This window comes from Megalobrama amblycephala, linkage group LG24, assembly GCF_018812025.1.
Source record: "Megalobrama amblycephala isolate DHTTF-2021 linkage group LG24, ASM1881202v1, whole genome shotgun sequence".
Lineage (NCBI taxonomy): Eukaryota > Metazoa > Chordata > Actinopteri > Cypriniformes > Xenocyprididae > Megalobrama > Megalobrama amblycephala.
In genome coordinates this window covers 627,816-738,437 of record NC_063067.1, presented here as the reverse complement: position 1 = coordinate 738,437, position 110,622 = coordinate 627,816, and the positions used below count along the sequence as shown (strand labels likewise).

Here is a 110,622-nt window from a genome sequence, read left to right as displayed (position 1 = left end):
AAATTTTTTTAAATAGTTTAAAACTGTGGCATTCATAAACTTCACCAATACATGTATATTAGTTTGTTTAATTCTTTTGAGATGAGATTGACAATATGCAACACAATTAAGTGCATAATTTTCAGCATCATTACTCCAGTCTTCAGTGTCACATGATCCTTCAGAAATCATTCTGATATGATGATTTGCTGCTCAAGAAACATTTATGATTATTATCATTGTTATCAATGTATTTTACAGCATTATTTGATGAATATAAGGTTAAAAAACAACATTTATCTGAAATAGAAAGCTTTTGTAACATTATACCGTTCAAATTTTTGGGGTCAGTAAGATTCTGAATACTTTGAATGCATGTTTTTATTCAGAAAGAATGCATTAATTCATGCATTAACAATTGCTCCAAACAGACAGTAAAGACACTTATAGAGTTGCAAAAGCTTTATATTTCAGATAAATGCTGTTATTTTTAACTTTCTATTCATCAAATAATCCTGAAAAAAATGTACATAACTGTTTTCAACACTGATAATAACATCAAAAAAGAATATATATATATATTATCTTTCATTTAACACATTTACACTCATTCTCTTAATTTAATGTCAGAAATTAAAATGAAACGGAGTATTTTACAGCATAAACAACATCACATTATTTATGTAAACACTCACCAGCTGTTAAAACTAAGTTGTTCTTTCTTTCTGTGTTTTTGTTCCGGCGGGATGATAGCGCCATCTGCTGTGCTGGACCGAGAAAACAACAACGGCGCTCGCCTGACGTCTGACAGGACAAGTCCTTCAAAATCTAAGGTGAGAAACTTCTTACTTCACAACCAAAAAATTAATTTTAAGTAACATGACAGTAACGACAGAGTGACATATTCGCTGAGAATATCATTTAACAGCAGATATTCTGACAAGAAAGCGCGGTTATTTGTGGCGCCTTTTTTCAGTCACGCCTGACAGGAGTTTATTAAATCGTATTAATGACTTAAAAAGCTAATAACACGACACTGATATATTCTGAGCCCATTTTGGTGCTTTCGAATAATTTAAAAAATGTTAGAGAAACGTTTTAATCCTTTGATTGCAGACCTTGAGGCGATCTTCTGTAGAAAACACAAGTCACGTGTTTAACTGCCAAATTCCCGATGAAGAATTTCACCGATCCGCCAATCAGAAAATTAACTTACAAATCATGGCCAAAAACAATTGATTCAATCTCCTAAAGCTACTTTTGCATATATTTAACGTATTACAATCCATGACTATAAGTACATTTTTATATTATACCGTTGTTTTCTTATTAGATACATCGTGTAATAATGTTTCATGGGATGCATAATTTAGCTATTGCAAATGGTACATATTGCAACTTTTTATACAATTCTTATTAAAATATGTAATAACAGAAGAAAACAATTTTGTAAAATGATTTAATCTGTAAAATGTAAAGCATTTCATTGTAAATAATTTCAACCTAATTATATTGTATTGTTTGCACAAAAAAAAAAAAAAAAAAAAAAAAATATATATATATATATATATATATATATATATATATATTTTTTTTTTTTTTTTTATTTTTTTTTACTCAAATTACAGATATGGTATCCAAAATGCAAAATAATATTTTGTATTATAATGTTGCCATACTTGATATTGAGAAACAGCCTGATTGGGGTTTATCAATCCATGTAATCATGTGACTCCTTATATTAAGATGGCTCCTGCACTGAGCATTGTGAACGGTCATGTGATTGAAACGTTTGCCACTTTTTCCATTTTCAGATTTATCTTGCAATTGGTGGTTCCCCTTCATTCAAGAGTTTTTTTTTTTTTAAAGTGTTTCTCTAATTGGAGTTTTTACGCACCTCATTCGGACACTTGTTAAGGTGCGGCGAGTCCCTGGCTTTTCTTCAAATTTTCTTCAAAAGAATATAGGAACATAATTCAGCACACAAATTTGGTAAAAATGACTATTTTACCTTTAAAATCTGAAATGTGAGAGCAACTCTGGCGTATCCTTCATACTTCCGTTTGTGTGCAGTGGTGTAATGGCAATTTAAATTAATATCTTTCATTACAGATTTCGTTTTTCCAAACAAACCAATCAAATGGATGCCCTTAAACTCTGTAAAAAGATAATCCGTTTCCAATCTTCACTGATTTTCATTGTAATTTTTCATTTCATTTGGCTCATTTTGCTGATTTCAGTTTAAATGTTTTAAAATTGATCATCACGGTGTAATATTAAAAGATATTTCATGATATCCCTGATATAAATGGTCATGGAAACATATCTGGTAACAATCATTCTTCAGTCTGTCATCTTTAAGGTAGTTAAACTCTTTCTCTTCTGTCTGAATGTTTTATTGATAGACAGTCTCACAGGTTTATGCATCAGTATATACAGCTGTTTATTTATGATTTTTTTTCAAAACATCTCATTTACTACATACAATGCACAAAATAAATGTGTAATGGACATTCAAGGGAAAAGACAGATCAACACATATGAGATGGTACAGACCAAATCAGGTGTACCCTGACTGACAGTTTCAGAACGAAACAACACAAATCATACACAAGTGTCTTGAGATTTTTGTGTGTTTCTAGTATTAAAAATGAAGTGAGGTGTGTTTTTGTGATTTGGAAAGTCATGATGGATTCTCGGAGATCCAAACCGTGATCCACCGAGGTGCCCTTTGTGTTCAAGATTTCTCTTCAAAACTGATCTAAAAAAAAAGAAAGTTTGGAGCTTTTGTTCAACAACTTTAATGCATTTCTTTCAGGGTTCCTAACTATTTTAGGAATAGTTCACCAAAATTATTAAATCAGTTATAATTTACTCACCCTCCGCCATGCATTATTTTCGTTTTCCCATGAAACACAACAGGAGATGTGAGGAGTTTCTGTTTTCCACACAAAGAAAGTGGACAGTGATTTATATGCCAAATCCCAAAAAGGACAAACATATTCATGCACTATATTCTAGATTGGCAGGATAAATCACCGTCAACTTTCGTTGTATGGAAAGCTTCAAAATAACAAAAATAAACATCTCATTTTGTGTTTCGCAGTTTTTAATGACATGAGGGTGAGTAAATGATGGCAATTCTGAAGAGAAAACCAAGAAAACGCGTCTCAAACAGACAAGTACCGTGTCCAGAACAGCATGATAAAAGTGCTGCTTTCCAACCAGCTCATCCAAAATGACATGAATTATCATTCATTCCTTGAAAACACCTGCAACCAAGCAATGAACAATTAAATCAGTGAGAATTCTTGATCTTCGGACGATTAAGCAAATTACTATTATATCACAATACTGGCTATTTCTTTGCTAGAAAATGCCATAATTGACCTAAAACTGCATTATGCTTTTGAGTGAAAGTCTGTAAATATGGAAAATAAGGCACCTGATTCCAGGAGCGTTCTCTCGGACCGTCTGTCTGAGACAAATGTGTTTGGATCTCTAAGAAACCATCCAGATTTTCCTGTCGTTTTGGTTTGTTCGATTCCGAGAGTCGAGAATCACAGTCAGACTGAACAGATTCACTTGAACACAATCTGAAGGCTTCCAAAAAGGTCCACGAATGCAAGCGCTTTCCAGATGTTTTATGTTAGCGTGAATGGTCTTCGGCCAATTTTCTCTTTCAGATCAGATCTACGTCATATTGGAACAACTGTTTGAAGAGTCAAGTTAATGAATTCCAAATCGACAATATTTGCAGTGTTCGTTACAAATAAATGATCCGTCTTTATCGTTTTTCAATGAATGTGCCTTGTAATCTTTAATCAAAATAACTCCCCCTCCCGTTGCAAACGACAACAATCCAATCAATTCCCAATGGACGAAATCAAGTCCAACCCTGCATTTTGTTTCTCGCTCAAGAAGCCGCATGCTTGCAAAGTGTTGAACCCTCAAATCTGCATTTGCATACTTCGGTAATGTACGTTTCTGGCCTGAGAGTCGTACCCTTCATTACCAAATTCAACATGTGTCCAGTCTGACTATGAGCTTCAATCTCATAAATGAACTCTGGGCAGAACTACACTGAAACTAACGCCCAACCCTGACACGATCCCAAAATAAGGCTTTGGGGTGTAGGCACACAGAGGTCTTTCACTGAGCTAGCATGGAGAATCCGGTTTTAATAATGTCAAAACATTGAGAAGTAACCTGTCAGTCATACAACACGAAATTATACGACTTCTACGCTAAATAGAGTACTAAGTATTTCTGTCTGTAAAATAAATGCTGGTGGCGAATCTGTACGTGTGTGTGTTTGTGTAGTTTAGGGGGAAATGGATGGAGAAATGAACTGAGTGACAGTGAAGGTTTATAGTTGATAGAAGGTGTTTAGATGAGGGAGAAAACAGAATGAGAAAGGGGCATGTCCAGATGGATGGATGTATTCGAAAACATCTAGACAAAATGGAATTAATAAGAATAGAATTAATTATTATTTAAAGGTGCCCTAGAACGTTCTTTCACAAGATGTAATATAAGTCTAAGGTGTCCCCTGAATGTGTCTGTGAAATTTCAGCTCAAAATACCCCATAGATTTTTTTTAATTAATTTTTTTAACTGCCTATTTTGGGGCATCATTAACTATGCACCGATTCAGGCTGCGTCCCCTTTAAATCTCGTGCTCCCTGCCCCTCCGAGCTCTCGACTATAATACAGTGCATAAACAAAGTTCACACAGCTAATATAACCCTCAACTGGATCTTTACAAAATGTTCGTCATGCATGCTTCGGATTATGTGAGTATAGTATTTATTTGGATGTTTACATTTGATTCTGAATGAGTTTGATAGTGCTCCGTGGCTAAAGCTAACATTACACACTGTTGGAGAGATTTATAAAGAATGAAGTTGTGTTTATGAATTATACAGACTGCAAGTGTTTAAAAATGAAAATAGTGACGGCTCTTGTCTCCGTGAATACAGTAAGAAACGATGGTAACTTTAACCACATTTAACAGTACATTAGCAACATGCTAACGAAACATTTAGAAAGACAATTTACAAATATCACTAAAAATATCATGGATCATGTCAGTTATTATTGCTCCATCTGCCATTTTTCACTATTGTTCTTGCTTGCTTACCTAGTCTGATGATTCAGCTGTGCACAGATCCAGACGTTAATACTGGCTGCCCTTGTGTAATGCCTTGAACATGAGCTGGCATATGCAAATATTGGGGGCGTACATATTAATGATCCAGACTGTTACGTAACATTCAGTATTATGTTGAGATTCACCTGTTCTTCGGAGGTCTTTTAAACAAATGAGATTTACATAAGAAGGAGGAAGCAATGGAGTTTGAAACTCAATGTATGTCTTTTCCATGTACTGAACTCTTGTTATTCAACTATGCCAAGATAAATTCAATTTTTGATTATAGGGCACCTTTAATAATAATTATACTATTATAATTAATATTAACAACGATAAAAGCATTTATTATAATAGTTATTATTATAAATAATATGACCCTTGATTGAGTTCCCACACGGTTAAAAATCTGGACAGACCATCGGGACAAAGAGATGCAGAGAAATAGGAAAAACCAAACAGAGCAGCAAGAGGGCGCTAGAGTTGAGCTGGTATGCCATTAGCTCGAATGCAGATGAAAACTTCATGCAAAGCAGACATCTGCAATGCCCGGTCATGAAGACATGCACAGTTTTTCCAATGCTAAACAGACAATACTTAAAACTAGCTTATTTAGGATACTTTGGGATTAGCTAGCTTGGTTGTCAATGCGTTGACATTCTGCGTGAGAAAGAGTGAATACTGACAGTTGCTAGCGGTCAGGCTAACGTGTGCATCTCCCCGCGATGAAGTCGCCAAGACGTGAGCGTTTAATCTGGAAGATCTCATTGAGTATTTGCTATAAAAACGTCCAAACGAAACGCTCATTAACATACGTCTTGGGGTGGTGCGTTCAGGTCGTACTGGGAAGTTCGTATTTACGAGTCGGGATGTCGTAGGTACGAATGACGGACGCAATTACAGGCAGTAAAGCAACGTTTAAGCTACAGGCTTATGGAGACGTCTTGAGGTAAACAGTCCAGCATTTGAGACAGAGAGGAATAAATAAGTAAAGGATTTAGTGTTTCTTAAAAAAGAAAAACAAACAAACATTGAAATGGTGTGAATGAATGAGAGAGGTAGTTCATTTTGGTTAACAACGGCACCTGGTGGTTTGTGTTTTCCTTAAACAATCAGCAATCAACGATTCGTTCACCCGCTTCGACGTACGTACACGTTTTCCTTCAGCTAGACTCAAGAAACCCACTGTAAGAGCTCCAGGATTTCTCAGGGATGACGGGATTCATGGGTTTCTTCAGTCTAGCTGCGTGGCACGAGACCAACCAAGAGCTTTACCAACAACTAGAGCTGTAGGTTGGTCAGTTGCCTTCAATTCAGCCAAGAACATCCAACAGAGAAGGTACAACCTCCGCAGGATCTCCGAGACTGACTTTAACTGATCCAAAGTGCATAGACAGTCCAGAAGATGGTCTCCTACTCATCCACAACAACTTCCCCCTCATGAAAATACTGATGAAGGGACACCGGGGTGACAGAAACCCCAATTTTACCCCATTCAGACGTCCATACGTTGACACCCAATGAAGCAAACCCAAAACTGGCAGGACTCTTGTGGCTGGAGGTCCTCTCTATTTTAGCATGGTTGAGGTGATGAAGGCAAAGCCTCCTGCTAAATCCAGAGCGGGACAGAGACGACTTATTTCCCTTGTTGATTGGATGCAAGTGATCCAGTTGCGTTTGAGTTTCGCAAAAAGGCTATGGAGGCAGAGACGGTCTGGATCCGGGGGTGAAAAGGAGCATTCGCGGTTGCAAAAACCCTCTATCATTGGCTAATAAAACTAGTATAATCCAACCAAAGCTTATCATAACTGGTATATACACGTGTATCTGCAATTCGGTCTGTCGTCCAAAAGGCGGTTTCGCCATCGTTCCTCCAGATGCTCCTACTCTCGAGGAACCGTCCAGCTCTTCAGAAGTCTTTCGTTTACAGCTGAGATAAAGCAGACGTAGTCTCTTTCGTTAGCAGCCAACGCCTGGACGAGCTCCTCTTCCCGTTTCACCCGCAGTAATGTTAAAGCTTCGACGAGTCCTTTGAACGGACTGTTACGTGTGTGTATGTCAGGTTGGCTGGTTTGAGGCAGCGGTTGTAGCAAAAACAAAAATAAAGCACCAGTTTTGAGTCGTCTGAGATCAGAACACAGTCTGCTTGAGATGTCTCGTTGATTTGCAGAAATAAAAATATAACAGAGTCCAGTTTGATGTCTTAAAATCCGTACAAAACTAAGCCATGATAATCAATATAACAATAAAATTCAATGTGGAATTCGCACCTAAAAGCATCAGGAATAGATACGGTTGTAAAAGCTTATTATGTCATCTGAGAGAGAAAAACACCAAAACATAAGAAAATATCAGATTTGCATATTTCTCCCAAGCTTCTTTTCTGCTGATTAACTGTATTAGCCTATCCTTTTTCATTAGACATATGTACAGAAACACTATGAGTGGTATTTACAGCTCATGACCACAAGAGAGCAGCGCAGAACCGCATGGAATGGGACGCATTTATAAAACAAGCAGAACTGGCATAAATCTTTCATGCAACATTATTATGAACGTTCTAGAGGAATTCGATGCATCGAGTTAAAACAATTAGGGGAAATTCTATGTAAATTGGTGCATTTGTGAAACAACTTATATAGACCAAGCCTATTTCCCTCAAATGATCATAAAGCATGATTTTACAAACCATTTGAGTAAGTAAAACTTGGTTATTCTACAAAAAACATCGATAGGACAGTTTACCTAAAAATGGTTTGACAGACAATTCTGCTTGGGTTTCATGAATGAGACCCAAAAATTGATGACGACATAAAAAAACCAACATTAATCAAAACAACATGATATTGGCATATTAACAGCTCGGCAAAATCCAGCACTTTAGTAAACGCATATAATACATCGAGTTTTATGTCAAGATCTGATAGCAGGGTAAAGTAAGGCCTTAGACTAAATCACTGTAGAGATTTAGAGAATATGAGGTTGAAGCAGCCGGATGGCCTTGTTATGAATGATAAATAACGTAGAGCAGCATTCGGGCCGATCTCTGGGGCCGGTTCCTGCGTTTCGGCTCTCTTGTGGTCATCTAAGTTCCTATCTATACAGACATCAGACCAACAGGTCAGGCCCCCTCTCGCATTTTAAAGTGTGTGAGAGTGTGTGTTTGTGAAGTAGTATGTTTGCAATTTATCATGAATACTACTGACAGATCTGTCAGCCAGGCCAATTGGCTGATACTTTTGCAATATTTCGGCCAATAAATCTGCTCACAATTGCGAGTCAAAGTGGCCACTGTCCCAAAACCTAGTGAACTCTGAAAAGTGACTCACTACCTAGGCAGTATCTCATTTGAATAGCGTTTGACCTGACTTGCAATGTATTTAAACAGGATTGGACACTGGTATGTTGCTAATCAAAGTATATTTATTATAATCAAAAATTCTCTTGCATGTTATTTCTAGAAATAGCTTATATGGCCTTATAACTACTTTGAGGCTTTAGAGTCAGAAAACGTTGAAAAACTAACAGTCATGATAATAACAGTTTTATTTAAAGTTATTTTTAATTAGTAAATACACTTTCATTTGCTTTTTCTCAGTTTGTTTTAGTATATGTTTTAGTTTATGAAAATCTTCTTTCATGATGTTGAGTTAGAAATACAACAATGCTGGTGATTGAAACATTCAAATCGCGGTCTAGGTTGGTTTTTCCCACCATTTAGCATGTTGCACTGCATTATGGGATTGCATTTGGCGAGAAGCATACGTGTGATGCTCAGTGTTGGGGAAAGTTAGTTTTAAAAGTAATGCATTACAGTATTGGGTTACTCCCAACTGTTTTTTTTTCTTCTTCAATTTTTAGTTATTTTAAAAATAATAAAATAAAATATATATAAAAAAACAACATGAAAATGTGTTTTATTAGGGCTATCGATTAAAGGTGTTAATTTTGTGCGATTCATTATGGGGGAAAAAAAAAAATAACGCGTTAAAATCAGTGTTGGGGAAAGTTACTTTTAAAAGTAATGCATTACAATATTGAGTTACTCCCTAAAAAGCGAACTAATTGCATCACTTAGTTATTTTTTATGAAAAGTAATGCATTACATTACTTTTTGCATTACTTTTTCTCACTTGGGCTGGGATTGCTTGTTTGTTTTTTAAATAACAACAAAAAAAGTTTTATTTTTGGCCTTTCACACCAAAATTCAACTGATTAAGCCTCAGGCTGAAGGAAATGCAAATTCATGCCTGAACAGTAGAGGGCGCAGCTCAAACCTTTCAGCTGTGCTTCAAAACAAATGTTTATCTAAAGTCGGTTTTGCATAGTATAGTAGAATTGGATTATCGAAAGGTCAGCAGCAAAGACATTGGTTAATAAAGTGAGATTAAATACATAAAGTATATTTGTTTAATTTAATATGTTTAATTATTGCAGGTTTGTGCAATATTCTAAGTTTGCATTTCACGGTTTTTATTTATTTTGAGGAATACTGAATCTGTTTTTGTGCAAGTGAGATGCTCACATTAGGTCTAAAACTACAATAACCGTCATGTTCACACACTCCTGCACTCACGATTCTCTCAACATGGAGTCAGGAGAGCCGTCAGTCAATAAAAAGTAACTTGCACTACTTATTTGAAAAAGTAACTTAGATATTTTGTAGTAAATTTATAAAAGTAATGTGTTACTTTACTAGTTACTTGAAAAAAAGTAATCCGATTACGTTACTTGTAACGCATTACCCCCAACACTGGTGACGCCGCTTTAGATTTGGGACCGCACCTACGTCTTGAAATGCCATCTACGTAGGGCGCTCACTAGGTTTTGGAACAGAGCCATTGTGAATTTGAATCTAATTTTGTGTACGTCACACAAACACACAAACACACTCATCTATGCACATGAACTAGGAGAGCCTGCTAATCCTATTACAACAGAGGATCACCTGGCCATACGTTTTCATTTAATACAATCCATCTCTCTCTTAAATATAAATATTAGTGTATATGCATCGTTCTATTCATACATTATTAATACATTCCGTTCGGAATTACCTCTAGCTTAAAAGCGGGAATTCCGCAACATTATCCAGACCTGTGCACCACCCTCACACTCACACACACACACACACACACATATATCTCTCTCTACAGCCCCCCGTATCGTGAACTGTGACGCTCTCAGTGTAGAAGCGATGAGCTCCCGCTCGCGGCCGTCTCAGGAGGAGCAGGACGTTTCCGGGGCTCCGGAGCGTTCCGGGGGGCTCTCGGATGCTAGGACACCTCGCTGCCGAACACCTCCAGCACCAGCGGCGTGAGCTGCATGCTGTGCTCGGGCTGGAAGGACAGCGAGCGGTACTGCTTGGAGTGCTCCTCGTTCAGGCTGCGCAGGTCGGCCAGTTTCTGGATCATCTTGGCGTACAGGAGACGCCCGCCGGGGTGATGGATCCGGATGTACGCCTGCAGGACGTCGCACAGACGGTCCTGCAGGGCTTCGATCCGCCCGTGGTCCTGAACGCCTGGACGATCTACAGGAGAAGAAGAGACAAATTAGTTTCAAATTAGTTAACCATTCAGAAACGTCTAAAAGTTGTAACTTCTTCCTGAGTCTCTCCATCAGTGTCGACTCCGGTTTGAACAATGTAAGGCTGAACACTTTCGTCATTTTGGCTGCGTGAGATTCTCCAGCTTTGTTGTTGTTGAGCTGTTAAAGCTCCGCCCTCTTCTGGAGCAGCAGCTCATTTGCATTTAAAGGGACACACACAAAAACGGCGTGTTTTTGCTCACGCCCAAATAGGGCGAATTTGACAAGCTATAATAAATGATCTGTGGGGGATTTTGAGCTGAAACTTCTCACACACATTCTGGAGACACCAGAGACTTATATTACATCTTGAGAAAGGGGCATTATAGGTGGTGAAAATCAAGTTTTTAATGTTGTTTATATGTCTATGTGGTGTTTTTAATATGCTTTAAGACAAACCATGTGCACATTTTTAGACTCTTGTTGACTTTTATTCAAATTCCGAATGGATTAGCCTAGAAAGTGCGCAAAAACCGGTTCCTTTACAATCACTGTAAAGTTCATCGTGATCTCACAAACGAATCTCTTATTCAAATCGTGTCTACACTTTTGTTAAGTTGAGTGTGCAGAACCATTTGAGCAGTGAGTGGATTCTGACTAGGGTTGCAAAGGGCAGGAAAGTTTCCGGTAAATTTCCTTGGAAAACCTTAGCCTGGGTAATTTTAGAGAGATTTCAATTTGGAAACTTATTTATGGGAATTAACTGGAAATTTTATATAAATTTCTATAAAATATATCATATACAAACATAAATATAAACATTGAGTCTGGTCATAACAACATGAAAGAACAGTTATTTACTAAATTAGAATTAATTGGATGCAAAAAAAGAAATATGTAAAATAAATTTAAAAAAAAAAAATTTTTTTTGAACGGTAGTGTATATTGTTACAAAAGATTTTTATTTTTTAAAAATGCTGTTCTTTAACTTTTTATTTATCGAAGAATCCTGAAAAAGTATCACAGGTTATAAAATAATATTAAGCAGCTCAACTGTTTCCAACATTGATAATAAATCATCATATTAGAATGATTTCTGAAGGATCATGTGAGTAATGATGCTGAAAATTCAGCTTTTGATATGACATTTTAATATCATATTAAAATATATAATTATATAAAAAAAATTGTAATAATATTTCACAATATTACTGTTTTTTTGTATTTTATGAAGGAATGCACAGTGCATGCAGGGGGCGTGGCCTCAATAGCCCTGTCATGTGCTGTGTGAATGTGATTGAGGAATGTGCAGGGTAAAATTTTAAAAACCGAAACTGCATAAAATCTGGTCGTTTTAACCAAGATTATGCTGCACGATTTTTTCCAACTACATCCAAGTTCCCTGTTATAGGCAAACCTGCAATTCCCTGTTTATTCCCGTTAATTCCCATTGAATGTTTCCAGCCTTGAAAATTCCTGGAATTTTGCAACCCTAATTCTGACTAAAATAAACACCCCTGATTGGCCATGGTGTTCAAGAAATCAACAAACATGACTGTGATTGGCTGCACTGCTCAACGCTGCAAAAGCACATAGTAAAGAGAAACCTTTGACGTTCTCCAGAGCGCAAACACAAACACACTCATCGGTTTCATGATATTATTATAGTATGAACTGAGGGGTTTCAGATTAAGGGAAGCAAAGGTACAAAATATATGGGTTTATTCCAAATCAAATATGAGATGAAACAAACGCAAACACACACCTGGTGACAGCAGGCAGATGGCCATCAGCAGCACATGTTCCTCTTCATGCATGTTCAGTTTCTTCAGACCCACTTGAAACTTGACCAGCGGCTCCAGCAGCGCCAGAGTGTGACCCGCTGCATGTACACACAGGTGAGAGCGTTTGCATGTGCGTCCACATCTGTGTTTGAACACGTCAAGTGTGTGTGTGTGTGTGTGTGTGTCTCTTACCCTTGGTGACATCATTGACGCAGTATTTGAAATCTGGTCCTCCACAGCTCCAGCTCATGTCCTCCAGACTGAACGACTGATTCGACCTCAACATGATGATCTCAATGGCGCTGGACTTGAGCAGAGCGATCTGATCTTCTGCCGTCAGGTCCCTGAGACACACAACAGACTTGAGACTTCATCAGGGTATTATTGGTTATGCAAAATGCATAAAAAGCACATAAATCCCCTAAATGTGCATCTTGAATGCCGCTTTGGATAAACGCATCTGCCAAATCAGTGAAAGATGTTTTGATTGAGCTCCACCAGCTCAACTGAAGACTGCTTTGTTTTCTGAATTATAGTTGCGAAATTATCAGCTCTCATTACTTTTGGGCAAACTCAGCTTGGATCAAGTTCACACACATATTCCAGATTCTTCTTCAGTGTTGCTTGTGCCGAAACTGCTGCGCAAAGATCTGAACGAGAGACCGGCATCCAACATTAACACTCGTCAAGTGCCAAATGGGAGTAAAACCTGGCTTTGGTAAGTAAATAAAACCATTGATCACCATTTAACTCCCATTAAGATGATAAACGTTAGGTACGGTGTTGTTTCAGTATTATTTATATACTATTATAGGATTTATTCATATTTTGAACTTTTTTGCATGCTTTGGTTTTTAGTCGTTTTTGTTTTAGGAAACATTGATAGGATGTGCAACATGCATAAACTGAACTGTGAGAATGCGAATCAGACGCCCGCTTCCTGTCGAAGTGGAAAGTTTTTGGCTGGAATAAGCTGCAATGCGGGTGAAGCGTCGCGACACGCGTCGAAGGTCGAGACTAAACGAGGAGAGCAGGAACTCACCTGAATCCAGGGATCATTTTGGCGAATCCGATGACTTTCTGGATGCTGTAGCTGACGAGATCGGCGAGGTGCGGCAACATGGACAGACGCGAGTTGTCCTCCTCGCTGGAGTCTGGACTGCCGCTGCTGTCCTGATACATCATCAGCAGATTACTGAAGTTCAGCTTCGTGTCCACAGACTCTACAGAGACAGAGGAGAGACATTACGTTAATCACCATTATTATACATTTATCAGAGATCATATATACAGATATCTTGTCGTTTGCTTCACAACAGGGTTAATATCGTTAACTAAAACTATTTAAAAAAAATTATGTTCATTTAAATATAGCTAAAGTGCATTAAAAGTTAATCATTTCAATATGTAATTTTTTCCATAATTAATCGCTCAAAATTAACGTTTAACCGATAGCCGTAAAAAAAAAAAAAAAAACATTTGTGTTTTTTTAATGTTTTATTTCAGCTACCTGCCAAGATAGCACTACTAAAATAACCAAAAAAGAATAATAAATATAAAAAAACACTATAGACATTAAAAAAAAAAAAAAAAATAATAATAATAATAATAATAATAATAATATTGACAAAAAATTTTAAATGATCAAAAAAAAAAAAAAAAAGATACAAAATGATTACATTTTTAATTACAATTAAAATTAACATGTGAAGTATAAAAATAAAAACTAATTCAAAATACTGATAAAAACTATAATAGTTTATTAAAATGCAGAATAAAGGGGCGGGACATTTTTCAAGCATATTCAAAGCGCTTGACCAATCAAAACACATTGCTCCAGCTGATTAAAAATAAAATAAAAATGTAAATATTAGTTGAAACACTTAAACTAAGCGAAAATTAGAAATGTTGCAATGGCAATACACTGAAATAAGTTTAATTTGAAGCACTAAATTTATTAACTGGAAATAAATAAAAACTAAAACTGAAATAAAAATAAATTAAACCCAAATAGCAAGATTCAAATAAAACTAATAAAATGACAAAAGCACATAACGAAATTATTAAAAATTAACATGAAAACTAAAAATATTAAAAAGCTAATTTAAAATATTAATAAAGCTAAAAAGTATATATATATATATATATATATATATATATATATATATATATATATATATATATATATATATATATATATATACACATTTTTTATTTTATTTTTTGCAGTGTAAATGTGTTTCAGGGACAAATTTGTGATCAAAACTGAGCTAAATCTGACAAAATACTATATTTGGGAACATCCAGGAATGTCATCATTTACAAAAACCATACATAAAACAATTTTTTAAATCTATCAATGCAGAACATTTTTTGTAATGGTTATATTTTAGTATTTATAATTAACTGTATATAAAAAGCCATAGAAGTCTATGGAATGTCCCATACACTGTCTGTGTGTGTGTGTGTGTGTGTGTGTGTGTGTGTGTGTGTGTGTGTGTGTGTGTGTGTGTGTGTGTGTGTGTGTGTGTCACCTGGTGAATGGTTGAATGAATCTGATGAGGCATCAGACAGAGAGTGAAGAGACGCGGCTCGACTGGCGCTGCGGGTGACGGGACCCTCGCGGACCGGAGGCTAAACATACACAAGAGTCAGTCAAATATATCTGATATCACAAACAATTAAAAACTCAAAGCATTGGAGAGGAACAGCATCTCCATTAGAGAAAAAACAAAAAAAACAAAAAAACAACAGCAGCAGAAATTTTTACACATGCATCAATCAAAGACAACAACTGTTTCTGTATAGTCCTGCTGAACCCCTCCACCTCCCCAGCTCCACCTGCCTACATCTGATACAGGATTTATGTGTCTATTTTTAGTAATGATGCTGAAAATTCAGCTTTGATCACAGGAACAAATTACACTTTACTATATATTCACATAGAAAACAGCTGATTTACACTGGAATAATATTTCAGTTTTTACTGTATTTTTGACTGACCCTGAATCGGACGAAATCAGAGTAGGAGTCGTCGTAGGTCTTGTGATGCGCCTCCACCAGTGTGTTGATGATCTGCATCTGCTCGTCACTCAGACGAGGTTTCCGCGCCTCCCGCGCCGCCTCCTCCTCCTTCCTCTTCAGGATCAGATCCTTCTTCCTCTGCACCTCCTCATCCGTCAGAATGACTGAGAGAGACAGAACCAGTGACATATAAATGAACCGAATAAGTGTTGGGGAGCAAAACTACTAACTTCATGTTCTTTAAAGTAGTGGAGCTTTTCCAATAACCAAAAACTAAAACCATTAAAACTAGGGCTGTCAAGCGATTCAAATTTTAATCTAATTAATTATATGTGCAAATAATTAATCACACACCTTATTGCGTTAGATGAGAAAAGCAGTGATTAGACATTACAAAAAAGAAATATTTTTGATTCAACATAGAATTCATTACACAGGAACTTTTAAGGCTGGTTTAATGGCTTGAATAGACAGGAGTCATTGAATCATTCATTCAACCAATTCATTCAAATGGCTGATTCATTCAGGAACGAAGCAAGTGACTGTCTTTATGAATGAATCTCTGAATCAACGACTCACTCGATTTGTTAAATTGTGAATTCATTCAGTAACGAATCACCAGTGGGTGCGGCTTTGATTGGAACGATTTTCAATGGCGAAATTGAGCAAAAACAGACAATACTGTGTCTAAAATTTAACACAATATTAAATTCTTGTTTATTGAACTGTTGTACAAAAATCCATATCACATTTGCAATCATGCATATATTCGGGGAAAACGGCACTCTTGCTCATGTGATATTGAACATAAAAAAAAAATAAAATAAAAATAATTGACAAAAAATAAAAAATAAATAAAAAATGACCAAAAAAAAAAAAAGATTGAATTTTTAATTACAATTAAAATTAACATGTGAAGTATAAAAATAAAAACTAATTCAAAATACTGATAAAAACTATAATAGTTTATTAAAATGCAGAATAAAGGGGCGGGACATTTTTCAAGCATATTCAAAGCACTTGACCAATCAAAACACATTGCTCCAGCTGATTAAAAATAAAATAAAAATGTAAATATTAGTTGAAACACTTAAACTAAGCGAAAATTAGAAATGTTGCCATGGCAATACACTGAAATAAGTTTAATTTGCATTTTAACTGCATTTTAATATGCTTCATCACGCAGTTAGTCGTCATCCTGCGTCATATTCGTAACTAAAGTAAAGATGACGTACAGGTCTGGGTGCGTTAAAAGTATTAATAATTTTAATGCGTTATTTTTTCCATAATTAAATTGCACAAAATTAACACGTTTAATCAATATCCCCAATAAAACACATTTATTTATATATATATATATATATATATATATATATATATATATATATATATATATATATATATATATATATATATATATATATATTTTATTTCAGCTAGTTGCCAAGGTACTACTATTGAAGTAACTAAAGATTAAATAAAAAAAAAACACTATCGTCATTTTTTTTAAATAAATGACAAAAGCTACAAAATTATTACAATTTTAACTACAATTAAAATGAAAACGGAAAGTAAAAAAATAAAAACTAATTCAAAATACAAATAAAAACTATAATAGTTTATGAAAATGCAGAATAAATCACAACACACTGCTCCGGCCGGCCAATCAGAGCACAGTGTGCTCTTCAGAAGGAGGGGCTTCATAGAGACAGGAAGTAATCAGAGCGTTACTGACAGACTGGGAAGAGAGGAGCTGAACAATAATCAACATTCAATCTAGTAGAGCACAAAAACTACATCAAGGCATAACAGGACGTCTTTATAAACGGTTCATCCGAGTGTAAAACATTTTATCCATTTACACACATTCTCACGCTGGTATTCTCGAGCTCCTGGCTCAAACTACAAACACCCGAGAAGGTGAGGACGGCGGCCAGACTCTTAATCTCAGAGGCTCTCGTGGCAGTTTTTCAGACGCCCAGCGTGTGGCAGAGTAAATACACACTGGTGACTGACAGCCGAAGCCACTACACACACGCCGTCCACGTCCAGATCAGCACGCCTGTCGAGAGCTGTTGTGCATGACGAATGTTTCCCTCGAGCGGGCAGAGCGGAACGGGTCGGTGGCGGTGCCAGTCTTGTGCCAGTCTGGACCGCGAGCCATCTGTGCGTCTGTCTCTATCTTACGCCTCAGTCGGGGATCTGAGCGAGCTTGAACCGTTCCCAGAAACACATTTACACAAAACTGGAAAAGTGAGAGGGATTCATGCTGTCACTGTACATACTGATGAGAGATTACTGAGACAAGTGTTCTTTCTCAGTTCATTAAGAACACAAACGTTTATAGAAACCTTTTTATTACTTATGTAAAATGTCAAAAAGTGAAATATAATATGAGTTCAAACACACACACATACACACACAGACAAAAAAAAAAAAAAAAAAAAAAAAAAAAAAAAATATATATATATATATATATATATATATATATATATATATATAAAAAAAATACAGCATATATACAGTACAGTCCAAAAGTTTGGAACCACTAAGATTTGTAATGTTTTTAAAAGAAGTTTCGTCTGCTCACCAAGGCTACATTTATTTAATTAAAAATACAGTAAAAAACAGTAATATTGTGAAAAATTATTACAATTTAAAATAACTGTGTACTATTTAATATATTTGACAAAGTAATTTATTCCTGTGATGCAAAGCTGAATTTTCAGCATCATTACTCCAGTCTTCAGTGTCACATGATCCTTCAGAAATCATTCTAATATGCTGATCTGCTGCTCAATAAACATTTATGATTATTTTCAATGTTGAAAACAGTTGTGTACTTTTTTTTTTTCAGGATTCCTTGATGAATAGAAAGTTCAAAAGAACAGCATTTATCTGAAATACAAAGCTTCTGTAGCATTATACACTACCGTTCAAAAGTTTGGGGTCAGTAAGAATTTTTATTTTTATTTTTTTGAAAAGAAATGAAAGAAATGAATACTTTTATTCAGCAAGGATGCATTAAATCAATCAAAAGTGGCAGTAAAGACATTTATAATGTTACAAAAGATTAGATTTCAGATAAACACTGTTCTTTTGAACTTTCTATTCATCAAATAATCCTGAAAAAAAATATTGTACACATTAAATGTTTCTTGAGCAGCAGATCAGCATATCAGAATGATTTCTGAAGGATCATGTGACACTGAAGACTGGAGTAATGATGCTGAAAATTCAGCTTTGATCACAGGAATAAATTACTTTGTGAAATATATTCAAATAGAAAACAGTTATTTTAAATTGTAATAATATTTCACAATATTACTGTTTTTTACTGTATTTTTAATTAAATAAATGTAGCCTTGGTGAGCAGACGAAACTTCTTTTAAAAACATTACAAATCTTAGTGGTTCCAAACTTTTGGACTGTACTGTATATATATATATATATATATATATATATATATATATATATATATATATATATATATATATATATATATATATATATATATATATATATGAGACAAAAACATTACTTGTTAACTGTAAGAAGAAACTGATATAAAGAAATGCAAATATAAGAGTATCGTATTCGATGTTTGTTTACATTGAACAGTTCCCGACAGGAAAACGCAAGGATTAGTCGGCGAGACTCGATCAATTACCCATTCGAGTGATTTAAAGTTCCATGTAACGAATCCTGGATTGTGACGTTCCATTTAGAGACGGACTGGAGCGTCAGAGAGAGATCACAAACATCACATCCGACTCGGTTTCCAGCGTTCCGGAATGTCACGATGACATCACAGAGCTCTAAAGTGTGAGATCGACATCTCACTGGCTACAAAACCGCTGACCTTTGACCTGCTGTCCTCATCCGACCGTATACGACACACAAAGAGGCCCCTTTATGCCCCGATTGTATCCGTTTTCTCTTAAAGTAGCGATCTGCCTCACCCACAACTCCCACCCGCGTCTGAATGAAAATCTGGGTCGGCCCATTGTGCAACTTCATGGAGAAAAAGCATCATTGTTGGCCCTCTCTCTCTCGCGCTCGCTCTCTCTGTTAGCAGAGTTTGGAAACAGCAACTATTTTTCCCCAAATTAACTGCGTGTTTGTGTGAGAGAGAGTGTGGCGGTCGATGTGTGCGCTTCAAAAGATGTGAATCAACTGGTTTGTGTTGAAACAAAGCAGATGTTTTAATTAAAGCTGTTTTCTAACACTCAGAACACCTTAGCGGCCGCACAGCAACGCCCCGGCAACCGCTCTAGGAACACGGCAGCATTTTATTAAATGTAGTTTATTAGCCGTAATCACCCTGACCAACTTGTGAAACAAATCTCACATGGAAATGATGGCGTATTTAAAATGAAACAATTGCGTTGAATGATAAACACTACAGATTATATATTTTCATTTATAGAACAGTTAGTTCCAGTTCTCAAATCTGATTGGCTGAGAGCCTTTTCCAGCCATGCAATTCTCTACTAATATCTGTTTCTGCCATTTCTCCCAGCGAGCGTCAATGGAGGAGGACCAAACCCACTGTCACTTGACAGATACTGCTGCTATTGTGTCACGGAATGTTTTTTAGGTGAGAATATAGTCATTTTGGAGATGTTATTCTAGAGCTTACTCTCGTCACAATAAAACATCGACTCTAAACGCATCTCTGGAGTGTTTGGGGGTCGGTCTGGTCGTTCTTTCATATGATGATTGTTCGCCCTGTCTTTATGGGCTGTGGCGGCCCAGTGTGTGACCTCTGACCTTGGGTCAGCTCTGAGGGCGAGTGCGGCGGGTGACAGACGGACACTCACATTCCTTCATCATGCCGATGTCGACGCAGCGCTTCAGGCGACAGGCCTGGCAGTGACGCCGGTTGTCTTTGGTGATGGTGCAGTTTCCGTTGAACGGGCAGGTAAAGCTCGCCTTGCGCTTCATACTGCGCCTGAGAGACAGAGAGAGACGAAGAGTTAATCTAGTAAAGTGACATGGTAAAACTGAGAAGCAATTAAAAATATTACATTTGAGGAAACGTCACTTTATAAATATCGATATAGTAAAATCATCTTAAAGGGTTAGTTCACCCAAAAATGAAAATAATGCCATTTATTACTCGCCCTCATGTCGTTCCACACCCATAAGACCTTCGTTCATCTTCAGAACACAAATTAAGATATTTTTGATGAAATCCGATGGCTCAGTGAGGCCTGAGCAATGACATTTCCTCTCTCAAGATCCATTAATGTACTAAAAACATATTTAAATCAGTTCATGTGAGTACAGTGGTTCAATATTAATATTATAAAGTGATGAGAATATTTTTGGTGCGCCAAAATAACGACTTATTTAGTGATGGCCGATTTCAAAACACTGCTTCAGGAAGCTTCGGAGCGTTATGAATCAGCCTGAATCATCCGAATCATGATTCGACACAAAAGATTCATAACGCTCCGAAGCTTCCTGAAGCAGTGTTTTGAAATCGGCCATCACTAAACAAGTCGTTATTTTGTTTTTTTGGCGCACCAAAAATATTCTCGTGGCTTTATAATATTAATATTGAACCACTGTACTCACATGAACTGATTTAAATATGTTTTTAGTACATTAATGGATCTTGAGAGAGGAAATGTCATTGCTGGCTATGCAGGCCTCACTGAGCCATCGGATTTCATCAAAAATATCTTAATTTGTGTTCTGAAGATGAACGAAGGTCTTATGGGTGTGGAACGACATGAGGGCGAGTAATAAATGACATTATTTTCATTTTTGGGTGAACTAACCCCTTAAGTTCACATGAGATCTTCAAACTGTCAGAATCGTCCCAGTCTCTGTCAGGTTCATGTGTTTATCACTGCAGTGGCCGCCATGAACACTGATTTACTGTCGTAACAGTAGCTCTGGTATTTTCAAAGTAACTATGGTTACTGAGGGATAATCCAGATGCTTCACCTGCATCAAAACGCACAACAAAACGCCAGAAATACTACACACACACCCATCCTAAATAAAAGCAAACACACACAGCGCACCCGTGTACACACCTCACTATCATCTGTAAACACACGTAAACAAGCCAATTGATCAGAGAGGTTTTGATGGTGAGAGTGAAAGAAAACTGGCAGATTATTATAAATGCTGTGATTTCACATGATTTCAAGTAGCATACTTAAAAGTAATAGCTATAACTCTACAACAAAACAAGGTATCGTCAAGCACATGGTCTCATTTGATGGAAAACCTTATAAAAATAGATTTTGATCATGTTTGGCGGTTCTTATGTTACAACACCCCTAACAAAACTCCTGAAAAAGTGATGCAATTTATTGATTTATTTTGTTATTCATTCTTGACATGATGAGGGGTCATAAAATCAGTCATTCTGGGGCAAATGTTGTGTTGATATCTCAAAGCAATCAAAAGTTATGGCATTTGGAACCAACTTCTTATCAAAAGTCCAAAAATCTCTCTTAAACAACTGATCAGTGTTTTACTGAACATAAGAACTGCTAACATGTGTAAACGCCACAATAAAGATTTATAATTACGTAGAATAAGTAATAAGATCCTGGTTGATGAGTGATGATCTTCCAGCGCTGTAGCTCCTATTCTATGACGGACAGTACATCAAGACTGGTCAATCAAAGTGATCAGTCCAATCCAAGCGAGCTCCAGCTGTAAAACAGTGTCTGATTGGTCTCTATGTGCAAACCACACCCGAGATCCAGTTTCCATTGGTTGAACTTTCAAACACTGCGTCACGTTCACGATGCAATCTGATCCCGGAAGTTCTATTGCTTAGGCGAAGCAGCATGTCAATGTCATTCTGATTTTCTCATGAGCTACGCTTCATGTTATGTTGGGTTTGGGCTCGTTTACTGCGATTTACTATGGATTACTGAAGTTTCACAAAGTAACAAAGCAGAACCTGCTGCAAAAACATGCGCATTGGAGGCAACATTTAACGGTTTTACGTCATCAAATTGTGATCGGTTAGTAATCGGGTCATTGAATGTGATTATCAGCCGAGACTGATCTTTACACTTTTGCATTTGACAGATACAAACCCATGACCTTGGCTTTGCTTGTGTAGCAAATGGGATACAAAATGAGCAGATCTGCTCCAGTGTTCACTGCATATGTCACTCTCTGAATGTATTCCCTTCAGGTGAGCGTGACTAAATCACAGAAACATGTTGGGCAAACGTGCTTCAAAGAGAGAGCGTGACATCTGACAGACACCTGCAGATTCTGCTCTTCAGTCTTTCATCCTCAACATGCACCTCCTCCATTGATCCAGTGGATATTTCAGTAGACGCATGACGGAAATAAGGATTTTTCCTCACTTTTATTACAAATTATCAATGACCATGAGCTCAATAACATATGTATGACTCTTTGTCTTGATGAATATCATGGTGAAATACGCTAGAATAAAGAGTTCAGCCAATCATAAAACAGATATATAGTATATATATAGAAGTCTTAAAAGGTACAGTAACATCCTGTGTGAAGCGTGTTCCCGTCTCACATTCAGATGACATTTTATTCCACAGACGTCAGTGGCTATATCGAGGCGTGCCGTTCTGTACCAGTCTTAGTCATTGTAGCTGAAACCACTTCTAAACAGTCAGCCCATTAGGTTACATAAGCAGATATTTTTCAGCACGGTCGTAAAACCAAACGTCTAATGAGCTGCAGATCGCAGCGGTTCTCCAGAACCAGACGCCGATCCGTCCGTCTGCTCTGGAGGGCCACGCATGAACGACTGACCTTTGGGCGGATTTAATGGATGAAAATAACACCGGTTCACAATAACACCAGTCATTTTACCGTCCCTGCAGAAAGTCAATGATGTGTTTGTTTTTATATACACGTGTCATCATCAGTTGTAGAGCTTAAATAAATGCAACCTGGAATATTATACACTACTGGTCAAAGGTTTGGAATAATTAAGATTATTAATTAATTGATAATGTTGAAGACAGTTGTGCTGCTTCATTTTGTTGTTTTTCAGGATTCACTGATGAATAGAAAGTTCATTTATTTGAAACAGAACTTTAAATGTCTTTACTGTCACTTTTGATCAATTTAATGTGTCCTTGCTGCAAGGCATTGCAAGTATTAATGTTATTTAACAGCGCTGTAATCAGATATGCGAATATTAAATTGGACAGAATGGATTCTAATTTTGCTAAAAATTCAATTTTCCACATATTTTGACAAATTAATTTCTCTGACATTTCCAGACTTTAAGCATTTTTAATAAGTCATGACACGAGAAGTCAGATTGGCCTTGATATTTTGACATATTAGAGGTCTTAGTACCATTAAAACATCCTTCTCGTTATAAACAAAGCGTTTATTTAAATCAAGCTTGTTTTGATATTGCAGGATCTGTGATGTCATTATAATGACCGACGCTGCCTACACTGATACAGTACACAGATGTTTCTATATATTTGGGGTTTTTTTGTGCAAAACACTTTATTAAAGGGTTAGTTCACCCAAAAATGAAATTTCTGTCATTATTATCCTCATGTCGTTCCACACCCGTAAGACCTCGTTCATCTTCAGAACACAAATTAAGATGTTTTTGATGAAATCCAAGAAGTTTTTTATCCTCAATATGAAATGATCACATTCAAAGTCCAGAAAAGTAATAAAAACATTGTCATGTGACTGCAGTGGTTCAAGCTTAATGTTATGAAGAGACGAGAATACTTTTTGTGCGCAAAAACAAAACAATAACGACTTTATTATACAAATTCTTCTCTACCCTGTCAGACTCGTACGCAGTTTACGTTCAGCGCTTGTGTGTCCGAACGCTGGCTCATTATTGTTTTAAATACTTTTCTGGATGTTGAATCTTGAACCTTAATTTTGTTGCTTTATATGAAGGATAAAAAAAAACTCGGATTTCATCAAAAATATCTTAATTTGTGTTCTGAAGATGAACGAAGGTCTTACGGGTGTGGAACGACATGAGGGAGAGTAATTAATGACAGAAATTTCATTTTTGGCTGAACTAACCCTTTAACATTATAAGTGAATCTCAAGGAATATATTTCAATATTTAAATCCATTTAAGGGGATTAACCCCTTTTCACAAGATGTAATATAAGTCTCTGGTGTCTCCAGAATGTGTCTGTGAAGTTTCAGCTCAAAATCCCCCATAGATCATTTATTATAGCTTGTCAAATTTGCCTCTATTTGGGTGTGAGCAAAAACACGCCGTTTTTGTGTGTGTCCCTTTAAATGCAAATGAGCTCCGCTTTCCAGAAGAGGGCGGAGCTTTAACAGCTCAACAACAACAAAGCTGGAGAATCTCACGCAGCCAAAATGACGAAAGTGTTCAGCCTTACATTGTTCAAACCGGAGTCGACACTGATGGAGAGACTCAGGAAGAAGTTACAACTTTTAGACGTTTCTGAATGGTTAGTGGATAAATTGATGTAGTTGCTGTGGAGTTGATTCAACTCATCCACTAGCATGTGCCGTCATGTTCATCTTTTGTGTTGAATTGACCCTCGTTTGGTGTAAAATGACGGCATGACAACAACACTCTACAACAACAACTCTTCCTGTTCTCTAAAGCAGCCCAACATGGCCCCGCCCCCTTTGTTGAGTGTTCTCGGGGGCGGGGTTTATGTCAATTTTAGGGTTTGTGATGTCACTAACCCAGGAAGAAGCTCGTTGTAGTCCCTACCAGCCATCTATAAAAGAAAATATCTCTCTTTGCATTGAACTTTGAGGGTCGTAACTTTGCAGATGTTGTTTATGATCAAACAGCAACATTACACACTAACTGAAGTTAAAACAGTCAAATCATAATCAGCCGCCCCTTTAAATATTTATAAGCTAAACATTATTCTCCAGGCATGTAAATCACAGTTTTTCCATGAGCTGGTGGTCTCAGGTGAGACTCTTACCTGAAGAAGCCTTTGCAGCCCTCGCAGGTCATGGCGTTGAAGTGGAATCCGGTGGCCTTGTCTCCACACACTCCACAGATCCGCGGCGCGTTGCGGTCAAACTCATCCTGACCGGTCGCAGACGTGCTCACGGCCATGGGATCCATCACTGAGAACACGGAAAGAGCGAGAGAAGCCGTCAGAAACTCGCATCCCGTGAATCCCCGACGGCCGCGATTGGCCGAGAGGTCTGACACGCACCGATCGGCATTTTTACATAATTCACTACATTTATGCATTTAGCAGATGCTTTTATCCACAGCAAAACATCAGCTGGTGCATATGGAGGAAGCAGACAGAGATGGATATGAATAAAACAAACATTAAAAGAAGAAATATATACAATCTTTTCCCACTCCATCTGATCCTCAAAGTCATTTGCACAGGTTAACCAACCCATCTGTTCCCTAACGGTGTCGATTACGCCAAGAAGAGCGAGATGTGAAGAACGATGAATGTTGCATTGAGTTTAGATGCAGTTACAGAAACACATTGCATAATGAAATGAGCATTTACAGGTCAAAGGTCACGGAGCACGAGAGCAATGATGATTGATGGAGGGAAAGAAACTAAATATTGAGAGACGGAGCAAAGCAGATCTGGTTTCCATGAATAGACACGCTAAAAGCATTTCTCCCAGCTACAATAATATAATAATATAATAATAATAATAATAATAATAATAATACGCGCATGTCGTGCACAGGTCATCGTGTTCTTCCTGGAAGCGATCGGCTTGTTTTGCACAGCGAGAGGAACAGAGATAAACAGCAGTGAAGACGCATGGCTTAGTATGCAAAAACACACACGTGTGATGTTGTTGTGTGTGAGAGAGCAGGAGAACAAAAGCAGGAGGAGCTTCACTCCGATTCCTCGTGATCAGAACATCTGTCACCACATTCTACGACAGCTCGTGCGCGTTTGTGCAGCTGATCGATATCAATCCATCCGCCATGACGCTCTTGAAAAGAGCAGCTCCACATTCACAGGAACCAGACTGTGCAGTTGTTTTGACGTTCTTGGTAAAAGACGAACAGAATCATACAGTGATTATCGTCAGTGCCGTCAGGTGAAGCTCATGGTCATATTGAAACTTAACATCTGAAAGATGCTTTTAAATATTTGAATATATAAAACAATTTCCCCCAAATTAAAAGAAAGAGTCAAATTTAAATAAAGAAGATTACTTACAAACTGCAGTCTGTTACTGATTCCAAATGACATTATTGTATGATATCGATATAACAATTAGTGCTGTCGTGTTAAAGCGTGCAATTCATTTCAGTTTAACGTGTTATAAATATTTAACGCAACATCCATTTTTTCCCCTCGTAATTTGGCTGGCATTACATTATATGATCACGCTCTTATTTAAACCATTCAAGCGCCACAAGACAAACGAGAATGCGCTGTTAATGTCGTGTCATGTGACACACAACTCTCTTTTGCGCTTGAACAAACAATAACATACAGAATTATGTGGAGTTTCCTCAAAAAAGCAGTCTTAAATTAGTTAAATAACGTCTTAATGAGTTGTGAGAAAATGAGATGTTCGGCAGCTCTTAAAGTGACAGCAGCCTAATAAACCGGTTACTGTGATGTCTGTCATTAATGTATTTAATGTGATGAATTAATTTAGAATTTATGTTAGACAGGTAAATATGATGTGAAGTTTATGTGAAGATTTTAATTTAAGTGAACTTGTTATTTTTTTAAAGCCTAATAAATGTTGAAATTGATAGTTTTCAGTTATACTGTAATATTAAATATCTTTAACCTGTTAACTGTCACTGGCCCACAGCCATTACATATTTAAAACAGTAATATTCTATACTAAACCTAAACTAATCTTGACAAACTTGATGGCATTTGAAAGTTTAGCATCTCTAGTTTTCATATTTGGTCTTCAAAATAAATTACAGAGGAGCAGTAATTTATCAATTTGCAACAAGCATATTATCATACTCATAAGGCATGTTCAGACCTTTATTTTGAAATAGCGATGAACATGAAAAATCATTAAAGATTGGCTGAAACATGTTTGTTTTCATGCCAAGAGTTCAAAAGATAACATCCATTCAATTTTTTGAGAAAAAAGGTCTGAAAATGTTTTTAATAGAAAAAATAAATAAATAAAAATACATTTATGATTGCGGCGGCGATCTATAACCCACATACATGTTGTTTTTATGTTTTTTAGAGGTTGAATTCATATCAAATTCTGCCAAACTTCCCATACTACTTCTGTATAGGATGTCTACTTCATAAATTGTATGAAAATAATGTAAATATATGGTTCAGATCACTCAAACCATATATGGAAATGGAGACGCCCATATATGGTCAGTAATGGAGCTTGGTTGTCATCTAGTGAAAAAGTGTGGTACTGCACCCAAACAAAATCTTACTGAAAGCTCATTTTTTGAGATATCAACCTGAAATTTGAAATGCAACTTGTTCAGATTTTTGGCTTTGATTTCCTTGCAGCTTTAGAGTAAAACTTGTTTTGTAAAATATATATTTTATATAAAATCTAAAATATAATATTTTTTCATTTGCATAAACTTAAACTTCTATGACTTTTTTTCTGTTTCACTTAAGTTATTTCACTTCTACAATAATCTGCCAAATTTCATCTTTAAAACAAGACCAGCCTTATGTCTAAGTATTCTTGAATTACAACCATTTAAATTTGGATAGTGCATTTTCTTGTCTAAAAAAAAAAAAAAAAAAAAAAGTGGAGGTGACAGTTAAAGGGTTAATTAACGTTTATTTTTTAAATTTTTTTTTAAATCAGTTTCATAGAGACATTAGTATCAGTGATACTCGCCTTCATTCATGAAAAGAAGCCATTAAACAAATATTTAAAATATACCGTCTTTAAGTTGTTTCTACATTAATGGTCTCTTTGCCAGGAGTTTGATTGACAAGCGATCTAACCAGTCAGAACGCCGAATCCGCCATTTTGTCCGACAAAGAAGTCAGGAGTTAGAAGATTAACCTCGGTGGACTTGAACTTGAAAAATGGTGTGTATTGACATCTTTCCACATTTGAAACAACATTCCTTCTGATGTTCATGCATGTTTATTTGATGCTATAAATGAACTAGTAGGAAGTGATGATCGGTTCACGAGCCGCTTGAGCTGAGGCGCTACAAATATTAAAAAATTTTTTTTTTTAAAAATATTAAAAACTTCAAATTACATGACAAAAATTGTAGTTAGTAATGTAATCCGACTACTTTCAGATTACTTTTGAACCAGTTTATCATATTGATTTTAATACAATAATCTTGTACCATATTGATATAAAAATACAAACAGAAAGAAAATATATTTCATTCTTTGTTACCAACAACATGAAGTGCATTAATTATGACATTATGTCAGGGGTTTTGAGAGTTTAATGAAAAGATAGTAATTTTTAAAGTCATTTTAAAATTAAAAAAAAAAAGGTTAAATATTCTATTTGTTTACGTGCATGTCATGTGACCATTAACCGACGTCAGAGAACAGTAAACTTAAATTTTATTATTTATTATTATTATTTTTGACTGAAACCTAAACTTATTAACTTTAAATCTCAGAGGTTCCTCAAGTAAACGTACGAGGTCAAAGAGCTGGGGAATCCCTGCACTGCATATAAATATGAAATTATGCAAATTAATTATGAATAATTTACTGCCATTATGTGCTACAAAAACACTTGTGAGGTTATTCTAGGGCTGCACTATTAACTGAAATGAAACCCAAAAAAAAAAAAGCTGATTGCAAGAGTTTGACTTCCTGTTCTTCAAGAATAAACCACGTTCAACTTTCCTGACGCAGAATATTGTGAGTTCGATCAGGAGTTGTGCAACCAGTTTCAACCAGTTGTTTCTAACAGTGTGGTCTGTGCAAAACAAAAGCTTCTTCCAAGAGTGAGGGGAAAAAGAAAGCTCAGCAGTAAACCCAACAACGCTTCATAAAACACAAATATATCACCGAAGAATGTGACGCATCCAACCAATATTACAAAACACTGTTGTTTGAAGGCTTACGCAATTATCTCCACAATGTTAGTTTTCCATGATCATCCTCTCAATGACACGCGCAATCAAGCCCTCTGCTGATTGGCTGATGTCTTAATGTCCGCGAGGTAAACAAGAGAAACTGATCAAACAGCTTCCGAACTTCAATGTACAGATCTGAAGATGAGATTTAGACACAAACCATCCATCGAGCTGCTCTTAAACCACTTAAACACAAGCGGTGTTCAGACAGGCCGCAAAAAACACAATGTCCAACTGAAATCTGAATATTATATTATATATTACATTTATAATGTTCTTTTAGAACTTTCTAACCATCAAAGAATCCCGTTTTCAACATTGATAGTGTTTCTTGAGCATCAAATCTGATTTCTGAAGGATCATGTGACACTGAAGACTGGAGTAATGATGCTGAAAATTCAGCTTTGCATCACAGGAATAAATTACACTTTACTATATATTCACATAGAAAACAGCTGATTTACATTGTAAAAATATTTCACTATTTTTACTGCATTAATGAACAAGTAAATCCAGCTTGGTGAGAATAAGAGGCCTAAAAACAAAACAAAACAAATCTTAATAAATCCAAACTTTACATCCCACTGTTTATCAAACACTGCACATGAGACATTTCCAAAAGTAGTATGCCACGTTTAAACATACTGGATCCTGGTGCACTAGCAGTATTCTGGAATGAACAGACTTTTGATCAGATCCGACACCGCTCATTCTGGAAACGTCCGATGTTTGGTGTCACAGAGGCTTTAAAAAAGCGACTGTTTCCCTGGAGGAAATCGCTTAATCGCTGTAACCCAACGCCACAACTGAACTTCACCATATCCAGCCAAAACTGATCCCAGATCCGATAAGCAAGCGATCCGGAGTGCGCTCGAATTCCAGCTCCCACGACAGCAAAGACACGCAGCGCTTTTCTCAGCACTCACCGACCGCAGGCCATGGAGGGAAGAAAACGCTGCAGCTCGGCTCCGAACGCTAGACTTGACCCAGATCTGCACATCAGAGACTCTGAACTTTAGACCTTGTTTTTAGCGCTCGCTAGAAAAAGAAAAGGCCCGCTTGTAGCTGGCAGGAGGACAAAACGGGGCGGGAGGGAGCTTACAGAGGAACGGGGGGCCCTGAATCCCGTCAGAGGGGCCCGTTTAGGGAGGGAACGGTGGCTGCAGACCTGCAGGCGGAGCCGAGCGGCCCAACATGCCCTCAAAGTACACACTCCAGAAAACAAGAGCGGATCGATTCGCGCCGGAGATGATGAAGTGACTGGAGTTTGCAGACGCGCTTCTCAAACCCGCCTAAATCTACGCGAAGCTGCGACTGGCACGACTCCAAACCACCCGCCAGGAATGTGCGTAAACATTCCATACTCGAGCAACAAAAGCCGTAATTCTCCAAAAAGTAAACGTTTAGGAAAGTTGAGTGCGTGTGCAAACGTGATTCTCTCCTCAGAGAACTTCAGAATCGAACAGTTCAGCACACGCAAACACAAAATCATCCATAAAACACCCACAGTAACATTTAATTAAGACATCAGAACATAATGATGTTTATTCACAGTCTCTGGTGTCTCCAGAATGTGTGTGTGAAGTTTCAGCTCAAAATCCCCCACAGATCATTTATTATAGCTTGTCAAATTTGCCTCTAAAACACGCCGTTTTTGTGTGTGTCCCTTTAAATGCAAATGAGCTGCTGCTCCAGAAGAGGGCGGAGCTTTAACAGCTCAACAACAACAAAGCTGGAGAATCTCACGCAGCCAAAATGAGGACGTGTTCAGCCTTACATTGTTTTTAATATTTTCACTGAGAGGCAGAATATCCCAGGATAGGATCCGCTATAAGGCAGAAATAGAAAAAGCATCATGCAAGTTTATGATATTCCAGCTTTAGATATCAAACAGAACTCATGTCAAGGACAATCGTGAGCACTAAATACACAAACCATTACAACCTGGAGCAGATACACAACAGATTACAAGAAAACAACATGAGCTTTATCGACTCAAACGCTCAGAGCAACAATCTAATCGACAGCAGACTTTAACCTCGCAGAGATAGGAACAACACACACACACACACACACACGAGCCAGACCAATAAAAATAGCTCAAGAACAACATGTTAACGTACTGTTACAACAGATACGGCCGTAAACCATGTGACCAGTGCAGAGTGTCACATGATCACTGACTGACACATGCCGACAGAGAGCTCAGATGATATCATTAAACAAAACAAACAGATCATACGAGATAAGAAAAAATAAAACATAAACGACAGCATAATATAAAAACTGAAAATAAGAAAAAATAAAAACTATTTAGAACTGCCAGTATTTTCAGTATAATTAAAGTAACAATAAAGTATAACATTTAAAGACTTGAAAATGTCCGAATGTCATTGTATTGGATTAAAAATAATAATAATAATAAAATATCTAAGCAAATTGGGCTGCAAAAATTGGGGAATAAACGTAATAGCGATTTTTCTAATGAATTTTACAATTTAAAACAACAACAACAACAACAAAATTTGGCCAAAAATCTTGTGATTATATATCAATATACTTTTAAAACTCTAATTATTATTATTATTATTAAAAATATTAAATAATAAGAGATATTCATTTGTAATAATACAATTTCCCTGTAAAATGCATTCTGGTTGTAAACATGAACTGCACCTGGAGTTATGGATGTCAAAAATACAAATTAACAACAATAAAAACAAACTCTTTCTACAGTATTGATATTACAGTGTGAGAAGAAACACTGAATCCTGAAAATAAAAGTCACCTTGAATCTTCACCTGAAAAAACTGAAAAATATTTAAATGCTAAAATAAAATTTAAAAAATCAAGTTATTTTTCTCTTCTTTTCTGTATTTGACAACTTAATTTAAAATAAGAATACAATAAAACATGCATAAGCCAATCAACAAACACAGATATTTGACCTCGGCTCATGGTTACTAGTCTAGTTTGTAATAATCCTGGCATTATGGACTATGAATGACAAACTGCTTGTGACCAGAAACAAGACTTCATTAAACGGTCAAGTCGACAATTTCAAATGAACCCTCTGGTGGTCATTTTTGACTGAAAAGAAATTGTTTACTTTATCAGAATGGTACGAAACTTGGTAAAAAAAATAAATAAATAATAAAAAAAAAATCTCAAGAAAAAAACAAAAACAAAACAAAACTAAATCATGGACATGAGGATAAATGAAAGAAACAGTCAAAAATGAATGGGAAGCGAATCTCTTCTAGTGGAAGCGTTTGGTACTGCGCCCAAACTAACAGTTTTTGAGATATCAACCTCAAATTAAGAACATTACAACTTGTATATATTAATGGTTATGATTTTCTTACAGTTTTACAGTAAAACATATTTTGGAAAATAAATATTTCACATATAAAAAATGAAAATGGTATTTTTGTGCATTTTTTCATAATATGCGTAAACTTATTTAACCTTTTTTTAAGTTCACTTTTTAAAAGCATTTTTTCACTCCAGCAATAATCTGCCAAAAAAAAAAAAAAAAAAAGAGACCAAACTTCAGATTCAAGATTTATGACATTTTAAGCTGGAAATGTCATTTTCAGGTAAATGCTTAAAAAAATAATTATACTACTGCATTATTATAATTTAGTACCATTAAATCACCTAAAAAATACTAAATAAAAAACATTATCGAACTTTTGAATTTTTGACTGTCACATGAGTTAATTAATAGTCAAACTGACAGTAAAGAGTCGATACTGACCTCATGTTGACTTTAAATGTCTTTAAAAGTATATAATATACTGCATGTGTAACAGTATATTAGATCTGTGCATTCACTCTTAAAGTGACAGCAGCCTAATAAACCTGCTGCTTTTTGTGCCATTAATCAATTCACATATGAATCATGATTTTATCTTAATTTGAATCGATTCACAAATTTCAAAAATGTATATTATAAATGTTTGTTGATAACGTGATGAAGGCGATAGAGCAGCAGAATCATTATGAACGAAGTTTACCTGACAGCAGTTCCTGTTTCAATACAACAAACAGAAAATAGACTCAATTATTAATTTCACAGGAATATAATATATTTGTGAAGCTCTAAGCTGGAATATGGAATATGTTTCACATGCCAATAAAGAGTTGCCGATTCATGATACTTTCTCATCTCTTTATTGTTTTTATACTTGAAATACATTTGTTGTTAAGAATAGTATTATTTACTTCTGTGATCGTATCAGTCTCCAGTGATCGGCCTCAAAAATCCTGATAGTTTTGATGTGGATCCGAACGAAACAAGCAAAGGGAGAAAACGCACCAGTTTCAGAAACGGATGATCAGCAGCCGCACACGTCTCACAGGTTCATGTCTGAACATGTTCTCTGGCGCGCCGCGAGTGGAGAATGTGGCTAATGTCCTACATTCCTGTTCTGGAAGGGCAACGGGACACACACAGACTGACGGAGACTCCGAACGCCACGACAGGATAAAGTTACAGAGCTTCACATCTGGAGTTAACGGACTCGAGTCAGCCGAGAACAGGAACACTGGTCTCAGACTCAAAAAAAACAAAACAAGATCGCATTAAATAAAATGAGGAAAAAGAACATTTGCTCCATGTGAACTTCCCCACAACACGACTGCAGGAGCTTCATCTGTTTCACTGCCGCTCTCTGTGAGGTCAGATCTGAGAACAGGAAGTCCAGCAGGGACCAGAACGACTCATTACAGGTGTGAGAGAACTGGAGCGAGATTCATTCACACCACGACCTTCAGATCGACTCTCTCTCTCACACACACACGAGCTGCAAATAACTAGAGTTATTATTTTATTTAAAATATATAATACGTATAATGTATATTTACAATAAAAAACTATTTTAAATAAGTTTAATCCTGTAAGAATGAATCATCTGATTTGTAAGTCTCTTTGGATGAAAGCATCTATAGCTGAACTGAGATCAGATCTGATCCGTGACGATAAACCGCAGCATTCCACTTACATAACAGACCGGAGCGGAGCCGTTGAATTATTCACTCAATTCCCCGCAGACGCATATGAAACAAGGACACGAGAGCCGAAACACACCGACGTCACCGTCTTCATCAGTGCTTCTGCAGCATCAGAAACACAGCAAATATCTGCTGAAGGGTCAGAAAATCCACATGAAAACAAGTATTTTTCTGATCCCACTGGCAGATGCTTGTTCTTGTTTTAAGCACAAACTCGCTTCATAATTTCTCAGAAAGCAAATCTTCTCGTGTCACTTTGAGTCACGTCATTGTAATGACGGATATCTGTAGCGGAAAACAAAACAATACTGAGAAAAAGCAGCAGTGTATTTAAACCTGCAGGTGCAAACAGAGTCCAAAATGTGCGCTCGTATAAAGCATCTTAAATCACAGTGAGCGGTGAAGCTCCGCCTCCTCACCTGTCAATCAAACACTGCAGTAGAGCTGAAAGATTTGGGAGGGAAAAAAAATCTAGTAGCAATTTATCTAATAAAAATAGAAAGAATGAATTTATGAATGAATACATGAATGAAAAATGAGTTAATTAAATGAATGTGTGAATGAATGAACTAATGAATGCATGAAAAAATGAATGAATGCATGAATGAAAAAACGAATGAATGCATGAATGAATGAATGCACAAATTAATGTGTGAATGAATGAACGAATGAATGAATAAATGAATGCATGAATGAATGAATGAATGAGTGAATGAATAAATGAAAAATGAATGCATGAATGAAAAAACAAATGAATGCATGAATGAATGAATGCACGAATTAATGTGTGAATGAACGAACGAATGAATGAATAAATGAATGCTATTTGCTGGGTGAATGATAATTGAAAAACGAATGAATGCATGAACAAATGATATGCATGAATTAATGTGTGAATGAATGACTTGTTTTGTATATACTTGTTATTTATTTGTGTTCAATGCATCTAATAAAAATTGATTTTAAATGCAATTAAAAAAATTCAATTTTTATAGCGATTATGACGATTATTATTAAATTCATTATTGTTTTAATTGTATTATTTATTATTATTATTATATTTATTGTTATATATTCATTATTATTATTAAATTCATTATTATTATTGTTTTAATTGTATTATTTATATTATAAATATTATGTTTATTACTGTTATTATCATATTTATTATTATTACATTTATTATTATTATTATTATTTATTGTATCTATTATAATTATTAAACAAAAAATGTGTTATTGTTTTGATTTTATAATTTATATTTTTATATTCATGGTTATATATATATATATATATATATATATATATATATATATATATATATATATATATATATATATATATATATATATATATATATATATATATTATCATTATTATTACTACTTCTACTACTACTACTACTACATAGTACAACATTAAATAAGACATATTGTAATATTTCATTGTTAAAAAAAAAAAAAAAAAAAAAAAAAAAAAAAAACATTTAGGAAAACAATATAACAATACTTTTATTTTACAGTAAAGTGTAGAGTTACAATCTGAATCACGAGCTGCGTGAGTCTGAAACTAAATTATTAAAATATTTTATCAAACTGCAGCCTTCGAGTTCTGATAGTCGCACTAAACCACGAGGACATTTGGGTTTATCTGAGGGAATCGTGCAGAAGAACACGCAGCTGGAACAGAAGATCCAGTCAGAACATTAGGGAATATCATGAGCACAAAACTTCAGGAACATGTAGGATAGTTTGGGATCTGCTCCACTAACATGAGTGCTTCACTCCAGACTTCATGATGATGATGATTAAGATGATGAAGGTGTATTATGGTGCAGCAGCTCACAGCATCACGTGCGTGTCGGCCGTCGCTCTTCTACACGGGCTGGAAAACTCCACATGACACGGGAATGTTCTAGAGAGCGCAGAGAAACCCTCGTGCAGCGGATCGGCTTACAGAAACTGGGCCGTGCTAAAAGCGTCCGAGCGAACGGCCCACTCCAGCGCTGGAAAACGGGTCTCGTTAAAACTCTCGGCTCGTAAATAATCTTCCCGGAGCCGCCACGGATACTCGGCCTGGAACAGAAGCTTATTCATATCAAAGAGAAAATCTTTAACTCCACACACGACCGCAGAATACAAATGATCCGGCCGGGAATTTAAGAGCTCCCACGTTTAATCAGAGCCATCAGGAGCGCGCGCTGACAGCCAACATCAACACTTCAGCGCTGGAATGACGGAGGTCTGGTGGCACCTTCGCCGCTCGAAACAGGAAAACACGGCCGTTCGGCACAGAAACACGCGGCTGGACCGGCTGACAGACGGAGACACACCCTACACACACACTCAGATATTTATAGGACAGACAGAATTCCTCACGGATCGGCCCTCGGTGTTCCGGCTCTGAAGCAGCACAAGAGGACCTTATTTAACCCCGCAGACGCGCGTGTGTGCGTGTGCGTGTGTGCGTGTGTGTGTGTGTGTGTGTGTGTGTGTGTGTGTGTGTGTGTGTGTGTGTGTGTGTGTGTGTGTGTGTGTGTGTGTGTGTGTGTGTGTGTGTGTGTGTGTGTGTGTGTGTGTGTGTGTATATCAGTGTGAAGAGTGACGCCAAAAACACACACTTTACCATGTAAACTTCTGCAGAAACGAGGCTGTCGAGACCCGTGGAGGAAGAATCTTCAGGAATGGATTGAAAAACAATAACCACTTCACATAATATTTGTTTGTTTGTTTGTTTGTTTGTTTGTTTATCACCACCAGGATACATTCAAAAATAAAAGAAAAAAAGAAAAGTGTAATGTGTGTGTTTCTAAGCAATATATTTATATGTGTACAACAAAAAAAATATATATTATATATAAAAAATAATAATATTAATAAAATAAAATATTGTATGTATACATATACTTATTTATGTATTTATTTAGTGTTATATGTGTATTATTATTAAATTCATTATTGTTTCAATTGTATTACTTATATTTATTGTTATATATTCATTATTATTATTCTTTTAATTTTATTATTATTATTATTGTTATTATTATTATTGTTATATATACACACACAAATAAACCATTTTACACAATATTTATTTAATACATCTTATTCATTTGTTTGTTTATATCACCACCAGTTATGCATTCAAAAATAAAATATAAAAACAAATAAAATAAATAAATAAAAATATGTGATGTTTTTATGAGTGTACAAAAATAAAATAAAATAAATATAAATTTATTTGCAGGGATAATATGCATGAACACATATACTTATTTTGTAGTTATTTATTTATTGTTATATGCGTGTAATGTAAATTTAAAATAAAAGTAAATTGAATGTATTAAAAATTATTTTTTTTGTTTGTTTGTTCATTCATTTCATATCACCACCAGGCTACATTCAAAAATGAACTATATAAAATCTATATTTCAATCACAAGTCATTTTTCCAATTAATTGAGTGTTTATGTAACATTACACACTTTCGTTTTGTTGAAAACGATTTTCCTTTTCGTAAAGAAAACCTAGGAAATTAGCTTATGAACAAACTAGTTAAACGACAATATTGGTAAAACTAAACATTTTAAAAATTCTAATTTAATCATTAATTTGTGCTTGAGCCAGTGAAAACGTCGGCAGGGCGAGTACAAACCAGAACTGACCGGATGAACAAAACCCATCCTGAGTCCTGCGTTTAACCCTTCAGCTGCGCTCACCTTGGTTACTGTTGCCATCCTTCAAAAACATGAAATTATGCAGTGAATTAACTGTGAATCAGTCGCCCGAAGCAGCAGAGAAGCTCTCAAACACTCACATTAACGTCTGCACGAGTACGCCACTTTCCATCTTGATTTTATCATCTACACTTGATTAAAGCAAAACAATTTTATCAGCTTTCCGGACAAAAACAACATTTTGGTGCATGAAGGATGGACTTCACTGTCCTTGGCAAACACAGCTTCCGTTGTCATGGCAACCCGTTTCCCCGCAGCGCTAATTGATGTTTTTACCACTGAAAGAGGGAGGAAAAGAGAAAGACTGAAACTAAACCGAGAGCCAATCATCAGCGCTCGTCACTGCAAACGACTTTCCTTTTCCAGTGACATCATCAAGGCCACTAATCGCTCATGGACGCCCACACACTAAAACCCATGAATCACCAAATCTTCTACCTTTTAATTTTGCCCAAACCTGCAGAAAAACCTCCAAATATGTTCTCATATTCGACGGCGATGAAACGCGCTCTCGCTGAGGGTGTGAACGGGACGAGAGCGCTCGAGAGAGCAGAGCTCAGAGTTTCAGCCAAAACTGCAGCCGAGAACGTCCTGTCCTGTTCAAACCTCGACCGCAACTGCTCTGTTTACTCATCGTTAAAGCAGAGTCACGACGACCCCTGAAACTTCACAGAACATCAGTCGCTCTTTAATCTGATTCACTGGTAAATCATGTACGAGACCACAGACTCACAGCTAAAGTCCACAAGTATTATAATCACCATCACATGCTATATTCATGGCTAGCGTCTCTTTTTTGCACTTTTGAAAATGTTTGCTGCTCCTACTTTTCTTTTAAAATTATTTTACCTTTGTTTTACAAAAGCTGTCTTAAAGGGTTAGTTCACCCAAAATGAAAATAATGTTATTAATTACTCACCCTCATGTCGTTCCACACCCGTAAGACCTTCATTCATCTTCAGAACACAAATTGAAGATATTTTTGATGAAATCCGATGGCTCAGTGAGGCCTGCATAGCCAGCAATGACATTTCCTCTCTCAAGATCCATTAATGCACTAAAAACATATTTAAATCAGTTCATGTGAGTACAGTGGTTCATTATTAATATTATAAAGCCACGAGAATATTTTTGGTGCGCCAAAAAAACAAAATAACGACTTATTTAGTGATGGCCGATTTCAAAACACTGCTTCAGGAAGCTTCGGAGCGTTATGAAAATATAGCAACCACCCTGAGTACCCTACCAACTGCATATCAACACCCTAGTAACCGCACAGCAACACCTTAGCAACCAACCCGAGTACCTTAGCAACCACATAGCAACACCCTAGCAACCACCCTGAGTACCTTAGCAACCGCATAGCAGCACCTTAGCAACCACCCAAGTACCCTAGCAACCGCATAGCAACACCTTAGCAACCACCCTGAGTACCCTAGAAACTGCAGAGCAACACCTTAGCAACCACCCCGAGTACCTTAGCAACCGCATAGCAACACCCTAGCAACCACCCTGAGTACCCTAGCAACCACATAACACCCTAGTAACCGCCTTGAGTACCCTGACTAACTATCTATCAAACTAAATCTATCAAAACTACTAAACTAAAACTTAAACTTTCAAACTTCAAAACTTTTAAAACTACTTCAAACTTTCTGGAATAGCTTTTTCAAGCCAACTTAAAGTTTGTCTCAACAAACTTTTTTTTATCTAGTATTAATATTGAACCACTGTACTCACATGAACTGATTTAAATATGTTTTAGTACATTAATGGATCTTGAGAGAGGAAATGTCATTGCTCAGGCCTCACTGAGCCATCGGATTTCAACAAAAATATCTTAATTTGTGTTCTGAAGATGAACGAAGGTCTTACGGGTGTGGAACGACATGAGGGAGAGTAATTAATGATAGAAATTTCATTTTTGGGTGAACTAACCCTTTAAAAACGCACAAGAATTCCAGTGTACCTGTACTGTAAAGCACCTGTGCAAACGGCAATAAACGTTAAACTTATAATAATTGATTCATAATGTTACAAAAGATTTCAATTTGCAAAATAAATGCTGTTCTTTTGAACTTTTTATATTCAAAGAATCCTGAAAAGTAAAATGCATCAGTTTCCACTAGGGATGAGCGCGAGTACTCATACGTTCATGTGTGCAGATGAGCAAATCCACCGTCATTTTTACAAATACTACACTTGTTGTACCACGAACTGTAGTTTTAAGGTTTTTTAGGTGATAATGTAGTCGTTTAGACCTGAAAAATGTGACTCATATTTAAAATCATAGCAACTATTTTACAATTTGTTTTCGGAGATGTGAGCTCCAGCCGTCAGCGGCCGTTCAGAGCTCGAGTACCCGCTGAGAACAGCTTCATCTCGGCCAGTGCTTCGGGGATTTGCTGCTGGTTCTTATAGTGTTTTCAAAAATATTGATGTTTTCAATACACCAACTCCAGCTGCACACTTTACTCTCTCTTCTTTCCCACAGTGAATTTACAGTTTGACTCAGCCCCGCCTCCTGTCACTCACTCGTCTCACTCGCTCCGGTTGAACAGCGCTGGCATTTCACATCATCTTACTCCCGCAGGTTTTGCGCTCACACCAACAGCACTGTATAAGTGACGCGCACATAAAACCGTATCAAATTAAGTTCTTTTCTGTGTCGTTTTGTGCTTAAATGGTAAAATACACACAACATGTCAAAATGCCCAGCTCGGTCAGTTTGGGAATGTAAACAGTTAGACAGCACAGGTTGTGAAACAGTATATTGGATCTCAGTTCACACAAACGGCTTCCGTCTGTTTACGAGCTCTCAAGAGGCTCGATCGTTTAACAGCCATGGATTTTTCTTTTCAAGCATTTCGATCTCTCATCCGTCAGTCCACTTGATGAAGACTAACTGGGTTTAATGCCTACTTCTGAATAATCCAAATGAATAAATGCTCAAAGCAAAAGATCAGGAGATTCATAATGACTCCTTTCACTTATGAATGACATCAAGTTTGTTTATGTGAAAACTGTAATCCAAATGGACAGAAATGTTACATAAATTTCAATTTAAGCATCGTGATTGGATGTACCGTACATCAAGTCAAATATGGAAACTCTCCACTCCTCGAGCTCAGACTAATGGAGGCGCTGGATCTGCAGCTGCGCATCACAATAACAACTGCCACGAGATGACAAACTTCTTCCCCGTCTAGACACCTGTGCGGAGCCGGGTGGCCCCGATCCCGAGGGTTACGCTCTGGATTTGAAGCACAAACTCTTGTTGATCTCGGAGCTTTTGGTCCTAATTAGATCAGAAGCCTCTAATTCAATCCGCCGGCGATAAAACCGCTTTAAACCACTGCAGAATAAACACGGGACAGATGAGACGCGCCACAGAGCACCATCAGACCGACACTTTCACTCCGGGCTAAGAAGAGAAAGCGCACAGTAACGCTAAAATAATTCTGAGGTCACACGTTCAGGCCAAAAAAAGCTTCTGTTGTAATTTGATCACATAACTTAAACCAAATAAAAGCAAAGAAAATATGGCTGAAATCTTTTACACATCCGTGGAAACTGCGATCAGGAACATGTGGATCCCACAAAAACATTGAAATTATACTGTGTTTAAAGAAAATGAAGTCTATTTTTAGAAGGTACTGCGGAAATATTAACATTTTTATATGTTTGTATTTTGCTGTACTGCTGTTAACTTATATTAAACATTAAAGGTGCCCTAGATTCAAAATTTGAATTTATCTTGGCATAGTTGAATAACAAGAGTTCAGTACATGGAAAAGACATACATTGAGTTTCAAACTCCATTGTTTCCTCCTTCTTATATAAATCTCATTTGTTTAAAAGACTTCAGGAAAACAGGCGAATCTCAACATAACACCGACTGTTACGTAACAGTCGGGATAATTAATATATACGCCCCCAATATTTGCATATGCCAGCCCATGTTCCCAACATTATGAAAGGCATTTAACGTCTGGATCTGTGCACAGCTGAATCATCAGACTAGGTAAGCAAGAACAACAGCGAAAAATGGAGATGGAGCAATAATAACTGACATGATCCATGATAACATGATATTTTTAGTCATATTTGTAAACTGTCTTTCTAAATGTTTCGTTAGCATGTTGCTAATGTACTGTTAAATGTGGTTAAAGTTACCATCGTTTATTACTGTATTCACGGAGACAAGAGCCGTCGCTATTTTCATTTTTAAACTATTGCAGTCTGTATAATTCATAAACACAACTTCATTCTATATAAATCTCTCCAACAGTGTAGCATTAGCCGTTAGCCACGGAGCACAGCCTCAAATTCATTCAGAATCAAATATAAACATCAAAATAAATACTTTACTCACATGATTCGATGTATGCACACAGTATGCATGACGAACATCTTGTAAAGATCCATTTGAGGGTTATATTAGCTGTGTGAACTTTGTAAATGTGCTGTAATATAATCGAGAGCTCGTGAGGCAGGGGGCACGCGATTTAAAGGGGCGGCGCGCTGAAAAAAATCAGTGCATAGTTAATGATGCCCCAAAATAGGCAGTTAAAAAAATTAATTTAAAAAAAATCTATGGGGTATTTTGAGCTGAAACTTCACAGACACATTCAGGGGACACCTTAGACTTATATTACATCTTGTAAAAAAGCATTCTTGGGCACCTTTAATTTAACACTTCAGTCATTACAGAGAATTTAAATTACATTAAAGGGTTAGTTCACCCAAAAATGAAAATGATGTCATTAATGACTCGCCCTCATGTCGATCCAAACCCGTCAGACCTCCGTTCATCTTCAGAACACAAATTAAGATATTTTAGATTTAGTCCGAGAGCTTTCTGTCCCTCCATTGAAAATGTATGTACGGTATACTGTCCATGTCCAGAAAGGTAATAAAAACATCATCAAAGTAGTCCATGTGACATCAGTGGGTTAGTTAGAAGTTTTTGAAGCATCAAAAATACATTTTGGTCCAAAAATAACAAAAACTACGACTTTATTCAGCATTGTCTTCTCCTTCCGGGTCTGTTGTCAATCCGTGTTCACGACTCCGCTTCTTCTTCAACGGCGGCTGGCATCCAGCTTACTGGTGCATTACCGCTAGGGCGGTGACGGTGGCAAATTTTTACTACCGCAGTGGTAAATCACCAACAACCGCCGGTGTTGCAGTGGTGGGGTCTGAAAGGGGGCGGGGTTTGGTTTATATATATGTATAAAATCAGAGGTTGCGTTAGACTTGCGTTTCGCCGTGATTTTGATGAACAGGATCGTAAAAAAAATCCATCATAATCAATTACCCGTCATTTTAATTTTTATATTTTAAAGATAAGACATTAATAGCTTCTGATTTCGTCCACATTTTCATTTTTATTCACGAACTTACAGGATAAGCAAATAGGCACAGGCTATGCATTTATTTATATTATGAAAGAAAGTTGATCAAAGACTGCGTCACTTTACAGTTTTCATCTTGAACTCGTCACGGATTGTGAGCGAATGCGATCATCCTTTCCTCTTTAATACTGTACAGAACTAAATAAACGTGAATGAAAATAAAAAAATATGTTGAAAGATACAGTAGCTTACTGAAATCTGTATCGCGTCAGTTAATCAGTGTTGCAAACAATGTCACATAACATTATACCTCATTCGTTGACCATAAACGTATAGTCAGCAAGAAAAATAACAAAACTCAATTATGTAAGTAAGCATAAGTAACTTTATTATTATAAAATTGACTTAAACTAGGGTGCTCGTCTGTGTGTAATCAAGCACATCATTTTCATTCTATTATGGAGACTGAACTCGCGCTCTGCTGCCACACTAGAGCGCACTCACCACCTACTGGACAGGGGTGGGAATTACAGTTACAAGCTACATAATATGTCAAAGATGAGACACACGCTGTATTCAAGCTATTCTACATTGTTTGTATTTTGGTATTGCTATATTTTTTAAAATGGTGTGTAAGTGTGCATGTCGCGGATGTCCAAATCGCCAAAAAAACCACGGCGACGTAAAAGTGCATTACCAACGCGACAGATGAAAGGATTCAATGGAATCAAAGGATTCCGGAAGAGAAGACAATGCTGAATAAAGTCGTAGTTTTTGTTATTTTTGGACCAAAATGTATTTTCGATGCTTCAAAAACTTCTAACTGACCCACTGATGTCACATGGACTACTTTGATGATGTTTTTATTACCTTTCTGGACATGGACAGTATACAGTACATACATTTTCAATGGAGGGACAGAAAGCTCTCGGACTAAATCTAAAATATCTTAAACTGTGTTCTGAAGATGAACGGAGGTCTGACGGGTTTGGATCGACATGAGGGTGAGTCATTAATGACATCATTTTCATTTTTGGGTGAACTAACCCTTTAATATAGCCAATTAATGACATTTCATATATATATAATATATAATACAGTATATATGGGTCATTGACAAATAAGGTTTTTAAAAGTGTAAAAAAAAAAAAAAAAACGATGGAGATATAATTAATTTTGAAGGTTTATTAAATGTTAACAATGAGATTATGTGGTTTTTATAATCAATTATCACTGCTTTTGTCATTTTTTTACAAGATGGACAAAATTTGTCACTAAAAAGTCATTCAGTTTAACCAAAATTTCGGTTTTACCGAATGATGATATTTTCAAACAATGCTAACAGGCTGATATCTAGAAAAAGAACAATCAAACATTTTATATTTAGTACAAGTTTTTAAAATATTCCAACATTTTCCATGTTTTATAGCGGTTGCACCGAATGACCTGATGTTTCATGCGTATGATCAAGAAAACATGAATTTATCAAATAGTTAAGAGAGAGTTAGTTACTTTGCTTCATGACCATGTGGTCTGAATGATGTCACATGATATTGACCACATGATTTGATCCAAAACGGTCCCTTTATATCGGTTACTCCGAATGACATCAATGAAATTCATTTTTCCGCACATTATTTCTCATAACAAAGCAACGACTTCTACACATAATTTTAACACCATTTTGCACTATGTTGATATATGATGTTATAAAATCATGCCAGAATAAAAAATATATACATTTATTACATTTTAAGATATTTTAATCACAAATGAACGGTTGGACGGTTAAACCGAATGACCTTTTGACACTTCAAAATCTTTAAAATACATTTATATGTAGCAAAAATATAATTAAAACCTTCTGGATTCAATAAAAGAGATCTAGTTGTACTACGTTACATACTTTGGATGTCATATCTGTGTTTTTTTATTATTATTATTATTATTATTATTAAGACCTTTGGACAAAAATAAAATGACCCTTTTGTCATTATATATTATATATATTACATATGCACTGCTTTTAATTTGAGTTTTAATGGTCACACTATCCTCGTTTCAGAGAGAGAGGAAGGGGTTAAGGTCTCGGTCAGATCCGTGTTGGAGTAATTTCAGTGTGTATAAACACGTCTCCTCCTACAGTCCCTCCTGTGGACGCTCCGCCACACACCGGGAAAACAAGAGCTTCCCAGCGACGCTCCTTCATCCATTCAGACGATCTCTCCGTCTAATGCTGCGCTTCTCCAGCGCCGTCATGTCTCGGATAATACTTGTGTTTTTTGCATCACAAACTGCAATTCTGAATTATTTATGATCGTTATCGCTGACATTCACCATTACATAAACTGTTTTTGCTGCTTTTAGCGAGTCGAGTTACTGCACTGCAAAATCATGTTCTTATTCAGCATTTTATTCTTGTTTTCCATAATATATAAATATATAATCTATACATTTATAAATCATCCTAAGATTAATTTACTTGATAAGCAAAACTGCACAAGATTAAGACATGCAAGAGAATATATTCATTTAATAAAGCTTAAAATATTTGAATATTTGTTGTAAGAAAGAAACTTGGAATTAAAATAATTTTGTAAGATTTATGGTTTAAACCCAGAATAAATAATAAAAATAAACCCTGGGCTTTGGTTTTTAATAGAAACTAAGTAATTAAATTGATTAGATTTATGGTTTAAAACAAGAACAACTACATAAGTTTTTTTGACTATTTTTTTATTTTGTCTTTTTCCCACTGACAAATAATATTTTTGTTTTGCATAAACTTCATAAATCAAACAATGTAATTTGAGGTTTATTCTTTAGAAAACATTATTCAAGATCACATTCTCTGAAAACAAACGTACGGCATTTTGATTCTTAAGTAAAATCAATCTTTTAAAAATATTTTAGTGGAAAACAATCACTTTATTTTGGGTTCAAATTTTGAAATGATAATAATTAATATATATTATTATTTAATATCAGTGTTGGTTCAGTTACCCTAAGTAATTAATTAGATTACTGTAAACTAATTGCATTACTAATTACTCTCTAAATCCCTCATCGACAACAACCACAATTCTTTCAAATAAACATCATAAAATTATATCAATTATTCTTGACCTGACCACAGTATTTACAGTTAATCACAGTAAGCCAATTAATTACTTAATGCATCACACCCAACAGTTCAATATATAATGATAACGCTCGAGTTCCTGTGGTAAAGTCACACGCTTGTGCATTTCCTGTTTCAGGGTTTAGTGTCTGAATAACAGTCAGAGTAACAGAGTCTTAATGAGTTTATCGAGAGAGAGGAACAGCTGTGGAGTTTCCTCTCCAGTCACTTTCACTTCCTGTGATGAAGCCGTCGGGAAACACTCCGACCTGACGGACGATCGCTTTAAACTGCAGACCTGCGTCTGTTACTGCGCATGTGCAGATATGAACCTTCATTTCACCATAATAACATCAAGCTTCAGGGGGGAAATGCGTATAAATAATAACGCTAATAATATCCGTCACGGTGTGAGCGCTGATGTGGGCTAAAGGTCACCGTGTTCTTCCTGTCTGTTTGCTTTCATTTCTGTCACAACACGAACTTTGGAGTCGATTATACTGATAAGAATCAACTGTTCAGTCAAATTTTAACATTTATCATGACACTAAATGATTCCCAAATTCATATAGTACTCTTCCTTCAAAGTACCAGAGTATTACCATGATTTTACCTGTGAAATTATCAGTTTTTCCCTCTTATATCATTTCAGCTGCATTTAAACCGGAATCACAAATCAGAGTTCAACCGCATCTCCAATCTCAGTCACTGGTGAGGTTACAGTAGCTGATCCACACACACACACACACACACACACACACACACACACGCACACACACACACACACACGCTTCATTCAGCATTACACAACACAATAGAATAATTGAATTAAATGATCTGAACGAGTGGATCTGTGAAGTATTATGGTTTCTGAGTGTTTATTATTATTATTATTATTATTATTATTAAATTATTAAATAATATTAATTTAACTTATTTTTAAAAATCTGAATTATTTAATTTATTTGAAAGATACGAAAATTTTACAAATAAACAAATAAATGCTAATAAAAATGTTTACCGATTGTCATCAAAAATGAATCATAATAATAATAATCTTACAGTTTAAAGCAGATACAGAAAAATTAAATACAATAAAGAAATTATTTCATAAATATTTACTTTAAAATTTTTAAATATTTCAATTGTTGATTTATTTAACTTCTTTCATTTATTTTTATTTTTAAAGTTTTTTTTTTACTTTAAAACTTACTTATTTTTATTACATTTATTTTTTATACAATTATTTAAAATAAATACAGTATACAAATAAGTGATAAAAACTGATATTCATCAAAAAATAAAAAGAATATAATAAAATACTACTACTACTAATAATAATACACAAATATTCTTAGTTTCTTACAGTGTTTGAAGCAGATCTCACATTTTAGAGTAAAAACACTGATACAGATCAATTAAATAATAAATATTTACTTTTTAAACTTTTAAATATTTCAATTGTTCATTTATTTTATGAATAAAATAATTCTACAAATAAAATAAATGCTAATTTTGATTATAGTCATCAAAAAAATATAACAAATATTAAAGTTTCTTAGAGTTTAAAGCAGATCTCACTTTTTATTTCAATTGTTCATTAATTTATTTATATATAAAAATGTATTTGTTTTAAATAATTTTGCAAATAAAATCAATAAAAAGAATATAATAATGACAATACGCAAGTTTCTGTCAGTGTTTGAAGCAGATCGTTTCAGAGCAGAAACATTAACGTAATAAATACGGCGTTTTGGCGGACGCCCACGACTGTGGTGATCCACAAACTATCATTAGCATGATGAATTTTTCTAAAGACCCAAACTGAGTCTCTAAGGGAAACAAAATATGAACGCTGAAACAGAAAAACAGATGGAAAGAAAGAGGGAGAGAAATTCTTGAATGGGGTCAGACATGCCGTATCCCGTCACCCTCATGTTCCCTTAGAAACATCCTGTGGATTCCATCACATCAGCAGCTTCCTGTGGGAGGGGGAGGGGGTGAACGCCCGCAGCGCAAACACAGGAAGGGGACGGGCTCCCGTACGGGGGCTTGTTACCCAGCAGCCAATCAGAGGCTCAGGGCTCGGGTTACCCAGCCAATCAGAGCGTGGCAGCCCCACCCTCGGCTGTACCCTGATGCAAGGCCCCACGACAACCACAGCGAGAGAGAAACTACCCTGCCTTCCTCTGACAGACCAAAACTCCTGTTTCAGTGCTGATCCGAGCTTTCTAACACGAATCAAACATGTAATTCCTGCCAAACACGTTCAGGTTAACATCATAATGTATCATATATCCGCCGTATGGTCATCCACACACTCTAATCCGGATGATAACAATGTTTACACACAAACACGTAATTAGAGGCATTTAAAATTAAATTCAATCAGTTTTATCTGTACAAATTGTGCCGTCCATAACGTCCCATCCTCTGATGAATTGTTGCTGTGGCCTCATTTCCAGTCTCTGCTGAGGAGGGGGCGTGTCTACGGCTGATTGACAGCTCTCGGAACAGCCCCTCCTCCTATAAAAGCAGAGGAGTTCCCATTAGAACTCACGGAATCTCTTTCACATTCCTGCTCAACGGCGAACGCATTCGTCTAGACGCAAACTAACGTCTGATTAGCGTCTCGCGCAGCCGGTGTGGAGAGAAATCCAGTCCCCGAAACGGGTCTCCTGAGTGATCCCATTGGTTCAACTGACTTTTAGCGCGTGATTATAATTCCTGCAAAATCACGTTATAATCATTTAAAATGCGTTATAATGACCATTAATGTCTTATGTTTTTTTTTGGTTGTGAAATCAAGCATTTATTGTTTTTTTAGTTAGCTTGCGTACTAACATAGCGTACATCTACCCGATTAGCCTAGCCTAACTTATATTATATTAGGTGTTTTTTGCTTCCAATATTAAATTACATGTTTCAAATTAATGGTGTTTGTGTGTACTTAGCATGACAATTAATTTATTAAAAATTTATAATAGTAATATTATACACTATACCACACTATGGAAGAGGATTATGGGCAAGCAATAATTAAAAAAACAGAATTATTATTGACTTTATTCTCAAACTTTAACATTTTTTTTTTCAACATTTTATTTCGACTTTATTCTCAAAATTTAACGATTTTTTTCCGACTTTATTCTCAAACTTTAACAATTTTTCTTCAACATTTTATTTCGACTTTATTCTCAAAATTTAACGATTTTTTTCCGACTTTATTCTCAAACTTTAACAATTTTTTTTTCAACATTTTATTTCGACTTTATTCTAAAAATTTAACGATTTTTTTCGACATTTTATTTCGACTTTATTCTCAAAATTTAACGATTTTTTTCCGACTTTATTCTCAAACTTTAACAATTTTTCTTCAACATTTTATTTCGACTTTATTCTCAAAATTTAACGATTTTTTTCGACATTTTATTTCGACATTTTATTTCGACTTTCTCAAAATTTAACAAATTTTTTCTCAAAACATGACTTTATTCTCAAAATTAAACGATTTTTTTTTGACATTTTATTTCGACTTTATTCTCAAAATTTAACGATTTTTTTCCGACTTTATTCTCAAAATTTAACGATTTTCTTCCGACTTTATTCTCAAAATTTAACAAATTTTTTTCAACATTTTATTTCGACTTTATTCTCAAAATTTAAAGATTTTTTCTCAACATTTCGACTTTATTCTCAAAATTTAACGACTTTTTTCGACATTTTATTTTGACTTTATTCTCAAAATTTAACGACTTTTTTCGACATTTTATTTCGACTTTATTCTCAAAATGTAACAAATTTTCCTCTCAAAACATAATGACTTTATTCTCAAAATTTAACAGGTTTTTTTCGACGTTTTATTTCGACTTGATTCTCAAAATTTAACAAGTTTATTCTCAACATTTTATTTTGACTTTTTTCTAGAAATGTTTTCTCGAAACATAACGACTTTAATCTCAAGATGGTTTTATTTTTTTATTATTGCTTGGCCCTTATCCTCTTCCGTACCACACTGTTATTATTGTATAAAAATTAATATTAAATTACTTTTACAAAACATAGTATGCTCGAACAATCCTTTTTTCCCAATCCATTTTTAGGCATGTTTGTGTTTCCAGTATGTTTTATCATGCAATAAACAGGAATTCATTTCATATTTCAAGCATATTGTTTGTAATAAACATCATACAACAGTGAAACAGCTTAAGACATCACGATAATAACTTTTGATCAGGCATTACTGCTTGCGTCCTATTCCTAGAGGGGGCCTTGATTTCTCATGACACCAGAGCTTCAAATAAACCCAAAAGGAAGTTTGATTGACATGTAAAGCAACCAATCAAGTTCGTTTTGTTTCACGTCATGTTTAGGGGCTTGAAAAGTCCATGTTCCCACGTACATCTAATAAATTTACATCCTTTTGAAAATCCAGCGTTTAGTTGATTCTGATTTGCGCTTGAATTAAGAGCTTGTGAACCAGAATCAAATCCCATGCAAATCTCGCCAACATTTTTTGTCCATTCATGGTGAATTTTGAGGAGTCATTGATGTCTGGAGCACAAACACTGAATCTTTATTCCTCGCGTCAGAGGTTTGATCACTACGAGCAATTAATGAAATAAAATCTCACTACACTAACAGCGATTCCATTAATCAAGTAAATGTGCAATTAATGACACTTATAAACATCTGATAGCATTAACAGCCTCAGCTTTGTGTTCCATCGCCCCTGGAAACGACTAATCGCTCAAACTATTAAAGTACGACTTCTTGTAAGTCCACGGTAACTACGGCACCGACTCATATGGGAACCATTACGCTCCTCTAGAAACGCACCGACTCCAGGACCCACGCTGCTAAAACTGAGCACTCGCTGCAATCACGGGGCAATTAGTGCGGGAATGCTGAACTCGTCGTTAAACGGTTTTATCTCGCTGAGCAGTGTCACGTGGAGGCCTCATGGTGTCTGGGTGGTCCACATGCTCCATTCAGATACACACACACACACACACACACACACACACACACACACACACACGCAGAGAATCAGGTCAGTGTAGAAGCACGTCACGAAGGCAATTCACTCATTTTGCATTCAACAACAACTTCGGTTGCTAATGGCGTTTTCTTGTTTAACAAACATACAGCAGACTAAATAAAACCATAAACCCACAAACAAATAAATCTGCTTTCAGTAGTTTAGTCTCTCTTGAATGCAATTTTCTTCAGTGTTTAACAATCGCACTTTCGTAGCTAAAATACACGAGACTAAAAAGATGTGTAGCGGTTTGCTTAAAAACAATAAAATAAAAATCAAAAGAGCTGGTTTGGTAGTTTTTCAGTAGTTTAGCCTCTCATAATTTACTCTCGTTCAGTTCCAGCAACTGCAGTTCAGACTAAAATCCAAGAGGTTAAAAAGAAAAGAAGTTGTCGTGCAGCGGTAAATGATAAAATAAAAGAGCTGGTTTTGTTGTTTTTGCGTAGTTAAGGGCGCGATTACAAGACAACCATGTACTAAAAACAACGTTTTTCACGTCCAAACGTTGTCAGAACAATCACTGTTCGCATGGATCCTCCAAAATGTCTAAAATCGCTGTATTCTGCTGCCAGGCCAGTAGATGGCGATGTCACATTGTAAAGAAACATGTGACGGTATAAATTTTTCATGTTGCGATTAATTGCTGAAGCTTTTATACGGTATTATCACGGTATTGAAATAAGTTGCAAAAAAAGTGTTGTCATAGTATAACAGGTTTAAGAACTATTTTTGTAATAACAAAAAAACTTGGGCTTGTTTACATCTGAGCACGTGTTCTTTTGACGCATTTTATACGGTTGATGGGGAACGTATTCTTAAATGCATTGTAAAAATTAATAATTAGTAATAAATTACTATTTACGGTATTTTGAAATACCCACGATAACAATATCGTGCATATTCATTATCGCGATATATCGCATTACCGAATATCGGCACAAGTCTAGACTGAACACTCGTAACACACATGCGCATGACGTCATCTTTTTCACAAAACTCACATTTGTGTACTTTTACATGGAGACGACAAACGTAGCGCTTCAAAACTTGCACAGTTTTCAAAAGTTTGCGTTTTCAGGGCCCCAAAATGCTATTATCGTAAATAAACAACCAAACAACAATACAAATGGAAAAAATGTAACAACGCGTCAATTCTATGTGGACCACAAGCGCTGTGATTGGTCTGCTAGAATCTCTCCCTGCATTTGCACGTCGACGCGGACAACAACGCAGAAGTATAACTGAAAACGGACACGTAGCCTACGGCGCAGAGGCTAAATCAGCCTTAACTGTGGCATAACACCAGCTAGCATTAATTATATATAAATTTCCCTTACAAAAAGCATCCGATTAAGGCTGTAATGTCGTTTGGATGCTGATTTCTGAGGTTCACAGCATTTTTCCTCAGCGTTTAGTCATTATCAATATCGCCGTAACACCGCAGCTAATGAATCACAAATCAAAGCAATCCTGTTTAACGGCTGTTAATCATAAGTACTATATCCTAATAATATCAGATTGTGCTAGTAAAATATAAAATATTCACTTCTTTTTTTCAATTATTTATTTATTTGTCATTTATTTCACTATGGCCAATAAATGATGGAATGATCGATATTATAAATTCAAAACTTTTTAAAGAAAAAAATCGAACTATATCTGTAGAAAAGAACTTCATATAATGCGCCTTTCACGAGATGTAATATCAGTCTCTGGTGTCTCCAGATTGTGTTTGTGAAGTTTCAGCTCAAAATCCCCCACAGATCATTTATTATAGCTTGTCAAATTTGACTCCATTTAGGTGTGACACAAAAACACGCCGTTTCTGTGTGTGTCCCTTTAAATGCAAATGAGCTGCTGCTCTCAAGAAGAGGGCGGAGCTTCAGCGCCGATTACCTCAGACTCTCTAATAATTTGTCAGAAACTGTTCAGCCTTTTATGTTCAAACTGAAATCGGACAATGATGGAGAGACTCAAGAAGAAGTGACGACATGTCGAATGCAACAGGACGTTTCTGAACGGTTAGTGGGCGAATTTATGTTGCTGATGTGGAGTTAAAGATCTTAAAGTCATTGAATAGCAAATTGTGTTATGATCATCTATAAATGGCTCGTGTGGGAACAGCTGTAAGATCCTACAGAGAATATATGCTGCATGAAGACAGAACTGGTATGGTTTATTTTCAACTATTGCATTTGTGTTATGTACTGTAACGTAATAACACGGCCCCTTTGTTGTGTGTTCTCATTAATTATGTCAATTTGAGGGTTTGTGATGTCAGGAAGAAGATCGTTGTGGGTGATTTCTGTAAAAGAAAATATCTCCTTTGCATTGAACTTTGAGTGGTGCAACTTTGCAGATGTTGTTTATGATCAAACAGCAACATTACGCACTAACTGAAGTTAAAACAGTCAAATCATAATCAAGGACAACTTTAGTTTAAAAAAAAGAGTGTAATTAAAACATCCTAATATTAGTCAATACCAAGATGGTCTCTGTGCACAAACAGGTGCCATTTTCTGTCCTCCTCTCAGGCACATCGTGACTGTCGTTCACAGACACGCTCATCACCGACGATCCGTCTCGTTCACAATAACCTCCTGAAACTGGAAAAGTCTCGTGCGCGTGGGTGTGTGCGGCGCATGTTCAACCGCACAGAACCGCAGTCGCCGCGCGTGCCGTTTAAAGCTCACGGCCGTGTTTCTAGACTACAAAAGACTCGTATCACAGGGAGCAAAGGCTGCGCTCTGACACAACACAAACACGACAGACGCCAAACGGGGCAAAGTTTATCTCGTATCATCAGAAGGGAAAAAACCTGCTACACATTGACTCTTCTACTAAATAAATACTCTTATATCTCTCACAAGAGAACACAAAGTAAATGCTCTTCTCCTCTATATAGACTGCAGAAATCAATGACGCTGCATTAGTTCACACAGTGAAACACAAACCTACTGACACAAAAGAACAAGTTTGCTTGGCGGAAAACACTCCAAACATTTGAAGTCCTGCTCATATTTCTCGTCATATTGAGATCCATCGGTGCGTCTGAGCCCGAGGCAAGAGTTTCAGACGAATATCCCATCTCACATGGTCTAAAAGAGCAAAACCAACTAATAAAGAGGAAAGAAGAGCCTTCAATAACACTAATAACAGACGGATTTATCCTGAAGGCCACATGTGGAGTTACTCTAAGATTATTGTTATATAGAGGCTGGAAATTTCATTAAGGCCAATAAATTATGTAATGATCGCTATTATTATGTTTTTAGACCCCAAACGATGTTTGCTAAAATAATTTTAAAAAAAAAAGTTTTCTTTGTCCAAATGACATGAAACATTGTACAGTTTTTAACACTTTCTAGATCTACAAATAAAAAAAGAAATTGGAGCAATATCTTGTTTTTATGTTAGTGTAGAAACAAAAGTAACACTCAGGGTCTCCAGGAAAAAAACAAATATAATTTTATTCTGTTTATTAATGTTTTTACTTCATATTTGTGCAGTTTTTGGAGGATTTATCATATCTTTTAAATTTATATAAATAAATAAATAAATATTTTGTTGAGTAGGTTTTTATACAAAAACAGCTTTTTATGTAAAATTCTCTTTATAAAAGACCCACATTTCTAACTTTCATTCATGGGGATCACATGGATAATTTGACATGGTTTAGTGTGAGATTTTTGTCCATCTTTTGGAAAATGCAGTTTTAAAAGTAAAAAATGATCACTTTATCCAGTAGATGCTGCAGAGCTCCACTATTTGCTGTTTGACTGACTGAAAGACGTCTTTACACAAGTATTTTCAGTTTCAATATTATGAAATCACAATTATAACAATAAAAGCTACTTTTTGTCAAAGTTTAGCGTTTTTTTGTAATGAAAAAAATAAGTTAGCTACTTGAAAATTTTACATAAAAAGCCGTTTTTGTATAAAAACCTATTTAAAATGTTTTTTTAATTTATTTATATACATTTAAAAACTATGATAAATCCTCCAAAAACTGCACAAATGTCGAGTAAAAACATTAATAAACCGAGTAAAATTACATTCGTTTAAAAAAAACAAAAAATTATTTTGTTACATTTTGTTGCCTGGGGTCTCTGGAGACCCTGAGTGTACTTCCCAAACGAAGACCACACAAGCACACACAAAGCCTCCAGAAACTATATTTGCAAAAAAAAAAAGTGCATAAAAATAAATATTTCCTTCTTCCAGACAGACTCAGAATGAGTTTAATTAATTATAGTGTGCATCTAAAATATTACATATTATAATATAGCACATTTTCCCCAAGTTTAATAAAGAAACTACAACTCCCAAAAAAACATTTTCTGCACAAACTTTGTGTCTTGATCTATAAATAAAGACTGAAGATGTGTTCATTTAACAAAGTAAGTTAAACTAAAAAACACATAAAGAATCAAAGCTGATGAGAAACACTGACTGTACCTGATGTGGCATCACCGTTTACTCTGGGTTCACGCGCGCCAGCTTCACATTTAGATTTACCTATTAAAACACACACACACACACACACATATATATATATATATATATAAATGTGAAATAATAGTGTTGTTTTCCATAAGATTATGTATGTGTGATCATGCTGTTTTGTGTGTCGCACATTCAAGCGCGCGCACACACACACACACACACAGGCACACTAACATGCACGCGCGCACATGCACTCCATGGCCACATATTCGCTCAGAAATGGTAATCTAGCGATCTAACACACTTTCCTACACTGTAACATCACGAAAGCATCATTTACCAGAGTTGATCAGACTTGTTTCTATAATCCTCCAGTGAATCCGCTGCAGGCCGCAGTTAAACTCGCTCTTCTTTCTCCAGATCAACCAGCGCGAGACGGACAGCAGCTTTACTTCGCCCCGCCCTCCGCCTGCATATCTATAGATATAGACCGCCAATCACAGGCGTCCGTTGAGACACCGTCTCCGCTGGTTGGGCAAAAAGCGTGACAGCTCGATTCCGATTGGCCGAATGGCGCACCACTGACTGCAAAGGCGGGCACCGCCCCCTGCCCTGTAGGGGTGTGTCCTGACGTCACTGCTCAGCCGCTAAGAGGTAAACAATCTGTCCTCACAGTGATTCTGTGTTTAAAAAGTTAAAAATATCAGAAGTAGGTCAGAAAGCAGACCTGTGGAGTCAGACACAGAGAACGAGATGCCACTTTGGGGTAAAATCAATTTATTATATATATTATTATGTATATTATTATTATTATTTGATCGGCCTATAAACTGATATTGTTGGTCTTTCAACAACAACGTGATTCTTGCAGTATAATAAGGGGATGATGTCAAAAATGTGTATTTTATCGAAATGTATGGCATAATTTGTTGGAATTTCCTTTACCAATCAATATGACTATTTGATATTATTATATTACCAATAATATGAACTGATATTTTTGGACATTCAACAACAAGGTAAATTGTATCATGTTTTATACTCTCTCTCTCTCACTCACACACACACACACACACACGCACGCGCACAAATATATACTCACACCACAGAAATATATACTCACACACACACAAATATATACTCACACACACACAAATATATACTCACACACAAATATATACTCACACACAAATATATACTCGCACAAACATATATACTCACACATACACACAAATATATACTCACTCACACACAAATATATACTCACACACACAAATATATACTCACAAATATATACTCACTCACACACAAATATATACAAATATATACTCTCACACAAATATATACTCACACACAAATATATACTCGCACAAACATATATACTCACACATACACACAAATATATACTCACTCACACACAAATATATACTCACACACACAAATATATACTCACAAATATATACTCACTCACACACAAATATATACAAATATATACTCTCACACAAATATATACTCACACACACAAATATATACTCACACATACACACAAATATATACTCACTCACACACAAATATATACTCTCACACAAATATATACTCACACGCAAATATATACTCTCACACAAATATATACTCACACACAAATATATACTCGCACAAACATATATACTCACACATACACACAAATATATACTCACTCACACACAAATATATACTCACACACACAAATATATACTCACAAATATATACTCACTCACACACAAATATATACAAATATATACTCACTCACACACAAATATATACTCACTCACACACAAATATATACTCACACATACACACAAATATATACTCACACATACACACAAATATATACTCACTCACACACAAATATATACTCACTCACACACAAATATATACTCACACACATACAAATATATACTCACACAAACAAATATACTCACACATACAAATATACTCATACAAATATACTCACTCACACACAAATATATACAAATATATACTCTCACACAAATATATACTCACACGCAAATATACTCACTCACACACAAATATATACTCACACAAATATATACTCACACATACACACAAATATATACTCACACAAATATATACTCACTCACACACAAATATATACTCACACACACACAAATATATACTCACACAAACATATACTCACACACGCAAATATGTACTCACACACATACAAATATATACTCGCACAAACAAATATACTCACACATACAAATATACTCACACACACACAAATATATACTCACACATACACACAAATATATACTCACAAATATATACTCACTCACACACAAATATATACAAATATATACTCTCACACAAATATATACTCACTCACACACAAATATATACTCACACACACAAATATATACTCACACACACAAATATATACTCACACATACACACAAATATATACTCACTCACACACAAATATATACTCACACACATACAAATATATACTCGCACAAACAAATATACTCACACATACAAATATACTCACACATACAAATATACTCACTCACACACAAATATATACAAATATATACTCTCACACAAATATATACTCACACGCAAATATACTCACTCACACACAAATATATACTCACACAAATATATACTCACACATACACACAAATATATACTCACACAAATATATACTCACACACATACAAATATATACTCGCACAAACAAATATACTCACACATACAAATATACTCACACACACACAAATATATACTCACACATACACACAAATATATACTCACACAAATATATACTCACACACACAAATATATACTCACACATACACACAAATATATACTCACACACAAATATATACAAATATATACTCACACACACAAATATATACTCACAAATATATACTCACTCACACACAAATATATACAAATATATACTCTCACACAAATATATACTCACACGCAAATATATACTCTCACACATATATACTCACACGCAAATATATACTCTCACACAAATATATACTCACACACATACAAATATATACTCGCACAAACAAATATACTCACACATACAAATATACTCACACACACACAAATATATACTCACACATACACACAAATATATACTCACACAAACATATACTCACTCACACACAAATATATACTCACACATACACACAAATATATACTCACACAAATATATACTCACTCACACACAAATATATACTCACACACACAAATATATACTCACACAAACATATACTGACTCGCACACACAAATATACTCACACATACAAATATACTCACACACACACAAATATATACTCACACAAACATATACTCACTCACACACAAACATATACTCACACATACACACAAATACATACTCACACATACACACAAATATATACTTACAAATATATACTCACACACAAATATATACAAATATATACTCACACACAAATATATACTCACACAAATATATACTCACACGCAAATATATACTCTCACACAAATATATACTCACACACATACAAATATATACTCGCACAAACAAATATACTCACACACACACAAATATATACTCACACATACACACAAATATATACTCAGAAATATATACTCACACACAAATATATACAAATATATACTCACACACAAATATATACTCACACAAATATATACTCACACGCAAATATATACTCTCACACAAATATATACTCGCACAAACAAATATACTCACACATACAAATATACTCACACACACACAAATATATACTCACACAAACATATACTCACACACATACAAATATATACTCGCATACACAAATATACTCACACACACACAAATATATACTCACACCACAGAAATATATACTCACACACACACAAATATATACTCACACACACACAAATATATACTCTCACTCACACAAATATATACTCACACACAAATATATACTCACACACAAATATATACTCGCACAAACATATATACTCACACATACACACAAATATATACTCTCACACACAAATATATACTCTCACACACAAATATATACTCTCACTCACACAAATATATACTCACACACAAATATATACTCACACACAAATATATACTCGCACAAACATATATACTCACACATACACACAAATATATACTCACTCACACACAAATATATACTCACACACACAAATATATACTCACAAATATATACTCACTCACACACAAATATATACTCTCACACAAATATATACTCACACACACAAATATATACTCACACATACACACAAATATATACTCACTCACACACAAATATATACTCTCACACAAATATATACTCACACGCAAATATATACTCTCACACAAATATATACTCACACACAAATATATACTCGCACAAACATATATACTCACACATACACACAAATATATACTCACTCACACACAAATATATACTCACAAATATATACTCACTCACACACAAATATATACAAATATATACTCTCACACAAATATATACTCACTCACACACAAATATATACTCACACACACAAATATATACTCACACATACACACAAATATATACTCACTCACACACAAATATATACTCACACACATACAAATATATACTCGCACAAACAAATATACTCACACATACAAATATACTCACACATACAAATATACTCACACACAAATATATACAAATATATACTCTCACACAAATATATACTCACACGCAAATATACTCACTCACACACAAATATATACTCACACAAATATATACTCACACATACACACAAATATATACTCACACAAATATATACTCACTCACACACAAATATATACTCACACACACACAAATATATACTCACACAAACATATACTCACACACGCAAATATGTACTCACACACATACAAATATATACTCGCACAAACAAATATACTCACACATACAAATATACTCACACACACACAAATATATACTCACACAAACATACTCACACACATACAAATATATACTCGCACACACAAATATACTCACACATACAAATATACTCACACATACAAATATACTCACACACACACAAATATATACTCACACAAATATATACAAATATATACTCATATATACTCAAATATATACAAATATATACTCACACACAAATATATACTCTCACACAAATATATTACACAAATATATACTCACACAAACATATACTCACTCACACACAAATATATACTCACACATACAAATATATACTCACACAAACATATACTCACTCACACACAAATATATACTCACACATACACACAAATATATACTCACACAAATATATACTCACTCACACAAATATATACTCACACACACACACAAATATATACTCACACAAACATATACTCACTCACACACATATACTCACACACACAAATATATACTTACACACACAAATATATACTCACACATACATACAAATATATACTTACACATACACAAATATATACTCACACACACACAAATATATACTCACACACACACAAATATATACTCACTCACACACAAATATATACAAATATATACTCACACAAATATATACTCACACGCAAATATATACTCTCACACAAATATATACTCACACACACACAAATATATACTCACACACACACACAAATATATACTCACACACAAATATACTCACACACAAATATACTCACACACACAAATATACTCACACACACACACACAAATATATATTCACACACACACACACACACACACATTTATATACTCACATACATATAAATATACACACACTTATACACAATATATTGCCAAAAGTTTAGGGACGCCTGCCTGTACGTGCACATATCCTTTAATGACATCCCATTCTTAATCCGTAGGGTTTAATATGGAGTTGGCCCACCCTTTGCAGCTATAACAGCCTCAACTCTTCTGGAAAGGCTTTCCACAAGGTTTAGAAATGTGTTTATGGGAATTTTTGACCATTCTTCTAGAAGCGCATTTGTGAGGTCAGGCAGTGATGTTGGAGAGAAGGCCTGGCTCACAGTCTCCGCTCTAATTCATCCTAAAAGTGTTCTGTCGGGACTCTGTGCAGGCCAGTCAAGTTCCTCCACACCAAACTCACTTATCCATGTCTTTATGGACCTTGCTTTGTGCACTGGTGCGCAGTCATGTTGGAACAGGAAGGGGCCATCCCCAAACTGTTCCCACAAAGTTGGGAGCATGAAATTGCCAAAATGTCTTGGTATGCTGAAGCATTAAGAGTTCCTTTCACTGGAACTAAGAGTTCAAGCCCAACCCCTGAAAAACAACCCCACACCATAATCCCCTTCCACCAAACTTTACACTTGACACAATGCAGTCAGGCAAGTACTGTTCTCATGGAACCACCAAACCCAGACTCGTCCAGACAGAGAAGCGTGATTGGTCACTCCAGAGGACACGTCTCCACTGCTCTAGAGTCCAGTGACGGCGTGCTTTACACCACTGCATCCGACGCTTTGCATTGCACTTGGTAATGTAAGGCTTGGATGCAGCTGCTCGGCCATGGAAACCCATTCCATGAAGCTCTTTACGCACTGTTCTTGAGCTAATCTGAAGGCCACATGAAGTTTGGAGGTCTGCAACTATTGACTCTGGCGACTTCTGCACACTGTGTGCCTCAGCATGCGCTGACCCGCTCTGTGATTTTACGTGTCCTACCACTTCATGCCTGAGTTGCTGTTGTTCCCAATTGCTTTCACTTTGTTATGACACCACTAACAGTTGACTGTGGAGTATTTAGTAGTGAGGAAATTTCACAAATGGACTTATTGCACAGGTGGAAACCTATCACTGTACCACGCTTGAATTCACTGAGCTCCTGAGAGCGCCCCATTCTTTCACAAATGATTGTAGAAGCAGTCTGCATGCCTAGTGCTTGATTTATACACCTGTGGCCATGGAAGTGATTGGAACACCTGAATTCAATGATTTGGAGGAGTGTCCCAATACTTTTGGCAATATAGTGTACATATATATATTTGTTATGCACAGCCTGATATTAAAGTTCATATTTTTTAAACTCATATAGCATGTGATTACTGATTTAGCTGGACAATATTATTTCAAAGCAAAAAATCCTAAAGGAATTTCCTACTAATCCAGTGGGATCCTGTGCGATTCCTTGGGAAATTCCCATCGGGCTTCTATAGGATTAGTCCCTAATTATGTTCCAAATTCCAGGCAGAATCCAGTATATACTGTGAATAATCTGTAGGTTCAGTGTGTAAAACATACAGCAGATCACATGAACCTGAAATCTAACGCCGTAGACGCGGAGGCGGGAATCTTATTTCAGTACTGATTCCATATGTTCCTGCCACTGTATAGATGTACGGAGAAAGACAATGGTCCCATTAGCACATCGCTGAAACCTGAAACGGGAGCTTGGGTTAAACTTCTGACCTCGTCTTTATGTTCACTGCCCGGAGCGTCACTGGCCTCATTTTCCTCAGCATTTCTTTTGTCCGTTTCGCCTGGGACGTGGTATGAACATTGTTGCTCCCGCCGGGGCCACATCCTGTGTTTAGGGTGTGTATGAGGGCCTTTGACCAGGAATGGTGGTGTTGCTGAAATGCCTATACGTTATTTCTATGCTTGTGTTTATTTTGCTATAGTTTGCAGAGACCAATCTAGATAAACTTCTGTTTAGTTCTAAGTTGTTCTTGAAGGGAAAAGCGATTCATATACAGTATGAAGTATTGTTAATGTACTGTACACTGCCGGTCAAAAATTTGGAATAATTTAGTTTTTTAGTGTTTTTGAAAGAGTCTCTTCTGCTCAAGGCTGCATTAATTTGATCAAAAATACAGTAAAATTGTGAAATATTTTTACAATGTAAAACAGCTGTTTTCTATGTGAATATATAGTAAAGTGTAATTTATTCCTGTGATCAAAGCTGAATTTTCAGCATCATTACTCCAGTCTTCAGTGTCACATGATCCTTCAGAAATCATTCTGATATGATGATTTGATGCTCAAGAAACATTTATGATTATTATCAGTGATGAAAAATGTTTTCGCTGATTAATATTTATGTGAAAATTCAGCTTTGATCACAGGAATAAATTACACTTTACTATATATTCACATAGAAAACAGCTGATTTACATTGTAAAAATATTTCACAATTTTTACTGTATTTTTGATCAAATTAATGCAGCTTTGGTGAGCAGAAGAGACTCTTTCAGAAACTAAATATTCTTAATCATTCCAAACTTTAATACTCGGGTTATGTTTTTTGTTTTTTTTCAAACGTTCCAGAAAGCCTTTAAAATGAGAGATCATCCAATACTGAAAATTGAGTCGTTTACTCGTCCTCATGTCGATTTCAAAAAATAAAAGTCACATTTCCCTGTTTGACTGTTTTCTGACTCTGTAATGCACATCTATGAACGTGTGTGTATGAATCGACATAATTACATCAGTTTGCATGGATGAGCGAGCTTATCTAACGTTTTCTCCCTGCATCGAGGGTTGAATCTAGGCCATCTTGTCAGCTTTGTGTCTGCGAGGCGGATCAGGATTGGGGGAAGGGCTGAAGTATTTCCCAGGTCAAAGGCTAAGTCCGATCGGTGGGAAAACGAGGCGTTTGTGCACAAACAGGCATATTTAAGAGCTTTCAGCGTCTGCTTGTCACCCAAGCGCTTCTTGCTCGAAGCTCGGTGAGCGAAACGCTCTGAGCCGTCAGTCCGGCCTCACAGGAGGAGATCTGTGCGGCTCGGCCGTCTCTCCCTGCGTTCCTCCTCCTGTATCCAGCTGGAAAAACAAACACAGAGTGTGGGAGTGAAGAGAACGAGAAGAGAAGAGCTTTGATGGAAACGCTGGACTGAGATTTGCTGCAAAAAGATGTTTCAGCACAGGGTTATTATACACTGAAAAGAAAGTGGTAGAAACAAGTGTAATCGCTAGAAAGCTTGAACAAAGAATGGGCATGTAACGTATTGAATAAAATGTGAAATTCTGAAGCAGAAAGACTGGAGTGTCATTTTTTACAGTAAAACAATAAAAAATATTTTCATTACTTGAAAAAAAAAAATATTAAAAAGTACATCTACTTTATTTCAGCTACTGTAATTGCACAAGCAACTTTATCATTTTCATTTTATTTATAGATATTTTTGTGGAAACTTTTCCAGGATTCTTTGATGAATCAAAAGTTCAAAAGAACAGCATTTATTTGAAATAGAATCTTCTGTAACATTATAAATGATTTGATCACAGGAATAAATTACATTTTAAAATATATTCACATAGAAAACAGATAAATATTTTAGACAATATTACTGTTTTACTGTATTTTTTTGATCAAATAAATGCAGCTTTTGTGAGCAAAAACATTAATAATTCTTAATTATACCAAATTTTAAATCTAAAACTATAGACATATTAAAAAAAAAAAAAAAAATTACTAAAACTTTTAACTAAAATTAAAAAGATAACATAAAATATTCAAAATAGTATATTAATGATATTAAAATAATATATAAAGTAGCATTAATAATTATAGGATAGAGAAAAGCCTCCAAATGCCTTGAATTCAAAGTTTATGTGAACTACAGTGTCCTATAAAACAGCCAAACAAATTAAAAGAGAAATAAACAAAAACTCGGAAGGAGAAGAAGCCGATTTAATGAATCCTGCTGGAGCTTTGGGTCAGATGTGTGTGGATCAGCAGGGCTGCTGTGCTGGTGTATTGATCACGACTGATTGATGCAGGATAAATTAATCAATAATCACGGTCCAGTAAAGTGGAGAAGCGGCAATGGACAAAAATGAGGAGAATGTCAGGAGATCGTTTATTTATTCATGACTTCCAGTTGAGAATATATGAGTTTGAAAAAAAATTACTCACTGAAAACAAACACAAACTGTCTACGGGGGAAACCAGCCTTATGTTGGGATTTGTCCGATCAGATTTCGTGGTTTGTGTGCAGTAAAACTCGTTTGTAAACGTGGCGCGCCGCCCGTTAGTTCAACAAATATGGGAAAATTCAGATCCACTGTGAGATACTGTATGTGGTATATTGTGCTCAATTTACTGTCTTCCTGGTCTTATTGTGAACGATTCATCAGGCACTTCATTCAGGCCTACAGAAAAAAGATCTGGTTCGCTTTGTTCAAACAAATGAAAAGAAATAAGAAGTTTCAGCTTCCATCCACCATCTTGCTTTGACACTTCTTGACATGTTTGTTTTAACATTTTACAACCTGTATGATTTAGAAAAATGACTTTTTTCCTGGTAACCGTTCAGAATTAATAACAAATTTATTAAATGCCATTTCTTTTTTCAGCTAATGTATGAAATTCATTTTTTTTCTCCAACGACCACCATATAAAACCCTTTCACACCTAATCAACTCCTGATGTATGAAATCCAGTCCTGCACGTTTATCATCAAATATTCAGTTTCACTTGGAAATATCACAAAAGTAAAATGGTCTGCAAATGCAATTTCGTTTTGATTCTAATGTTTCCAAAACAAACTCCTCGTATGGGTAATGAAACCCTGGTCTGAAGCGGGATTAGAGTCGCTTTTGCGATGTTAACCCCACACTTCATGCCAAACGTGCAGTGCAAAACGACGAATGCGTTTTTCAATTAAAATTATGTGTAGAAGTCGTTGCTTTGTAATGAGAAAGAATGTGTGGAAAAATGAATTTCACTGATGTCATTTGGAGTAACCAATATAAAGGGACCGTTTTGGATCAAGTCATGTGGTCAATATCATGTGACAGGATGTGACATCATTCAATAGTATTTTCTTGTACTCCGATAGTTTTCAAAAAATGTTCAAAGATTTTAGTGCAGTGGGATGCATCATTTCATATAAGTATCGCAGATGATTCTCCTAAGGACACAAATGAGTCACCCACTCGCATCTTCTTCAGAACATGAGGCCGATTTTATTTTTGTGCATGTATGTAATGTCGTTCATGCTAATTGTGTTTACATGTACGTATGAGTGTTTTCACGACTCGTGATTTCTTGCACAACACTGTTATCTTTAAATGTTCTCTCCCTGCGAGGCGATGCCCCTGACTGTGTGTGCCTGTATGCGATGTACTGTCCTCGCTCTTCTTCCCTCATAAACAGGTCAAAAGCAGCACTGCCTGACCGTTCATGTTCATTTATAATCAAGAGGATCCGCAGCCATCGTGGCAGGGGGCTGCAGTATCCGTTATCATCTTCTGTCCCTCATCGTCTTCAGACGACCGAGCTACAATTGCATCTAAAAGTGAACGTCTAGGGTTCCAGAGGGATGATTCTTCAAATATTCTGAAAATAAAAACAAGAGTAAATTGTTTATGCAATCTTTTGTAAATATTATAAACCATATAAATGCTTGAAGAAAAAACATGAATGAAAATAACGCTGACACTCAGAGTTCAGAGGTCACGTCCAATGAGACACAAGCAGTTTCCACTTACCTGATCAAAGACGTGTATTCAGAGGTCAAATTCCACAGGATTCCAAAAAGTTTTAGACAATTAGCTTCATTCTAGATAATTATGAGTCTAAAGACGGAGGGAGCAGAAGTTATTGGAGAATTATTATTGGAGTATGTTTTACATGACAACACTATTTATATGGAAGCTTGCTTCTGCCATGGAATAAAAAAAGGTAATTGAGACTTTTTATCTCACAATTACAAGTTTACATCAGAATTGTGAACAAAAGTCAGATTTGTGAGAAATGAAGTCAGAATTGTGTGATAAATTTGAAATTGAAATAAAGTCAGAATTATGAGAAATAAAGTCAGAATATGAGAAATAAAGTCAGATTATGAGAAATAAAGTCAGAATTGTGTTATAAACTTGGAATTGAAATAAAGTCAGAATTATGACTTAAAAACTTGGAATTTAAATAAAGTCAGAATCATGAGAAATAAAGTCAGAATCATGAGAAATAAAGTCAGAATTATGAGTTAAAAACTTGGAATTGAATTAAAGTCAGAATTATGAGTTAAAAACTTAGAATTTAAATAAAGTTAGAACTGTGTGATAAACTTGAAATTGAAATAAAGTCAGAATTATGAGAAATAAAGTCAGAATTATGAGAAATAAAGTCAGAATATGAGAAATAAAGTCAGAATTGTGTTATAAACTTGGAATTGAAATAAAGTCAGAATTATGACTTAAAAACTTGGAATTTAAATAAAGTCAGAATCATGAGGAATAAAGTCAGAATTGTGTTTTAAACTTGGAATTGAAATAAAGTCAGAATTGTGTTATAAACTTGGAATTGAAATAAAGTCAGAATTGTGTTATAAACTTGAAATTGAAATAAAGTCAGAATTATGAGTTAAAAACTTGGAATTGAATTAAAGTCAGAATTATGAGTTAAAAACTTAGAATTTAAATAAAGTTAGAACTGTGTTATAAACTTGGAATTGAAATAAAGTCAGAATTGTGAGAAATAAAGTCAGAATTGTGTTATAAACTTGGAATTGAAATAAAGTCAGAATTGTGTTATAAACTTGAAATTGAAATAAAGTCAGAATTATGAGTTAAAAACTTGGAATTGAATTAAAGTCAGAATTATGAGTTAAAAACTTAGAATTTAAATAAAGTTAGAACTGTGTTATAAACTTGGAATTGAAATAAAGTCAGAATTGTGAGAAATAAAGTCAGAATTGTGTTATAAACTTGAAATTGAAATAAAGTCAGAATTGTGAGAAATAAAGTCAGAATTGTGTGATAAACTTGGAATTGAAATAAAGTCAGAATTATGAGAAATAAAGTCAGAATTGTGTTATAAACTTGGAATTGAAATAAAGTCAGAATTATGACTTAAAAACTTGGAATTTAAATAAAGTCAGAATCATGAGAAATAAAGTCAGAATCATGAGAAATAAAGTCAGAATATGAGAAATAAAGTCAGAATTGTGTTATAAACTTGGAATTGAAATAAAGTCAGAATTATGACTTAAAAACTTGGAATTTAAATAAAGTCAGAATCATGAGGAATAAAGTCAGAATTGTGTTTTAAACTTGGAATTGAAATAAAGTCAGAATTATGAGTTATAAAACTTGGAATTGAAATAAAGTCAGAATTGTGTTATAAACTTGAAATTGAAATAAAGTCAGAATTATGAGTTAAAAACTTGGAATTGAATTAAAGTCAGAATTATGAGTTAAAAACTTAGAATTTAAATAAAGTTAGAACTGTGTTATAAACTTGGAATTGAAATAAAGTCAGAATTGTGAGAAATAAAGTCAGAATTGTGTTATAAACTTGGAATTGAAATAAAGTCAGAATTGTGTTATAAACTTGAAATTGAAATAAAGTCAGAATTATGAGTTAAAAACTTGGAATTGAATTAAAGTCAGAATTATGAGTTAAAAACTTAGAATTTAAATAAAGTTAGAACTGTGTTATAAACTTGGAATTGAAATAAAGTCAGAATTGTGAGAAATAAAGTCAGAATTGTGTTATAAACTTGAAATTGAAATAAAGTCAGAATTGTGAGAAATAAAGTCAGAATTGTGTGATAAACTTGGAATTGAAATAAAGTCAGAATTATGAAAAATAAAGTCAGAATTGTGTGATAAACTTGGAATTGAAATAAAGTCAGAATTATGAAAAATAAAGTCAGAATTGTGTGATAAACTTGGAATTGAAATAAAGTCAGAATTGTGAGAAATAAAGTCAGAATTGTGTTTTAAACTTGGAATTGAAATAAAGTCAGAATTATGAGTTAAAAACTTGGAATTGAATTAAAGTCAGAATTATGAGTTAAAAACTTGGAATTGAATTAAAGTCAGAATTATGAGTTAAAAACTTAGAATTTAAATAAAGTTAGAACTGTGTTATAAACTTGGAATTGAAATAAAGTCAGAATTGTGAGAAATAAAGTCAGAATTGTGTGATAAACTTGGAATTGAAATAAAGTCAGAATTGTGTTATAAACTTGAAATTGAAATAAAGTCAGAATTGTGAGAAATAAAGTCAGAACTGTGTTATAAACTTGGAATTGAAATAAAGTCAGAATTGTGAGAAATAAAGTCAGAATTGTGATAAACTTGAATTGATAAAGTCAGAATTGAAAAATAAAGTCAGAATTGTGTGATAAACTTGGAATTAAAATAAAGTGAGAAATAAAGTCAGAATTGTGTTTTAAACTTGGAATTGAAATAAAGTCAGAATTTGAGTTAAAAACTTGGAATTGAATTAAAGTCAGAATTATGAGTTAAAAACTTGGAATTGAATTAAAGTCAGAATTATGAGTTAAAAACTTAGAATTTAAATAAAGTTAGAACTGTGTTAATTGGATTTAAAGTCAGTTTGAGAAATAAAGTCAGAATTGTGTGACTTTGGAATTGAAATAAAGTCAGAATTGTGTTATAAACTTGAAATTGAAATAAAGTCGTGTGAGAAATTAATTGTGTTATAAACAATTAAAATAAAGTATTTTTTTTATTTCTAACCATTTCTTTTCTACTTCAAAATTTCGTGTTTAATTCAATGTTTTTCTAACCATTTCTTTGTAATTGTTTGTGAAATATACTAGCGATTTCTGAATGAGAACAGTTTTCCCACGCCAGATTTTTCTTTCAGTCGTAATTCCTCTCTCAAGGGCTGTTTAACAGAGCTGACGAAGGACAAGTAATTTCATTCACGTGTCTTGACAGACATAACCTGTGTTCAGTTCTGACATCTGAAACATGCTCTACACTTCAAACAAAGCCACTCTTCGACCTTCCTGCCGAGATCCATCTACTGAAATCTCCAGAAGTGTCTGCCAAACCCACATCTCAATAACACATTTCAGCTAAACAATAAAATAACCATTTCATAAACTGTGAGCCCCAAATACACTGTATTTTGCTGGTTGGGGTTTGACCAGCTCATGCAAATACAGCTTGTTTCTGTTGGGAATTCTGAGACTGTGTTTGGAATATAACATTAGTTTCCCTCTGCATACTGACAGATGGAAGATAAATGAGAGTAGCTGAGTTCAGGTAAGAGTTGCACATGCTCACCCCAGGCTGATGGGTAATAATCCCTGCCTGTTTAAGATGAATACATGTGTGACTGTTTAGACTATAGTGACAGAACGCAGGTTCCCTCAAGCTCCTGTTGTTAATGAAACCACCTGATGGTCATTTGATTGACAGGAGCGCTGATGACAGCAAATGGAAGCCAAACAGTGTTTGAGCAAATCAATGAGTCAATGCACCACAAGTCTGAGTCTGTAAAAGGGAAAAAACCCACATTTTTTCCAAACAGTTTCATGTGTCAGGATGGTGGTCGACTGTCTGAAAACTCTGAGGCCAGTGAAGGGGATTTTATGTCCCTCTATTGTTCTATATTGACTTTACGCACATGAAGAAAACATTAAAGAGCCAAATCGTCAGGACTAAGGAATCAGTTGCCTCTGCCAGAGCTAAACTTAGAAAATGACAGGACTCCTTTGCCAAACACTGAAGACACTGCCCTAAAAAAAGGGCATGGAAAAAACGCCCAAACACAGAGACACTTATCTGAAAGATGAAAGAGACTGAAGCTAAAGTAGCATCAGCTGCAGCCAAATACGCAATAGGATTATCAGTGAATCAAACTCACTTTGAATCAGTCTGCTGCTGTTTTGTACGCATTCTTCAACCGGAACTTCTAACGGCAGCTGCAGTGATGCGATGCCTTTACCAGTCGGTGATTGGCTCTTTTATTTAGAAGACAGGACTTATTCCACCATATTGTGTGTTCTCCCATTCATAAGAAATGTGAGTTCACCTATCTAAAGTCTTTGACAGTGAAATCAGTCACAATAACACAGCGTCTTATGGAAGCTTGTTTCTGCCACTAAATAAAAAAAATAAAAAGGTTGTTGTGAATTTTTATCTAACAATTCTATCTATTCAATTTTCTGAGAATTGCTAGATTTAAACTCACAATTTGCAAGAATTGTGTAATAAAGTCAGAATTATGTGTAATATGTCAATTGGAAGATATAAAGTAGTAATTCTGACTTTTTTCTCATAATTTCGAGTTTTATCATGCAATTCTGACTTTATATCTCGCAATTCTGACTTTTTTCCTTAGAACTGTGAGATATAAACTCACAATTGTGAGTTATAAAGTAAGAATTGCATGATAAAAACAATTGTGAGAAAAAAGTCAGACTTGCGACTTTATATCTTGCAATTCTGACTAACATGCAATTGTGAGATATAAAGTCAGATTTGCACGATATAAAGTCAGAATTGCGAGTTATAAAGTCAGAATTGCGAGTTATAGTCTTAATTGTGAGATATAAAGTCAGAATTGTGAGATATAAAGTCAGAATTGAGATATAAAGTCAGAATTGCGAGATATAAAGTCAGAATTGTGAGATATAAAGTCAGAATTGAGAGTTATAGTCTTAATTGCGAGATATAAAGTCAGAATTGTGAGATATAAAGTCAGAATTAAGATATAAAGTCAGAATTGCAAGTGATAAAGTCAGAATTGAGATATAAAGTCAGAATTGCGAGTGATAAAGTCAGAATTGAGAGTTATAGTCTTAATTGCGAGATATAAAGTCAGAATTGTGAGATATAAAGTCAGAATTAAGATATAAAGTCAGAATTGCAAGTGATAAAGTCAGAATTGAGATATAAAGTCAGAATTGCGAGATATAAAGTCAGAATTGCGAGTGATAAAGTCAGAATTGCGAGATGTAAAGTCAGAATTGCGAGATATAAAGTCAGAATTGAGAGTTATAGTCTTAAATGCGAGATATAAAGTCAGAATTGCGAGATATAAAGTCAGAAATGCGAGTGATAAAGTCAGAATTGAGATATAAAGTCAGAATTGCGAGATACAAAGTCAGAATTGCGAGTGATAAAGTCAGAATTGAGATATAAAGTCAGAATTGCGTGATATAAAGTCAGAATTGCAAGATATAAAGTCAGAATTGCGATATAAAGTCAGAATTGCGATATAAAGTCAGAATTGCGAGTGATAAAGTCAGAATTGCGAGATATAAAGTCAGAATTGCGAGATATAAAGTCAGAATTGCGAGATATAGTCAGAATTGCGAGATATAAAGTCAGAATTGCGAGTTATAAAGTCAGAATTGCGAGATATAAAGTCAGAATTGCGAGATATAAAGTCAGAATTGCGAGTGATAAAGTCAGAATTGAGATATAAAGTCAGAATTGCGAGTGATAAAGTCAGAATTGCGATATAAAGTCAGAATTGCGAGATAAAGTCAGAATTGCGAGATATAAAGTCAGAATTGCGAGTGATAAAGTCAGAATTGCGTGATATAAAGTCAGAATTGCGAGATATAAAGTCCGAATTGCGAGATATAAAGTCAGAATTGCGAGATATAAAGTCAGAATTGCAAGTGATAAAGTCAGAATTGAGATATAAAGTCAGAATTGCGTGATATAAAGTCAGAATTGCGAGATATAAAGTCAGAATTGAGATATAAAGTCAGAATTGCGAGATATAAAGTCAGAATTGAGATATAAAGTCAGAATTGAGATATAAAGTCAGAATTGCGAGTGATAAAGTCAGAATTGCGAGATGTAAAGTCAGAATTGCGAGATGTAAAGTCAGAATTGTGAGATATAAAGTCAGAATTGTGAGATATAAAGTCAGAATTGCGAGATATAGTCAGAATTGTGAGTTATAAAGTCAGAATTGCGAGATATAAAGTCAGAATTGAGATATAAAGTCAGAATTGAGATATAAAGTCAGAATTGCGAGTGATAAAGTCAGAATTGCGAGATGTAAAGTCAGAATTGCGAGATGTAAAGTCAGAATTGCGAGATATAGTCAGAATTGTGAGATATAAAGTCAGAATTGCGAGATATAAAGTCAGAATTGATAGTTATAGTCTTAATTGCGAAATATAAAGTCAGAATTGCGAGATATAAAGTCAGAATTGCGAGATGTAAAGTCAGAATTGCGAGATATAAAGTCAGAATTGCGAGATATAGTCAGAATTGCGAGATATAAAGTCAGAATTGCGAGATATAAAGTCAGAATTGCGAGATATAAAGTCAGAATTAAGATATAAAGTCAGAATTGAGATATAAAGTCAGAATTGCAAGATATAAAGTCAGAATTGCGAGTGATAAAGTCAGAATTACGAGATGTAAAGTCAAAATTGCGAGTGATAAAGTCAGAATTGCGAGATATAAAGTCAGAATTGCGAGATATAAAGTCAGAATTGCGAGTGATAAAGTCAGAATTGCGAGTGATAAAGTCAGAATTGCGAGTTATAGTCTTAATTGTGAGATATAAAGTCAGAATTGCGAGATATAAAGTCAGAATTGCGAGTGATAAAGTCAGAATTGAGAGTTATAGTCTTAATTGCGAGATATAAAGTCAGAATTGTGAGATATAAAGTCAGAATTGAGATATAGTCAGAATTGCGAGATATAAAGTCAGAATTGTGAGATATAAAGTCAGAATTGAGAGTTATAGTCTTAATTGCGAGATATAAAGTCAGAATTGTGAGATATAAAGTCAGAATTAAGATATAAAGTCAGAATTGCAAGTGATAAAGTCAGAATTGAGATATAAAGTCAGAATTGCGAGTGATAAAGTCAGAATTGAGAGTTATAGTCTTAATTGCGAGATATAAAGTCAGAATTGTGAGATATAAAGTCAGAATTAAGATATAAAGTCAGAATTGCAAGTGATAAAGTCAGAATTGAGATATAAAGTCAGAATTGCGAGATATAAAGTCAGAATTGCGAGTGATAAAGTCAGAATTGCGAGATGTAAAGTCAGAATTGCGAGATATAAAGTCAGAATTGCGAGATATAGTCAGAATTGCGAGATATAAAGTCAGAATTGCGAGATATAAAGTCAGAATTGTGAGATATAAAGTCAGAATTGAGAGTTATAGTCTTAATTGCGAGATATAAAGTCAGAATTGCGAGATATAAAGTAAAAATTGTGAGATATAAAGTCAGAATTGCGAGTGATAAAGTCAGAATTGCGATATAAAGTCAGAATTGCGAGATAAAGTCAGAATTGCGAGATATAAAGTCAGAATTGCGAGTGATAAAGTCAGAATTGCGTGATATAAAGTCAGAATTGAGATATAAAGTCAGAATTGCGAGATATAAAGTCAGAATTGCGAGTGATAAAGTCAGAATTGAGATATAAAGTCAGAATTGCAAGATATAAAGTCAGAATTGCGAGTGATAAAGTCAGAATTGCGATATAAAGTCAGAATTGCGAGTGATAAAGTCAGAATTGAGATATAAAGTCAGAATTGCGAGTGATAAAGTCAGAATTGCGATATAAAGTCAGAATTGCGAGATAAAGTCAGAATTGCGAGATATAAAGTCAGAATTGCGAGTGATAAAGTCAGAATTGCGTAATATAAAGTCAGAATTGCGAGATATAAAGTCAGAATTGCGAGATATAAAGTCAGAATTGCGAGATATAAAGTCAGAATTGCAAGTGATAAAGTCAGAATTGAGATATAAATTCAGAATTGCGTGATATAAAGTCAGAATTGCGAGATATAAAGTCAGAATTGAGATATAAAGTCAGAATTGAGATATAAAGTCAGAATTGCGAGTGATAAAGTCAGAATTGAGATATAAAGTCAGAATTGAGATATAAAGTCAGAATTGCGAGATGTAAAGTCAGAATTGCGAGATGTAAAGTCAGAATTGTGAGATATAAAGTCAGAATTGTGAGATATAAAGTCAGAATTGCGAGATATAGTCAGAATTGTGAGTTATAAAGTCAGAATTGCGAGATATAAAGTCAGAATTGCGAGATATAAAGTCAGAATTGCGAGTGATAAAGTCAGAATTGAGATATAAAGTCAGAATTGAGATATAAAGTCAGAATTGCAAGTGATAAAGTCAGAATTGCGAGATGTAAAGTCAGAATTGCGAGATGTAAAGTCAGAATTGCGAGATATAGTCAGAATTGCGAGATATAAAGTCAGAATTGCGAGATATAAAGTCAGAATTGAGAGTTATAGTCTTAATTGCGAAATATAAAGTCAGAATTGCGAGATATAAAGTCAGAATTGAGATATAAAGTCAGAATTGCGAGATATAAAGTCAGAATTGCGAGATATAAAGTCAGAATTGAGAGTTATAGTCTTAATTGCGAGATATAAAGTCAGAATTGCGAGATATAAAGTCAGAATTGCGAGTGATAAAGTCAGAATTGCGAGATATAAAGTCAGAATTGAGATATAAAGTCAGAATTGCGAGATATAAAGTCAGAATTGCGAGATATAAAGTCAGAATTGCGTGATATAAAGTCAGAATTGTGAGATATAAAGTCAGAATTGAGATATAAAGTCAGAATTGCGAGATATAAAGTCAGAATTGCGAGATATAAAGTCAGAATTGCGAGATATAAAGTCAGAATTGTGAGTTATAAAGTCAGAATTGCGAGATATAAAGTCAGAATTGCGAGATATAAAGTCAGAATTGCGAGATATAAAGTCAGAATTGAGAGTTATAGTCTTAATTGCGAGATATAAAGTCAGAATTGCGAGATATAAAGTCAGAATTGCGAGTGATAAAGTCAGAATTGCGAGATATAAAGTCAGAATTGAGATATAAAGTCAGAATTGCGAGATATAAAGTCAGAATTGCGAGATATAAAGTCAGAATTGCGTGATATAAAGTCAGAATTGTGAGATATAAAGTCAGAATTGAGATATAAAGTCAGAATTGCGAGATATAAAGTCAGAATTGCGAGATATAAAGTCAGAATTGTGAGTTATAAAGTCAGAATTGCGAGATATAAAGTCAGAATTGCGAGATATAAAGTCAGAATTGCGAGATATAAAGTCAGAATTGTGAGTTATAAAGTCAGAATTGCGAGATATAAAGTCTATATAAAGATATAAAGATATAAAGGCTGCTGCCTCAGCCCAACTTTATTTAACATTTATATTAATGAATTGGCAGATCTACTGGACCAGTCAGAAAGTCCAGGACTACAACTATTTGACACAGAAGTCAAATATTTACTGTATGCAGACGACTTACTAATTCTATCTAAAACGGCGGAAGGTCTCCAGAACCACCTAGACATTTTAACTAAATACTGCCATGACTGGGCCTTAGAAGTCAACATCCAGAAAACTAAGATTATGATATTTCAGAAAAAAAACAGAAATCTGGAATATAAACATGCATTTACTGTAAACAACACCACTCTTCAGCACTCTTTACAATATAATTATCTTGGTTTGGTTTTAACACCCACTGGAAATTTCAATTTGGCTATTAAAACATTACTTATAAAAGCCCGCAGAGCAATGCATGCCATACGAACTAAATTATTCAAAATAAACATTCCAATCAGAATTTGGACAAAGATCTTTGATAGTGTGATACTGCCCATTGCCTTATATGGAAGTGAGGTGTGGGGTCCAGTGAGTAACTACAGCCATAAGGCTTGGGACAAACATCCTTTAGAAGGTCTACATGTAGAGTTCTGTAGAAGCATCCTTCATGTCCACAGAAACACACCTAATAACGCCTGTAGGGCAGAACTAGACCGTCTTCCCCTCAATTTAATGATTAAAAAAAGAGCTTTAAAGTTCTGGATACACTTAAAATCTAGTCCTGAAGACACTCTTCATTTTAAAGCACTAAAAACACAAGAACTGAGTGCTCAGAAAAGTCATCTTTGTGCAATGGTGTCAGAACTGACAAAGCAAGCATTCAAAATCACTGCCCCAGAAAACCCTGTAAGAATTAAAGAAATTATGAGTAAAGAGAAAAAAGCATACATGCAGCACTGGAAAGAGCAAACGAAAGAGCAGAGTCGTCTCCAGTGTTACCTTAATCTAAACAGAGAGTACAGCCTGGCCGAATATCTCACCTCTGTCAGAAATACAACACACAGGAATTTATTAACCAAGTACAGACTTAGTGACCACCAGCTGGCCATAGAAAGAGGGCGACACAAGAAGACATGGTTACCCAAAGAAGAGCGAGTCTGTAATGAATGTAGATCAGGGGCAGTTGAGACGGAGGCACACTTCCTCCTCCACTGTGATAAATTCACAACCTTAAGAGAGACACTGTACTGTCAAATACAGCATATCATACCGGAGTTCCAGTCACTCCATGAAACTGACAAACTGAAAATATTACTTGGTGAAGGACCTTCTTCCACTTTAATAGCACAATATATTTATAATTGCCACAAACTAAGAGGTACTGAGTGAACACATCCATATTATATTACTATTGATATGTGTATAAATATATATATGAATGCATTTTATATATGTTCTTGTTTGTATATATGTGTTTTTGTCTTGCTTTATGCAATGCTTTGGCAATATGTACCTAAATATGTCATGCCAATAAAGCGAATTGAATTGAATTGAATTGAATTGAAGTCAGAATTGCGAGATATAAAGTCAGAATTGTGAGTTATAAAGTCAGAATTGTGAGTTATAAAGTCAGAATTGCGAGATATAAAGTCAGAATTGCGAGATATAAAGTCAGAATTGTGAGTGATATAAAGTCAGAATTGTGAGATATAAAGTCAGATATAAAGTCAGAATTGAGATATAAAGTCAGAATTGTGAGATATAAAGTCAGAATTGTGAGTTATAAAGTCAGAATTGTGAGATATAAAGTCAGAATTGCGAGTGATAAAGTCAGAATTGAGATATAAAGTCAGAATTGTGAGATATAAAGTCAGATATAAAGTCAGAATTGAGATATAAAGTCAGAATTGTGAGATATAAAGTCAGAATTGTGAGTTATAAAGTCAGAATTGCGAGATATAAAGTCAGAATTGCGAGTGATAAAGTCAGAATTGAGATATAAAGTCAGAATTGTGAGATATAAAGTCAGATATAAAGTCAGAATTGAGATATAAAGTCAGAATTGTGAGATATAAAGTCAGAATTGTGAGTTATAAAGTCAGAATTGAGATATAAAGTCAGAATTGTGAGATATAAAGTCAGATATAAAGTCAGAATTGAGATATAAAGTCAGAATTGTGAGATATAAAGTCAGATATAAAGTCAGAATTGAGATATAAAGTCAGAATTGTGAGTTATAAAGTCAGAATTGTGAGATATAAAGTCAGAATTGCGAGATATAAAGTCAGAATTGCGAGTGATAAAGTCAGAATTGAGATATAAAGTCAGAATTGCGAGATATAGTCAGAATTGTGAGTTATAGTGTCAGAATTGTGAGATATAAAGTCAGAATTGTGAGATATAAAGTCAGAATTGAGATATAAAGTCAGAATTGTGAGATATAAAGTCAGAATTGTGAGTTATAAAGTCAGAATTGAGATATAAAGTCAGAATTGTGAGATATAAAGTCAGAATTGTGAGTTATAAAGTCAGAATTGCGAGATATAGTCAGAATTGCGAGATATAAAGTCAGAATTGCGAGATATAAAGTCAGAATTGCGAGATATAAAGTCAGAATTGTGAGATATAAAGTCAGAATTGTGAGATATAAAGTCAGAATTGCGAGATATAAAGTCAGAATTGAGATATAAAGTCAGAATTGTGAGATATAAAGTCAGAATTGTGAGTTATAAAGTCGAGATATAGTCAGAATTGCGAGATATAAAGTCAGAATTGCGAGTTATAAAGTCAGAATTGCGAGATATAAAGTCAGAATTGAGATATAAAGTCAGAATTGCGAGATATAGTCAGAATTGCGAGATATAAAGTCAGAATTGCGAGATATAAAGTCAGAATTGCGAGATATAAAGTCAGAATTGTGAGATATAAAGTCAGAATTGTGAGATATAAAGTCAGAATTGCGAGATATAAAGTCAGAATTGAGATATAAAGTCAGAATTGTGAGTTATAAAGTCAGAATTGCGAGATATAGTCAGAATTGCGAGATATAAAGTCAGAATTGCGAGATATAAAGTCAGAATTGTGAGATATAAAGTCAGAATTGAGATATAAAGTCAGAATTGTGAGATATAAAGTCAGAATTGTGAGTTATAAAGTCAGAATTGCGAGATATAGTCAGAATTGCGAGATATAAAGTCAGAATTGCGAGATATAAAGTCAGAATTGCGAGATATAAAGTCAGAATTGCGAGTTATAAAGTCAGAATTGCGAGATATAAAGTCAGAATTGCGAGATATAAAGTCAGAATTGCGAGATATAAAGTCAGAATTGCGAGATATAAAGTCAGAATTGCGTGATATAAAGTCAGAATTGCGAGATATAAAGTCAGAATTGCGAGATATAAAGTCAGAATTGCGAGTGATAAAGTCAGAATTGAGATATAAAGTCAGAATTGTGAGATATAAAGTCAGAATTGCGAGATATAGTCAGAATTGTGAGTTATAGTGTCAGAATTGTGAGATATAAAGTCAGAATTGCGAGATATAAAGTCAGAATTGTGAGATATAAAGTCAGAATTGCGAGATATAAAGTCAGAATTGCGTGATATAAAGTCAGAATTGCGAGATATAAAGTCAGAATTGAGATATAAAGTCAGAATTGTGAGATATAAAGTCAGAATTGTGAGTTATAAAGTCAGAATTGCGAGATATAGTCAGAATTGCGAGATATAAAGTCAGAATTGCGAGATATAAAGTCAGAATTGTGAGATATAAAGTCAGAATTGAGATATAAAGTCGAGATATAAAGTCAGAATTGCGAGATATAAAGTCAGAATTGCGAGATATAAAGTCAGAATTGCGAGATATAAAGTCAGAATTGCGAGATATAAAGTCAGAATTGCGTGATATAAAGTCAGAATTGCGAGATATAAAGTCAGAATTGACTGTTATAATGTCCAATTGTGAGGGAAAAAAGAATTTTTTTTCTCAGAACTGCGAGTTTATAATTCTGACTTTATAGCTCGCAATTCTGAGAAAAAAACCTGCACCTGCAGTGTTTCCACGGCAAAGTAAGTAATATTTTACCTGATTGTGAATGCAATGTTTTTTGAACATCTAAACATTTTAACACGATTCATTTTTGTGGCTTTGTCTAATTTACTGATAAAATAAGTAGGTTTTGAAGCATGCAATCTAGTTGTGATGTCCGTTGTGACAATTAAACTTTACAGTTTAGAGAATGTAAAGTTTCAAAAAAATGAGGAACTAAAATTGAAATAAAAACGGAAACTATAAAAATACTTCAAAATATTAATAAAAATATAATATTGCAATACAACTAAAATAGCACTGTTGTTGGGTCTCTGACAGTGTTATGATGCAACAGGACTCTATTAATAAATGAGGTTTGTGAAGACAGGAGGCCTGTTTTTTCTCTCTAGCGGTGAGGTTTCCCCCGACTCTAAGAAGGAGTCAATGTTTGACCACACTGAGCTATTTGTGTCACAAGTAACTCAGAGGCATCAGACTTCAACCTGCCAGCTGTTGTGTGTGATTGTGTGTGTTTGTAGGGACTCTTATGTAACTCCAGACGCACATTAACCCTGCAGTCAACCGTGTGTTTGTTTGCCAGGAAACTGCTGTATTGGCAGGATTTGAAATGCTGTCGAGTTTGCACTGAGCATATTATGGACATTCATAGAAATTTTTATTTTATATATGGATTTTTAGCTTTCATGTGTGTAACAAAACATGTCCAGCTCACATTTCACCTAAAACCAAAAGATAATAAAATATTTTTGATGCGAAGTTTGACGTGAGTGACGAAAGGTGTGGAAGGCCCTTATATGGACATAGGCGTGTGTTATGCAGATGACTAACCTCGTGCACGCGGCCGCTCATTAAGAATACTCCAAATTTACTAACATCAGAACGATGTTAAGAACAAATTCACGTGCGCAGGAACATGTTGCAAATTAGGCAGAATTTTTTTGTGAGAAGTTCAAATGTGCGTACAAATACGAAATAATCTACGCAGCTATTAATGAATGAGACCACCAATGTCACAATGCAAGAAAGTTCATGCATTTCATTAAAGGTAACTTTTGGCCCTCTAACAGCAAAAAAACAAAACTTAATGCATTTTGCGGAAGATTGGGTCTCATAATTGCGTACACTATTCATATTTACGCACACTGAGCTTCTCACAAAAAACGTTCCGCCTAATTCAGAAATAAATCGCGTTCCGGGGGATAAAATCTGCTTTTTAGCGTGGTCCCCCCTGGTTAAATTCACATTTTAGGAGCTAAATATCATGTTATTTGGGACTGTTTCAACCTGCAGACATAAAAGTCAACCCACGGCAACATCGTTAAAGTAGCCTAATTGCGGGAAAACCCCAGATTTGGCAACACTATATGCCACTCCCACACCAGTCATGCATCAAAGTAGCCTTACGGATATGAAAAGACACGTACACGTGAGTGACGCGTATATGCAATTTCCCAGCAAAAACGTCCCACCAGGTCTAAAATATAAACATTTATGATAATCAGGGTAAGACAAAACGAAGGATTTTGGAAGAGTTACCTTTCCTACATCAACATGTCATCTTTTTTTAACTGAGCTCCAGAATGCATTCTGGGACTGATTTATCCATTAAAACGTAACATGCAATACTGCCTTAAAATTTGAGCAAAATGAGGCGTCTTACAAGTTTTCTACCCTGTGGATGGCAAGCCTCTCTAGGGTTTGGAACAGACCTGAAGAGTCTCACTAAACACCGTCAGTAATGTTTGCCTGCTTTTAGCCACACTAAATTTACTGCATCACCTCCTCCAGTGTTTCCATGAAGGCAGCACTGTGGGTTTTGTAGTTCTGACATCAGCACGCGGCCCATAAAACATGTATCCGCACTCTTTGATTTAGCCCAGCTGGCGTTCCCCGTGGCTCAGGAGAGAGAACGGTCTGTGGCCGCACCGGACGCCGTGATGTTCCCGTGTTTGCACAAGTCTGAACTCAGCACAAGCCGAACACTGTATGAAGATGCCACCCTTATGCATTTATATATTTGCTCCATCATAGGTCTTTTATTATGAAAAGAGGCTCCTGTGTGATAGATAGATAGACAGATGGATGCCCTCTGCTGGTCAGTAGTATAAATACAACAGCCATTCATCACATCATCTGTGTTTTGGCTCCATTGGTTTTGTGTTGTTTCTGTTAATGATGATGATGTCTACAGTAGGGGAAACATGAAACTGAGCTCATGTTGTCTGAATAATCACACACAAGTGTGCAAGTTATAAATCCATCTTAATCAGTAGTCTAGGAAACAGTAATTAGGTAAATGTTGAGATTAACTCTAATGAGGATCTGGACTAAAACTAGACGTCACAGGATTACAGAGTCACATGAGGAGGCGGCTTGACTTGTTCCCCTTTAACAACATCCCGCTCAACATGGACATGATCGGATTCATGCGGGACGAGATCAGGAGTTCATTGAAGCACGTGTTAACTCGTTATTAAAGTATGACACTCATCAGCTCTAATGAGCCTCTTCCTCCGAGAGCTCGAATCCTCTCGAGACGCATCAGACAACAATCATGAGAAACACATTAGCTGCCATTGTGTCACGCCGGCTTCTTCTACTCCGTGTGCTCAGAGAATTACGTAAGATATTATTGTGTTTCATCGATGTCCCGGAGGAGAAGATTATCAGTGAATAACAACCTAAATAACGTGTGTTGGAACATGACGCACGAGTCATATGAACTACTGTTGTGTACGTTTTTTGAGTTTGACAGAAACTGTCTGCCAAATCAAATTTATTTGAACAGCAATACGCATTGTTTCAAAGATTTGCATAAAGTCGTACTGCAGTGTCAATCTTTACCATAGAGGAAGTTTTAGGGCAATTTATGTTTATGAGTAAATTAGGGAAACTGTTTTCATTTTTTTGGTAAAAGCTAATTTTGTTCCTGCAAAGCAATATTGCTTTTTGTTCATGTCATTATTTTGGATATTTTTAAAAGCCATTTTCTTTCATTAAAACAGTGTATTGTAGGTCTACTGACATCAATAAAAACTCAAAGACACACTTTGCTTTTTTAAAGATGTTTTGGTTATGCAGCAGAAAATGTCACATAAAGACGATACAATACAGTTCAAATGTTTTGCTAATGTTGTTGACTCCATGTTTGGACAATCACTTCTGCTGAATCAATAAATGCAACTGATATAAATGGTTTTAGTGTTATTATTCAACATTATTAAATATAATTTGGCAACAATGTTGATAAAAAAATCAGTCTAACATAGGGAACAAGACAAAATTGAACATGCAACATGATTTTTTTTGTGTGTGTGTGTTTGTGTGGTTCTTATGGAAGCCCATTTCTGCCACTAAAAAAAAAAAAAAAAAAAAAAAAAACTCCACTAAAAAAAAAAGCCAATAAAAAAAAAGATGAATTGTGATCTCAGAATTCTGACTTTATATCACGCAATTGCGACTTTATATCTCAGAATTCTGACTTTTTATCACGCAATTGCGACTTTATATCTCAGAGTTCTGACTTTATAACTCGCAATTGCGACTTTATATCTCAGAATTCTGACTTTTTATCACGCAATTGCGACTTTATCTCAGAATTCTGACTTTATAACTCGCAATTGCGACTTTATATCTCAGAATTCTGACTTTTTATCACGCAATTGCGACTTTATATCTCAGAGTTCTGACTTTATATCACGCAATTGCGACTTTATCTCAGAATTCTGACTTTATATCACGCAATTGCGACTTTATCTCAGAATTCTGACTTTATATCACGCAATTGCGACTATATCTCAGAATTCTGACTTTATATCACGCAATTGCGACGTTATATCTCAGAATTCTGACTTTTTATCACGCAATTGCGACTTTATCTCAGAATTCTGACTTTATATCACGCAATTGCGACTTTATCTCAGAATTCTGACTTTATATCACGCAATTGCGACTATATCTCAGAATTCTGACTTTATATCACGCAATTGCGACTTTATATCTCAGAATTCTGACTTTTTATCACGCAATTGCGACTTTATATCTCAGAATTCTGACTTTTTATCACGCAATTGCGACGTTATATCTCAGAATTCTGACTTTATATCACGCAATTGCGACTTTATCTCAGAATTCTGACTTTTTATCACGCAATTGCGACGTTATATCTCAGAATTATGACTTTATATCACGCAATTGCGACTTTATCTCAGAATTCTGACTTTTTATCACGCAATTGCGACGTTATATCTCAGAATTCTGACTTTATATCACGCAATTGCGACTTTATATCTCAGAATTCTGACTTTTTATCACGCAATTGCGACTTTATCTCAGAATTCTGACTTTTTATCACGCAATTGCGACGTTATATCTCAGAATTCTGACTTTTTAATGGTGTGCGTAATGACTTCATCCCTAAAAAAAGCATTGTCGCATAAATTTTGTTATATATCGCTAAAAAGAATCTGCCCTTGAGCCATTTCCATACATAATTTTGCGTATATCGTAAATTTGTATCGTTTGCATCCCATTTGTAAAATGTACAGAGTAATGAGTAATTTGGCATATTTTCACATATAATGTTCTTAAACAGGATCTCAACTCCCATAGGAATTAATTGAAAATACCTGATCTGCTCTGCTGCAATTCAAAATGAATACTGTGAACCTGTTACGTGTCAATGTTGTAGAGACGAGAAGTTCACGGACTTTCACAAGTGATGGGTTTTATTAAGGGATAACGGAGAGAGACAACATCAAACACTTCAATAATAACATACAAGAACAGACAAGGAGTGAAGGGAGTGAGTCCAAATATTTAGGGAGTGCAAAAAAGGAAGTCCAGGTGATGATGATGAGTGAAGATGGGGAGATGACGAGGGAAGTGAGTGCAGGTGTGGAGAACAGGAGGATCATGGGAATTGGAGTACTGGAGACAAGGGATCTGTGACAGTACCTCCCCCTCCCGGTAGGCGTGACCTCACGCCGTAGATGGAACACCGGGGAGGGGGGGTGGGCGCCCTGGAGACCAGGGCGGGTCCATGAGCCAAGGCGGGTCAGGAGACGTGGGCAGCCATGGCGGGTCAGGAGACGTGGGCGGCCATGGCAAAGCCCCACCCACATGTGTGTCCCCCACATGTCCCCCACCCACGGGTACTTGGCCCCCCCCCAAAAAAATACTTGGGGAGGTTTAGGATAATTAAGAGGAGTCCCAGAAATGTTGTGGATTTGTGGGTGGAGGAGCATGGAGCTGGCTTGGCGGCGTGTGGAACGGCTGGCTCGGCGGCTATAATTGAAGATGCTGGCCCAGCGGAGGAGACTGGAGACACTGGGAGAGAGGTCCAGTCCATCCCCTCAAAGACGATTAGAATCCCCACAGGCACTAAAGCTGGCTCTGTGGAGACTGGAGCGGCTTGTTCGGCGGCGGCGGCGGCGGCTGGAGCTGAGGGCTCGGCGGCGGCTGGCGGCCAGGAGTAGGCAGGACCGTTGAAGCGGTATGTGCAGGGTTCTGGGGTGAGGTGAGCTGGTGATGCCCAATAAGCTGCTGATGGGGCTGGACAAGGACTCTGGCTCCTTTGAATTTTATCCACTTCAAAATTAGAACCATTTAAAAGGAGAATTATATTTAGAGAATCGACTAAGGAGAAATTACAGGCTGGTTCGTTATAACGAATAACGTCCAATATGAAAGTGCGCTAATTTCCTTAGACAATATAAACGCTGGTGGCCCTTTTTTACACACAGCTGCACAGTTAGCTTCAAAGTTCAACTTTGCATCAATAATAGTCCCGAGGTATTTATAAGATTGCACAGTCTCAATAGTCTGACCTCTTATTAAAGTAGAGTTAGAGTTTTTCTGGTCAGACAAAAAAACCAGTGACTCTCACTCTTTGTGTCCTATTGGTTAAAAAGTCAAAAATCCAACCCACCAGATTATTGCTCAAGTCAAACTGTTCTAAGAGCCTTCTGGTTAAAATGTGGGGTTGGATTGTATTAAAGGCCAAAGAAAAGTCTACGAATAAAAGTCTGGCATGTGTTCCATTTCCATCCAGATGTCTAAAAAGCAAATTAAGCAGTGTTACTGTAGCATCCTCCACCCCTATGAGGCCTATACGCAAACTGTAAGGGATCCAGTGCATGTTCAGTTTGCCTCAAGATCTCGGACCTAACCAATTTCTTCATTAAAACTATGTCAAACTATTAAAACTTCATTAAAATAGTTTTAGGACCACTACATTTTGGAACAGGGACAACCACAGCATCTTTCCAGAGGTTAGGAACATGTTGTGTCTGTAAAGACTTGTTATATAACCCATGAAATACAGGACTTAAGGCTTTTGAACATGATTTAAGTAACTGGCCACAGATGTTATCAGGACCAGGGCTTTTGTTAACATGTACTGAATTAAAAGCCTTTACAACATCCTGAAGGTCAATATTGAAATGCTGATCATCCCTAAGCTTTAAGCTCAATTCCTGAATCTCTTTGCTAAAATCAAAATGATCAAAACGACAATAAAAACTATTAAGAGCATTTGCAAATTCAATATCGGAGTTAAAACCGTCTATCATAACACGAGTGCTACTATTGGAATTGTGAAGGCCTGCTATACTTTTCATACCCGCCCAAGCTGACCTCGAATTGTTTGCAGCCATCTTGTTCTCCAATTCTACTTTATAATTTTGTTTAGCTTTTGAAATTTCAGTCTTCAACTCTCTTGTAACCATATGCAAATCAGAGGCTGTACCCCAAGCTTTTTCTTTTGTAAGCAAGACTTAACAGATTTAGTAACCCATGGTTTGTTGTTAGGATATACTTTAACACGTTTACAGGGAATGATCATATCCCTGCAAAAGGCAACATGTGAACATGTTACATCAACCAATGAATCCAAATAATCATATGGGATAAAAATGTCCCAATCAGTACAGGTGTAACATTCCTGCAAGCAGGACACAAGCGATGGCTCCTCCGACTGAGGGCAGCCGGCAGCGAGTCCCCCGTTCCCTGCTCCTCCCCTTTACGGCGGACGGCAGCAGGCTCCGGCCCATGGCGAACGGCGGTGACTCCTCCGCTCCCTCTTGGACGGCAGCCACCCCACCTCGTCCCAGGGGCACGGCCTCGAGCTCTCCATCCCACCTGTCACTAGGCTCCAGCACCACCGCCTCGGGCAGCCTCTCGCGGTCTTCACACTCCCGCGCTGCCCGAACTCCGCAGGGCATGCGCCCAATCTCGAGTCTGTCGAGATTTGAATATGATAGGAATATGATAGCAGTAATTATGTCACATATTTGACACAAGCTGCACAAATGCCATGTATTAAATTCGGTTTCAATTCACCTTTTAGTGTTTAATCTTGTTCTGTACCCAGAATATAGTAATAATACTTAATGTTTTTTTTGATTAATATTCATTATATATCTGATGATCCACTCTGAGACATCTTGTTATAATATACGACATAATATGTAAGTGATAACCCTCGGTGTGCATTACACGATTTTAATGTGGATTATCCTGTTTTTATCATGATCACCTGCCAGCACTGACAAGTTAACCCTTTAAGACCTTTTTTTTCTGAACGACACACACAAAAGTAAAGACTCATAACTCCAAAACTGTAGCAAGGAGAGTCAAAAAGTAGGTATCATTTGATGGAACACTTTTGAAAATTTTAGAAAACATAAATTACATTACATTTGGACATTTTCATGTTGAGAAAACTGCTGATAAAAGACAAAAAATATATATTATTTTTTTTATAATTTTTCTTTTTTTTTTCTTAATTTGACATGGAATAACTCAGGAAGGCAATAAGATCAGAGAAAAAAAATCTTCTGGCGATGCTCTCCTACATGTAAGCTGCATCTGGTTTAAATTTTGTAGTGATAGCATAAAGTATAGTTGAATAAATTGTTATTCATTTTTTCGCAGCCAGGTGGCACCCACGGTAAACTCCGGTTTAGAGGCACCTCTCAGCACTCATTAGGAGTTTTTCAAAATGGTTAGATGCATTAAAAAGATGAGATTCTAAGCTTTAAGATGATACCTATTTTGTGTTATTCCATGTTGGAAAATGAACATGGATGGTTCAGGGAACATTGGATATACACTGCATCCCGGAAAGATGAGAGACATGTTTTTAGCCAAGTATGTTAAATCATTGCTTGAGTAATATCTTGTGATCAACACAATATATTATGGTGATCTTGGGTTCATTTCAATAGTGAGAATCTGCTGTACCGGCTGTGCTGTTTTTGTTGTAAACGCATATAATCTCAGACTCATTAGAGGGTGAAAACAATGCAACAGAAGCATGTTGGAGGCTTGATATGAACGTGTAAAGTCTCTGGTTTTGTATGCAAAAAGAATTTTTGTGCTACTTATATGGGTTCAGTTTTTATTGGCTCTTAAAGAGAGACACGGAAATGGGAGCGCCATCCGGTCTTAAAGGGTTAAAGATGTCATTGATGCAGCCATAAACAGTCCAACTGAGGAAGGAGGGTGGGGGCTCTGGAGGAAGACGAGGGACCGGCAAAGAGCAGGAAATAAGAGACAATGCTGGCGATGATGGTGGGAGGAGCCAGTCAGGACGATGGCCCACTGCGGAGTCGACGGAGGGAGGAGCCATGGTGGAGACATGGTTCACGATAGCTGGGCATGACTGACAGAGATGAAGCCGATGGTAGTGGAGTCCTAGGCGTAGACGGAGAGCAGATGGGTCCTGGAGGCCAAAGCGGAGCTGCAGCCACGAGCGTCCAAGGTGGAGCCAGGGTGCCTGAGGAATGAGGCAGAGCCACTGGGACCAAGGTGGATCCGGAGGGAAGGTGGAGCCAGACGGAGCCGAAGGGGTGTAGAGATGGAGCACAGCAGACGGATTGGAAGTCTGTGGCACAGGCAGGGCAATGTCTCACCAAGGTGGAGCCGGAGGGATGAGGGAGGCTGGTGGAACCGCAAGGACGATGGACTTTGGTGGAGCCGAGGGAGGGAGGAGCCAAGTCAGAGCTGATGGCTTGATGGTTGATGGACTGAGGTGGAGTGATGGGATCAGAAGCTGGAGGCGGAGCCGGGGCGATGCTGGAGAACTGAGGGCTTGAGATGAATCCACATGATGGAGTGGCATCAGAAGAGGTGCCATAGGACTGAAGTGAACCAGCAGAGGCAGGGCTGATGGACTGGCTGAATTTGAAAGAGGAGGCGGGAAGGGAACTCAGGAGACTTTGTGCCGGACGGGACCAGCAGGGGCCTAGTAGATGAAGGGGAAACATCGTCTTCCAAATAACTTTGGAAAACAATTTGCAGAGGCCAGCTGGAGCTCATCCTCAGTGGTGGGAGTGTGGACGGAGTCTTCCTCCATCTCCTCGAACTCCACGAGGACAGACAATGTCGCTGGCTCACTCACCTGGTCAGACGGACAGTGGGGCTTGGGCTCCGGGGCGATGGCTGGCTCAGCCCTCTTGTCTGGCACTGGCTCGTGCAGGCTCAGGCGTTTCGTCACTAAAGGCCGGGACACACCAAGCTGACGTCAAAGAACTAGCGGCGACGAAAGCTGACTGTGTTATCGCCTCTCGTCAGCTGCATCTCGGCCAAAAGCTGTGCTTGAACACACCAAAATGACTAAAGGCGACTGTCAACTGTGTGTTCTGTGCCTGCATGTAAGTACATATCTGTCTGTATCGAATGTTCAGGTAAGATGACAAAAAATTATGACAGCCTTTTGTCTGTACCATCTTGACTTCTCTCACCGGCAGTGATTCTACATGCTGAATTGGCCCAAAAACTCCCGACAGAGTCTGACTAGAGCCAACGGTGTGGAACACACTGAAAAAACTAAGCCGAACGGCACTCAAAAATGGCCCGACATTGTCCGACCGTTGGCTTGGTGTGTCCCAGGCTGGTTGGCTGGCAAAACCCAGCCCAAATACTCCCACAGGCTTCTCTGTTCAGAGAGTTATCATACACGCACACATTACTGGACAAAGAACTAAGGAGAACTCAAGGTTTAAATTACAGTGAGTTAATTGGAAGAACAGAAACAGGTGTGGGATAATTAGCTAATGATCAGGAACACAGGCAAACAGAGTAGAACCAAACCATACTGAACGTAACAGAGGATACATGTTACTCTTGGCAACTAGCCTAAGTTTTAACTAGCCTTTTTTATATTTTATTTCAAGTAACAGTGTTTTTTTATGGTTTTAGTTGACAATAACAAAACCCGTTCTGCTTTTTAGCCAGACAAAAAAAAAAATTTAGTAATAAAGAGACAACACTCACATTCTGATGATTTTGCATGTTACTGAAAACCGCTCCTGGTTTCCTGGTTAGATTGTGTATTTTATCACTACCATCCTGAGGAAAAATGGCACACATTCAAATTCTGTCCAGAAGATTAAGATTATTCATCCCTGTGGCTATTGTCTGCATCAAAAAATAACAAATATGTAAATGAAAACACATTAAAAAACAAAATTTAAATGTGATACTGATATAAATGGAGATAAACATGCAATTCAAATGTGAGAGACACAGAAGGAAATAAACATGCAGGGAGTATGAGAATAATATCATTAATAATATTCAATATAATCAATGATATTCATTATACAATTACTCAAAAAAATCAACCAAAAATATACTTGTGCTCTTTCATACCTCAGCAGACTTCTTCAAGTCTCATCGAAGAAACAGCTTTATCTTAGATGTTTCTTCTGAGAGTCAGTCTCTTCTCTTTCATCTCCCTGTTTAGGAGATTCACAACCATTAAACACACACTAACACATTCACACACACACCTTTGCCATCTAAACAGGGACTCTTACTTGACAATATTTATTTTTTGACACCCTAAAAATGAGGAAATCCCCAAAATGGAGTAAAAATTTACACCATATTTATCGAGTTGATTAAGAATTGCAAACATTTCTAAAATGCTTTTATTCATTATTCCAAATGCAAATGAGGTGTTATCTAATTAAAAATGCACAAATCTGCATACATTTCCAGAATATAAACCTGAACATTGGATAAAGACAGATTCATAATTCTTGTCTGATTTTTATTTTTTACATATTACAGGTTTTTACAGAGGGGATTCTGGATTTCTCTTTTTATCTCCCTATAAATCAGAAAATACTGTCAACAGACAGAAAACAAATACATTTCATGTTTTTATGTGTACTATAAACCAGGTGAATGATGAAAACACCTTCAAAATATAGATGTGAATAAAACTGTACAGTTTGGTGTGTGTTAATCTGCTGAAGTGGAGATTTTTGGCTCAAACTCACGGCCTTTAAAGAGATCTACTGTAATTGAAATCTACATGTGCAAACAGATAAAGTGCAATGGAATAAACACTTAAATGTGTATGTTTTCTTTCCATTAGTTTGAAAGAAGACATGTTAAAGAAGCAAAATAGAGCAAAACCTAAAAAAAATAAACCACAGAAGGGAGTTTTTCCCTCCAGGAAAACCAGAGCTGGGAGGAGCAGGAGGAGAGATGATCCTGATATCAGTCTGTCCTAAACAAACACAAACACACAATCGCACAGACATCACTACATCGACAGGTAAGAAACAGAGTTTAATCGTTGTTTTAACTTCACACTGATTATTATAGGATTGATTTAGCTGTTATTTTTTCCATTATAGAGCAAATGAATCAGATTTCTGTCTTTCCCTCAGAAATGGAGAGAATGACATCTGGGTAGTTGACAAATAGGCAATAAAAATGTTTTTTTTTGTAAAACACCGTTTTAGAAGAAAAAAATACATATATTTTTGTAGTGCAAAGTCTGATGTTTGAGAAAATATAGCCCTATTCGGACAGGACTAGTTTCACAGGGGGACGTTAGAGAAATTTCTGTTTCACAGACGTACTTTGAGATTTTAATCCCGTCCGAATCTGCCATGTCTGTCTTTTTCTCACACGACCTCTGTAAAAATTCCAGAGCAAATTACCTACTGTTTTTCGTCAAACTCGGCGGTCCTCAGAGAAATCTAATCCCGTCCGAATGCGAATGTCTGTGATTTCCGAAAATGTTTTTTCCAAAACGCTTTTTCTTGTGTGTTTTGGTCAACGTGAACTACCGTACAATCTCTCGCTATCGCGCCGGTATTCAAGTTTCTGCTTTTTGCGCACCCATAATGGATGTAGATGTGTTTGGTACACTGCGAAGAAATAAAAAAAATAAATCAACAAGAAGAGCCAAATCACGTAAACTGTTAAGACTGGCTACTGTAATATCAGTTTCAGGTAAGATTACTTTCATTTCTGCACTTAATTACATAACGTGTAAATTATATAAATTAAAACTTTTTATTCCAGTGGGTTTATTATAAGAACCCAGTTCTATTAAATCATGATGATAAATGTATGTTTAGTTTTTTCACACTACAATTTTTATAAAATGTTTACAAAACACTAAATGTGTTAGGACGTTTTACTTTATATTTCAAAGTGCATTCTGAACACGTGATCTTCTGAAATGCCCACATTTAAAACACAGACACTCCTACCTCGGTAATAAACACGGAGATGTTAGTCCCGTCCGAATCCGTACATAAAATCACAGACGTAGGTTGATAAGAATTGTTACTCAAACGTCGTTTGGAAAACTAGGCTTATGAGGGTCACTAACTTTATCAATTCTTTCACTGTTTGTTTTTAACATTTTTACTGAACTGTAACGGTAATGCGTCCTATGGTGTGACATAGCAAAAATTAAGAAAAAAAAAATTATTAATAATATACAAATAGCATGAGAGAGCTTTATCTTCATTGTTAGACACTTATTTTCATATGGTGCTATTATTTAATATGATATTATGAAAAACATAATTTTTTTCCCCATGACTTGTTGGACATTTTAATAAATACAAAATAAAACTTTCAAAACTGCTGAAAATGATCATTTTAAGATGAGTGATGATTATACCTGCCCTACTGTACAACTCAACTGTTCTTTTAAGATATTTTTGAGATAAAAACAAATCTGCGGTTGTCACACCAAAGGACAAAAATAGCAGTTATTGCATTAAAAAGAGTGAGGGGTATTACATGAAAGTATTTTTATTTGACCTTGAATGTGTCGAGGAAGAAAGAAAATTTAATTTTGATACAAACAATATCACCAATAAATCAACAAAATGAAATGTGACTCCTCGACAGAGCAAATATCTTTGAATCTTTTTTTAATGTAATAAATTTGTTTGTTAAAGAAGAAATAACATTTAATTTTGTTACATCATCAACCATGTCAATGACATATTTTTAAGTATATGGCTGCTCCTTTTAAGGCATAATTTTGATATTTTTTTTACTTTGCGTCGTTCTCTAGGATCTTTTCCCTTCTGTTCATTTTCTCCTTATACTTCCGTGTCCTCTCCCTCTCACTCATTTCTCTCCCTCAATTCTCTCTCTCAAAAACAAAGTAGTATCACATTTTATGCTTATTTTCATGACACAGTACAAGTTTTCTGCAAAACACCAGAACATTTTTTTATACAATGTAATTATTGATGATCAAAAAAAGAATAAAAAAAGGAGTCGAACAATCTTATTTAATTATTTAAAATGCTTTTCCTCTGGTGTGACAGTACAGGCGTCAGTTCATGGCCTTGCTATTCGTAGCTAACCTGATCATTATCAGTTAGCAAGACACATTTGCATAATTTTCCATAATTATGTAGTTTAACATACATTTTTTATTAAAAAATATAATTTAGGGGTGTCACTCCAAAGGACAACAAACCTTAACACTTTTACAGTGGTTCCCAAAAAGTTCAATATTTGAGCAATTCTGAGACAGAAACTAATCATGTGCACATGTCATGGGCTTCACAAGGGGCTTCAGGAACATGACCCTGAATGGGGTCCTTCAAATAATTAAAGATGTATGTGGAATTGCCCGATTTAATATCATTGACAAAATGTATCAAGATCGTATGCTTTTAGAAATATATGGAGGAAAAAAAGGATTGCCATTGTAAATTTATGCCGGAGATATTTATTAACATTTTTATGCTTTTCTTTTTAATTTATAAAAGTTGTAATTTATTGAAACAGTCACACCATAGGACAATTTTGAGATTTGGCTCAAAAAAAAAAAAAAAAGCAGTATTTTTAGCAACAGGTCCATGTAAAACAAAGAAATGTTTAAGCATTTACTGCATTTTAATTTATGACAATACTAATTATATTCATTTTTGTCATGTGTGACAGTGAAAATGCCACGTCACGTGAACAACCCATTTTCCTCTCTTCTGCTCACAGGTGAGTGAGTGTTTAGTTCTGCTGCTCATCGTGTTAGTTCTGTGCTGAAAGTGAGGGATTCCTCAAAATAAAGATTACTGGAGCATGTTTTACAAGAAAATACTATTTCAGTCTTTCTGCTTCAAAATTTCATGTTTAATTCAATGTTTTATTAGCTATTTCTTTTTAATTAATTTACTTGCAATTTCGGAGTTAAATTGTTCAATCCTACCCCATTTTTAATATAATAATAATAGAATGATTGTTATTTTATGGCTCTATAGGCCAGTTTAGCACTGCGATCGGCTGGTTTTCATGCCTTCAGTCATCAGAGCAAGAGAAAGTTGTGTGAGACGGACACATCGGAGATTGAACATTGTGTTTATGTAATTATGGCTTGGGGCAAAATAACCAATATAATAAAAATGCCCCCAAAAAAACCCTGCTATTTCCTGAATATCATAGCAATTGCAAAGTTATTTACATTTTGAGACACTTTTGTCTTTTTTTGCTCTATTTCACCAATGAAAACAGTCCCACACAAAGCCACCGTTGTGCATCTCTGAGCAACAGCAGTTTTGTTACTGAATGAATCAGTGGTTTTGAACGAATTGAGTGAGTCAATGATTCAGTTGCTTGATTCACTCGTGAATCACATTGGCTAAATGAATGACTGACTCGTTAAGACAGTGATTTGCTGCCACCTACTGGTGGTTTTAGTTTCATGTTTAAAAGTATTTTATTTTTCACATCATTTCATATTTTTTATATTCAAAATGTTATATTTAAAACATTTCAATCTATGATTCTGAGTGTCATTTGTCACATGGTTTTGAGTGTTTCTAATTACCTGTGCTTATAAAGAGTTGCCTCTAACTCCACAAGTGTATTGTGCCTGATGAAGACCCGATGGTCAAAACATTTATTAATAAATGATTTTGGAGCTGTAAACTCTTCATACTTGTATGATGGACGCACCTGAGCCCAATTAGGGTTTGTGATGTGCACACCTTTTTAAGTTAGAAATTATGAAGATTAGTTAATACATACATGCTCCTACAAAATCTAAGCGTACAGCCCTGGTAAATTATATTCAAATGGTTTTGATTGCTAAAAACACATCAGTGTGAATGTGATGCTGATGATCACAAATAAAAAGAGTCCACTTTCAAGCTCGAGTCAATACAAAGAGTTGTTTCTGAAAAGAGTTTCTTCATTGTGAACTCTGAAATGCAACCAAGATGCATTTATATTTAATTTACATTATTATATTATTTTTATATAATAAATTAAATTTAAAATGTCTCACAAAATCCTGCAGGAAACACTGAACATGCAAACCATCATTCAACACACTTTAACAATCACTTACTCAAGCGTCTGCAGTTTGAGCTCTTGAAATAGTGTGGATGCGAGTCTTGATCTGTGTGAATGTGTCTCTTCTCAGCTGTGGTCAGTTTGTCTGCAGGAGCTCTGCGTCAGTATCACGTTGTGAATCAGAACCTGCGCTGGACTGAAGCTCAGAGATACTGCAGAGAGAAATACACAGATCTGGTCACAATCAACAACATGCAAGATCAGAATGACATAGAGCAGGTCATAAAGAGAGGGAAGCCTGGTGAAAACCGTGGCTGGATTGGGCTGAGGAGCACTGACACATGGATATGGTCTCTGGATGACTCCACGTTCTACACGGCAAACGAGTCTCAGTACAGGAACTGGGAACCAGGACAACCACAAGGAGATGGAGACTGTGCTTTTATGAAAACTCAAGGAAAATGGCATGATATAACCTGTAGTACCTCAATGCGTTTCATCTGCTATAACGGTGAGTTCAGATCACAACACACAGAAATGTGCTAAAAGACCATGAGTATTTTCATGTCCAACAATAATAAAACATTGTTAGAGTTGAACGATGAACCATAATTGCAATAGTGGATTTGTCTTTTTGTCCTTAGTAAATGAGAGTAGAAAGAACAAGGATATTATCTTGTTATCTAAGATTTAAACTCAATATTAGATAAATGTCTTTCTCTTTTAAAGCCAGTAAAGGATTCGTCCCTGTACAGGACCTGAAGAATTGGACTGAAGCTCAGAGATACTGTAGAGACAAACACACAGATCTGGCCAGTGTGAGGAATGAGAGTGAGAATAATCAGATTATGCAACTAACTTCACCTAATGATACCTGGATCGGTCTGCACAGACTCTGGGTTTGGTCAGATAACAGCACCTCCACATTCACACACTGGAAACCTGGTGAACCTGATATCAAAGAGAACAGACATGATATCTGCACCTCGATTGATACACAGCATAAGGATGGATGGATAGATGATCCTTGTACAAATCTTTATCACTTTATGTGTTATGACGGTAAGCAGACACTCACACACACAATCATCTGAACAAATGCTAGTCTACATGTGAAACAACAGAAACTCTGATCACTGAACGAGTGCAGTATAACTTTAACTCAACACTGATCACCTAGTGGAGAGTTCACCTAAAACTGAAAATTAATTTACTCACCCTCATGATCCAAACCCCCAAGACTTGTGTCACATGATGCAAAATGTTCTCATATGTGATGCACACACAAGCTTTTGTGTTTACCAAATGTGATGTGCTCTATTTGGGTCAATCATTGTTTAGTATGTAATAATCAAAACCACTTGATTCATATGGATTTGTTTTATGATGCCTTTATGAACTTTTTGGATCTTTTAAGCAGAGCTGTAAAGAGTACCTGGAAACCGAAGTAAAAATAGAGATACCTTGTGACTAGAGATAAATGACTCCATTACAAGTTACAAGTCACCAATTTCAATACCACAAAATCCCCTTTATAAAACTCAGTCAGCAGAAGATTGTGTGTACATGCATCTCCACCCCGTCTCTTCCCCCGAAATAAACATATATGGAGCTTAAGACACCTAGTTTTACTGTGCATAACCTCACCTGCATATCATTTCCATAGGCATATTCCAGTCTATGTGATATCATGTTTAAGGGTACATTAGGAAAATATCAGACTATAAATGCCATTTGAGTCGTGAGATTACACTGCAAAAACCATTCAGTATTCTATTTATATATCAAAATATCCATAAAAGACATTTAAAATACTTTTCAGAGAGTTATTCTCATTTACTTCCACTGGCCAAATAGTTTTTTTTAACAAATTAAATCATTTAAACGTAAAGTGCCACAGGAATAGTGTTCAAAGCAGCACATCCACTACAAATACAGGTGCTGGTCATATAATTAGAATATCATCAAAAAGTTGATTTATTTCACTAATTCCATTCAAAAAGTGAAACTTGTATATTATATTCATTCATTACACACAGACTGATATATTTCAAATGTTTATTTCTTTTAATTTTGATGATTATAACTGACAACTAAGGAAAATCTCAAATTCAGTATCTCAGAAAATTAGAATATTGTGAAAAGGTTCAATATTGAAGACACCTGGTGCCACACTCTAATCAGCTAATTAACTCAAAACACCTGCAAAGGCCTTTAAATGGTCTCTCAGTCTAGTTCTGTAGGCTACACAATCATGGGGAAGACTGCTGACTTGACAGTCGTCCAAAAGACGACCATTGACACCTTGCACAAGGAGGGCAAGACACAAAAGGTCATTGCAAAAGAGGCTGGCTGTTCACAGAGCTCTGTGTCCAAGCACATTAACAGAGAGGCGAAGGGAAGGAAAAGATGTGGTAGAAAAAGTGTACAAGCAATAGGGATAACCGCACCCTGGAGAGGATTGTGAAACAAAACCCATTCAAAAATGTGGGGGAGATTCACAAAGAGTGGACTGCAGCTGGAGTCAGTGCTTCAAGAGCCACCACGCACAGACGTATGCAAGACATGGGTTTCAGCTGTTGCATTCCTTGTGTCAAGCCACTCTTGAACAACAGACAGCGTCAGAAGCGTCTAAAGACAAAAAGGACTGGACTGCTGCTGAGTGGTCCAAAGTTATGTTCTCTGATGAAAGTAAATTTTGCATTTCCTTTGGAAATCAGGGTCCCAGAGTCTGGAGGAAGAGAGGAGAGGCACACAATCCACGTTGCTTGAGGTCCAGTGTAAAGTTTCCACAGTCAGTGATGGTTTGGGGTGCCATGTCATCTGCTGGTGTTGGTCCACTGTGTTTTCTGAGGTCCAAGGTCAACGCAGCCGTATACCAGGAAGTTTTAGAGCACTTCATGCTTCCTTCTGCTGACCAACTTTATGGAGATGCAGATTTCATTTTCCAACAGGACTTGGCACCTGCACACAGTGCCAAAGCTACCAGTACCTGGTTTAAGGACCATGGTATCCCTGTTCTTAATTGGCCAGCAAGCTCGCCTGACCTTAACCCCATAGGAAATCTATGGGATATTGTGAAGAGGAAGATGCGATATGCCAGACCCAACAATGCAGAAGAGCTGAAGGCCACTATCAGAGCAACCTGGGCTCTCATAACACCTGAGCAGTGCCACAGACTGATCGACTCCATGCCACGCCGCATTGCTGCAGTAATTCAGGCAACAGGAGCCCCAACTAAGTATTGAGTGCTGTACATGCTCATACTTTTCATGTTCATACTTTTCAGTTGGCCAAGATTTCTAAAAGTCCTTTCTTTGTATTGGTCTTAAGTAATATTCTAATTTTCTGAGAGACTGAATTTGGGATTTTCCTTAGTTGTCAGTTATAATCATCAAAATTAAAAGAAATAAACATTTGAAATATATCAGTCTGTGTGTAATGAATGAATATAATGTACAAGTTTCACTTTTTGAATGGAATTAGTGAAATAAATCAACTTTTTGATGATATTCTAATGATATGACCAGCACCTGTATTTCTAAACTCATATAATTTTTAAACTTCTGGACATTGACCATGTATTTTGAGGGCTTAACTCCATTAACCCTCTGGAGTCTGAGGCTGATTTGGGGCCTGGAGAAGTTTTGACATGCCCTGACATTTGTGCTTTTTTCAGTTGTTCATAAACATATTAATGACACAAGTGTCATTACACTGTATTCAGCACAAACTAGGCTACCATAATATGTGTGCATGTGTTGTCTCTGAATTTGCCTGTGAATAGCGCTGGCTCCGTGGGCGTGGCCGCATTAGTGGGTAATGAGCTGAATCACGGACTTCTGACATGGCTCTCTTTTCATACAGATTACATAAACACAGAATGTTTGTTTTCGATTTGACTTGCACGATTTAAAACCTGACATTTCAACGTTTTGTTAGACATAAGTATGAATTTTTTGTGATTAGTATTCACTAAGTTACACTTCATTTTCTGAGAACTATCAGATTGGACTTCGTTCAGAGGGAGATGAGAGATCATGCATCATGTTAGTTTTCTTTATTTTACAAAAAGCACAACATTTTGTTTTTACTCTGAGTGTATACAAATAAAAGAAGATATTCTATAGTTTCAATTGATGTATTACTTATGTCTCTATGACAAAAAATGACAGAGTATTTTAAGTCTGTTTTGCTGCAATGTGAAAAAAAACCTGCAAAACGCGCCGGCGCGTTTTTAGACCTCAGAGTGTTAATCAAGGTTTGAGAGTGGAATATTTAATCTAAAATTTCAGGTTTCTTGATCTGTTTGTGTTCCAGATAAACTGGTTCTGATCAGACAGAATCTGACGTGGACAGGAGCTCTGAACTACTGCAGAAACAATGACATGGACCTGGTGTCGGTGTTCTCGGAGGACGTCCAGCGTCGAGTGGAGAACGTGACCGCGAGCGCCTCCTCCCCTCACGTGTGGCTGGGTCTCCGTCACTCCTGTGTGGTCGGCCTCTGGTTCTGGGTGAACGGTCAGACCCTGTGCTATGAGCAGTGGGCTGCGGGTTACGGCACCGGTGAGGAAGACTGCAGTACGACAGTGAGATCCGGAGCCATTCGGACCGGAGACCAGCGCTGGGTCAGCCTTCCTGAAACTGACACAAACAACTTCATCTGCATCAAGTGAGAGAGAGACTGACCAATGAAGATTCAGTCAAGCTGTCTGGAGTCAAATTATCTTCATTTCAAGTCTATATAACCTTCACTTTTCTGAGATTAATTCATGTGGTGATGGGTACAAACATTTACTGTGTTTTCTACATTTTGTTTTACTATATTTTTTTGCACTAAGCATATATTCCGCAGATATTTCGACTGTCAAATATGTGCAAGTGGATGTGTTTCTCTGTTCAAACACCTTCATAAGGATCGCATTAGTTAAGCTATGAGCGTGTTAGGCACCGCCATGTTAGTTTGCGCCGCTGTTCAGAGAATCGGATCTGTCGGATTTAAAACACACAAATTCATTCACTTCTCCCGAAATACATGAGAGTAAGTGAGCCGGTGAACTGGGAGAAGAATATGAATATGGCAGCTGATCACATGATGCACTGAATGTTCTAATCACACCGTGTGATCGTATGCATCAAAGGGTTAATATAATTTATAGCGACTCAGAAGTGTGTTAGTTTTGCCCGAGCATCACTTGAGCACAGATGATACTTGTTCTGAATGAAATTTAGACATTTTTAAGTGTCTGAATACTTTCTGAAGCTGCTGTACTTCCTTTCTATGAACAATATCCTGCATCAACTACACATTAATATGGGGTTTATAATTATCTGAATATCTGTCTACATATAAACATATGCTTCTGTACTGGATTTGTGTGGGTTTGTGATTTATACTCATTTGTAATGAAATAAAGCTTTGGAAGAAATTTAATTTGACATTGATGTCTTTTGTCTGTGAATCTGATGTGTTTTATCTTTCTCACATTGAAAATATGATTTTTTTTGTGTTTTTTTACCCATGCAAAAATCATATGACAATTTTTTTAATACAGTTAAGCACATTTAGTGTCTATATATTGTAATATTAAGATAACTGTTATGCAAAAAAGTTGTCGAGTAGTCCACAATAATAAATATAAATTATGGTAGAATTTGTTGTATTTTACAGTGAAAATCAACAGGAACATTTTCATGAATATTCAGTTTTTATAGGGTTGAGAATCTTGAAAACAACTTCATTAATGGTATAAAACACATCTTTTTTATTTTGTCTTTTTTCCTGAGTTTTAAACACAAATGTGTCCAACGGTTTATTATCCAAATAAGTGTTTGAGAATCAAATGAAGGTTTCCCTCTAATAAAGGAAGGTCACAGCACATTTTTACGGTTTCCTGTGGCGTGTTTTGGCGCGTTCTCCCGCCGCATTACGTCAACATCATCAGTACAACGTCCACGAGGCGCGCGTCTGGAAATGTGAGCGTGATCTAGAAATATCTGCTCTTCATGAAATCAGAGGAACACGTCTCGTTGCCCACACTTCCTGAAGATCTCACTTTCAAATAAATCTGCCCACTAAAGTCTGATTCAAAAACACACAGGGGAAATTAAAATGTCTATATTAAACTTTGTTATTATTAAAATTCCTATCGGTGTCATGAAACAAGCTAAATTTACATAATAAAGGTCATGAGCGTTCATCTCCGTCTGTGGCTGCACACACACACACACACACACACACACACACACACACACACACACACACACATGAGAAAACCCTAACAGAATTTTTTCTGAATTTTTAGAATTAAAAAACTATTTACTTCATTTTTCTAGTTTCTTAGTTTTTATATACATTTATATATAATATAATTTCACAGAAAACATTCTGCATTTTTAAATAAAAAAGCTGAATTTACTTTAATTCATATCATGTTACTGTTGTTTTTATATACATTTCTTTTTATAAATCCTATAGCACTAACCCTAACAGAAACTTTCCAAACTTTTACACTGAAAAAAGAGAAATATTTACTTTTTTAGACAGTTTTTCCTGTTGTTTATTAAAAATACTACATCCTGTCAGGTTTATACAATAAAAAAAAAAATTCTACAAAGATTCTTTTACATTTATATATATTTATAAATACTATAATCCTACAAGAAAACCTTTTACAATTAAAAAAAAACCTTATTTACTTTATTTTTATATAGTTTTTTGTACGTTTATATATTGAATAAACATTATAACCCTGACAATCATAGAAAACTTTGATAATTTTTTACATTTTTTTAACTGGACTGTATCTTTATGCTGTTTTTACAAACAAAGTCATCTCCAAAAGAAGGTTTTGAGAGGTTTAGATCACTACTTAATATGGTTAAGTAGGTACAAAAACACAACTCATGTGTCCCATTTCAAAGCCAGTGGTGACGCTTACCGCTACACAAATAGATCTTTATAGCGGCTCAGTTATATTCATTAAATCACGCAGCGTCTCGCCTGACGGCCCCCGCGCACTTCTGATTGGTTCAGCATGTTGGGAAGTTTGTTTAAATGCTGTCAGTGTGTTTGAGGAGATCCATAGAGAAACTTCAGCTCACAATCGTCTGTTTCACTACATTCACGGGTTCAATCACAGGTAAGACTGAATCACCTGATTTACTCTGATTTAACTGCAACTGAAGATGCGTCCTTAATTGTGTTCATTGTTCGTACAGTGACTTTAAGAATGAAGATCGCTTTGCTGGTTTTGTGTCTTCTGGTCTTCGGACATGCTCTGTCCTGTAAGTGACATTTTAGTTTTTCTAAATTATATGTGCTTTTTAAAGTCTAATATCAGAAATATTTCATCTTCAGTTCACAAACAAAAATTCTCAATATTGTAATGTGAAAAATACTTTTCATTGTTATGCAAAAAAAAACTATAAATTATGGTAAAATGTATTGTACTCTACACTAAAAATCATAGTTTCTGAACATAAATATTAACTTTTTCCGCTCACAGTAAAGAGAATTTAGGGGTAATAATCTTGAAAACAATGTCATTAAAAATGATGAAACAAATATCTTGACAGATATTTCTGTGTGAGATTCAGCCCAATGGACTATACGCACGGAGCGTTCTTTATAACTTCCGCATTAATATAATCCAGCTGGAAAACGTCCGGTGAGAGTCATGTGCTGGTGTGTTGAGCATCAGTAATACTTAGTTTATCATCAGAATATAGTCACTTAAATAGTCAGGCACAGCATTAATTTACTTATTCAAACGTAAGACGGCATAAAAATAAATAAATAAAGACGTTCCTCAGTGTTCCTCCTCGACTAAATTCAGTTCGACCATCAGTTTTCACACTTTTATGTGAAAAAAGCTTCAAAAATGGAATATTTATTGTGCACTTTAGTTAGATTAACTGAATAAATGTGTGTTTTCACAAGTGTGCTGAAATCATTGACTGACAGCTGCTGTGATTATAAAGAGAGAGCGGCGCTCGCTTTCTGTCATTCATTCACAAGAAAAGTTATTGTTTTTCAGGAGATTTTCTGAGTATTTCATACTTCACATTGACAAAATGTGTTTTTAAACCTAGTGATTTTATAATGTTTAATATTTAGTCAAAAGCGAAGTGAAAAACGATTAGAGGAAATGGCTGATAAATGCTACTTTGCCGCCACCTGCTGGTTAAAGTGGTAATTATTCTCTTTTTTATTTTTAAATAAGTGTTTTCTATCAAATGTTGAATTTCCTACATTTTTAAACGTTCGGTTTTACAACGGGGACAATCTCAGAAGGATGAACAAATAATGTTTGTGGTCATCACATTAAAAATAACATTTGAAGTGCTGAAGTGTGTCTAATTACAGATACAGCGTTTTTAAACGCTCCCAATAGCTTCGTCTTTATTGCAATCAATAAAACTGGTTTATTGGCAAATTAGGTAAATGTGATAACTGCATTAAAATATGAACACAACATTATAAAGTCAACCATTGATGGTTTTGTGTCGATGTACAGCGAGTACAGAATGAACAGCTGACAGTTCACCGGAAATGCCCGAGCTGACTTAACCACAACCAGGAAGTAACCGTGCATATAGTCCATTGCTTGATGTTGTATATATACGACACATACATATTCTACTGTTATATTATTAGAATTTGAGGGGAAAATCAGAAAATGTTGCTAAATAAACTATTTTTCCCATGATACAACTAATTAGATGCAGCGACGGAGAGTAGTGCGATCAGAGAACTCAGAAGATGACGGGGTACGAAACACACACACACACACACACACACACACACTGTGTAATCTAAATGGATGGAAATGTATATATGCAATTCAAATATTATTAATTCAAATCATAAATTTATATATTTTTTTAGTGTAGATTTGAATCAAATTATCGCACAAATCTGAGTTTCTGATGGTTTTCAGAGCGACTCCGAGGGAAACAGCAACGAAAAGAAGAAAGCAGAGGATGAAGAAGATGGAGGAGATGAGGAAGAGGAAGGAGATGGAGATGAGGAAGGAGATGGAGGAGATGAGGAAGAGGAAGGAGATGGAGATGAGGAAGAGGAAGAGGAAGGAGGAGATGGAGGTGAAGAAGAGGATGGAGGAGATGAGGATGAAGAAGAGGATGGAGGAGATGAGGATGAAGAGGAAGGAGAAAACGGAGATGAGGAAGGAGAAAATGGAGAGGGGGAAGAAGGAGTGAAAGATGAGGAAGAGGAGGGAAACACAGAAAATGAGGAAAATAAAGAGGAGGAAGAGGGAGATGGAGTGAGCGAGGACGAAGTACAAAAGAAAGGAGAAAACGAGGAAGAGGACGGCAGTGAGGAAGGAGATAGTGATGAAAGTGACGGTGGTGAGAGTGAAGACGGGACCAATGGAGACGAAGAACCAGCGACAGGGAAGATTTCAGACGTCAGTCATTCGTGTGATAATTTCATACAGGAATATTCTGGCTTATTTTCATCTGAACGTCTGTCGTGTGTCGATTCAGCTGAAAATAACTGAAATATTACTGTAGAAATATTACAATAACACTGACATCACAATCGAATTCCTCTCTCCCACAGGATATGACATCATGATGGGCGGAGCTCTCACAGGAAGACATCATGAGCACAGTCACTGTGAAGAAGATCATGATCGCTGATCCTGGAGTCAAAGAAGAAAATGACTGCAATTTCATATTTAACTTGCATGTAAATATAGACTGTATGAAATAATTTATACTCACCTCATGAATCTGAAGGAAACGGATGAATCAGATCATTAACATGGAAATAACTAAAAGTGTAAATAAACTAACGCTTTACATGCTATTTTAAAGGTCATTATTACCATGAATAAATTGAAATTGTAATTTAGTATTCGTTTTCACTTTGTCATTGTGTTTTTTTTTTTCCTTTTAGTAACGTATATACCGTTTTAACAGACCTTCAGGGAATATTAATTTGAAGATATATTTACGATCTTTACAATGGCACACACTGTATAATGGTGTAATATCACATACAATTTTCAAAACTCACAACTTTCCGAACTGTTTTATTGAGATTTTGTCTAATAAAAGCAGCTGAACAATTGTCGTGTTGTTAAAATCAATTAACGGAAGTGAGCTTGTCCCTCACACACTCGTTTTCATTCATGACAGATATTAAACATGACACTACAGTACTATTTTAACGGCTAATTCATAATTAAATGTTTTTTAAAATCAAAATATCACAAATTTAATTCGCCATGAATAATGTCTCTTACCTCAGAAACTCGCATCTCTTCGCGCGCTCATCACACTGGCGCGAAAGTGTTTGCGCATGCGTCTTGTGCGCTAGTTCAAACTTTATTATTATTATTATAATTATTAAAATAAAACGTTTCATCAATACAGCCCTGGTTTTGAGTTCGTTTTTAAATACGCTGAGATTACTTTACCAATTTAGGCCTACAGCTAGAACTTTTTCATAGTTATTTCTTCGAGGAAGTTGTAGTTATGTTTGAAAAATGAATAAAAATAGTATTTGAAGCGCGTCCCCTCAAAAAACATCAGTTACCCTGACTGAGGCCTATATTGTATTAACGGCTATGATGACGTTTATTTACAGTATAAAACACATTCTCACAATTCATTGTTCTTAATTCAAAATATCACCAATTTAAAATTAAATTAGACATGCTTTTGACTAAATAAAAGTCAATAATTTAATTTGTCATGAAGCAAACGTGTTTTGGTTTTACCAGGGTTTTATGGTTTACCTCAGAAACTCTTTGCGCGCGACGTGTTTGCGCATGCGTGACTGCTCTGGTTTTGTGTTCATTATAAAATATGTCGAGACTGCTTTAAGAATTTATAATTAAACTATAACTTATTTCAAAGTTGCAGTTTGGTCTGTATGTTTTGGTAAAAACCCTCAAACTGCCTGTTAGTTACCGTAGAGGCACATGAATTTGAAGATGATGTAGATGTGTTTGAAAAAACGAATAAAACTGGTATTTAAGAGAGGAAAAACATTTTTATTGAAATGCACTATAAATCCCTGTCTAAATCCCTTCAGAATCTAATGTCTTATCAATACTGTACCAATAGGTGACATATGCTCAACACATCAATCCAGTTTAACATGAGATGCACCTGATCTACAGGTAAAATGCTGTTCATGCCATGTCGTAATTACTGTAATTTCGAGATGACAACATGTGACGCTCTAGGTAAACAACTAAATTAATCTGCATGTCAGGGTTGCCACATTTTCTCAACAAAACCCTCCCAATTGCTACTCAAAACTAGCCCAAAACTAGTACAATCGTGTTTTTAGGGTAAAATCCGCCTGTTCTGGTTTCCCCTGGTAAAATTCACATTCCAGGGGCTAAATATCATGTTATTTGGGGTCGCTTCAAATCTGTCCGCTCGCGCGCGGATTTCCTTTGCTCTCGCGCAAATCTGGACGCGCGCGCTCAAATATACAGTGCTATCTTATGAACTGCCTCTCCTCTCGCTCAGATATTGCGTGTGCACGCTCAAACTGTTTCCTGCGCGCTCAAACTGTTTCCTGCGCGCTCAAACTGCACATGTGCGCTCACGAATCTCTCCGTGCTCTTGCAGAAATTAATTTGCTTTTGGATTAAACGCTGTCAAAAGTTATAAACCAATCAGAAGAGACGACTGATCCATGAAAATGCTACGTGGAATCTTATTGGCTGAGAGTGAACTGCGCCTGGAATTCTTTCGACAAAAATATATATTTTATTTCTTTACAATTTAATAATATTTATCAAATGTAACCTAGTCTAACTGCATCACATTACAGGTCAAACCCCTATTTATCTAAACAAACAAACAAAAAATGTTTCTTAAAGTTATTGTGGTCATACGTTTTGTGTTGAAATTTAAAAAAAAAAAAAAAAGGTAACATTTTACAATAAGGTTTTTATTTGTTAACATTAGTTAATGTATTATCTAACATGAACTAACAATGTGCAATACATTACTGTAATTATTAATCTTTGTTAACGTTAAAAATACAGCTGTTTGTTGGTTGTTTACTTCACAGTGCATTTAATAATGTTAACAAATACAACATTTGATTTTAATAACGTATTAGTAAATGTTGAAATTAACATTAACAAATATTAATAAATGCTGAAGAAGAGCAATTCATTATTAGTTAATGTTAACTAATGCAGTTAAATAATGTTAACGCAACCTTATTGTAAAGTATTACCAACAAACATCTTCTGATTCAAGACCGAACAAGATCAGGGTCAAATCGTCATTCCCTTAATACTTAATGTGGAGATCACATACCACCATAGTCAATTTCTTTTGAGGTCTGGTATAAAACATGACATACAAAAATACCTAAGCTCTTGTGTATGCACGATTAAGCAAAAGAACGCGATCTTATTCCTAAATGACAACGATTCGGTTATGTCTATTAAACCTTTTGAAATTACAATCATACCAGAATATTTAAACCTGCTTTTGCATTGCTGCTGAAAGCAGTGGTCATGTAAGCTATATGTTTTAAACAGCTTCACAAAGTGTTTTCAACAACATACTATTGCTACATCTGTGTTGCAAACATTAAATAATAATGCAAGTATTGCAATAACAATTTATAGTCTGAATATACACTGATTTCAGCAATTAAAATAAGTAGCTAAATGAATGTTGAAACTTATGTTGTTACACTGTTCTGCCAGTAGGTGGTGACCAGTGACTGTTAAAATGTATTTGATGTATCAGAATCATTAATTCCAGACCTCAAAAGAAATTGACTATAGTGGTATATGTGATCTCCACATTAAGTATTAAGGGAATGACGATTTGACCCTGATCTTGTTCGGTCTTAAATCAGAAGATGTTTGTTGGTAATACTTTACAATAAGGTTGCGTTAACATTATTTAACTGCATTAGTTAACATTAACTAATAATGAATTGCTCTTCTTCAGCATTTATTAATATTTGTTAATGTTAATTTCAACATTTACTAATACGTTATTAAAATCAAATGTTGTATTTGTTAACATTATTAAATGCACTGTGAAGTAAACAACCAACAAACAGCTGTATTTTTAACGTTAACAAAGATTAATAATTACAGTAATGTATTGCACATTGTTAGTTCATGTTAGATAATACATTAACTAATGTTAACAAATAAAAACCTTATTGTAAAATGTTACCTATTTTTTTTTTTTTAAAATTTCAACACAAAACGTATGACCACAATAACTTTAAGAAACATTTTTTGTTTGTTTGTTTAGATAAATAGGGGTTTGACCTGTAATGTGATGCAGTTAGACTAGGTTACATTTGATAAATATTATTAAATTGTAAAGAAATAAAATATATATTTTTGTCGAAAGAATTCCAGGCGCAGTTCACTCTCAGCCAATAAGATTCCACGTAGCATTTTCATGGATCAGTCGTCTCTTCTGATTGGTTTATAACTTTTGACAGCGTTTAATCCAAAAGCAAATTAATTTCTGCAAGAGCACGGAGAGATTCGTGAGCGCACATGTGCAGTTTGAGCGCGCAGGAAACAGTTTGAGCGCGCAGGAAACAGTTTGAGCGTGCACACGCAATATCTGAGCGAGAGGAGACGCAGTTCATAAGAGAGCACTGTATATTTGAGCGCGCGCGTCCAGATTTGCGCGAGAGCAAAGGAAATCCGCGCGCGAGCGGACAGAATTGCGCTCGCGCATTACATTTATATGCTCTCGCGTCACAATAATGTGTTCTCGACAATTGACAGTAAAATAACGCCATAACTTGGCAACTGTATAAGTCGAAGCTCTCAGAAAATTCCTAGTTTACTGCGTTTTACAAGTTGGAATCACATTATTACGGTAATTACAACATGTCTTGAAGGCACCTTTATGATGTCACAGCCTGAGG

The 110,622-nt window shown here is 35.7% G+C and overlaps 2 protein-coding genes and 2 long non-coding RNA genes across 8 annotated transcripts; 1 reads left to right on the top strand and 3 right to left on the bottom strand.

Moving 5' to 3' along the window:
• Positions 1-5,953: 5,953 nt before the first annotated feature.
• Positions 5,954-56,666, bottom strand: vdra (vitamin D receptor a). Of its 5 annotated transcripts, XM_048179184.1 has the most exons (10): positions 56,551-56,666; positions 56,223-56,282; positions 25,404-25,551; positions 20,289-20,419; positions 15,445-15,629; positions 14,976-15,075; positions 13,484-13,664; positions 12,634-12,785; positions 12,423-12,539; positions 5,954-10,661 (listed from the first exon to the last, which is right to left on the bottom strand). In XM_048179184.1, exons 3-10 carry the CDS (start codon positions 25,547-25,549, stop codon positions 10,408-10,410), a joined length of 1,266 nt encoding a protein of 421 aa, XP_048035141.1. In that variant the 5' UTR covers positions 25,550-25,551; positions 56,223-56,282; positions 56,551-56,666; the 3' UTR covers positions 5,954-10,407. The 5 variants fall into 5 exon arrangements, with proteins under 5 accessions (XP_048035141.1, XP_048035139.1, XP_048035137.1 ...); XM_048179182.1 differs by lacking the exon at positions 56,223-56,282 and having other exon boundaries at positions 56,551-56,654; XM_048179180.1 differs by lacking the exons at positions 56,223-56,282; positions 56,551-56,666 and adding an exon at positions 36,282-36,982.
• A 10,527-nt stretch (positions 56,667-67,193) lies between these two features.
• LOC125260184 lies at positions 67,194-84,482 on the bottom strand. The gene is made up of 3 exons (XR_007182985.1): positions 82,914-84,482; positions 67,739-67,825; positions 67,194-67,586 (listed from the first exon to the last, which is right to left on the bottom strand). It is a non-coding gene; the product is annotated as an uncharacterized LOC125260184 (long non-coding RNA).
• Positions 84,483-91,790: 7,308 nt separating this feature from the next.
• Positions 91,791-102,951, top strand: LOC125260183 (macrophage mannose receptor 1-like). Its single transcript, XM_048178421.1, has 5 exons — positions 91,791-92,706; positions 95,361-95,411; positions 96,838-97,218; positions 97,437-97,769; positions 101,028-102,951. Exons 1-5 carry the CDS (start codon positions 92,637-92,639, stop codon positions 101,381-101,383), a joined length of 1,191 nt encoding a protein of 396 aa, XP_048034378.1. The 5' UTR covers positions 91,791-92,636; the 3' UTR covers positions 101,384-102,951.
• LOC125260185 lies at positions 95,422-106,975 on the bottom strand. The gene is made up of 4 exons (XR_007182986.1): positions 106,266-106,975; positions 101,102-101,351; positions 96,763-96,919; positions 95,422-96,615 (listed from the first exon to the last, which is right to left on the bottom strand). It is a non-coding gene; the product is annotated as an uncharacterized LOC125260185 (long non-coding RNA).
• Between the last annotated feature and the right edge of the window lie 3,647 nt (positions 106,976-110,622).

Coding starts and splice junctions, on each gene's coding strand:
- vdra (XM_048179180.1), bottom strand. CDS start 36,306: ATGAAGTCTGGAGTGAAGCACTCAT. Junction 25,552..36,281: donor GTCTGGAGTGAAGCACTCAT/GTTAGTGGAGCA, acceptor CCGTGTTCTCAG/TGATGGATCCCATGGCCGTG. Junction 12,540..12,633: donor CGTCAATGATGTCACCAAGG/GTAAGAGACACA, acceptor GTGTACATGCAG/CGGGTCACACTCTGGCGCTG.
- LOC125260183 (XM_048178421.1), top strand. CDS start 92,637: ATGATCCTGATATCAGTCTGTCCTAAACAAACACAAACACACAATCGC. Junction 95,412..96,837: donor TTCCTCTCTTCTGCTCACAG/GTGAGTGAGTGT, acceptor GTCTCTTCTCAG/CTGTGGTCAGTTTGTCTGCA. Junction 97,770..101,027: donor TCACTTTATGTGTTATGACG/GTAAGCAGACAC, acceptor TTTGTGTTCCAG/ATAAACTGGTTCTGATCAGA.